The sequence below is a fragment of the Sciurus carolinensis genome, chromosome 11 (genome assembly GCF_902686445.1).
Source record: "Sciurus carolinensis chromosome 11, mSciCar1.2, whole genome shotgun sequence".
NCBI lineage: Eukaryota > Metazoa > Chordata > Mammalia > Rodentia > Sciuridae > Sciurus > Sciurus carolinensis.
In genome coordinates, this window is record NC_062223.1 from 125,657,672 (window position 1) to 125,779,124 (window position 121,453).

Below are 121,453 nucleotides of genomic sequence, written 5' to 3' on the forward strand. Positions count from 1 at the left end.
TAAATTTATTGACCATTTGGATTCTCTTTCCTATGAATCACCTATTAATGTCTTCTGCCATTATTCTACTGGGTTATTTCTCTTATTGGTGGGTGAGGACCTCTTTGTGTATTACAGATGTTAACTCTTATTTTTTTCTTTTGTGGTGCTGAGGATTGAACCCCAGGGCTTTATGTACACTGGGCAAGTGCTCTACCACTGAGCTGCACCCCTAGATGTTGACTCAGATGTTAACTTTTTATTGATGGTATATATTAAAACATTTCTCCAAGCTTTGTCTTTTGACTTCGCATCTGGTATTTTTAATTTTTCTAAAATTTAAACAGCTTACATCTACCTTTTCCTAGATAGCTTCCAGATGTTTTTTGTTCAGAAAAATCTCCTCAGACTCTAGATTATAAAAATATTATCCTAATTTTTCTGATGAAACTGTTTAAGTGTTACATTTAAATTTTTCATCTATTCAAAATTTAGTTTTAATAATCTATGAGGTAGAGAGCTCAACTTTTCTTTTATTCAATCATATCTGGTTGTGCCTACATGATTTATTTAATAAACTGTGACCTGACCCTACTGGTTGATCATCATACCCCATAATCCATAAGTATTGAGATCTATTTCTAGACTTGGTTCTATCTCACTTCCTTGGTACCCTACAATCCATGAATATTGGGATATATTTCTGGACTTTATTTTATTTCTCCCCCATGGGTCTATTTATCTTTTTTACTTAAATATACGATTTGATCAAAATGATTTTATTGTTTTCCTAAGGCTACTCTTGCCTAAGTATTTCTTTGCTGCTATCATCTTTATCATTGCTAATATAAAAATCCCTTCCAGCTATGAACCTTCCAGCTTCAGAACCTATGAATGTCAATAACTCATCAAAACAAGCCCAAGTACCAGGCATGGTGGTGTGCACCTTAATCCCAGCCACTTGGGAGGCTGAGGCAGAGAGATCACAAGTTGGAGGTCAGCCCTGGCAACTTAGCAAGACCTGTCCTGTCTCAAAATAAAAAATGAATAGGACTTGGGCTGTAGCTCAGTGATAAAGCACTCCTGGGTTTGATCTGTAGTACCAAATGGGGAAAAAAGAAAAGTCAGAGTAAGGTCAAGGAGTAAGGGCAAGGGAGGGCCTGTCCCATATCTGCCCATGTGCCTTTTCAGGAATCAACCAGAGCAAAGACCAGACAGTGATACTCAGTGAGCATCTACTATGTGCTTAGCATTGCTCTTTCCATTAACCTCAAGGTTGAAAGATCAGAACTCCAGACCCAGTGGTAACTAATACTTCAAGGTCTTGTTTCTCAACTCCAGTCCTATATCCCCTGTATTCAGTTCTGTAAGGCCGGGCTTGGACCCTGTGAACCCATTTCTGCTTTGCCACTTGCTCTTTGTTGGACTCAGTCAATAGACTGCAAGCAGGAGAACAAGGTCGGACATACTCCTTGTTGGAATTTGTTCCACGTAGTGGTCCCCCCTACAACACCTTTTCTCCCAGCAGCAGCAGGCCCATGCTGAAGTGGCAACTAAAACCCAAAGTTTTTCCAACACTTGAAGTCTTATTTTGTCTACCCCCACAACCCTCCACCATCCCTGCACCCCTGCCCCAGAGACCCCAGCACCAGCTGAGCAGAGCCCCCTCTCTGGCTCCCCTCCTTGAGAACTCTTCCTTTGATTTTCCCAGCCCTGGAGTAGAGCTGCTTCTGCAGGTGCCACCTCCTTGATAGCTTAGTGTTCTCTTGTTACCCTCTCCTTACCTAATTAACAACCTTATACCTAGCTATCAATTCTTTATGTTCAATTCTGTTTTTCAGCTAACATGTGGTTTCTGTCTCCTGGCAAGACCCAGATTAACACAGGTAATGAGAAATCGAGGTTTTCTGGGGACTGAGGGCTGCTTCTCTTGGCTGCCCTGCAGAGAACCCCCCTTCCTCCTCCATTCCCAGAATTATTTGGCCGCTGGTCACCAAGGAGACCGTTGACAATTTCCAGTTGCCAAGCCTCCCCCTGGAGCTCTATGGAGACATTCTGGAAACTCCCTACTCCTTCCTGAGCCCCAGCCAAGGAACTTGGAGCATCTAGCCAGGTTGGGGTGGAGGGCTTTGGGAACAGGGAGAGGGAAGTCAGCCAGACGTGAAGATGGAGAGAGTAGTATTACTAGAGATTTCTCTGAGCCCTGGATTACCCCACAGGCCTCAAGTGCCTGACCTACCTACAGGGCTAAGGGATAAAAGAAGCCCAATTCCTCCTCCACTCTGTCCATACGGACACCTACTGGATCCAGCCAACTCTAACTAGGGACTTCCAGCCAAGCCTTCAACCACAGAAAACTGTCTGTACCATCACTCCAGGTCTAGTAGAAGTCCCATTGCCAGCTGGGGTAGAGCCATGGAAGGACTTTGGAGCTGAAGGGCCTGCAGCCTTTTTCAGGGAAAGGAACCTCAGTCATCCTGAGCATTTAACTCACACCAAGCAGCATTCAACACACACTGTGACCAAGGGTCACAGACTCCAGTCTATTTCATCATAACAACAATGATAATGCTAATAATAATGGCAGGGTTATGGGTATGAATCATATTCCACAAACACGAGTATATAAAAATATCCATTGCTTTTTTTCATTAAAATCAAATAGAGTCAACTTTGTAGGCTCCTGCCCCTTCCTGGGTTCACCAGAATCTAGGAGACTTGCTGCTGAATTTGAATTTGTCCCCTCCAACATCCATGTGTTGTCAATGTGATAGTATTAGGAGACAGAGCCTTTAAGAGGTGATTAGGCCTATGAGGGCTCCAACCTTGTGACTGGGATTAGGTGCCCTTATAAAAGAGTTTGACAGAGGAAGTTCATTCCTTTTTGCCCTTCTACCGTCCACAATATCCATAACCTCCAGAGGATGCAGCATCATGGAAGCAGAGAGCAGAGCAGCCCTTATCTGATAGCCAAGCCTGCCAGCACCTTGATCTTAGACTTCACAGCCTCCAGATAAGTGAGAAATAAATTCCTGCTCCTTTTCAATTAACCAGCTCTTCTGTTACAACTGCATACATGACTAAGAATTGAGAGGCACCGAGAACAGGGAAAGGCCTCTTATCTCTGGTCTGTCAGGATTGCAGAACTCCTTGTCGTTCACGGCTTGGGTGAACTTGTGAAATGACAATGACTCTCCACTTCTCTGGCCCCGAGGTTCGTGGCCTGGCCTCTCAGGGCTCAGGCTCTCTTAGATTCCTATGACCTCTGACCTATCCCCAGACTCTTGAAATCTCTTTGCCCCCACTGAAACTTCCTCCCAAAGTACTTTCCTTTCTCCTTTTCTTCCAGCACACCTCACACGACTTTTCCATGAATCTAGGCTTTTCAGAAATTAGAAAAATGTTTTGTATATTTTTTTCAAACACATGTGGAAAATGTTAAAATCGGTGTCAGGTAGATACTACTTCTGCCCTGCAAAAATCCCTGCGCCAACGTAGAACTAGAAACCTGGCTAAAGCAGCAACAATTTTACTTTTGTAGAAGTGTTTTAAGGTAAACTATAGAACTCATTAGGTCTCATCAGTAAATATTTTAGTATTCATTTAAAAAATAGTACTGTTGTTTGACATAATCACAAAATTATCTCACATAGTAAAACTAAATGATATTCTGATACTGTCTAACCAACAATTACTCCATGTTATAGAGGAAGAACTAACATTTGAAGGGGTAAATAACTTGTCCAGTGTCACATCTGGTGGGCACAGAGCCAAGATCTGAACCCTGGTGTGATTCCCAGGCCTGTCTTTTCACACACTACTCTATAAAGTGGTTTGTACTTTCTTATGCATCTGCCTATCCAGCTCTTACAATCACGTTAGCATCAGAATTAGGATCACACTTACTATTTTATTTAGTGGTGCTGGGGATTGAACCCAGGGCCTGGTGTGTGGTAGGCAAGCACTTTACTGAGCTAAAACCGCAGCCCTGAAATCACACACCTAACCCGTAGGAAGTGGAGGTCTAGAAAAAGGGAAAGTTTTGTTCAAAGTGACCAGGAAGGGTTGCCGGTGAAAGGCTTCTGGGAATGGGAAGGCAGATAGAAGGGGATTAATTTCTGTGTGCAGCCAGCACCAGAAACTGGGCCTCATTCCCCACATCCCTAACGGGTATGCCAGCTCCTCTGTCACAGCCTAGGCCTCCATCTTCCTCCCCTTCCTCCTTTTCCTGATCTGATCATGCTCCTTTTCCAGCCCTTCCATCTGGGGGCCCCTTCATTTCCTCTCTAGTCTCCAAGGTACAGTTAACAAAGTGACTGAGGAGTGACCCCTGTTGTTCCTCTGTCCCTCTTGTCCCCCTCCCTCCTCTCCGTAGTGAGGCTGACTGGAGTCGCTGACCCGCATCCTCTCCAGCCCTCTGCTCATCTCCTGCTGTCATCCCCCAGGACCTATGGTTGGCCTCTGACAAGGCACACATGGAAAAGCCATTTATTTCCAGGAGCATCTGCTTCCTGTGCTCCAGTCCAGCTGTCTCCATCCTTCTATATTCTGCTTCCCCCAAATCCCTGGAATTCAAGAATCAGAATTCAAGATGGCCATAAAAGGCTAGAGATCTGGGTTAAAATCTGCAGCACAAAAGGAAGGAACTACAGGTTGGCTCAAAGAGGCAAGGAGGTAAATGCGGACAAGAGGCCCAAGGACACCTCCTGTGGCCCTGAGTTTGACAAGCATTCACAATCTGATGTAGCTGCTGCCCGCAATGAGGAAGAAGGTCCTGGAAAGGGAGGCAGTAGCAGGAAACCTGGGCACCTGTTCCTGTCACACTGCTACCTAGTTAAAAGACGTGGGTAGGTACACCAAATTTGCCATTTCTTCTCAGAGTAAGAATTTCTACCCATCCTTCCTCATGGGTCTGGCCCAAGGGCCCAAGGAAGCTATTATGGTTTAGATGTGAGGCGTCCACCAAAAGCTCATGTGTGAGAAAATACTAGAAAACTTAGAAATGAAATTATTGGATTTTAAGAACCTAAACTTAATCAGTGCATGAACACACTTGAATGGATTAAGTGAGCGGTAACTGTAGGCAGGTAGATTGTGTGGCTGGAGAAGGTGGGTCACTGGGGGCATGCTTTCCAGGTTTATATTTTGTCCCTGCTCAGTAGAGCTCTCTTTGATTCCTGGTGCTATATCCTGAGCTGCTTTCCTCCCCTGCACCCTTCCACCATGATGTTCTGCCTCACCTCCAGACCAATGGAGTTGGCCATCTATGGGCTGAGACCTCTGAAATCATAAGCTCCACAAAAAACTTTTCTTCCTCAAAATTGTTCTTATTAGGTCTTTTGGTCACAGCAATGAAAAACTGACCAAAACAGAAACCTATAGACAAATCATATCCTGATATGTGAAACTTTAACTAGATGGATAAACAAAACCCTAACACGGTATATAAATAAGAAAGTGGTATATAAATGAGTGCTCTTGTCAGAAAAGAAGGAACTCAGCAGTTCCACAGGCCCCTGGTCAGACAGTCAACCACAGCCTCACAGCAGGTGGAGAATGTCCAGAGTTGGGGAACAATACAGCACATGGGGAACCAAGTCATCAGTAGAGAAATGGAGAGAGTTTGAGCCTATATAGAGAATGTGCCTAGCAGAACTCTCTCTCGGGATTGTTGAAAACACCTAACACACACCTCACACAGAGCAGGTGTTCAATGGATGGTAAGAAAAGAGAAGGGCTGGGCACACTGAATGACCTTTGTTTGGAAGAAGGATTGGAATAACTTTGCAAAGCTTCAGTGGAAGAGCTCAGCCCCAAGGACAGATGTGTCAGGGGAGCAAATTTTATCTCGACCTACAGAAAAGGGCAAAACCAACATTTATTGAGTGTATTCTATGTGCTAGGTACTTGAAAGATGCTTTATGTGTAAAGTTGCATCTTATTTGTCTAATAACTTGAAGAGGTAGCTATTATTATTCTCATTTTAAAGATAAGGGCCATGAGACTTGAGAGAAGGTCACTTCCCAAAAGTGGCACAGTGCTCCACCCAAAGTCTCTCATTGGGAGAAATTGTAGACTATCTCTCCAGGAGGCTGCAGAGGGGCTTCCTGTGCCCAAAAGGAGGCCCCCTGGGCCTGTTCAGAGCCCTCAACCTTATTCTCCAAAACTTTACCTCAAACTACTCAAGAAGGTAGGTCCTTGAGTCCTTTCTAACTTAACATTTGAGTTTAGCTGGGTCTCGGCAGTTTTCTCCTGAATGCACACAATCTCCTTTTCTTCTCTCCAGGATCCTTTAAGCATTGAGTGCAGGTGCTGAGGAGAGCCCTGGGGACCGAGGCAGCCTGCAGGTGGAGGCCCCACAGCGGGGGGTGGAATGCAGCAGGCCTGCCTGAGGGGAAAGATGAGAAGCAAGCACTAAACCCAGGGCCTGGTCACATAGCAAAGCACAGCTCTAGGTTCCCTGTGTCTAGCAGAAGCTCCTTCGGAGAAAGGGAAGAAAGGGAGGAAACCTATCAAATCCAATGCAGTAATTTGCACTTAGTAGGCGCTCAAAAAATGTCAAATTCATTATTTACATTCTTTAGGTCAAGACATACACTCTACATAATCTCATTTATTACTCTAGAGAAAATCATTTTATAAATGAAGAAACTGAAGCTCATAGAGGTTAGGTAACAGGCCAAGATCACACAGTAATGAAGAAGCAAAGCTTCTAGAACGGAGCCAGCTCAGCTTCTCTCTTCCAATCCCTGAGCTCCTGCGGCAGTGGAGAAAGGAATGCTGGGCCTATATCCTATTTCAGTCACATCTTCTCTTCCAGACAGGGACTGTGACTATACCTTAAAGTTCCAGGCCTGGCAGAGCTAGGACACAGGTCAGGGACACACTTCACCTCCTGCATCAGCTCTGCCCACTGTAGAACTTGAAACTTAGCAACCTAAGGAACCAATTCCTTACAATAGGAATGTAAGGTACTGTGGGGCTGGGGATATAGCTCAGTTCATAGAGTGCTTGCCTGTCAAGCACAAGGCCCTGGGTTCAATCCCTATCACTGAAAAAAAAAAAAAAAAAAAAGGGAATGTAAGGTAATGTATAGCCCAGTGGTAGAGTGCTTGCCTGGGATGCACAAGGCCCTGAATTCAATCCCCACCACCACAAAATTAAAAATATATTTAGAGAAATCTCTTTATACACACACACACACACATACACACACCCACACACCTAACTGATTCTGTCTGTCTGGAGAAGACTGACAAATATATCCCCCTTTGACTCCCCATCTTGGGTGTCCCTTAGGCCAAGGACCCCTCCAGAGTCTGCTATGATCCAATGGCCCCAGATCAGAAAAGATTAACAAAGCTAATTCTACAGGCAACATAGACTAACTCCTGGGTCAGCAGGAACCCTTGCTGCAGGCCTGAGCATCCTTTAGAACTTTCCCAATTCATGCTACCTGAGTGCTCATGTTCCTTCCTGAGACAGGCACTGCTGAACACCCTAAGATGGGTGGCAATGCCAAATCCCCAAAGGAACCTACAATGGAATTCTGAGGACATTCCCAAGTGGGGGAACAGGGAGGCCAAAATGAGTGATCTGTATGAAGTGGTCATTAAGGTCAGGCGAATGTGGCTTCCTCCCCATGTGGAGTCTGATCCTCAGGGACTTCCTGCTATTCTGCTCCACAATTGAGTTGGAGGAATGGGAAGTCAAGAGCCTGGAGAGGGCACAGGTGGCCTTGGCCAGGGATTGAGGAGAGGGGAAGGATTCATCCAGAGGGCTGCTGACTTGGTGCAAGTGAGAGGCTAGTTTGTTTCGGAGAGCATCTCCAGGCCCAGGAAGAGCATGCCTTTCTCCCAACTCTGACAGTCCTGTCCTGGCTGAGTCCCTAGGAACCTAACACCAGACATCAGATCCCCTTTCTCACTGGGGCTCAGGAATCTCACCCTGCCCTCAACCCTACCACCAGAGGACATCAAAATCTGACTCCTTCTTCAGTTGTGTTTGATACCACAGCTTCTTCCACCACCCCACCAGCTTCTCCCCGCCAACCATGAGCACAACCCACGAACGGACAAAGCACACTTAGAGGTGTGTGGAACCTTAGGTTCCCTGGCTTGGGAGCTCTGCGTGGAGCAGATGGTTGGACTTGATAATGTCAGGGAACTTTTTCAACTAATGTTCAGTGACTCTAATTTCACAATATCATTCAAACGGAAATGCAAGGAGCCCATGGTCCTCTCCCTTGGGTCTTCCCCAGCCAGGCCATGCCCCTCCCTAACTCTGCATTATGGATAGAGTGAATCATCTGATAAATGATTCATGAGTAATCAGGGCAGTGAGGGTAACAGGAGAGCAGGGGTGGAGGTATAGGAAGGGCTGAGGTTAGCAACCTGAGCCAGACCCCATCCCCCAGGGCAGGCTGTGCTGTGGGGACAGGGAGCCCAAGAGTTAAGCAGGAGTCTCAGATGGGCAGCCATTAGGGAGATGGGGCCATGGTGGGTGATAGGGTCTGGCACAGACCATTCGGCCTCCCACTGCTGTTACACCTCTGCTTTCTGCGTCTAGGGGACTCAGGTGAGTGCTACTCAGCCCCCTGGGGTGGTTCATTCCCCACTCACATTCCCTTATTTCTTCCTTTTTCTTCCTTGGGGATCCTGCTTTGCTCTTGCACAACCATTCAATGAAATCCATTCATCATCCAATTGCTAGACATTTAACTAGGATGCACTGAGCAACCATTATGTGCCAGGTAGGTAACAGCACTCTGCATGACTCGAAGAATAGAGAGCTATCCCGAGGTGGTTGTCAGGTTATAAACTGGCTTAGGTTGCCAACATCTCTCACCTAGGCTACTGCAATGGTCTTCAAACTGTTCTCAGTCCCCTCAAAAGCAGGGAACTTTCTCAACCCCAGATCTGAAAATATATAACTCTTAAGCTTACAACCTGTATCATGTTAGGTGTTTTTCTTCTGAAGCAATGAGACAGTAGAATTGTGTGCCATCTCTTCCCACCAACTCCATGATTGTATTCTCTTCTGTCTCTGGAGAAACTGATAGAAGCAGATAGAGTCTAAGATTGGTAGTTAGACAGGGCTCCAATCCCAGTTCCACCACCTACTGTGTGCTTTCGGGCAAAATGACTTAGTTCCTCAGAGTCGCATGGCATGTTATTAACTGCCTCACAGGGTTCTTAGAATAAAGGTCAATAGGTCATGAGGTGCAGAGTGCCTGACAAGAAGGATGCACAGAGTCAGAGGAGCTAGTGCGAATGGCTCCTGTTGTTAGGGTGTCCTCCCACGCAAACCTGCCAGGGTTCTTGGCACCTGATAGAGAGCAGACCCACCCTGGCCACATTCTAGTGGGAAAGGAAATAGGGTAGCAGGACCAAGGCTGGGGTTGAGAGCAAGAGATTAGCAGAGAACACTCAGGAGGACTATTAATGTCTGACCGCTGAGAAACTGAGAGTTCCATGAGACAGGAATGGGGGCTCAATTGTTCTCATGTCCCTGCTGCCAGGTGCTCCATTGTTGGTTGGCCATGGGCTGATGCAGACTGCTGTCTCCTTCCCCTGGCTACAATGGGACTAGAACCAGGTGGGGTCCAGCTCTGGAATCCTTACACAGAAATCTCCAGACCCTGGCTTGCCAGTGACCATGTAGATCTCCCGCATCCCTAGGGTCATTGTGGACAGGCTGCTCATCAGACTGACCTGGGGTGCTTGTTAAACATGCAGATTCCTAGGCTCTGCCTGCTTTCCATGCTGGAAGATTCTGACTCAGTCATCCAGGATGAGGTCAATGAATGTGTACTTTTGTTAGATGGTCTGATGAACCATGAGGAGTGGAGACCTCAGCCCCAGTCCTTTCTAGGCAAGCGCTCTACCACTGAGCCACAACCCCAGCCCAGCCTGTCCTTTATTTTCTCAGTCAACCTCTCCTTCAGTGCATGTAAATACAAGATCCCTCAAGAGCTGTCTCTTGCCTACCAACTGCAGAATTCCTTGTGCTATCTTACTGAACCTTACAGGGCCACCTGCAGCTGCAGAAGATTAAACAGACGCTCTGGAAAAGAGGGTTGTATGTGTGCAGAACCCAGAGCAGCCCGGACGTCCTGTGTTGCTCCTTCTCTCCCCAGGCCCACCCTTCCCAACGCCCCAGTCCCCTGTGGAGGAGGCTGTGTCCATCCAAGGAGTACGGGGAAACTCTGTGGAGCTGGCCTGTGACTCTGGACCTGCCCCACTGGTGGTCCTGTGGAGCTTCACCCCCCTGGGTTCCCTGGTCCCGCGGCCTGTGGCTGTCACTGATGGAACCTCTTCCAAGGTGGAGGCCGGGGCCTCTGCACTTGGGGTCGTGAGTCTGAGGAACAGCAGCCTGGTGCTGGGGGAGCTCCAGGAGGGTGCTCGAGGCCACTTCTTGTGCCAGGCCCTGCATGTGTCCGGCGCCCAGCTCCACACCACTTACTCCTACCTCACACTGGCCGTGCTGGGTGAGGTGTCTAGCCATGGATGCAGCGAAACTGCGGCTGATCTGCATGCTGCTTTGTATCTCTCTGCATGTGCTTGCTGTTTTCTTTGCATGTGCTGGGCCCTCCAGAGAATGAGGAAACACAGGGTTGCGGGGAAAGGATGGGCAGGCAAGTCCATGACCAGCTGGCGTGGGGTCACTGGACACAGACAGATCTGGCCTGGGTCTGTAATAACAAACCCAGAGTCTCTCCCTCTGGCCAGTGCCTGTCTCCAAGCCTCAGTTACAGCTGAGTGACCCATCCCCAGTGGAAGGAGCCTCCGTGGCGGCCACGTGTGTAGTGCGGGAGGGCACGGAGCCTGTGATCTTTGCCTGGCAGCATCAGACACCCCGAGGCCCTGGAGAAACCCTTGTAGGGGCCACAGAGCCGCTGCTCTGCCTGGACCCAGTCGATCGGAAGCACCTGGGCTGGTACACGTGCAGCGCCAGCAATGCCGTCAACAGGCTGAGCAGCGATGGACTCTTCCTGGATGTCATCTGTGAGTCAGTTTGAGAGGGCTGGCATTCACCTATCCAGCCATACTTAGCCCCCTGCCATACCTCCAAGCTCTCCCAAGCCCTTCGCTGCAGGAGTGCTTCCAGCCCTCCAAGAGACTCTAATAAACTACAGCCACAGGGTACTGTGCTCATCGGTGCCAAATACAGCTCTAGTACCAGAGTTTTTAACCTTTTTAAGGTCATGAGTTCCTCTTCCAGGGAAATGTACCTACATTCATATGCATGGTTTTACTCATTGTTTTTGGGGGTGGTCTTTGGTTGTAGCATGTAAACCTCAAGTGATCAACTGAACCCTGAGAAAACACATTGGGAAGAGAGGACAGCAACCTGGTCCAAAGGCTGAGGCTGAGTCCCATGTTAGAAATCAGAGGCCCCATGGGAAAGATGAAGACTAGGTTGACCTAGAACCTGCTGTCCAATATGGCAGCCATGTGTGTGCCATTGATCACTTCAGATGTGGCTAATCCAAAGGAACTGAGTATCAAATATACACCTGATTTTGAAGACAGTCTGAAAGAAAAAATATAAAATAGCTCTTCAATAACTTTTATATTATATTGATTATATATTGAAATAGACCTCTGACTATATCTGGATAAATGAAATGTATTATTGAAGTTAAAACCTATTGGTGCTTTTTTTGTTGATTGATTGGATTTGGCTTTTTTTTTTTTTTTTTAACTAAGATTTGGCTACTATAAAATTTAAAGCAACATCTGTGGTTCACACACATCTATTGGGCAGTGCTGCTTCAGAGGTCTTAAGGAACAAGAATTAATGGCGCCCAATCTGTCTTAATGATGGCAATTTGTGGGAACTGTAAACTGGAGAGTTGGGTGAGTCAGAGATCTTGGGAAGGAGACAGGAGCATAATGGAAGCTGACAGAAATTCAGTCCCTTCTGGGAGTCAGGGAGATCATTAAAGGTAGAGAGACCAAGCTTAGGAAGCAAGAGAGAGGGGAATGTGGGTACCTGAGCAAGTGAGAAGGGTAGGCCCTGTGTTGTCCTTCCATGTTTTCTTCCCTCTGCATTCTAGAGTGACCAACCCCCCCAGTTCCAAGTAACCACCCAGTTCCTAGCACACTGGGAGATTTTCTGCCTAGCAAGCTCATTTGTACCCCCTACCTCAGCCCCCAACAGTCCCTCAGGGGAGCCCTCAGAGTCACAGCTTGCTTCCTGAGGCCCCACAGCACAGGGTGCCTATCTCCAGCAAAGTTGATAACCCTGCACTGTGCCTATGGCCTCCAGGGACTCTGAGCACCTGAGGGCCCGGCATGTGGGTTGACGTGCATACTCCTGGGATTATTATGTGAGGGAATGAAAACTGAGGAGGTATGATGGGCCTTCCTTGCTCTCCAGATGGTCCAGACAAGCCTGTGATCACTGTGGAGCCACTGGGATTCACTGAGGAGGGATTTTGGGCCAGTGAGAAGGAGGAGGTGACTCTGAGCTGCATGGCTGCATCTAATCCTCCGAGTCACTATGCGTGGCTCCGAGATGATGCTCAGGTCCACACTGGTCCCACCTATGTCATCCCCAGTGCTGGCCGCACCCACACAGGCCTATACACCTGCCTGGCCCACAATACCCACCTGGACACCCGCACCCAGACCACTGTACAGCTCACCATCTACTGTGAGTGCGTGGGTGAGGGGACACCCATGGTTGGAACTTGTAAGGCCTGTGCTCTGGCTGACCCATCCACCCTGAAGACAGTGGCACAGAAGTTGGCAGTGGTCTGAGATGGGAGGGTGCACCTGGGGAACAAAATGGAGTTGCAGAGTCAAGGGAGAAGTTAAGGAAATCATGGGAAGGGCCAGGAAGAAGGACCTTACATAGTCCCCTTCCAAGTGATTATTCCCATGGACCAGAAGCCTGAACTGAGGCACAGAGAAGGGTAGCGTAGTGACAGTGAGGCATGGTGCCCAGGGACAAAGATGAGGGTGACAAGATGGGACTTTTCATGGGAGCCTCATGGGATCTGAAACCTGCTCACCCCCTGCCCCTGCCCCTTGACCTGAGACCTCAGCATTTTCCTCACCTGCCCCTCAGAGGGATTCCACCTTTCCCTACTTGCCCACTTCTCCCTGCTTCCCTATCCTTTGATACCCCAGAAATCCACAACCCCACCTGGGCCAGGGCTGCAGGGCACTGGCCACGGAGCCTGCTCCAGCCCCTCCTCACCCACTTCCCCACCCAGATCCCCCTGCAGGGCAACCCTCCTGTGCTGTGCTTCCCACCGTTGGGGCTGTGACTTTGCTTTGCACCTGGCCTGGGGGGCTTCCAACTGCCCAGCTGCGATGGGAAGGGCCCCAGGAGACTGGCCCAACTGCTCCCAGCAACATCACCTGGAGTCATGCAGCTGTCGGGCTCCCTAATGGCAGCATCTTCACCTGCACCAGCCAGCACCCAGCCCTGGCACTGCCCACCCTCTGCAGGGTTAAACTCTGTGAGTGGATACAGGTGACCTCCAGGGTTCTAATATGCCAGACAGAGTGTAGGTAGGGTGACAGGGGAAAGCCAGAGGGGTGTGGGTCTGGGGTGGACTCCAGACCTCAGGCTCTAAGACATGCCGTGGAACAAAGAGGCGGGCGGCAGCCAGCTCTCAGCCTCTGGCTCCCACTTTCCATCCACACTGCTCTGTCCTCCTCAGTTCTGGCTTAGAGCCCTGGGACCCAGCCTCCATGATCAGCAGGCCCCCAGTGACATTACACTCTACTCTGTTTCCTGTTCATCTGGAAATGCATCTTAGCATTCTCTCTGCCAAACGTGCTCTTCTTCCTCCTCTCATCCTGGAAAGGCCCCACTCATGGCCAAGACAGAGTTCTCCCCTCGGAACCCCCAGGGAGTTTGTCTGTCTTTCTACCTACACTCTAGTACTCGCCAAGGTCTATGGGGATTGTTCGCTTAGTGTGTGCTCCCACCTTTGCCCAGCCCCTGGGCGAGCCCTGCATAAATGATCAGTGAGTGAATAAAGGAGAGACCCATGATGAAGGAAGGAGTCAGTGAAGGGATAAATGAAGGAAGAGAGAAGCGTGGGTCTGCCAAGTACTTCTCCCCACAGGGCTAAGCTGAGCCCTCTTTCCTTTCTAGGGGAACCTCCCAGGAATCCCACCTGCTGGACCACAGCTACAATAGGAGACCAGTTCATCATGCTGAGCTGCGAATGGCCTGGAGGCGAGCCTCCTGCTATGCTGAGGTGGCTTGATGGGCAGCAGCAGCCCCTGGGCAGCAGCAGCTCTTCACTAGCCGTCCACCTCCTACAGGCCCAGGGTGATCTGGCTGGCAAAGAGTTCACCTGCCAGGGCTCTCACCCACTCAGGACTCCTGACCCCTACTGCAGGCTCCAGCTGGGTAAGCAGGGCTAGCATTCTGGGACTGGAGGAGAAGGAACAGTTCTTTGAAACCAGGAGGAGGGAGTCTGGGGGGCGTGACTATGCTAGAATAGAAAGTGAGATAGGACAGACACTGATTCACCTCTTTTCCAGGGTCTCAAGTTTTTTGTTTTGTTTTGGTTTGGTTTTGATCCATAAAATGAAGGAAGTTGGTCTAGGTTAGTGTTGTCCAATATAAATATAATGTGAGCTGTTTATGTAATTTAAAAAAAAATGAGTAGCCACATTAAAATAAGTAAAAGAAGCAGGCGAAACATTTTGTTTAATTCAACATATCCAATATATTGCCAAAATAATAATAAAAATATTGATGAGCTACCTTACATTTTTTTCATCCTGTCTTAAAAATGCAGTGTAGTTACAATTACTGCACATCACAATAGTAAGTGACTACAATGCAAGAACCCAATGTCACATGTGGTTGGTCACTAGGGTACTGACAGCACTGATCTAGATGACATGGGAATGCTGGCTGTATTCCTCATTTGTATCTATTTGCATAATGGAGGAGCCTGACTATATGTCTGCTTCCTCTTTCTGCTTCATCTGGTCCACCAGTTTATTTATTAACAACTAAAGACAAAAGAACTAAATACTGTTAGCGAAACAAACAGGATCTGTCACATATAATAGATCTTACAAAATGATTTACCTCTTGGTCTCAAAGACTTGGTGACTGGTCTATTTTCTGTGGGGCTCTAAGAAGGTCCTCCACTCCAAATATTTTCTTCCCTATTAGTCTTAGGACTCCATCATAGGAGCTTCATTGACACCTTCATTGAGCCTTTATTAGAGTCAGTCCACAAAAACTGAGCATCTGCTATGGTCTAGCATTGTGCCTGGGGCCAACCAGGAGGTGGTGGGCCACTAGGGGGAAGGAGGTCTGGTCCAGGTGCAGGGATGAGTAAGCAGGACCCCTACCAGCAGGAGGAGAGTCTGGGGTGGGGTGGGGGTAGAACAGGAAGGATTACTGTTTTTTACCAGCAAACGCTGGAGCTGACTTTGATGGGAACTTGGCATAGAATTGAGTCTGAACAAGAAGACAGATTGTCCCAAGACAAAGCTTCCCAGCCCTGTAGTCTTTCCCACTGCATTCTCCATCCCCTTCACCACCAGCCAGCACCTTTCTCTGAAGCCTTCCCACTAGCTGGGACTGATCACTTGTTCCAATGTCTCATTTTCTGTCCCCACAGAAACCCCGCAGCTGGCAGTGGCTGAGTCCCAGGTATCAGTGTTGGAAGGGGGAGAGGTCTGGCTGGAGTGTGCTCTCCAGGAGTGCATGCCACCTGCCCAGCTCCTCTGGCTGGATCCCCAGCAACAGCAGGTAGAGCCAAGCACTTCGGGACTTGTGCTGCACCCTGCGGGTGCCCAGTTGCGCCTCCAAATCCGAGATGCTGACCCAGCACACCACAGGGGCACCTACCAATGCGTGGCCCGCAATGCTGTGGGCAACAGTAGCCAGAGCGTGATGCTGGAGGTCCTGAGTGAGTTGCAGGGTGTGCCGTGTGTTAGCAATGGGGTGAGAGACCGTCAGTCATAGAATGCTTTACAGGAAGGATTTGCCTAGGAATTCTCTGCTCCAAAATTTGGACACTTGAGCACCCTTGGGCCCAAGTGGACCCTCCAAAGCAGATCCTTAGGTGGGTGTAAGCATCAAGGGGCTGATGCAGTCTTGACTACAGATATGCAAAACTCCATGCAATTGCAACCACCACCTTCTCTCCTCCTTTTACAGATGAGAAAACTGAGACTAGGTAGAACTATTCGGGTTTACAAACCCCGACCTAGTTTTCCTCTTCACAGGAGCATATCTGAATGCTCAAGCATTTATAGTGGTAGATGTACAGGTGCCTACATGGGTCCCCACCTTCACTCACCTCCAGGGTATCCAGCTCCTCCCAATGTCACCATCAGACGCCTCACCTATGGGCGACACCGGAGAGAAGTGCAGCTGCAATGGGCCATCGAGGGCCCTGGGAACCTGACAAGCTTTCTGGTGCAGCGGAGGGCCAGTATCCCTGGCCCAGGATCTGGGGCTTGGGAGACTGCAGTTAGTGACATCAACCCAGAGAGCAGGGGCTGGCGGCTGGGAGGTTTGGACCCAGGAGTCCTTTATGCCTTCCGCATCCTGGCTCTGAATCATCACACTGCTGGATATCCCTCAGAGGTGAAGACACCAGGTGCTGGGGCTGGTCCCAGGGGGGACTCGCCTTTTCCCCACAGAACTGGATCCTGGTGCATCCTGTTCACAGAGCATCCCACTTTCATTCCTTTGCTTCCTTCCTGCTGTATCCTCCCAGACTTTCTCTGTCCTCTTCTCCGCCCTCTCCTCAGAGTCCTCTGATAATTTCTACTACTCTTTCCCATCCTCCTGTGGGCTCAAGAGGCTCCAGTCCTGGGGGTTGAACCCAAATTCAGCTTGAATCAGAGGAAATAAGAGGAGGTGGGGAGAGGGTGCTGGGATTACTTAAGAAGAGGACCCCACTCTGTGCCTCAGTCTCACCTTCTGGGATACGGGAGGGCTCTCAGCTTCCAGTGCTCCCTCCCCATTTTGGGGATTTCTTTCTTGGCCCATTTCCCTTTAGCCCCAAGCTGCCAAAATAAGTGGGCTTCTGCATAATGTGCCAGAAATAGAAAATTTGGCTGGGGACTCAAACCACCAAGAGCTACCAGGCAGCCAGAGCACTTCTTTCCTTGGGAGACAGCTGATCTTGATTCTTTGGGTCCCCCACATCAGCTGGAGGGGAAACTGGCTGCACCCAGCACAGACTCCTTGGTACCTGATGAGCCACTGTTGCCCACATTCAGTCATGGCTCTAAATCATGTGCACTTACCTTCTAGTGGACCCCCCCTTCAGTGCCTATCCAGCAGTGTTGGGTGCAGCAGGCACAGGAATGGTAGTGGCGACCGTGGTCTCTCTGCTGGTGTTCCAGTATGCTGCCCGGCACCCACAGACCTTCCCCTGTGAGTGGGAGTCTAAAGGGAAGGGCTGCTTGACTCCACAGGGTGGTCAGGTCTGGAGGTACCCAAAGGAAAATTCAGGCTCTGCCTTAGCTGCAACCTTTCCCCAAGGCTAAATGTCCTCCTCTGGGCCCCAGTCCCAAACTTCAGGCATCTGGGGGCCATTCCAGACTGGGTTCTCTGAGACCCTGCATGGAGCTCATTGAGAGAAGGAATACCATCCTCCTAGGATCCATAGCAAGTCAGTCAAATAATGTCCCCTCTCCTTTTCTTCCTACAGGCCTCGGTCAGTTGCTCGTACCTATGTAAGTGGGGGACCCCAGTCATTATGAGGTCAGGGATTTCCTCTAATTGGAAAGGAAGGCAGGGGAAGTACAGTTGCTACTAACTTTCCTCTCCCAATTTACCCCCAGGGGGCAAAGGCACCGACAGAGGGGAGCAAGGGAAAACACTGAGGTGCCTGCAGGTAAGCACAATTCTATCCCAAAGATTGTTATGTACGAGGAGGCCAAGGCTGTTTCTGCATGCTTGGTCTGTCCGACAACAATCTGGACCTCCCACGGTCTCTCTTCTGCCCACCTGTTTTTGTAGGCACTGAACCACCCAGCACCCCAAGTCTAGATCCTGCACAAGAACCCTCTGATGCTCCAGTAAATGTCACCATCACTGTGACTGCAACACCATGAAGCCAAAGAGGAAGGTAAAAATAGGCTCTGCAAAGACAGGTGGGAGGTGGGAATATCCTCTCCATCAGCCTTTAGTCTTAAAAACCAAAGTGGTCAAGACACCAACTGCCCCTTCCCCATCGAACACCCAGACTCTACAGCCAGTGCAAGGCCCAGCTTGCCTTGTCCCCAAGTGACTTGGTTACAAAAGAAGCCCTGGCCCAGCTCGTGGAAGATGGAGGTGGCAGAATAAGGAAGATACCCAACTGGTGAAAAGATTAGTTTTTGAAGGTGCCAGGTGTTTGAAGTCAACTGAAAATGGTGATACTGAGAAATGGCTCCAGCGCTAGAGTAGTGAGCAAGCTGGCTTTCCAGAAGAAGTTTAAAATAGACTGTGGATTTGACAATTCCTAAATAAACTCTACTTAATGCTCACGGGTACAGGGTTATTTCAATTGCAACTTGCTCAGGGAGAGGCTGACTGCTGGGTCCATGGGTGGTGAGTGGTAAGAAGCAGGGCCTAGGCGTGTCCCTTCCATTCAAGTGCAGCTTAGGAGCACCACTGACCCTGCTGCGGTCAGACTCCAGGAGTCCAGGCCAGCAAGGCACAGAGTGGAGGTGTTCCAGGAGCGGCATCCAGCCACCAGACCTGGGGGAGCTGGCTGGCGAACAGGGGCTGTTCCAAAGTCACACTCCGTCAGCTGCCAGCATGACTCACTGGCTCCAAGTGTGTGTGTGCATGTGTGCGTGTGTGTCTGAAATCTGGGTGGAACACAAACGAATGCTTGTTCAACCGTCGAGAGTAGTTAAGACTCAGAGCTGCCTCCACAGGGGACTCAGATGAGAAGAAACATCAGAGAGCCAGGGGACAATCTGCCAGTAATAAGGGAAGTGGCGCCTGACAGGAGACAGAGAACTGAGGGAAACTTAAGCAGCTCCTTTGGTTCTCACAGACTCACTTTATTAGAAAAGGGTTTGTTTCCCTTAAAGCTCTCAGGATGGGGGCTAAGATTTAAAGAAGAGTTATTTAAATATGAGGAATAAAATACAAAAGGGCCACACCCAATACAAACGATTCTCTTGGCTTTCTGGTCAGAGAAGTGTAGAAACTTTTTTTTTTTTTTTAAGGCCAGTCTCTTCTTTTGAGGAGACTAAATTTCTACTCTGGAGTTTATATGCCTAGATATGGCCCTGGGTAATGGTAAAAAATAGTGCAGGTGTGAGGGGGACCTCCTCACACCTCTTGCTTCTCTCTCTCTCTCCTCTTTCTGTCACCCTGCGGGGCGGGGTCCCTTGGTCTCCCTGGCTCAGCCTTCCCATCTAACAACTGCTCAAGATCCTACTCCTTCAGGGCCTTGATCTCTGCAGTCAGGACGAAGGGATAACTCACTGGTCTCTTGGATGTACACAGGACTGACCACAAAGGACAGAGGTGGAGGTTCCAAAAAATTTCAGACAATACACCCACCCACAATCACAAACCATTGGTCACTTTGTACAAACGGGGTATCCGAGCATCCCCATATTCAAGGGCTACTCTACATGAAAGCAGCATTTTAATATAAAATCACATCAAACAAATAAAACCTGTCAAAGCTACATCATTTAAAATATGTACAATTTCAAACACAATATTACAACTTTAGGGAAAATAAAAACATACTTTTCAATATGATACAAAACATGCATCTCAGACTTATTGCTTTAAAAAAGAGCAACACGGATGAAGTTCAATGATAAACATTAATTTCTTGGCAGTATTATAGCTGGAACGATGTGATGTGGTCAACCCAGTAGAGATGCCTTGGTCTTCAGAGAATCATTCTATAAAAGCAAAACCCAGCAACAAATACTTTCTGAAAAGGAGACTTCAAAAGGTTTTGAACATTGCGATTTAGCTTGTATGGTAGGTACCATTAGACCATCAGTGCATAACTGAAAGAAGAAAATCAAAGGGACATGGTGAAATGACAGGAATAGGGGAACAAAGACTTCGAATTCTAGGACTATGAGGAACCTGAAGAGGCCTGACCAATTTCATGATAACTGAGCAGAGTGAAGATCAAGGTCTCGGGCAGGGGTGGCATGAGGGGTATTCAGGGGAGGACCGTGGACTGTTGGAGATAGTAATGATCAGAGAGTTCTGCCAAGGTAGGACAGAGGGCGGCTTCTGCAGCTGCAGAGTCAGAGCCTCTGAGGAATTACACAGTAGGGGTGGACGATAGCACAAGTTACTGGACAGGTTCCACCAGGAGTGAACCACAGTGCTTCTGGAAAGCAGTATGGGAAAAACAGGAGAACCGCAGGTGATGACTCCAGATAAACTGGGTTCCAATTTAGCTCACTGTGTGACCCGGGAATTTTCACACTAACTTGGTAGATTTGTTGTGAGGGTAGAATGACATAACAGTAACTAGCACTGAGCTCAGAGCTCGGGACACAGGAGTTCCTTAACAAATGTTAGTACTGTCCCCCACAATGTCCTATGTCCTCTTATTTCCTGGGAGAAGTGACATTAATTAGGACTGTTTCTGGTGACCCTGCAGGGCATGAAAGTTCAGAGCAATTCACGTTTAGGGAGAACTCATAACTCCTAAAAATAAAGGCTATTTATGTATATATATATATCTATATATCTCTATATTTATATTCATATTTATAAATCTCAATATATAAAGGCATTTTTTATAAATAAAATACAATAAAAGGGATAACACTTAAAACAGCGTTACTAATCATATAAATAAAGCAGTCCAGAACGAGATTGCCCTAAAGGTAAAGTTAAAAATTTTCTTTTCCTTGTGGACAAGTCCCATATTCAAACTCAATCTTTAGAAGCAGTTTCTGACCTAAGGCTAATCCACCTGTTTCATGAATCAAAATGACTGCCATGGACACCTATTCCCTAGTTTCTTCAAACTCCCTCTGTGGCAGCACTACTGTAACTTGGTTGGTACAGACAGGGTATGTCTTCATGTTCTATGTACTAGGACTTTGTCCTTTGCTAGTCAGAAAAGTAAGGGCTGCAGCTATCCCCCTCCAAAGTTAATTGCATCTAAGCAACACAAAGAATGAATCTAGTATACTACAGGCATGGACATCAGAATGTAGAACTTGCTTTTCTTACAGCTCTAATATCCAGCTATGGCACTATATTTACTATATTCTACTGGAGGTAACTCTAGTTTAGTGACCCAGCTGAAATAGCACATTTTCTCTATCAGTTCTATTTATAAAATATATAAACATATGTAAGGAAAACTGATGCATTTACATAGAAAGTTGATTAGCACAGTATTCTATTATTCTATCCCACTGCAATTTCTGAGAAACTAGTTTTTTATTTTTTTAATTTTTTTTAACTTATGCTATAACTGCTTGATTTTATGTAAGGAGAATAATTGTTTCTTCCCCCAAGAGATGCACAATCCAAAAAAGAGAAGTGATTCATTAAAACCTGACTCAAGCTACGAAATGCATTTATGGTGTTTTGATTTTTTGTTGTTGTTGTTCTTTTCCTAATACTGAGAAGAAAAGTCTTCCAAAGGCAGTTGTAATGTACTTGTCATTCAGAGGAGGCAGCAACTGTGATGCATGAGCTTTGTTTACCAAAGCTTTAGGTGCCTGATTACAATGCATTCTGAAAAACAAAAACAAAAACAACAAGAAACTAAAACAAACAAACCAATCTTTTTCCTCATTAAGTTCTTGACACTCTGGATCTTGATATTTTGGATTTTTTTTTTTTTTTTTCAGTGCGGGGGATTGAACCCAGGGCCTTGTGCTTACAAGACAAGCACTCTACTGACTGCGCTATCTCCCCAGCCCAATATTTTGGATCTTGAGTGTGCCCCAAAAGTCCAAGTGTTAAAGGTTTGGTCCCCAGGGTGGCACAATGGGGAAGTGGTGGGACTTTTCATAGGTGGGGTGAGGTTTTTAGTTCATTGGGGTGTGCCCTTGAAGGGGACTGTGCCCTTTCCTCTTTCTCCCTTTGTTCCCTGGCTTGTGATATAAGTGGCTTTTGCTCCACCACACATCTCCTCCATGATGTGCTGTCTCGGGGCAGGCCTAAACCAATGGGGCTATTCAATGGTGGACTGCAGTCTCTAAAACTAGAAGCCATAATAAACCTTATTTCTTTATAAGAAAATAACCTCAGGCATTTTGTTAGAGTGATTAAAAGCTGACACACACACTCACTCACATGTTTCTAGCTGCTATACATACTGGAAGTGAGAAAATGAATATTGTCAAGTGAGGTGGCACCATGAGCATATACCTATGAAATGGGAGGAAGAGCTTCTGTCAAGAAATGTCACTGTACCCCTTCACTTCTTTCTTTCTTTTTAAAATGTGTACCTTTTTCTTCAAGTCACTGCTTTACAGTTGTCTTTTTTGTTGTTGTTGTTCCTACTCTTAGAAATAGTAAAAAATGAGCCAGGTGATGACCACTTTATAAACTAATGTGGTTTTAAAGCAGTGGAATATTAAGGCATTAATTTCTCTCTGGTTGTACTTGTCTTTGTGCATTCTGCAATAATACAATTAGACCTTACATTCTCCGTGTTCACAACACTGGTTATGGTTGGTGCCTAGAAGACTGAACATTGCTTGGTGCCCATGTGCAGACAGAAGGTAAATTAGCAGGCCACATGAGCTCTCTGGGGAAGGCACTCTTACAAAATTTATCAGCCAGATCTGTTATTAGAAACATTGGGTTGCAAGTGTGGTTGATTTCAAAATGTTCTCAGGTTTGTTAACATAAAATTGAATGACAGTTTTCCTTCTGAAAATGTGAATGGTGGCCAACTTTAAACGGCCTGTGTAACTCCCTCACAACTGAATCGTCAATAGACTGCACCCATGGCTAAAGGAGTTTTTAGTGTCACTGAGGGTTTTGGAAAACATGGAGTGATCCCTCTGCTGTCCAGATGATTGAAAACTATGCAAAAGGCCATTTCCTACTGAGGGGAAAAGAAGGAATAGGGAAGGAAATTTTTAAGGCATAAATAATATAAAAGGACACACATTTTAAGATACATTCATATGACATTACTACAAAAAATAAATAACAATTTTCTGTGATTTGAATTAATGTCCTTCATACAGTTCATTCCCAGGCCTGTTTTGTGCAGTTACTGGCTTGAAGTGGGAACATGGCTATGTATTTGCACATCCTCAGGTTTCCTGGGGTTGGAGAAGGACCCCTGATGAGCTCTCTGACGGAATGTCAGGAGGAGACCACGCAGTCTTCTCAGTACAGTCCTCTGAATCAGGTGGCAAAATCAGAGGTTTCCAACTTAAAATTTTGTTTTCTGTTTCTGAATGGTCACAGCTATCTCCTGAAAAGAGAAAAGGTTTGGGAATGTTAATGAAATGATAAAAGCTGATTTTTCACACAGCAGTCTAAAAATGTTACTTTGGGCAATAAAGAAAGAATAATGAGCAAAAGTAGAGCCTGGTTATGTTTGGTTTGAAGTTGGAGATAGACTTAAAAGGTTTTTAAAAAACTGGGTACGGTGGCATATACCAGAAATTCTGAAGATATGAGAGGTTAAGGCAGGAGAATTGTCAGTTTGAGACCAACCTCAGCAACTTATCAAGACTCTTGTTTCCAAATAAAAAATAAAAAGGTTTGGGGATGTAGCTCATGGTAGAGGGCTGTTAGGTTCAATCACCAGTACCCAGCCCCCACCAAACAAAAAGGTTTAAAATACAATTGAGCTCTGATAAACAGTTATACAATTCACTGGATATTAAAACAAACCCCTCAAAAGTTCCAAAAGTTCCATGTTTACAAAATGCATTCTTCCTGCAAGTCTTGTGCTCAGATGCAAAGTGAATCCAAACCTATTGGGATATATTTTTCAGAATGTAATGGGATTAACCACCTGAGATAAAGGACATGAGTAATAACAGAATTTTAAAGAATCCTTTAGCTGTTTATCTATTCCTGAACTATCCAACACCCTTGCTCAGTCTCTTAAGATATACATGAGTGATTAGAGAAAACTCTCCTTGATACAGTCTTAGCTAACCAAAGATCATCTAGAAACCTAAGGTTTTAACCAGCTCCCCGTACCTCTGTTAAATTCTGCTGTGTCTTCTGTAGATTCAGAATTGATGCCATTTATATTGTCCTGACAGCAGGTATGCTGGGTAGGTAGTGGTGCCACCCTGTCCTGGATACTGTCCTCAGGTAACTGGCCACAGTCAGGGACTGTGGAAGCCAGACACATAGGCATCTTCACGGCATTGAGGGGCTTCATTTCCAAACCATCCTGAGGATAAGGTGCTATCACTGGGACCATAGGAAGGGTGCTGCTGCTAAAAGTGCTGTTGGTTTTGGTGAAACACCTGTAGAATTTAAAACAAAAGAAACAGAACTGTGTCTTGAGGGATAGACAACTACAATGGGCTTCTTTCAAAGTACTGGTATTTTGAATTCAGATTCTTAAGAAAGCTTGATGCCTAAAAATAACTGATTTGATGCTTGAAATATCAAAACCTTGGAGATTACAATTATAGTGGAATATGACAGGAAAATGCACCAAAAAGCAAACCACCTCAGAATGGAACCTGAAATGACAACTTGTTTTAGTCCAATGCCAGAAGTTAGCTCCTGTGGTTCCCAAATACAGTCACACAGAAAGAAAAGGCCATCATCCACTGGAAGGAATGAGGAAGAAAAAAAAGAAGCACAGGAGAGAAAGCTAAGAAAGTTACGGTCACATGAGAGAAACGGCCTTCTGAAAGTTGACAAAAACACACTGCTTTGAAAACATACATACTCTCTCGTTCTTGGAGGAAATACTAAAATAATTCAAAATTCAAGAGTACTTTATTTTTCATTTCTTTTTCATTATAGAAATAATTGCTGGAACATTGTGCTTTGGTTCCACACTACTTTTATTTCCTGCCTTTAACTAAGATATGTGCCTTAATTTTTTTTCTTTCTGTTTTGCAAACTGGGTACTTTCTATTGATTTATCTTCTGGTTTGTTGACTCTTCTGTTGTCTCCATTATGCTGGTAAGATCATCAAGTACATTTTCCACTTCAGTGTTTATACTCTTCGGCTCTGGAATTTCTACTTGGATTCTTTTTTCAGTATCTTTCTCAGCTGAAATTCCCCTTGTGTTCATCTATTGTGCATATTTTCCTTTAAGTCCTTGAACATGATCATAATTGCTGTTTAAAATCATTGTTGGTGAACTGTGACACTTGGGTCATCTGAGGTCTGCTTTTTGTTTTTTTTTTTTTTTGTTTGTTTGTTTGTTTGCTACGAGGGACTAAACCCAAGGGTGTCTAACTACTGAGTCACATTACCAGTACTTCCCCCCCACTCCTATTCTTAATCTTGTATTTTGAGACAGAGTCTCACTAAGTTGCTGAGGCTGGACTTGGACTAGCAGTTCTCCTGCCTCACCACTCAAGCTGCTGGGATTACAGGTATGTGCCATTGTACCACCACACTCAGGGTCTGTTTCTATTGATCTTTTTTATCCCCCTTAAGTATTACATTTTCCTGTTTTTGGAAATGGATAGTAATTTTTCTTTTTTAACTGGATTTTCCCTCTAATTTTCTGGTTGTTCTGTTACTGTTGAACTGTCTTCTGACACCTTTTTCTTGAACCCCTGCTTCAAGACTAGAGAATCCTTTTAGGCAAAAACCCATAAATCTCACACTGTCTCTCAAGGGCAGACTCTTGTTTAGTTTCTGTCTATTCTGATCACGCTCTTAAAACTCTCAAATTGTTAATAGAAAACTTGAAAGTATTAAGATCTATCATTATTGTCTGTTGATGTTCAAGATCTTTCACTATCACTGAAACTACAGGCTCATAAATACATTTTTAAATTTCTAAAATAGAGAGTAAAAAATACTTAAGGTGACTTATCACTGGGGCTTACACATTAGGAGACACATGGTTGGACAGTTAAATGCTGGAGCTAGGTAATGTAGATGACAAAGGTAAGAACCCCATTTTTTTTCAATTTTTTTAATTTTTTAGTTGTAGATGGACACAATACCTTTATTTTATTTTTATGTGGTGCTGAGGATCAAACCCAGGGCTCCACGTGTACCAGGCAAGCACTCTCCCACTGAGCCACAACCCCAGCCCCAAAGATAAAAATTCTTTATTTCCACCTTTTAAACATGAGATGGTATGTTTCTGATGCATAGGAAAATCAGTAAAAGAAGCCCATGTTACTATTACTAGGAATCTGTTGGCTCAAATTATTGGGAACATCGAATGCTAAGAATGAAGGTAGGTACAAGCCTGGAAAAAAAAAAAAAAAAAAGATATCTGTCAGTAAACCAAATTCTAACTCAGATAATTCCAATTTTAATTTCAAATAAATAAATATACTCACCATACAGTTAATGGAATTCTGACACCAATCATCTGGAATAAAAACCAAATATGTCAGGTGTCATTTGTAGAGAATAATTTTGAGCACAATATGATCAATTATGATTCTAATTTAACTTTAAATAATATAGTAAAAAACAAAGAAGTATATGCCTGCTTTGAATATGACCTAAGTCTTTCCATGCATGTCTTAAACCAATAAGAAGTGAAGGAACAATGGCACAGAAGGAAGTTCACTGATGTCAGAATTGGAGCACAGGGCTAGGCAGGTATGACTCTGGAAGAGAAGGGCATGCCTTATTTGTTCTCCTCAAGACTGTATTCAACTGGGACTGTTAAAGTGTTCATGTTATCAGTGTCTTCCCTTCCTATACTTTGGTGTTAGTCCCTTCTACTCTCTCAGTATTCTAGGAATACAGAAATCCCCCATGGATTCAATCATGTAATCCATAGACTCTAAGTAGGGTAAAATATGGGTTTAGGTTAAAGGGGAAAAAAATATTTTCTGGATTCAAATGAGAATTTAATAAGTATTATGGTTGATATAAATAATGTTATCTAGAAGAACACTTTATTTAAACAGTGCTTGCTGGATACCTTCCAGATGTCAAGCACTGTGGTAGGCACTGGAAACATAAAAGGTAAATATAGCAGAGGTCCAGCTCCAGTCCAGCAGAGACGAACAAGTAAACAAATGGTTACAACGTGACACTGCATTATATAAGGAAGTATAAAAGACACTGGGAGCGCTTTGAGATGGGTACAGATGTGTGACTGATGAGACCAGGGCAAGTCCCACAATGTCCAGTCTGACACTGGTGTATATTCTTCTAGACTGTATCAGACTCTACTGTCTCATAACTAGGGAATTTATCTTAGATAGCAATTATGAAATTAGAGAGTAAGGGGGAATCTGACTTCAAAAAATCAAAAATATCTCTGGTCAGGGCAGTCCATGTAGATACCATGATTTGTTAGAAATGATTCTTAAAAATTAAATTCCTTGTTTCTGGTTCTAACTCAGTGTTTTGTATTAGAGCAACTATCCTGCTACAAACAATGAAAAATATTTAAAATTTTTATTTTAAATCTGTGCAAGACATCAGAGAGCTACCACAGCAGTTGAGTAGCTGCCATTTTAGGGAGAAGGTAAATATGAACCTGAGTTTTGGCTCCACTTTTCCTAGGGGGACATTTATCATTCAGTGCAAAATGAAACATGGAGATGTCAAGACCATGGATGCTAAGAAGCTAAGAAGTTGAGCAGAGTTTTGGCTGTTTTGTGAGACCAGGAAGACAGACTGGAGTTCAGAGCCTGCCTGCCAGGGAGAAATGGCCCGGTAAATATACCTGGCTTTTAATTGGAACCTTAGAAGGACTGAATTCTATAAATAACAGTGAAACAGGAATAGACAGGGCTTTTACAAAGACTCCAACTCAGCATTAAATCGATTCAGTCCCAGACTGGCTTAAAGTGATCTGCCCCTTACCCAACTGCCTGTCAAAAGCAAAAGTAAAGCCTTCCTGGTAGAAGAAAACATCATCCAAAACCTGTGCCAGTTTCTATATGTAATGTCCAAAACTAAAAAAAAAACAAGTAACAAGGGGCTGGGGATATAACTCAGTTGGTAGAGTACCTGCCTTGCAAGCACAAGGCCCTGGGTTCAATCCCCAGCACCGCAAAACAATAACAACAACAAAACCTATTTCAGGAGACAGGAACAAGTGATGCAGATACTGAGTTGGCAGACTTTTTAAAAACTGGATGAATAAATTCAATAAAATAGATGACAAGAATGTTCACACAAAACTTAAATCTAATAATAATCACTTGGAATTTCAGAGACCAAAAAGTTGAATAACTGAAAATAAGAACTCAAAGCATGAGGATAAGAGCAAGTTGGGCACAGAAGAACAAAGGATTACTGAAGAGGAAGAACATCATTGCACAGTCTTCTGACTATAGCACAGAGGCACAAAGGGATGGGAAAAAAGGCTTACAAGACATATGAGGCATAGCGTATAAAAACTCTATGTATGGTTGGAGTCTCTGAAGGAGAGAAGAGAGGTAGTGAGACAAACTATTTGGAGACATAAAGGATGAGATTTTTGTAAAACTGATGAAAGCTCAAGCTACAGATCCAGTGCTCTGTGAACCCTAAGCAAAAGAAACATAAAGAAACAACACAAATGTCAAAAATTAACAATGGTTGGAAGCAAAATACAAAGAGAAAATCATGAAGACAGCAAGAAGAAAAAAATACAATACCTTGAAAGGAAATAATAATTGAACAGATGATTTAACAGAAAAGACAGAAACAGCAAAATAAATGAATGACATCTTTTCCTCCACCCCTACCCAGGGGCTAAAGCTGGCCTCAAACTTGTGATCTTGCCTCAGCCTCCTGAGTAGCTGGTCAGAATGACATCTTTAAAAGGCAAAAAAGAAGCCAGAATTCATGGCTTATGTCTGAAATCCCAATTAGTTGGGAGGCTCAGGCAGGAAGACTATGAATTGGAAGGCAGCCTGGGCAACTTAGCAAGACCCTGTTTCAAAAGAAAAAAAGAAAAAAGAAAATAACTGCTAACCTAAAATTCAATAAATAGTAAAACACTAACACACACACACACACATACACGCACACACACACATACGTGTGTATTCTCTCTCGCTCTCTCTTTCGTTCTCCTTTAAAAGGAAGTTGGGTCCCACCTACATTAGAAGAAATACAAAACCTATACTGAAAGAAATACTAAAGGAAAAATTTCAAGTTGAAGGAGAATGAGTAGAAACAGAGGAAAGGAAATACTGAAAGGAATAGGTCACAACAAAATGGAAGTATAGAAATTCTGAATGAACACTGACTGCAAAAAATAACTGTTATGTCTTAGGGGATTTTAAGTATTTTTAGAATAAAAACATGTAACCTAAAACACTGCATTGTCTGGAAAGTGGTAAAAGTACTAATGCACACATTAAACTCTAAAGTCATAATGTCTAGCACCAAGCACATGGCAAAGAACAGACAGTAGGGACTCGAACATATAAAGTAAGTAAATAAATAATAAACCCTGGAACACCAGAACATCAGACTTTTTTGGTACTCTTTCTTAAGCCAGTGCATGAATTATTAGGGAGCAACAATTAAACTAATTAATCGAAGTATTTTATGATACCCCATACCCAACAGTAAGATGAGACATGCATATTAAAGTGGGAATGAACTGATACACTCACCCATTTGCTTTTTGTATCACAATACTAGTTATCTCTGTCCTTGTTCAATATTGGCTCTGTTGCTTGTACTTTTTTTTCTAATATTTGTCAGCTTCAAAGACGTCTGACCTAAAACTTAAGTCCCCTGGATGACAAGCAAGGACTGTCCTCAGCATCAAGAGGCTCTTAGAATAGTGAGACAGAGCACAGTCAGGTACTTAATGAAATTCTCCAATCCTGTTGGAGTCAGACACACTAAGTGAGCTTGATGTTTCATTTCTCTGCAAGAATTTGAAGGCAATGGAAAGATGCTAGGGACCTACATTGAAAAGACCAAGAAGTATCAGATCAAAAAGAAAAGCTTTCATTTAAAAGAAGTAAAAGTGAGCTGGTGGTGGGGGGGGGGGGGACGGACGACGACATACTTGCCAGAATCTGAGAAACCAGGGCAGTTCCTACAAACAAAATGTTACACATTAATAATTTGTTTACATGGGCCAACATGAGTGAATTTCATAATGTTCATATAACAAAACCCTGAGGACTTACCAGACAATGAGATGCCTTACATCTTTCTTCTTTTCCTTTTATTTTCTTTTTTTCTGCTCTTTAATTTAAGGCAAAGTTGTAGCATGAGATTTTTGAATGAAGTCTAGGTATATTCTAACAATATGGTTATATTAGAACATTTGTCAGAACAAACAACAGTGAGGTTATATTGATGTGGCAGGACTAAGAGGCAGGCAAAATGGAAGAGCAAAGGCCAACTACAAGGTATGAAAGGTACTCAGGGGACTGACACAGGTTTATGTGCCAGGAGTAAATGAGCATATTAAATACACATCTAGAAATTATGGATTTTTTTTTTTTTTTTTTTTTGGTACCAGGGTTTGAACCCAGGGAAACACATCCCCAGCCCTTTAAAAATTTTTTTTGAGATAGGGTCTCACTAAGTTTCTGAGGGCCTCCAACTTGTGATCCTTCTGGCTCAGCTTCCTAAGCCATTGGGATTACAAGCGTGTGCCACCATGCCCTGCTGAAATTACAGGTACTTAATGAGAGAAAAATACAATTCCTACTACTTATTCTTTAGCATTCCTTTTCAGATAAGTGAAACAGTAAATAATAGCAGAGTTTAATTTTATTCTGAAGTATGACTCTTAATTACTAAAGTGTAGTGGGTAGTAATATAATCTGAGTTAAATCTGTAAAGTGGTCATAACCCCAAATTTCAGTATGACAAACCACACTGATTTAAAATTTTCTAGTACACTGAATCATAATCATCAGCAATTAGCCACTTAGCCAATCAAATATAAATAATTCCATTCCCTTACTTTCAGTTCAGTTCCTGATGTCTGTGTGGCAATGTAAAAATGGCTTTAACCTGGCCGTTACATGTTGATACAAACATCTAAGACTCAGTTTATAAAAAAGGGATATAATCTATATTCTAAATATAATTAGGTATAGCATGTGAAAACAGTTCTTCTGATGATAATGCCTTTATGAAATTTCCTAAATTTCCAAAATAACATCTAAATAACATGTAAATAAAAGTGACTCAAATCTACAGGTAGTAAAAGGAAGAACAGGACAAATGTCTGATAATGTGTGTCCTTCAGTGAGATGCTCTTACAATGAACACTTCGCAGTTTATACAATATATAAGGTGCAATTTCACTATCTTCACTTCTTAAATGGTCTTTCAAAAATGTTACTACCAACCACCATTTGACCCAGCTTCCCACTCCTTGGCCTATACCCAAAGGACTTAAAATCAGCATACTACAGAGATACAGCCACATCAATGTTCATAGCTGCTCAATTCACCATAGCCAGATTGTGGAACCAACCTAGATGCCCTTCAATTTTTTGATGAATGGATAAAGAACCTGTGGTATATATGTTATAGAATGGAATACTACTCAGCCATAAAGAATAATAAAATTATGGCATTTGCAGGCAAATGGATGAAATTGGAGAATATCATGCTAAGTGAGATAAGCCAATCTCATAAAACCGAAGGACGAATGATCTCACTGATAAGCGGATGATGACACATGATGGGGGGGTGGGTGTGGGGCAAGAATGGAGGAAGGAGGGGCTATAGAGGGAAAAGAGGGGTGGGGGGGAAATAACAGAATGAATCAAAAACTATTGCCCTAGGTAGATGTATGATTGCACAAATGGTATGCCTCTACTTCATGTACAGAGAAACAAGATGTGTCCCATTTGTTTACAATAAAAATAAATTTTTAAAAAAATGTTACTACTGGCTTAAGTGGAATCAATGTTTTCACTGAGTTCCTTCGAGCTCCATCAAACTACTTTTCTTAATATTAACTTTAACAATATTGAGTAAATGGAACTGTGTGCATCTTGCCACATAGAAAAACCTGTGCTGTTCTTTAAGAACTCCAAAGTTCTGGGGCCTTTCAGTTTACTAAGAAACTTCTTAGCAAATAAAAAAGGCCTGACCCTCCCAATTTGTAAGATAGGAAAATGGCTCTACTATAGTATCACAAAAATAAATAAGTAAAATCTTCTTTAACTGACAATCTGAACGACATAAACAAGGAAATAAGAGATTGGTATAGTAGTATAAGACTGTGCGCAGAAGAACAGGTGCTTTAGTAGTTGACTAAACATTTCTGTAGAACTATACAGCATCTCTGAAGTATTTTCTAGAGAAGTATTCCATTTCTGAATATATAACTCAGTGTGCTATGAATGTTTGTGTACAGAGTTAACCTGTTTAGATAATTATATAAATTTTGCATTAAGTATCTTCTTTTGATTATCCCTGGAGAGCAAAGACTAACTGTTCATCAATCTCTTGGATGTGTGACACATTTTCATGCATGTGCTCTGGAGACTTCTGAAATAGTTCCATCTTGGTGGTGGGCTGATGTTCCACTACCGCCGCTGTTTCCTCTTGCTACCAGGTCTCCGTCATTTTGCTGACCTAGCCCTTATTCTGGGGAAAAATCAGTTACTATGCAACAGAACCCTGATGACGTTTCTCCAGGGCTGTGGCTGCCCTCCATTCTCACTGTCACTTCACTTGATGCTGCAATGACCCCAGCTAGAGTGGGACTTTCCTTTGGGGGATTAATTTATCAGTGACAACCACAATAAATGCTGGGTGACAATAACAATGGCAAGTTGACACACACACAGCTAATAAATGAAAGATCTAAAGCACTACCCCAAGACCACCGGCACTTAGTCTTTGTATTAGGAATGAATACAGATTTGGGGAGATATATAACCTCCTCAAAAGAAAGGCCCTTATAAAACTAGAACAGTGCTCTAAATTTTTTCCCTTAGGAAGGAGATAGATTATCATAGATGAAGAGAAGCTGAATCTTGGAGTTTGTATATTTTCCTCCTTTGGCCGTATAGCTCGCTCTGAGTAGTTAAGTAGCTGGAAATAGGAAAGAGGCTGGGTTATAACAAAATGAACTGCTAGAAGAAAGAGTTTAGATAAACTAGACAATAATGAACCAACTAAACAGATCAAAACCCTTGGCCTGAAAGAAATCCTACTATGATAAAATGTTCTCTACATCCTAATTTTATTTGAGTATCTCTGATATCCATGGGGGTAAAAGCACTCCTAAATCCAACAAACACACATAGGCCTTAAAATCTTGCAAAATCTTGGAGACCATTTGTAATATCAGTGTTTTCTAAAGCACTTTTCCCAATTATTTTCTTTTTCCTTTCTTTGACTATCAGCCATGTAGCTTGTACTGTTTTTTTCCCCCCAGAGGAATTAGACGCATTTTTCCAGGGTGATATTTGCTTGGCTACTTCCTGCCCATTTCCAGTCTCTCTAGGACACTTAAAAGTTAATTTCTCGTTCTTTCCTGATGGGACTGCTCAGTTGGTTCATCTGTAAATTTCATCAGTGTCTTCTCTACTCTTTCTTACAAATTATCAAGACTGATGGCAAATAGTCCTGATTTAATGTTAATTCCTTCCCATTCAACTAGCCAAGCAACTGACAAACCACATTTGATTACATATCCAGAACTGCGTTATTGCCTTTTAAATTGAAGAGAGGAGAGGAGAAAGGTAGAAAACTTTTTGATTCATTTGATTCAAATCTATTTAACTCTTTAAGTACCCAGATTGCACAAAGATTTCTCCATTAAGCCTTTAGTGGAGGGGACCGGCTCCCTGCAAAGCTGTACTGAGTATGCCTCTTTCTAGCTGTTCGTAGTGAGCTAGTACATACTACTAATATTACATTACACTTAAAACCTGAAAGGGATCAAGTCAAGGAAACAGTGAGGCAGGCAGTCATTTATAACATGCCGTAAGAGCCCCAGAATCAAATAAAAACCTCCACAGACGGCTACAGTGCACCCTCCCCTCTTCCTCACTGCCAGCTTTTCACATCCCTACTACAGTTAAGATGATACAAGTCAGTGTTTTCTCTCCAGATGGCTGTTACTAAAACAGAAGGATGAGAGGAGGGACGGGGGCTGGCAACGACTTGTTTCTTAAAAGCCCACTTCAAGAAAAACACTCAAATTCAAGCACGGGAATGTAAAGAAAAAGGAAGATGGAGCAGCAGGGCTCAGTGCAGGTGAGACTCATATAGGACGGGCCCTACGGGAGGCATGTCCAGTCCTCAGGCATCTGTGGAAGATGAAAGGTGAGTCAGATAAGGCACCACTGGCTCTGAGAGATAGACCTGAAAAGGTGAAGGTAGACTCAAGGGTGAAGGCACCCCTCCCTCCCTTGGCAGTGTTTCCCAGCTCAGCGATCACACTCAGTCACCTAGACCTCCTCCTCGGCCCTCCTGCCATCAATTACTTGATTCTTTATTTTAAAAAAAAAAATCTCTCAGACCTATCTACTTCTAAATCCCAAATCTCTCCAACTCTCCGGGCTCTCTCCTTGTGTACCACTACCACCCGAGTCCGCTGTTGCTCATCCGGACTACTGTAACTGCCATTTAACTGTCACCCCTCCCCATCCTCTCATGGTCCACCCAATTTAATCTCCAAATGGCACTGATAGTGATCTTAAAAGACTGAGAACTATGACAGTGTTATCCTGCTTTAAAATCTTTCGTGAACTCGCCGCGGCTCTGTGTGATGTGATTTCACTCATCTTTTACCTCTGACCCCTTCGCTTACTAGCTTTCTGCTGCAGAGCCTCCTTTACGTTCTTGGAGTCACTCAAGGGTACTCTCTAAAGCACTCTGCTTTAGAGATCTTACACAAATAGTACCCTTTGGCTGGAAAGCTTTGACTGTGTCTCCTTCCCTCTAACCTAATCTTACAAATTCTTCTGAGCTTAGCAAAAGTCACTTGCTTAGGAGGTCTCTCCTTTGTAACACATTCTTTATTTTTCTTTTATAATATACAGTCTTAATTATAAATTCATTTTTATGGTTTATGTCATTTTGAAAAGGATGTCTCCCCCATCGAACTATACAGACAAGGCAACGCCTGCTGTCTGTTACTATATCCCCAGCACCCAGCTTAGTGCTTGGCTCCTACAGACCTTCCACAAATGTTTGTTGAATGAATAAATGAATGAATCCTCTTTTTCTTTTCTACTTTCCCTATTTAATCATGCTCCTTTTCCATCCCCATTATGCTTTGAAGATATATCACGGTGGTAAGCAAAAAATAATAAAAGCAATGATGTCTTACAAAAACAATGTCTAATCATATTAAATATGTAAGAAATAAAAGAAAATCAAGTCAAATAATTAAATATATAAAAATAATCAACTGGCCAAGGCATTAGATCCCTTGATGATCTCATTCATTTTTCAATTCTATCACTTTAATATAAAATCTGTATGACAGTCCCAATCTACACCCCAACCCCAAGACCAGTCTCTGGTTGTCCCAGTCATTGGTTGCTTGTTCAATGGGCTCAGGTACACGTGCATATGAGCTCCTGGACTTAGGTATCAACTGGTAATTTGAACTCTAAATGCCTGAGATCAAATCTGTCACCTGTCATTCATGTGTCATTTTATTGGGTTTTTTAGTTCTATGGTCGCCACCCAGGAAATAACCAATCTGGATGCTTTTTTTCCCCCTAGAATCCCTCTTAGACAATGTCAGACAATGGCCAAGTCTCAAAGATGCCAACTGTGCCATCTCGCTCATCCCTTCCTCCCCATTCCTTGTATGGAGGCCAGGTTTTCCTTACAGTGACATCTAACTGGTCCCATCCCTCCAACCTGTGACCTGTCACCATTCATCAGGTCTAAACACTCTCAACAGATTATACCTTTTCTCAAAATTTCACATAAATTAGGATGTACTAGCCCAGTGTTTCTCAACATTTACCCCATGTCTCCTTTCAATTAATGTAAAAGTCTCACCCTTTTGTACTTTATATTACAGAAAAAATAAGAACTTTTTTCCATTCCATAAATATAAAATAATAAGATTCAACCATTATTTTTTCAAGCTCTACTTCTATATTCCTAGCTCTGCCTGAGACTCACTACTGTCAGACTATGGGTATCTCAAGGTAATACCAAGTACATGGTAAGCACTCAATAAATGTTTATTAAGTAGACTACAAAACTCTGACATTATATCTCCTGTGATATACACTAAGTGCAATTTTCCAGTTTTATATCCTACCTCTTACTTTCTACTTGCATTTCATCAGCTAGTAATACTATTGCAGTGGCTCTCAAAGCATGGTGTCAGGACCCCCAGCATCAGTGTGCCTTGGAAACTCATTAAAAATGCAAATTCTCAGGCCCTACTCTAGAAGTAGAGAGCCTACTAATCTGTATACTTAGCAGTGCTCCAAATGTTTTTAAAGCACACCATGGAATCTGACTATTTATTCTTATGTAAGCATTACCCTTCCCACTTCCATGACTACTCTTGCAAATTCCTTCTACATAGGAACAGTTCAGAACTTAGTCCAGTGCCTGGCTACTGCTCAGTAAGTGTTTTCTGATTAAATAGCCCCAAATTCTACAATGTCATGTAGTTCAGCTGAAATAATGCCTCTTCTTATGTATACGCCATTTTGGTCTGCATTATGAAATGCAAATTTGTTAGAAAATAACACTGATATTCTAAAAAAGATACATTGAGTACAATTGTGCATATTTTAGAAGTAAATTATATATCACTGACCTCTCTGTATTCAAAATTTATTACAAATTTTGCTGTTTTATTGGATCTTGAGAGGTGATATCTGTTTTCAATTTTGAAGTTGTAAGAGTTAGAAGCATGAAATGTAATGATTTCAATCTCCACAAAAGAAGTTAGTTACTTATTGATATTTATCTGTCCATTTATTAAGTGTCAAAATCACACAGTAGCTCCTGGGAGTCAGGGAGATATTTAGCTAGTCTTAGAAGCAACACAGACAAATAAATACTTGCCTTCAACTGCAGGTGCTTGTGTAAGAAGAATACTTAAGCCACAGAGAAACAGAAGTTGGTGTTTCCAAGCTGAAGAGAATTCATGTAAGTTCCCAGACAGCAGTAAAATTCACAAACACGAAATGCAGGAAGTCATTAACTTGAAAATTAATAGAAATATAATTCCTCATTGTCTTAAAGGAAATACCCATGTATAATAAAAACCTTCAGATACTACACACACACACACACACTCTCTCTCTCTTTCTCAACACATAAAAATGACCATGAATTCAGGATGGCAGAGGTCACTTAAATCCTTTTAAAGAAATGAGGTGTGTTTCAGGTACTAAGATGATAAAGATAAGGTTTTACACCAAAGTCTATAATTAGATTATGTTGGGGACAATCCTTTATTACTTAGGACAAGCTTTTGTTTTTCTGACAAGGAAACTACCTCAGAGACATAACTTTCCCCAAGTTCATAGGTTTAAGTAGCAGCAAAACCCGGGTCCACTCATTCTTAGACCAAAGGTCCACCTGTTAACCATTCTAATATGTAGAGAGAGTCAAGATTGGTTGATGGTCACATGGACAACACAGTATATATTTTCACAGAACCATTTGTTATGATGAATCCACATGACTACTTACCATCTGGTGTGTAAACCAGCTTCACCAGTTAGGTTAGCATGTTTTCTAATAAACTGTGGTAAAGTCTATGAGAAGCTCAGAATAATACAGCTTCCGTGAACGAACATTTTCAAAACGAGGGTGATAAAGAATTTAAATATGTAACATGTAGCTCTTGGTACATAAAATAGGCAGATGGCTCTTGCTTATATAGAAACCCTAAGATGAGTTAAGTAAGTGATAACAACAAGTGCCCAAGATTTATTGATTTTGTTCTGTGACTCTCAAAACACAGGCTGAAACAGTGTACTCCTTATTCTATGGTTGACCTGATCCTTCAAGTTCTAGTTTCAATACCTTCTAGAGACAATTCAAGTTCTTAATACATGTAAAATAAAACAAAAACACGTCAAACACTTTTTTGACTATGAAACATCCAAACTCCAACCCATGCTCGTTATTTTATGTACTAAGTACAATTTTTTTTTGTTTTTTTTTGGTACTGGGATTGAACCCAGGACCTTGTGCATGCAAGACAAGCACTCTACCAACTGAGCTATATCCCCAGCCCAAAGTACAATTTTTTTAATTGCAGAATTTTAGCGGTGGGAGGACTTTTGAGGTCATGTAATCCAGAACCATTATAATGGATGTAATGTTAATACAAGAAGCTTGATTTTTCTTTGGAATTAATATATGGAGGTAGCATAAAAGCTTTCAGATATTCTACATGTCAGAATTTAGATACACATTTTACTCTGTGCAATTTTATGTTGTTTAAAATACTGTGAATATATATTACTTTTTAAATGAAAAATGAAAACAAAACAGCAAGATTTTGCCATTAATTATGTTAAGATTTGAGGATTTGAGGATTTTGAAAAATTTAATTTTTGTAGGAAAATTTTCAGTAATATTACTATGAAAAAAATTACTACATATACAAGTTGGGTTTTTTCCTCCTTAAACTCAAACATGCTCTCATTTACCCTCCTACCATCACATACTACAGAATAGAAAATTACAAGAAAGGAAAAGATAAACACTATAGAAAGAGAATGTCTCTAATTAAAAATTTCCAAAAACATCAAACTTTTAGTAATATTACCACTAGAAATAAATCCATTAATAGCATTAATATATGTCTAAAGAAACTGAGGCACAGAAAGATTAAAAAATATAAAGGAGTACAAAAAATTTAAGCAGCCTTAAATTTAAGATGGCAAATTCTGAGTTTTCTACCTTATGAAAAATTTCAAGAATTTCCTTTGCTGAAGGAAAAAAATAAAGAACAGTATCCCTTATTCACAACAACTTATGCAAATATATATTAACATACCTATTGTTATTTCGACAATTCCGGCAGTTAATGCACTCCAGTGGGTCAACCTGGGGGACTGCTGTGTACATTCCACCACCCTGTCAGGAAGGAAGTTCAAGGAAAAAGAAAAGAAGAAAATGCTGAAGGTGCCACAGACCAGTAGCCAAATACAAATACAAAAGTCATGTCAATCATAAATGGGTACATGATATTTTTAACCTATTTGCAGAGCGATGTTATGCTCATTACTTATTATTAACAAATGAGATCTGCACAACATTAAACTGTACTCCAAAAACTTAACTGCTGTGTTTTTCCATATATTTCTGTACTGGAAAAAGGCAAATAAATGAAGGGAGAAAGTTAGTCACTTCCCTTCAGTGTCTCAAATCTAATGGGCCCAAAATACACTACACATCATAACCTCTTATTCATTTTTCCTTTTCTAGCAGTCACGGAAAAATTATATGAGATGCCAGTTGGAGAAACAGGGTGTGAAGTCTGTTTGAATGATGTCACAAGATCAACCCATCTTCATTTTCCTGTAATTATTTCGATTAGGTCTGTTCACTTGACTACACTAAGTTTTAAAACATGTCATATTTTTCCAGATGGAGTAGATTCTCAGCCAGCAATGACCTGGAGGGGAGTATTAATATTTTGATGTTGCTTTTGGCGGAAACTGCCCAGCAATTAAGAAAAATGCCCAGATTAACACATACCTCATTGTAAAATGTTCACTTGACATGTACAATGGCAAACGTGAAGTTTAAAAACTCAAATTGGCCTCTTAAGAGTCAGAGTCAGAATTCTACTTTCTGATGAAAAACAGCAGAACTGAAATTGATAAGGGTGGGAGAGGCTATCACACTGCACCCAAACCCAACACAGGCCTTCAAGGTTAGGAAAAGTTCACGCAATTGTTTTTCCTAGAATACTTTCCATTTCCATTCATCCCATGACAACAGCCAGAATCTAAGCAAACCAGGACTGAAAATTTCTTTCAGCATTCCTGATCCAACAAGCAACAGGAATTCCTAAGAAAATACTGAGAGAAAGACTATTTCTGTACCATCTTCACAGTCTGTGAGGGTAAACTCAAAAGGTTCAGAAAATGAAGTTTACAACTTACAGAGTAACACATTTATTCAAGTCACTAAACATGACAAAGTTAATTCAATGATTTTTATGATCCCTAGCATTTTTTAAAAATTTCCCTATTTCCTCCTGCCCAGAAGAGAAGAATAAGCAAACTAATAGGTTAAAATTACAGTTGATAACTTCTAAAATTGTAACCTAATAGGGCAACTATTATTTAAATAGCAAGTCATTGTTCAGAAAACCCAAAGTCCCCTGTTCAAACACTAAAGCAAACATCAGTCTCATTTTTCCTTCTCATGGAAACAGCATGTGTTATTCAAACTGCAAGCTCTCTCCTCCAGATTTCTTGGACAATGTTAGTAGTTTAGACTAGGAATAGTGACAAAAAAAGTTTGGATAGTCTGAATATAAGCCATGTCTTTCCCCAGAAAATAATGAAATCATTATTCTCTTTGGTAATGAAATGCACTAAAGTAAATTGGACATTTTTTTCTACAACATGCAAAAGCTGGGTCATATAAAAACCACAAGTTTCTAGGTTTAAGACACAAATATATATTATAGATTTGTTCTGCAAATGTAATGTCTTTCTAAGTTCATTAAAGTTAAAGACAGAAAACTCTAAACTTGTTCAAATTATAGTACCTTATGGATTATGGCAAATTCATCTGTAATTGGAATCAATGAAAAAACTAAATGAACACAACTTGATCAACTAAACAAATTATGTTTGATTAAAATAATGTGGATGGCATCTAAACAAAGGAATAAAGAATCTCTCTCTAGTGAGGAGAATCCCCTTTACTAGAATAAATCTAAAATATGCTATTCTATTCCTATTTTAAAAATTAAACTATGTCAGGTAATCTCCGAGATAAAGGAATTTTAAGGATTTACTTGTGCATAAAGAATACTAATACTCTAAAATTCCAAAAGCTTACAAGTCAGAACAACAAAACGCACTAGATGAAACAAAAGTAACTCATGATAGGTTAGAAGTCACAATCTGGTGGCTTGAAGACAAGTTTTGCATGATCTGCACAATGCTTTAAAAAAATCTAGGGCTGGGGATGTGGCTCAGTGGTAGAGTGCTTGCCTGGCATGCCCAAGGCCCTGAGTTTGATCCCCAGCACCACAAAGAAAAAAGAAGAAAAATCTGAATTAGTTCCCAGCATGTATATATCACTTCACCTAGATTTACAGATCTTTCAAAGAAACAGAAAAACTGGCAATATTGGGTCCTCTGCCCTGTGTGACAACAGGAACTGAATCAAAGAAGTAACTTCAGAAGTTCTAGTTTGCTACTACCTCCTCTACAACCATCTCATTCCCAACTTGCTGAAGGTTTCCCCATCTGCCAGAGCTCTCAGCATATGAGTTTTCAGGCTGCTTCGAATAAATCAAATATAAAATATCTGGTTTGGTCTATGCCCAGTGGTATTTCCATTTCAACTTCCCATCTGTTCTTTACTGGTATTCAACTTTGAGAATTAAACAATTTAAAAATAGAAACTACATTGACAAATATAAGTATTACCTGATGGTAGAAAACTGACTCTAGATTACTCTAGATCAAGGGCTTGCCAGTGATTCGTACTATTTCCATTCATGTGAACTTGTGAGGTTCCTAAATTGAAAAAAGCCAAGAACCCATTCTTGTACTTTGACACCCTGAGGCACAGAGAGGCTGTTATTTATAATTAGGTCTCTTACATTCAGGAGATGATGAGGATGTTCAAACTCCACATGTGTCCTGGTCCTGGTTAGAGAGTTCGTATGCCCAGAGTAAAGTCCTCCATTTAGACTCCCGTTCACAATTCCATTGACTCCATTAGGAACCTTATGGTGGAGGTGAGAGCAGCCATTGCTGAGGCTGCCATTGCTCAGGAAGCCACCATGGACATTTCCGTTTATTCTGTTTGTTCTAGAGAGAGTGGTATATTCCATCATCTGCCCATTAAGATCTGACCCTTGGTAGAGATATCCTGGTGGGTCATATTCTGTCAAAAAAGAACAACAACAAAAAAAGAATCAGATACTGAAAGGAACATATTTGCTTAGGAAGTTTTATTAGAGAAACCCCTAAGAAACTACAAAAAGACTATAAAACATTCTAAATATGTTCCCATAAAGCTTACTTAAGGTTACTATTGTTATTTTTATTTACAGTGTGGAGCTTTGAGTTAATCATGACTGTTAACAGGAAGCGAAATCAACCAGAGAAATCACTCACAAGAGAATGAATAAAACTGCATGAGCTGAAACTATCAAAACTGGCAACACTAAGCAAAAGTGCTTAAACTCCCAGATACATCAAAGAGCTGAAAAATGTGTAAAACAGCAACAACTAACTTAGCAAAAGCTAACTTTAGGTAGGACATTTCAAGAAGCAATAAATAGCACTTTGAAGTAAAAGAACGATGGTGTGTATGTATTCACCAACTGTTCACAGAACTTCTTGGTCATTATAGCCCATTTGAAGGTTGTGGAGTACCAAAGGCAGAAGGCTATTCTACTTCCTTATATTAAAAGTATTTTTAGGGCTGGGGAGATAGCTCAGTCAGTAGAGTGCTTGCCTTGTAAGCACAAGGCCCTGGGTTTGATCCCCAGCACCTAAAAAAAAAAAAAAAAAAAAAAAAAAGGTATTTTTAAAAATTGATTTCTAGACGCACACCTACTAGGTAAGTTTAGGAAAAGTAAAATTTCCTTAGTATGGTATCTGAGCTGTACAGTATTTGTTGACAGGGTTTTGATAAATTTGTCAAAGGTATGAGAGATATGGAGACTGGCAGTGCTCTCCGTAGCTTCTCCTATTCCTGCACTTTCTTGTACAGGTGTGTATTGTCAGTACACCTGCTGTACATCTTCTCCACTAACCCACGACCTTTGAGAGGGAAGGGAACATGTTTATTTTATTTATAACTCCATTGTCCAGCTTAGCACTTGGCACATAGAAGACAGTCAATGAGTACCTTCTGGTGGAATGAAATGACTGAATGAACAACTGTCAAGATAATCTTCCATTTTTTGTATCAGGACACAAAGGAAAACGACTTTAATCAGATTAATCTTGTTCAGACATTCAAATTAATACACAATGAAAGGTAACAGCATTAAAGCCATTTAGAAAAAGGCCCAAATGATCACAACCCTTTCATGCTGATACTGCCTTTCATGCTGATAATCACCCCCTGCCTATCTCTGGGAAGACATCATTCAATTTAAAGAGACATTTTCTTTTCCTTGAGCTAGTAACTAAAAGGTGGCTATACGAGGAAATTGGCCAACAGACACTAGAAGTGCCTATCACTGTTGGTACCTTCTGGCTGCGCCTTCATTCCTTTTCTAAAGCTGAAGGGGAAAACAAAAATCTTCCTCCCACCAAAGTCCTCTTGACTTGGTTATCCCGTTTTATGATAGCTGCTGGATAGGAAAGGTAGGCTATTATTGACAACAGTGCCACTGCCCAGCCTGTAAGCCACCTATTACTAACACACTGCTGGGGGGAGGAAGCCAGACAGTTTGGGCACATCAGGTACAGACATAGGACCGTGTTATCTTCCCTGGTAAGCAACATTCAGTGACGGTAATTTACAAAAGTCTCTGATACCTTGCTTTCCATCATGCCATTTCTATCCCGTTGACCAGATCCACACCACCACGAAGGTGTTCTGACAGCAGTTCCAGAGCACATGCCTCCAGTGCTCATCCTCTTTGGTGGTCCAAAAAGCCAGAGTTTCCCAGCACCAAGTCTGCTATTTACTTAGACCTGCTTAGCTTGGTCCTCAATGTTTATTTCTATTGGGCAATTTAATTTGATGCTCCACTTACTTTGGCTGACAGCTAGGAGAGTTTTAAAGTCACCTCCTCCAAATGAAGAGGCTCTAACAGGTTTCATACCATACTAACACAGCAAAGTGCTGGGAATCAATATTTATTCTGACAATATTTTTTCTACCCATCTTCAGTAAAAAAGAAGGAAATACTTTTATAAATGACTTACTCTGTATGGCATTCTGTTGGCGACTCTTCCACAGGCACATAGCAATGAAAACCATGAGAATGAGGACCATGACACCAAGCACGCAGCCAACAATGAGGTACAACATATCGCTGCTTCTGGCAGGGCTGGTTGCGGGCCCAGCATTTCCTCCACTTCCTGCAGAATTTGGAGGAGTACTCAGGTCTTTGATGGGATACTCAGAAGCTCCAGGGACACGTCTCACTAGTTGAAATATGAAAGAAAACATGATGTCAGAGCAAATACAGAGTCCATGAAATCAAATGGTTTACTCTCTGAGGAGGTCTGGTTAGGAATGTAAGCCAGTCTGTTTACTCTCCTTATGGAGATGATCTGACCACCAATGAATCACAAAGAGGGCTCCAGAGCTTAAAAATCAATGTGCCAAAGTTCTAGTTCACGAATTTTAGAGAAATCATAAGTGCAGAGAAACATATATACTTGGTCTAACCCAAACTATATGATTATCTGTTTAATTATACTTGTATGAGACTTCCAAAGAGTTGAAATAAAAGTACTTCAACTTAAGGATGGAACACAAACTCCTTTCTATCTCATATACTTTGTGCTGAATAAGACTCAGAATTATATATTTTATACTTTTATCATGTGTTAAAAAATAACTAACATTAGAAAATCTGACCTGGAACTATTAGAGATACTACATAAAATTCCAAAAACTTGACACATAATATTAAGCATCTTCAAAACAAAGATTTTGGGGCCCACAAAAATGTACTACTTTTACCCAATTCATTAGTATTCTGGGTAACAATGATAACAAAAGCTAACAACAGGTAGGACTCAAACCCTGATCTCTCCATTCCCAAATCATATGTTCTTAATACTCTAAATGACATAGAAAAGCAGGGGAGCATAGTGGTTGACAGCCTGGCTCTGGAACCATACCACTGAGGTTCACATCTCAGCTCCACCATCTGTCACTAAGTGAATGACATGTACCTCCATAATCCCAGTTTCTGCAACTGGAAAAAAACAATGATAAGAGCTCTATCGTCGGATTGTAGCAAAGAGTGCTATGGTCTGAATGTCCCCTCCAGAAACCCAGGTTGAAATTTAGTTGCCAATGTAGTAGTATTAAGAGGTAGGGTCTTGCCGGGTGCAGTGGCACACGCCTATAATCCCAGTGGTTTAGGAGGCTGAGGCAGGAGGATTGCAAGTTCAAAGCCTGTCTCAAAATAAAAAATAAAAAGGTCTGGGGATGTGGCTCAGTGACTGAGCATCCCTTGATTCAATCCAGTCCCTGGTGTAAAAAAAAGAGGTAAGGCCTTTAAAGGATGATTAGGTCAGGAGGGCTCAGCCCTGTTTCATGGATTAATGTCATCATTGCAGGAGTGGGTTGTTCATCTTGAGAGTACATTTATCTGAAGCTTGGCCCCTCCTTCTGTCTTGCCCACTTGCCATCCACCATGTTATGACACAGCACAGAGGCCTTTGCCAATACTGGTGCCATGCTCCTGGACTTGCCAGCCTCCGTTACCATAAGCCAATTGAACTCCTATTATTTGCAAATTACCCAGTCTGTGGTATTTTGTTGTAGCAGCACAAAAAGAATTAAGATAAAGAGTAAATGTGTTAATCCAAAGAAAACACTTTGAGCCTCACACATGGTGTGTGAGCAATTTTGCTCTTATTATTGATTATATCATACTTCCTATTAGGACTTCTGACAAGTCATAAGAGATAAGTAGGCTTTGGAAAAGCTAATCAACAAACAAAACTGAACTTGGGTTCCACTTTCTAGCAGTATCAGCCACATAGAACAGAGCTGGGAATAAATATGGAAAGATGAGCATCTCTTGAAGGAAGGAACCCTCCATTATTGAAAGTTGGATGAATACTTAGCAGAGACTACAGAAGTAATTTATACTTCAGGTGGTGTGTGAGATTATAGAATCTTAAGTTCCCTGCCATCTAAAGAAAACAAAGTTTCTAAGGCAAAAATGGATGTTTCATATTACACACTAAAGATACAATTTTTCATAAGGAAGTCTATCAAATTTATTCTTAAGTTATCTGTATTTCTACAAAGTTGGATGATCTGTTTTCCAACCTCTTGCTAAAGTTAAAGTCTGGCTAAAGTCAAAGGCTGAGGACTACTGACCTGTTCTGGGGGTGAGTGTGACAGACATGCCAACAGCAATAAGAAGAGAAGGCTAAGAGCCTGAAGTGAGAAAGGTGGGGTTAAAAACATAAAGAGAGACCAAAACACTAAAGGAAAAATCATGGCACTCTCTGCTCTGTAATGGGTAGGGAAAGGGCTGTCCTGTAACACTTCCACCATCCTGGAACCTTTCTGAATTGCTTAAGATAAAACAATCAATGTTCACAAAAAGACCCAGGACCCACGTTTTTTAAAAGGGTAAATTATATCTTATCTTCCATCTAAATAGGTTGGGAATTGTGTGATCCATTTTAGAAAGTCATTCAATATGAACAGTTCACATTTCAAAGAAGTTTTTCACTATTTGAAAGTCTACAGGTAAAATCTTTTGTTCACTAGCAAAGTCAGATAATGAGCTACACAATTCTAAACACACTTCTAACTATTATGAACTAGATTATAAAACTGTCGTCAGTTCCTTCCTTCCTTTCTTTTTTTGTGGTGCTGGGGATTGAACCCAGGGCCTCACAGATGCTAGGTAAGTACTCTGCCACTGAGCTACACCCCCAGCCCCGTGTCGTTCTGCTTTGCTTGGCTACATTCTTAAATGTCTGGTGAAAGAGATGATATATTTCATTTTTATTTAATTTTATTGAGTATTACAGCACTCTAGAGGCAAGTAAAAAAGGCTCATGAATACATCAGTGTCTGAGTTCAAAAGGCACTCAAATATATGCTAAACAAATGAAACTCAAGGTAAGGTCTATAAATATATAGTGGATTTAATATTGAGATTTTGCAGCAGAAAGACACTTGATTTAGAACTTAAAAGATGGAAATAAGCCTTGGCTTTGTAATTCAATCTTTTAAACTACTTCCTCATTTTGTTTTTTAGTCTATTTTCTCATGTCCTCATTTTTAAATAGGGATAAAATGAACACCCGTGGCAGATACTGATGGCTGCCCTGCCCAGTCAACAGCCTTTCTTCTTCCATGCTAGCAGAACCCTGAGTGTGTTTAGGTGTCCATCTAAAACCCACCTAACTCTGGAGCAAATCCAGCAAATAACCTTGATGACTTACTTTGGGGCGGCAGGTGGGAAGGGCATATGTCTGAGATCTGACCAATAAGGCCCATGGGGTTATGGGACTTTGGGGGGAAATTTTCTTGGTCTTAAAAACATGCATTGTCAGATATCATAATACCTAGGGTGAAGCCCAGAACTGTGGCAAGCAGAGTGGTGCTAGACACAGGGCCACACCGACAACCAGAGGATGGCAAGTGGAAAGACAGAAACCAAGGAACTTCTGAAGTGAAGGACGGTGACATTAGTTACCTACCTCCAGGCCTCTTATTCTGGGATAAACCCTTCCTCAGTGCTGAAGCTTATTTGATGAGGACTTCTGTGCTATCTGCAGTTGCCAGTATCCCCAAGTGGTTGTGAAGATTAGCTGAGACTACATAGAAATACTTTTGCTTTGTAAATAGCCACATTAGCTGTTTTGATTATCCACATGCTATGTCTTCTGTTTTTAACGCTGACAACATTTTCCAGTTAGTAGGTGGAATTGAGAATGTCAATTTAGAATTGGTGATTATTTATTCTAAACTTAAGTACTACACATAATTTAAAAACTAGTGTGTGTGTGTGTGTGTGTATATGTATATGTCAATCAAGAAACTGCTTTAAGCTTACTGCTGTGGTTTGAACATGTTTCCCCAAGAGTTCATGTGTCAGAAGCTTGGTGCCCAGTGTGGAATGTTAGGAGGTGAAGGGACCTTTAAGAGATAGAGCCTAGTGGGTGTTCATTGGGGGCACTGCCCTAGGAAGAAAGTGATGCAGTTCTCATAGAACCAGAGTTAGTTCTCATGAGTGGGTGGTTATAAAAGAACAAGCCTGACCTCTTCCTGGACATTCTGGCTTTCTGTCTCACCAAGTGATCTCTCCCTTTCACACATTCCTATCTGCCATGAGGTTCTCATCAGAACTGAGCTGAGGCCAGCACCACACCCTTTACTCTCCAAAAGTGTCAGCTAAGCAAACCTCTTCTTTTTATAAAGTATTCAGCCTCCACTATTTTATTATAGTAACAGAAAACTGACTAATACACATATGTAGCACTTTTCCTTAATATCTATATAGTTTTGTTATATTCCAATTCTGACAAATCTCCGAAAGCAATCAGAAAATCTCTATTCTCTTCATGGAGAAAAAGAGAAGGGAAGTGATTTATTTAGAGTTACATAGACATTAATAAGCAGAATTAATGCTTATGTAGACGATTTTTAGATAAGTGCTCTAACCAACATATTATATTTCTGTTGGGATAGTCTAAATGTGAGCACCTAGAAAATGCAAAGCAGAAATTCCTTTAGGGAAATATATCAACAGTCTGAAGGAGTCATCCAGAGTATGGAATCTGTGTACTGCCCAGGGGAAAGCATCAATTCTCACCCTTCTCCTACCTTTAGTCTCACAGATCATCACATTGCTAAACTCGCTCTCTCCTCCTTCATTAAAGCATTGCATTTTAATATCATAGGAGGTTTCTGGTTGTAGGTGATCAATCATGTGCCACTGTTTTGAACCTAGAAAAGAAAAATAAAAGATCTGTATATCATACAACACAACCTAAATGATTATGTCAATAAAATTATTCAATATTTTCAGAATGAGGTTGAAACAGCATCCATCACCATCCAGTACAGTATGTGCAATAAAAATGTACTTATTTTAAGTATTTTAATAAGGTGCCACAGGTAAGTAGCGTTTCTATTAAGTGACAAGGAATAAAGGGAAATAGATAAATTAATGCTACTGTGTGTTGACAGTAATACTTGTCTTAGTAAAAACAATTAGTGGTGAGTCTCTCATAAAATGCACGTTAATCTGATGCATAAGTAAAACAATTTCAAGTCCTTTGGCCTGTACTTTAGCCCAGAAAGTCAATCCACTACGTCCACCACCAAAAAGCAACACTACATATGAGATCAGCAAAGAGTGTATAACCCAGAACAAGTGATCAGTTTCAAGAAAGGCCTCAGAGAAACTCTGTCCATTGTCATGGACACAACATGGACTGACACATAAACACCTTAATAAATTGCAGAGAGTCAACGAAAAGCAAAACCTACTATGGGAAACTCTCAGCAGCTGCTCCCAGAGCCACTTTCCTTTTGAGTCAGGGTCTCCAAACCGCACAAGTATCTCTAATAGAATGATTCTGTTATCCATGGCACACAGCCAACGTTTCATTTAGAAACACTCCTAAACTGAACACTCCAATATAAATCACTCTCCATTTTCACTTCCATGGGCCTGTGACAAACTTTCATAAACAGGGACACTTTTGCCAGATTTAATTAACTCTTTGAGCACTCTTAATCCCTCTTAGAAAACACTCTTCAAACTGTTTCCACTGTTTTTTAGAAATTCGAGTATGCCACCAACTGATTTAAGAATTAATTAAAGGAGAGAAAAAACAAAACAAAACAAAACCACACGCACAAGTCAAATCCACTTGGCTGACAGGACCAGTATCAGAGGCTCCTTTCTAATTCAACACAGACAAAAACATTTCAATCTGGAAGAACAACCTCCCTCCCAGTCACCAATACAAAGTCCCTTTCTCAGATAGACTCACATTTTATAAAGAAGAAAATCTGCTTGTTTTAGGATCAAGGGTCTCTGTGAAGGCTCAAGAAGTGAGGAATTCTATACCCTGTTTATAAATGTAAAGAGAACCACTCCTCCCCAAACTTTTTTTACCCCAAAACTGGCTGGCTGAAACTAGAATAGACCTATTTCTAAAATCTAAAAACTTCCCCAAAGGCCTATATTTTTACTCTAGTCATAGGTCTTTCTTGAGTTGGTCCTACATTCACCTACTATAAACATTCTCTTAAATAATTATTACCCTAGACTTAAAGTTTTCCTTCATAGCACTAGTAAAAATGGAATCAAATTAAGCTTCTGATATGTTACTAAAAGAAAGAGTTAAAATTATACAGTTCCTTTTAGGTTCATGTTCTATTGTTACACAAATTCCTCCAATGGCTAAAATTATAGGAATTACCAGCAAGGAGAAGGAATCTTACTAATTATTGATGAATAAGACAACAATGCATATTAATAGGTTTATAATCAATCAACAAGCACTTACCCTTTGCTAAATAAGCAATTATTTTCCCAAAGATATTTCAGAAAAGGTAAGCACTTTCCACAGAAAGAAACAAAAGCATGGACTTAAAGAATGATCTTGGATTTGATTTACTTGGATCTCAACTCAACAAGATAAAAATATTCATTCCAAAAGCACTGGTATGCTGGAAACATTTACAGTTTATCTAAATGTGGAACTTAATTCAGAAGATGGGATAATTTAAATAAAATAACTGCTCTCAATTATTGTATTCTTTTATAACTTAATTGCTTCAATTTTTTTAAAGCTTAAGTTTTAAATTTTTGATTATGTGTAAGAATCAAAGTTTTAAAGAAAAAGTTTAAGTACAAAAGATGAGTATTTTTGTTACTGGATTTGGGAGAACAGACCAATGGTTCCAAATACCACAAAAAGAATTTCAAATGCATAAACTTGAAAATAGGAATAAGCAAATTATACAGCACAGTGAATGCCACTTAAACAATCTAACTGCTCAGTGTATTTCATTTATAAACAAGTTTCTGTGAACCATAAGGCAAAGCTCAACATTTGCAGACATTATACTAGACAGAAAGCTTTCACTGAACTAATTTCCAAGTCCCATGCTCAACAATGAGATCACAGAAGTTTGTAAAGGCTCAAACATTTGCCTAGAGAATATAGTTTAAAAACTGTTAACCAGCAGATATTCCTAGAAAGTAGAACTTGGAAGGGAGAGAATGGACACTGAGAGAGACAGAAATGAATATTCATTTTATTTATATTTGCCATAAATTAGTCAGAGCTACTTGATAAACAAATGTTTACTATAAAAAAATATTTAAATAAAGATTTGACTTTTCATTCCATAAACCAGATAAATTAAAAGGAAGACTTAGGTAAGACCAAAAGGCAAAACCATCAAAATTCTTACCATTTCTTTCTTAATGGGCTTTTTGTTGATATATGCATACAGAAGTTACAAAGAGCTTTACATCTCAATGAACGTTCACAAAGTGAATACAGCCAATACCCAGTCAAGAAAGAATATTGCTGACATCCCCAATGAGTCCCCATGCTCTTTCCAGCCCTGTCTCTCCCTCAAGAGAATTACTAGCTTAACTTCTAAAAGCACAGAACAGCTTTGCTGCTACAAATTATGGCAGAAGAGAAACAATCATTCCTTCATTTAAAAATTATTTATCATGTACCTACTATATGCCAAGTATAAGAGCTCAGATCATAAAATTTTCATTATATGACAAAATTCCATTGGATAAATATTAAAAAGAGTAAAACAACAGCAAAATGTAACATAGCATATTTAAAGAAATTTGTTACATTTCCTGTGTTCATATATGAACACATGACCAGTGTAACTCCACATCATCTACAACCATAAAAATGGGAAGTTATACCCCATGTCTGTATGATATCTCAAAATACATTCTACTGTCATATATAACAAAAAAGAACGAATAAAAAAGTTTTAAAAAGAAACTGGTTATAATAAAAACTATATGTAGCATCTGATATCAACAGTCATGAAAAATAACCGTGGCCTAGGGTAATTTTCTGACATGATCCATTAAAACATTTAATATTTTTTTAAAAATTTTGATATTGAGTATTGAACCCAAGACTTTGCCACACACTAAGCATACACTCTGCCTCTGAACTGCACTCCCAGTCAAGAAATTTAATATCTCAAAGAATTAGAATCTAGGAGTGAAAAAAGACTTCCTCCCAAAGCAAGAAACCCATCCAAGATGTTACTAAGAATTAGGTGTCCCTGGGCTGGTGTGTAGCTCAGTAGTAGAATACTTGCTAGTATGTGTAAGGCTCTGGATTCAATAACGAGTACAAGAAAGAAAAGGGAAAGAGATGGGAAGGGAGGGAAGGGAGAGGAGAGGAGAACAACAACAAGGTATCCAGCTTCCAAAGCTAGGGAGTCTATTACTTTGTGAGGAAATCTACATTAGACATGATATGTTAGAAAGTACTTAAATTATTTCCTTATAACCTCCCATTCCCCAACTGACTTAGCTCCTCTTCCACATAACAGCCCTTAAATATTTGAAGACAGCGATTGTGTTGCTTCTCTCAGTCTTCTTTTTCTAGTCTGAGCATCACTAGATAGTCCACTGTTCTTTTGAGACTCCATTTACAGTCATTTATTCATTCAATACTGAGCACCTCACCATTATAAGGGCTGGGGACAGAACAGTGAGAGAAAAGGTCCCATGTCCAGGGGAGGTTAACATTTGGTAGGGAAGACCAACATTGAGAAAATGATTTCAAATGCACACATATTTAAACTTTTATAAAGTCTCTGAAATAAAAGGCATGGTTAGAACTTCTGGGAAGATTTATATGAGGGAGTGACAATTAAGCATCCAACAGAAAAAAGTGGGTGTACCTAGGTAAAGTGTGGGGACAGTGGTACAGTAGGTAGTGGGAACTACCCTCTGCCAAGGTCCTGGGGCAAGAAAAGTGTTGGTGCACATGAGGAAGCAGAAAGAAGGCCACCCAGTGAGAAAGGGAGAAGTGCCAGAGACATGGCTGAGGGTAGAGGCGGGAAATGTGTGCAGAATTCTGAATTATGTCTTAAATACTGGAAAAGCCATGTCTACACCCTTCACCATCATGACAACATTCTTTTTTCTTTACATGCATCCCAATTTCTTAGTATCTCCAAAAGTGGATAACATGCTTAAGAAAACATTTGAGATGTTATTTTTTAAATGTAAAAATTCCACTGATATTTATATATAGGTTGTTGGTCATTTAGAGAAAAAAGGAATCAAAATCTTTTTCAGAAGAACTACTGAAAAATCGCATCCCTTGCCCCCAACTTTTGTAACTATTTCCACAATGCATATGTACAGTACTATATTGGAAAAACTGGCTTTCATTGAGACAAATTCAACAATGATAGTGCATATACCATTTCAGTTTTTTACTCTATCTTAACTTGTGATGGTGCAGTTTATGTTTATCAGCCCTGTCCCCTCAAAGTTCCTTTGTGAGCACTCCAGCTTGCCAGTGGACTTACCTTCTACAACGTCCCTCTTATAGTCACTGTCATTATCACTATCTGTTGGTCGGTAATAGATATAAAATCCTTGAATGGGAGTGTTATTGTTACTTGATGGAATATACTACAAAAAGAAGTAAAGACTTGTCAAAGACAAAAGGATGTTAACTGTCATATTCATTAAGATTTCTTTACCAGCATGGTAATATTTTTCTTGCTTCATTTTGCAAACATATTTAATGGCCATTTTAAACTTAATTCAAAGGTGTTCAAAGGTAATCAGAGCATTTAGCTAATTGCTGGACCAAACAAAAACAAACCAGTATTTACTTCACTAGGTTTGAAGGCATAACATGGTAAGTAGGTTGACAACACTTGGATGAGAGCTGTGGAAACACTAATTTTACTTTAAGCTCCACTCCTCTTAGACCATTTGCCTTTAGACAAAAACTGATGCCTTTCAACTTCCCCTCAATTAAAACAACTGCTGTTCACCTCATGAGAATATTAAATTGTTAACAGAAACAAACCAGGAAATATTCTCATTAGAGAAGATGTTTACATACCGTCCACTTTAGCATGATCTGTGTGTCGCTAACAGCCTCTGTGTAGGCGATATGAGGTCCGGTTATGGGTCGATTGGAAAACCGTTTGGGGAATCCAGCCACCTGATAAGGACGGGAAGCCGAACTCCGAAAACTCTCACCATAATGGTTGACAGCAATGACCCTAAATTTGTATGTTGAACCTTTTTGGGGAAAAAACAAAAACAACCTATAACCATACAAAGCCATATCTAAAGGCAGACTACTCAAAACTATGGCAGTTGTGCTTGAGTGTCTAACAACAGCAACCACACACTCAGATGCTGGCACAGGAAACAGAATTCAGCCCACTTGCCAACTGCAATCAACTGCAGATAGTTGTTTGATACCTGGGGTTCAGGATCTCAAGACATTATTAGAATAGAGTCATCAAGAACAAAAGCTGGGGAAGATTAATGACACAGAGGGAGTAGATAGAGAATAGGAAAAGGGACATTCACTCCTCACCCTCCCACTCAAGGTCACACCCATCCAAGCCAGGATTAGTTGAAGTATTTATCCTCAATAGTAGGTTTTTTCTGCTATGAAAGAAGCAACTTGGCCAAAATTTAACACAGTGACTACATACATAAAGAGGTACCATGAAGGTAACAGCAAATGACATTCTGGTTTCAAAGATAATAGGATAAGGGGGAGCAGATGTAAATGACCACAGAAGGAATTTGGGGGGGATGAGATATTAAGAACTCTAAGAAAAGCTAAGGGTTGTGAATTTTTAAAAATCTTAACCTAAAGAATAAATCAAAATCCCAATGCCAAGTTTCCTAATCACTCAAAAGCAATCACTGGGCTTCTGAGACAGTATTTTCAGCCTCTAAAATGTTACTCAGCTTCACAACCACATTTAAAAAGCTGCATTTTCCCAACCATACCAATGCAGTCCTACGCTCCTCACATTACACAGTTAGACAAACACAGGGATTTCCTACTAGTGTACATTTAAAAGTCCAGAAATTAATATGATCATGAATCCAAACAAATCATGCCTTAAGCTTTTATCTCTTTTATGGCTTAATCTCTTTAATATAATCTCAAGATTTGGGGGGTGGGGAGAAAATCCTCTGCTGAAACAAAACTTATAGAAGAAATGTTAATGGCCTCATTTTCATAAGACTAAGGAGTGAGTATAACTGTGCTAAGAGTCAACATCCAATCAAACAAGTTTAGTGAAATAATAAGATTTTCTTCTTATAACATTCTATTACAGCAAAACACATACATACAAAGATGTTCATCACAACACTATTTCCAATGGCAACTAAATAGGAACAATCTAAAACCCAGAAGTAAAGATTGGTTAACATCTGGGTGTATAGCTCAACAATAGAGCATTTGCCTAACATGTGCAATGTGCAAAGACCTGGTTTTGATCCCTGACACCACTAAAAAAACCAGACATGCTTAAATAAATTATGGTATAATTACAAGGTAGATACATAACTATTAAAAAATGAGTTTCTGAAGAACTTTAAATGATAATGGAAAATGCATATGATATTATATGAGATAAAGGGGACACAAACAATATTTATGGCATGATACAGGGGTGTATTAAAGAGAAATATGCCAAAATATAAACACTGATTCTCTGGATGGGAAGATTTCAGGTGACTTATTCTTTTCTTTATCTCTCATTTATCTTCAAATTTTCACAGAATAAGCATTCATTACTTTAACAATTAGAAAAGAAACCCACAAGATTATTAAAAATCTGCATTTAAAGTTAGCACTGTTAAAAAAAATTTTAAAAGAAAGAAGAAAAGAAAAAATTTGAATATTACTACCTGGTTCTAAACTACGAACTTCCACAGAAAGTTTGGAAGGAGGGATATCTTCAGCTGCTACCAGCCAATCACTAGTCCTCATCCGCTTATACTCCACCTTGAAGGCAGTAATTGGAGAACCACCATTTGCCCGGGGAATCCAAGTGACATACACAGAGGTCTCTGATGCAGTGGAGATGGTAGGCCGATCTGGAGCCTCTGGAACTGAAAATGGAAACATTCATTCCACAATAACCCACAGTGTCAGAGACAAGAATAACTTAAATAAACTAAAAGGACTAAATCTTAAACCTCATGTTATTAAAGGTTCCTCACTAAACTTTTTGCCAGAGTTCATAATATTGTGGCTATGTTCCATTTACCATTAAAAGTGAATGGGAAATGAAATGATCAAACATAGAAAATAAAAGGAAGGAAAAGTAAAATGATCTGTAGGCTTGACAATTAGCTCTGAAAGACTAAGTTAATGAGCATAATTTTGACTATGGTATTTTGGATTCATGACCAAGACAATGTGTAAGAAATTATTATTTGGTGCTTTAAGTTTGTGGTTATAGTTTATGATAAATTCTCACAATTATGCATTATCTTATTTAAATATTCTTTGTCATCCACCTAAAATATATGACACATTCAGCAACCTGCTGATTGTAACATTAACTATTACTATTATATCCTATTTTAACTATTATTTATTATATCCTATTTTAACCATTACTATTATATCCTATTATATCCTATTTTATTTTTAAGACAATAGGCACTGCTATTCCAAAACACAGACCGCAAGCAGCAAGTAGAGATAAATTTGACTATAAAATCAATATTGATAATAATGGTTGGAAAGAATGCTACTCCGGATGAAAGCAGGAAGACAAGATATATAACCAAAGAAAGGCTGTTAGATGATCCACATGAACATGAAGAAAATGGGGCCAAAATTTTCTTTTTCTTTTTCAAAATGGGGCCAGGGAGCTAATTTTGGGGCGTTTTCAGTTAGCACTATCAAGGGAAGGGATGTCCTCATCCTCAAATTAGAAGGACCAGACCCCCATGGCAGGTAGAAAAGTTCACCATCCATTTAAATCATGTACCTAACCCATCCCACTGACCAAGTAATCTGGTGATCATGTTACTAGCTTCTCACCTGGTTCCCATGAAAGAAGGATGTTGATCTGGCTTGTATGACAGTTACACTGCAAACTATTAAACTGCCATTCCAGTTTACATTAGTCACTGTGAAATTTGTAAATGTGAGCTGTTTCTCACGAGAGCAATGATCTTTTGGCACAGTCTCAATCAACTTTCTAAAGTTGTAAAGTGGAGGGCCAACCCTGGGCCGTGGTGACTGGGCTCTGGTGAAGCTGCCAAGGAAGCCCTGTCTCTCCAGCCTAAGTCACACTCCTCAAGCAAAATAGTTCCATCCCAACACTTCCTCAACCCTCAGTCCAAATACATAAGAAAAAAGAAATAATGTTGAACACAGTACTTACATGAAAACTGTAGCATTTTAAAAACAAGTTGATAAAAAGGAATATATACAAAGCAGGCAACTTTAATACTTACTGTATTCCTTTTAATTAGAAAGCAATGAAAACAGAATGAACAGAACTGTTAGTGAATCTCTTTTAAACACTAGAACACCAAATGACTTTTTTTCTGTTGATTCATGTGAGGTTCAAATTCATCAAATACCAAAGGATCAAATAGGAGAAGAAAGTTATTGGGGAAAATATCTCCACAGAGAAGGATATCTTCATTATCTAAAAGAAACAGTATGTGACTTTTAACAAGATATAAAAGAAAACGCTCTAATTTGGAGTTGGAAGACATGGACTTGAATAGCAGTTGTCTATATGATCTAAGGCATGCTGCTAGGCCTCCTGGAGCCTCATGTCCTATGTGTATAAAATGGCTAAGCTACCTTCTTCACAAGCTTTACAAAGATCAAGTAAGTCACGTCTTAGGGTTTTCTCTGCTTGGATAACTCCAAACTCAGGACTTTAAAAACTGAATTCATAATCTTCACCTAAAACCTCCTATTGGCCACAGTGGTAAATGATCCCTAGCTGCCCAAGCCTTCTCTCCTTCAATGTCGATTCCAATCCTCTATCTCACATGTGACCTCCTCTCCATTCACACAGTTGCCATCCTCTTTTTTTCTCCAGCCTTATCTTTTGCAATTCCTCCCTTCTTCATCTTTAAAATCCTTTAGTTCTTTAGCTCCTGGGGAAAGATTAAACTAGGGTATCACAGGAGGCACCTGGCCTGTACCTGCCTCCCCGACACAGGAGGCAGCATCACTCCTCACAGCAACGAGTCACAGTAAACAAGATCTCTTATCTCTGAATGAAGCACGTCACTTGCCCATCTCTGCACAAGGAGATGTCTTTGCCCAGAACCTCTTTTCCTGTTTCTTCACCTCACTGTGTCATTCCTGTCCTCTGAGGCTTAGCTCGGGTTGCTAAAGAGCTTCTCTTGTTGCTATTCATCCTCTTCTGTAAGTGGGGGACTTGAGTACTTCTCTTGTGACCCATAATACCAAGGATAGAATTTCAAGTAGAATAAATCAAAATCGCTGTTCCTGACTTGTTTATGTTACCTCCTCTGTTGTTTTGAGCTTCACTGGCAATTTCATCTACTCATTGGTGTGGGTTTAGATATCTCTATCATCCACTGTAAACTCCCTGAAAGCAAGGATTATTTTTGTCTGCTGTTCCAGCATTTAGTACAGTGTCTTCCACAGGGTTTGTTAAATAAATAAGTTTTTGATATTCAGATGGTAGCTTTAGTCACATAAAGTTGATACCCACATGAGTAATCTACTTAAGATACTGGAAATGTGCCTCCTCTGAGGTGGAAGAACTGAGGAAAGCAAGGCTGATGATATTGAAGAGAGTCAAAGTGTTTTGACCTCCTTTAGTCTGAGATCAATCCATAGAAAAATACAAAAATATGAGAGAGAAATCTGCAAACTCTTAGAGCTCAGCAGTGAAATGTGAAGTCTTTTCCAACACATTAGCAGAATCACAAAAGGCACATTAGGGGGTTGGAGGTGGTAATCAATGGGCTTGCATGCATAAGACCCTGGGTTTGATACCCAGCATATTGGGGGTGGGGCATAGCACATTAGGTAAAAACTGATAAGAGTGAAATTTAAATTTTAAAAAGAAGTCTTTTAAATATTTTACTACACAAAAGCTTAAAAATCAGAAGATTAACTAGATACAGTAATAGTAGGGAATATGACATGTCATCTTTGGTAAAATAATTTAACACTGTACCACCATATATTCTGAAAAGTCACAAAACATGCCATAATTCAGATTTTTAGAATTTAAAACATAAATTTAGTTTTCTTGCTAAAGAAGAGACAGAAAACCCCTTTTCATGAGTTATAAAAATTTGGTAGCAGAACATTTTCAAGCTGAGTTTCTTAGGTAAAATACCAATCAGGACATTGAGTTGCCAATGTTTAAATCCTAGACATTAAAAATGGTTGAAATAGAACCTATCAGAGCTGCATAGAAGGATATCATTTGCATAACAAACATATTTCTCTTCCATTTCCCCAAAGCCTGAAATGGGGCAGTTACACATATAAATAAAATGAAGACTTCTTTCTTTACCTCCACTATGCCTGGTAGAATCTGTAAACACCACTCCAAAATTGTTGTTTGCTGCCTCTGAAACCACAGGATGCTTAGGGATGCCCACAGGTGGAGAAGAGGCCTGGGAGCTTTTTGATGATGCTGTTTTCTCTAGAAAGGTTTAAAATAAAATAAAACAAAACAAAAATCGCAGCAACATAAGCTTATCATAGGTAACATTTTTTCTTAAAAAAAAAAAGTACTGTGAAACTTAACTGGTATATAGATGTAGACATGAATTTATTTTCCACAGCATCAAAATCTAACACCTATATTATATATACTTAACTGATTTTAAGAACTGAAAAATACTTTGTCTTTTTCTAGTATCTTTAAAAGAAAGCTAAAAAGTGTCTTCTCTCATTATACTAATCTTAATTAACATATAGAAAAAAACAACACAAGTAAAAAAAAAAAAAAAAAAAACAAAGGATGAGAACCAAAAGACGAGAGTGAATGTTTTAAACTATTAGCCCATTTTTCTTTTCATTGTACATATTCCTTAATTTTAAAACAAAATTCGTTTTAAAGAACTCCTGATAAATTCTTTCACAGGAAAAAGGTCACAATAAGTTCCAATATTTCAAAAGCAAAAAGTGACATCAGGTGATTAAAAAAAAAAACAAACTGTAATACATGTTTATTCTTCTGTATTTATAGGCCAGACTCTATAAATAACTAAGGACTGATGGTGAAAATTAAACCAAGATACATTTAAGAAGTTTTCATTATTTTCAGTCCAGACTTAGAAATTAGATAGAATAATCTTTTTTAAAAGCTAATAGAGAATTTCTTCCCAATCCTTAGATCTCCCTTTTATTATAGTGGCAAACTGAAACACCCTTCCGCCCTGTTCCCATCTTCACCCACTGACTCCTGGCTCAGCCATGATGGCATCTTCAATCAAGCCTTCCCTCCAGGCTGCTCCACAGGAAGATCCTACCCATGTACTCTTGTGACCCTGTCTAGGAATCTCCTAGCACCTGTCATATTCAGGTGTCTTTGCCTACACCCCTGTTCTTCTCCAGTCCACCTGCACCCCATGGCCAGAACTTCCCTGTTAGCACAGAATCACCTGTTAACACACCACATCACTGCTCTGCTCAAATGCTCCAGCTCACTCAGAGCAAAAGCCAAAGTACTCGCAAAGCACACAGGGCACTGTGTGATTTGTCCACCTTGCTATCTCCCTGAGCACTTTTCCAAAACAGCCTCCCCACTTACTTTGCTCCCATCGCAGTGGCCCCTTGGTATATTCCTAAGGGACACATCAAGCATACCCTACCCCGGGGCCTTGAACCTGCTCTTCTCCGCTAAAAATGTTCTTTCCCCAGATACCCATGTGATTTTCTACTTTCTCTTTCAAGTTGTTCTGTAGCCAACTGCTCGTTGAGGATTTCCCTGGTCACCTGCTTAAACTATAACCACCCCCCAATACACTTTCCATATCTGTCCTCTAAGTTGTTTCACTTGTTGAGGTCACCTTCTAAAAAGACTTTAACTTAAGTATAAGGCTCTCCCAAATAAAATGTGGGCTCCATGAGGGCAAGGAGTTTTGTCTATTTTGTGTACTGCCCAACATAAAAAAATTCAGTAAATATTAGCTGAACAGAATTAAGTTCTGTATTGCTGATATTTATGTATAAATCTTATCTTCCCTATCAAAGCATAGCTCAACTGAGATGGCTCTTATCAGGTTCATCTCTGTCTTCTCTGCATTACCTATCCTAAAGCTTTGCATATCACAAGCTCTCAAAAAATATTTGTGGTGCATGGTGCAATGCCTGTAATCCCAGCAACTTGGGAGGCGGAAGCAAGAAGGTTGCAAGTTTGAGGCCAGTGTGGGCAAGACCATGTCCCAAATAAAAAATAAAAAGGGCAGTGATACAACTCAGTGGTAGAGTGCCCCTGGGCTCAATCCTTAGTGTGTGTGTATGTGTGTGTGTATATATATATATATATATATATATATATATATATGGAAAATTAGATGGACTAGTATAATACAACTGCCCCAATGTGGCAGGGAAAAAAAAAAAAAGATGCTATAATGAGCTTATTTAGGTCACTTATATCTAAACTCTCTATCTAGAAGGATTCTTACTAATAAACTGACATCAAGAAAGTCAGCTCATTTTTCCAATACAAAGTCATACTCACCTTTGCTGGTTCGGAAGGTGAGCATGGCTGGCTGACCCTCACCTGCTGCACTTCTTGCCACCATCAAAACTTCATAAAGACTAGATGGCTCCAGTTCAGTTAAATGCAGCTCATTTTCACTTCCTGGGACTCGAACCGTGTGCCAGCTTCCCACCATACGAGCACCATCATCCAGCTGCTCAAGAGAAATTCAAGAACAATGGGAGATGGAGGGCAGGAACTTTTCATTCAAACTTAATAAAAGAATTCATATAATTCTAGAGGAGTTTGGGAAGGTGATTGTAAGTAAAAGAGACACAATACTCTCCACATTAAGAAATATAAGGAAGAAAAACTCTTGTAAGAAGACTCCTGGTCTCACTGGCCCTCCCAGAGTCCACTCCCTTTGAACTATAATGGGGACAATACCACCTTTCATACTGGATTAATGGAAAAATAAGTATGTAATATTATTGGAAATATGTAACATATACAATAAATATATGATAAAGTAAGAAAGTATATTAAATGTTTGTGTGTCTATCAGTTATATATTTATAGCATTTTTCCTTCATGTTTTCACATTGTTCAATATGTGTTAGAGGAGATAAAAGAGATCTAATCAGTTGTTTATTGATTAATGAAACCAAGAGAGAATACTGCATGGAGGCTTTAGGATGGATAATATTAATAGCAAAACTTACTTTGCTCATCTAGAATCATCACAATAGAAACAAGTGGATAAACTTCCCAGTATCATCACCTTAGGTTTTCCAGTCATTAAAAAAAGATGGTCATCAAATAATTAAATAATAGATACCAAAATGTCTTAGACAAAGAAAATGATTTTAAATATGGATACATCTCCTCTCATTTTATTGGTTTATTTTGTTAAATAAAGAGAGGAACATTTTCATTTTGCTTTAATACGAGCTCAAGGAGGAACATGAAGGGAAAACATTATCTGAAGAATGAGTAAGAGAGGCCCAAGATCCACCAAAGTAAATGACAGAACAACATAAGATTCTAACACAATTAAGAAGACAGTCCAAAATGCAAACAAAGGTCAGAGATTATGCCAGAGGACTTCATTTAAACAGTTGTTTCTAATAAGAAGTTGCTCTATTTGCTGAATTCTACTATGTTTGCAAGAAATGGAATTATGGTTTTAAAAGTGGTTTATGGAGCTTGGCACCCAAGGGATTTGAAAAAAAAAAAATGCTAAGTGGTTAGTGGGTGTTTAGAATCCCAATCAGGGGGGAAATTATTTAGATGTCATTCTTACTGCTGTCATAAGCCTGGTCACTCCAGCAAGACTGGAGGGCTACCTGTGATAAACTCATCATTCTGGAGCACTGTTGATCTGTGTCCTGCCCTTCCACAAATGTAAAAGATAAAAACTAACACTACACAAAAAGGTTATGGTGTGAGAAGATAAAAGTGATAATCGAGTAGGTGTTACCTTTCGATATTTCACAAATAGGCATTGATGGGCAGTCCGCCATCCTTCCCTGCCCTCCACACCAGGTTGTAGGTGTCTGGCGTGTGGGTCTGTGGGGGGCTCAGGATGATGGGGGCATCAGGGACAGAGGTGCTACTGGCATTCTTCTCTGATGATGATTCCACTCCACTTGGATATACCTTCACTGGAAACGAGCCAGAGTCTGAAACATCTCTTTGGTCTCTTTCATCATTCTGAGTAGCATCAGTACGTGTAACTATTTCTGCTTTTGTATTTGTTTCAAAAGGAACTGGACAGAGAAAGAAAATGAGAAAAGATAACTTGATGAAGTCATTATGTCAGTATTTTCTACCCAATTAGTGATATAACTGACCACACTGATATTATTAGCACAGTTAGAGCCCTAGAACTTAAAACACGTAGCATGTCAATGTATCATTCATGACAACATCTAATCTCTAGTAGCAAATCTCTTGCTCAGGGGAGAACAAATGAATTGTTTGGAAAACCAAATGCATGATGCAATAATTGAGAGGCTTAAAGGTGCTATTTTCATTCTGCTCTGTACTCATACTCCCTCTTCTGCAATAATAATCTGTTAGTTTAAACTCAAAGGTTTTAAGTTGAAGAACGTTAGGTTTCACCTCCAGCTGGTAAATGAAACACGCTGCGCAATACATTCCACCAGGAACAAGGTGAAGAGATAATAAGAAAGGGTCAAGAATTACGATCTTACTTACCAGGTAGCTAGTCTACAAAGATACGTTCCAGAATTCACCTTCCTGCACTGAATCCAGGTTCAAGTTTTTGTTTTTGTTTTTTAAATATTTTAGTTTTAGATGGACACAATACCTTTATTTTATTTTATTTTTTTTTTATTTATTTTTATTTTCTTCATGTGGTGCTGAGAATGGAACCCAGTACCTCACACATGCTAGGCAGGTGCTCTGCCACTGAGCCACAGCCCCAACCAGTGTTCAAGTTTTGAAGAAGGCCTGACACTTCTACTTTTATCTGTGCTCTTGGGAATCTAGATACCACGTGTCCAAGTTCGCCATGTGTACACTCCATGGACAGAGACAGAGATGTGCCGCCACAAAGATGCTACATGTGAGTGAAGCTACTTTGGCTATGTCAGCCCCAGGTGCCCTCTGATTACAACTGCATTATAAACCCCAGCAAGGCCAGTCCAAGAATTGCCCTGCTGCATCTAATTAACAATCACAAGCAATAATAAAGGGGTTGTGGTTTTAAGTCACTAATCTTTGGGTAATCAGTTACGGAGCAATAGGTACCCCACCCAATAGACGCTTATACAACAATCTACCTTTAAGGAAGAGGGAAGTAATGGAATTAACAAGACCAACATAGAGCTTTTGACAAAATTCAATGACCATTCCTGATAAAAATCAGTGAAGAAACTAGAGCTAGAAGGAACTTACCTCAATATCATAAAGCCTATATGTAACAAACCCAAAGCCAACACCATACTGAATGGAGAAAAATTGAAAACACTGCTTGTAAAATCCAGAATAAGACTAGGATGTCTACTCCAATCACTCCTATTCAATATAGTACTTGAATCCCTAGCCAGAGCAATTACGAAAGAAAAGGAATATAAATAGGAAAGAAAGAAATCAAATTCTCACTGTTTGCAAATGATATGATCCTATATTTGGAAGATCTGAAAAGCTCCATTAGAAGACTGCTAGAGCTAATCAACACATTCAGCAAAAGAGCAGTATACCAGAATCAACATACAAAAATCAACAGCTTTCCCATAAACCAAAATGAAATAGCTGAGAAAGAAATCAGGAAACACAATTCTAACAGAATTAAAAAAAAAAATCACAATAGCATTAAAAAAATAAAAGGAAAGCAAAGAAAGCCTAGGAATAAATCTAATCAAGGTAAAAGGCCTAAAATCATAGAACACAGAAGAAAAAAATTGAAGAAGACACTAGAAAATGGAAAACCTCCCATGTTCATGGATAGGCAAAATTAATATTGCTAAAATGGCCATAAGTGATATACAGATTCATCACAATATCTAACTTCAAATTGTACTATAGAGCTACAGTAACAAAAATTGCATTGTATTGGCATAAAAACAAACACAGACCAAGGGAAAAGAATAGAGGAAACAGACAACCCACACAGATACAGCCATTGGATCCTTAACAAAAGAACCAAAAACATACATAGAGAAAATGCAGACGTTTTTCAGCTGCACGTGGTGGCACATGCCTGTAATCTCACTGACTTGGGAGTCTGAGGCAGGAGGATCACAAGTTTAAGGTCAGTCTCAGGAATTGAGATTTTGTCTCGAAATAAAAAATGAAAAGGGCTGGGGGTGTAGCTCTGTGGCAAAGCATCCCTGAGTTCAATCCCTGTTGATAAAACAAGTAGATATCCTTGATACTTGGTACTAAACAGCATTACCTACTGGGCAGCTAGTCTCCAAAGATATATCCCAGAATTTCTGTCTTGCACAGTCCCTGCCCACTGTGTACACTAATAGCATACAGAATATACAGAGGGAAAATAAAAATCATTTGTTGCACTGAGAAAATAGGCTCATACATTCAAAATATTACTGAGCACATGTTATGTGCCAAGCATTGTGCAATACGTTTAATAAACATAATCTCATTTAATTCTCAAAACAACATTCTTAGGTAAAGAGTAATATTTCCTCCTGCTTCACAGATGAAGAAATTAGGGTTGTGAGAGACTAAGTAACAACAGCTGGCAGAAGAATGTTTGTGGTGCTCCTGTGGAAAAAAAGGAGATCAGTTTATGAAAACAAATATGCTGCCAATATAATATAAAGGATCGACAGCTTGGTTTCTCTCAAGTGCTATTAATACTGGAAACAAAAAGGTCTCCTGTTATTCACTCCTTTGTGGAGGAAGGGAACCAAGCAAAAAAAGTGTGGTGTTATAGCTACACTGAAGTCAGATTCCTGATAAAAGGTGGGGAGTGTGTTTAGGAGAACCACTGCACTTTAGAAGAGAACCAAAGAAAATCAGATAAACTGTAAGGCCAGTTCTCTGTTAGTTTAAAGAGAAAAAGGACATCCCAGAGCATCCTTCATCAAGAAAATAAGAAGTTAGTGAGAAAATAAGATAGAAGAAAACTAAGTTCACTGAGACAACTTGAAAATATTGCTCCTGGAATGGCTGTGTTTACCTAGTGAGTCAGACATGTAGTGGATGTTCAGGGTTGACCTAGTGCCTGTTAATGCAGAGAAATGAACTCTCCAATTGGAGGTAATTTGCTATGGCTTGGGGTGATGTGGAAGGACCTTTGTATCATTAGTAGTTCATGGATTCTCTGGGCAGCTGACCACTGGGAAGTGGTGTCTGGCCTCAGGACAGTTCCCACACCACATGGACACATATACAGACATATGAAAAAAATTTTTTATGCTGCTGCCTGTCCACTGCAAGGATATTAAAATCATTTCTGTTATTTGGGGGCAATGCAACCTTTCCACAACACTTATTAAAAGGGAATCCAATTATCCTCTGCTGTTCCCAATTATATAATTTGGGCATCCAAGCTATTAAATATGATTTTAAAGGCCTTAACAGCAGACTGATGGTCATGTTATGACCCAAAAACCTAAAGGAAATGGAAAATACAGTTAAGTTGGAAATACATTTATTACTCTTATGAAATATGATGGTTGTGCAACACAGTACATTATAGAGTGTTGGGTTGTTCACCCTTGTGATGGACTAACTGATGGGGAGCTGCAGCTCACTGCCACTATCCAGCATCACAAGAGTATCATACTTCTTGTCACTAACCCAGGCAAAGAGCAAATTCTATTAAATGAGTTTCTACTCCACAAATATCACTTTCACATCATGAAAAAAAAAACTGTAAGTCAGCTGGACACAGTGGCATAAGCCCTATAATACCAGGAACTTGGGAGGCTGAGGCAGAAGGATCTCAAGTTGAGACCAGACTCAGCAAATTAGCAAGACCCTGCCTCAAAACTAAAAATTAAAGAAGGGTTGGGGTATAGCTCAGTAGTAGAGCAATCTTAAGTAAATCAAATCACTGTAAATTGGAGATTGCCTATACTTTCCAGAGTGTTCTCACATGTATTATCTAAATTTATCTTCAAAACAACTCTGCAAAATGGGTAGAATAGACAACTAACATTTTTTAAAAATGGATTGTTTTTTAATTAGAAAGAGACTGATAAAAACTAGGGCAATGTGAGTTTCCTGACTAATAAGGAATATGACCACATTTTCCAAGATTTTCCCACTGTGACTATGCACACTAGCAACCCCCACCCCACACTATTTAGGAAGCCAGGCCAACTCCCATTTTTGTCTTGAAGAATTATAACTCACTCCACAAATATACATCCAGACCTCAAAAACCCAAGGTCACTGGAGAGAAAAAAGGAAAAGAGCGAGTCAATTCTTTCTTGGACCATCTTACTCTCCCCTTCACAATGAAAGTAAATGATTCAGTACAGTAGAGTTTAATAAAGCTCAGATTCCTATGTAAAGAAGTGGGTTCTCATACACTGCTTCAAGTTTTGATAAACTCATCTAGGTCTCAATAATTACTACATAGCATTTAAAAGAGCGAAAACAGATGAACTCATTGATAGGATGCAGATGATAGGATTACCATATATAAAAATGGTATCCATTAAGTGCTTAGAATCACATCTGGCAACAAAAACTTTACATAAGTACCAAGTATTAGGTTATGATCATTACTATCTACTTATTATTAAAATATAGTTATCCATTATGATGGTGTTTAGAAAGGCACAAAATCCTAGAGCAGGAGAGAATCTTAAAGATCCTCTAATCTAAACAAGTTAACTTGTATAACTTCTAAGGGCTTCAGATTTTTGCAAAAGTTGGACAAAATATCTAGCTCCATCAACCATGACATGTATGTCTCCTTATTTCATATATTTACATAAATAATCACTTCTGCTAAATTCTACCCAAGCAGTTCCTGCATTATACCCATCATAAAGAGAACAACTTTGAGTAGTCACTCTTACTTCTGCCTAATGGAATAGATACATAAACACGTACATGCATATACATATTCATTTATATGTATAAATTTATACAACACTCAACTACCTTATGAGAGTTCTTCAGGTTACGAAAATCACAACTATTTCTTCTTTTGCTAAATTCAACCACAATGGAAACCTATCATAGTAGTTAATAGTTATCATTATAACCTAACACTTGATGTCATGGAAAATTTTCTGTTACCAGATATAATTCTAAGAAGCTTACATGTATTAGCCCCTTGAAATCTCACACCAACCTTATCACCTTGTGAGCAGGGCACCTTCACTACACTTATTACACAGGTGAGGGAATGAGCACAAAGATCAGTAACTGGTCCTGGATTAAAGCTCTGTGTGTCAGAGCCAGGGTTCTAACAGAACACAGGCCTCATCTCCACATCATTTTCTATCTCTGCCATTCTGGAATAGCCCCAAGGTAGACAGAAGTCACAGGCCTTCCCCACTTATCTCCCAACCTCCAGCTTCATCCAGAGCTAGAAGCTCCTTGTTTGCATATGTAAATAAACTGGATCACGCATACCCAAACTCTGCCCATTTCAAACATCACTCTTCTGCCAAAAACCACTCACTGATCCTACCTCTGGTTTAATGGCACCCATACACAAATGGGGTGGTCTATACTGTGGAGGATAGGCCAGGCAAAAAAGACTTGTGTGGAACCAGACTGTGAATTCATTAAAGCACGGAATTCTGGAGTCCCAGACCTGTTATCCATTAGCAAGAATATGAACTCTAGGATCAGGATAAGCACTGACCTTGATTCCATGGCTCTGAGGATCCAGAAAGGGATCACAGGAAGCCCTTCAATGCAGAGGCCTAGGGCAGGAACCTTGGTTGCCTACCACTAAAGGCACTTATTCTGATTCTCACAAGACAAACAGGGCAACGATCTCCTCAACTGACCAATCAGTTGCTGGAGAACCAATGATATAAGGTGTGAATTCAAATTGCATTAACTTTGAGTTAATTTTCATAACTATTGTCATTCTGTATGCCTATACTTCAAAAATCATGTAACATTAAGTTATCATCATGAAAATCAGTAGCATATAAATACTATGATACATTCTATTAGAAAAATGACTTTGAATAAGATAGGGAAATACATATATACAGGTATTAGTTGACAGGACCACAAATCTGTATTCTCAATGAAAGCAAACCTGTAGACTTTGAATACTGTACTTACCAAGGGCTTATCTAAAAAATGTCTGCCATAGCATTATCAGTAGCTTAAAAAACCAAAAACATTTATCCCAAAGTCAAGTTATAGTTTGAACTTGCTCCCAAGTAAAAGCATACTATTTGACAAGTGTGCACTTAACAAAACCACTAGAAATGGAGAAGGATGTTCATCTGACTCATGAGAAAAATACCCCAAAATACAGTTCTACATTCACTGTTACAGGGGAAAATATATGTATTTAGAGACTGCTGCATTTGTTAAAATGGTATATTTCAAATCACCTTTTCTCTTACTATAAAAGGACATTATGCAATTGAGGAAAAATATAATGGAAACTCACCAACTGTAAGAAATGCCTCTGACTGTGTGGTGCCATGATCATTTGCAGCTTCACAGATGTATTTCCCAGCATGATCCTGAGTAACAGCCTGAATAGAGAGTGAGCTTGAGCCAGCTCGGGACATGATGAAGTAGATAGGCTCCACATCAAGGCCACCAGGTCTTAATAAGTGTGACTTTCGAGATTTAGACCTAAGGACTTGAGATGGATGGCTGGTTATCAATCCGTGGCTGTTGTACCAACGAATGACCGGAACTGGCACTCCAGTGGCATTGCAGGACAAAATCGCAAAGTCTCCATCTACCACCCTGGCATTTGCTGGTGCTGTGATTATAACTGGCTTAAATCCACTGTCTGTTAAAAAAGTAATTCACATACCAAAAATTAGAAACATTATAGTCACTATGCTTGCAAAATAATTTCATCCATTTACAGAAATGTAATGTTTAGAACAAAGATATCTCCCTTCCTGTTGGTTCCCTTCTCTATTTTTACCAAGTAAAACTATTAATAAAAAGTAGCATTTTCATAATTGTGGGCCCCTACACATTCCCTTTAGACATTTCCTAACCTTTCAGACAGGAATGTATAGGAAATCTATTGAGAGCTTTCCAATAGGTCTACTATACATATTTGACCACTATAAATACAAGAGGTATAGTCAAAACCTTAAACTTAATGAAGGTGAAAAAAAATATAAACTAGGTAATATTTTTTCAAGAAAATGGTCAATTCTGGGATAATCTGACTATAAAAAGCCTGGGAGAAAAATAAAACCTATTTTAAATAAAAGTTAATACACAATTTCTTATCATCCACATGAACAACATTGGAACTTCTAAACTAAAGTGGCAGCAAGTCTCCCCTCTTAGTCTGGTATTTTATGGCAGTATTTTTAAGTAGCCTACCGTGGAATATAGATTGACACAGAACACATCTTCTCCAGCACAACTTTTTCTCTTTTCATGTCTAAAAACCAATAGGGGTTGGGGATGTAGCTCAGTTGGTAGAGTGCTTGCCTCACAAGCACAAGGCCCTGGGTTCAATCCTCAGCACCACAAAAAAAAAAAAAAAAAAAAAAAACCAATATTTGCTCTTGCCCAATTTCTAAATTTTTGCTAAGTGAGTGAGTGTAAACTGCTATGTCACTGGTTATAACTTGCAAATCCCTAACAAAGTGCTAGCAAAGGTGAATATCTTTTCATGTGCTTACCTACAATTCCTATTTTTTCCTTCTCTGTGAAATGCCTTTGTCAATTTTTTCTATGGGGTCATTTACCTTTGTAAAATAGATCAGAATTGCTTGACATGATATATACTATTCTTCTGCTTAGTTATGTAGGTTATTAGTATCTTCCTTTAGTTTACTGCTTTTCTTTTCACTTTCAACAGTACCTTTTAATAATGAAGATATTTTATTTCAATGTCATATAATTTTAAATTATTCTTTTAAATGTATTATTAAAATCAATACTAACCATACAGATATTCTCTAATATATTCTTCAAAATTTTTCCATTTTGTCTTTCATACTAAGGACTTAAACTCATTGGAAATTTATCTTCATAAAAATGTGAGTTAGAGATTTAATTTTGCTCCATTTTGATAATCAATTATCCCATATCAAAACTTAAAATAGATCTCCTCCTCCCTTGCTTTTTTGTCACAAACAATGACAGCTAATTCAACTTCTTATAAGCAAATCTTTTTGGCAGAGCCTATTTATTCCTGCACCAATACAACACTTTCAAAATTATTAAATTTTTTATATTTCAGGCAAACCTTCATGTTATTTTCCTTCTTTTTTGGAGTGTCTTAACTATTCCTAGGCCTGTGATTATCTACAAAAATTTTAGTATCAGTTTCTAAAGGTCATTATAATACTCCGATAAAATTTTACATGGAATACTATCAACAGAACATTTTGAAAGCTAAGAAAACTATACAATACTGAATTTTGCTACCTATGAACTGGTATATCTTTCTGTATAACTGGGTCTGCTTTAAAGTAACTAATTTTTTAAAATATTTAATTTTTAACTGATATTTTCTGTTTGTTGCTGGCATACAGAAAGGCAACTGATTCTTATTTATTGGTCTTCATCTAACCACCTTGCTAAATATCATTATTTCTAATAATAAGATACATAATGATCATAACAGCCAATAAACTATTTGGATATTCTATAATAGCAATATGTCAGTTTGTAACTTAGTAACTATCTGGGTTCTTATTTCTCTTCTGCCTTTCTCTGCTGGTTAGGATCTCTGATATAACAATGACTGGAAGAGATTTAAAGGGAGTGTTGGGGCTATGCTCCACTACAGAGCACTTGCCTAGTGCTTTAGTCAGCTTTTTCACTGCTTAACCAAAAGACCTGACAAGAATTTTAGAGGAGGAAAAGTTTATTTGACACTCATGGTTTCAAAGGTCTCCGTTCACAGACTCCATTGTTCTGGGTCAATGTAAAGTACACCATCATGGCCAAAGAGTGGGGTAGATGAAAGCAGCTCAGGACATGGCTATCAGGAAGCAGAGAAAGAGTGTGTGTTTCTACTCACCAGGGACAAAATATAACCCCAAAGGCAAGCCTGAGTGACCTACCTCCTCTAGCCATACCCTACCTGCCTTCAGTTACCACCCAGTTAATCCCTATCAGTGGATCAATTCACTGGGGTTACAACTCTCAACAATTCTCATCATCTAGTCATTTCACATCTGAATCTTCTTACATTGTCTTGCATATGAGCTTTCAAGAGGACACCTCATATCTTCTTCTTCCTATTTTTTTTTTTCCTTTGTGAAAACTGAAGCCAAGTTTCTCTTCCCAAATGGGTCAGGTTCCCAGTCAGAGAGTGTGTGTGGTAACCTAGGTATTGTGCTTGTCAGGCCTACACCTCATATCTAAACCATGACGCCTAGCATGTTCAAGGTCTTGGATTTGATTCTCAGCACCAAAAAAGAGAGAAAGAGAGAAGAGAGAACGAGAGAAAGAAAGAAAGAACATTGAATGAAAGAAAGAAAGAAAAGAAAGAAAGAAAGAAAGAAAGAAGATATTTCATCATTAAAGTAATGTTTCATGTAAGTTTTATTAGATACCTCTTAGCAACTAAGAAAATTCCCTTCCATTTCTATTTTTCTGAGTTTCTAACATGGATACTGAATTACGTCCAATGTTTTTGTACTTTTAGTGAGATAATCATATTTTATGTCTTCTTTATTTGATAAGTGGGTAAAAGACTTTAAATTTTCTGATGGATTTCTGGGGTAATTGCTTTATCAAGATGTATTTCTTCTTACACATTCTAGGTTTGCTAATATTTTATTTAGAATTTTTATATAATGTTTCATAAAAAACTGGCATTTGATTTTGCTTTTGTACCATCCTTTTGTGATTTGGAATCAGGGTTATGCTAACTGGAAAGTTTCCATCTTTTCCTCTTTTCTGGAAGAGTTGTGTAAGATTTGAAAGATCTGTTACTTGCAAGCTTGGTAGAATCTCCATACAAACCATCTGGTCTGGTGTTTTCTTTGTGGGAAGATTTCAACTCCTAATTCAATTGCTTTCATAGCTGTAGGACTAGTCAGGCTTTTTATTTACTTTAAGTCCAGTCTTGCTAAGTTATATTTTTCTTCAGAATTTGTTCTGCTGTAGTTTGAATCTTGAATGTCCCCCAAAGGCCCACGTACTAAAGACTTGGCTGAAGCCCATGGTGTCCTAGGAGGTGCGGAACCTTTAAGAGGTGGGGCCTAAAGAAATTTAAGTCATTGAGGGCATGTCCTTAAAGATATTAGGAACCCAGTCCCCTCCCTGACCTCTCTGTTCCCAGCTTCCATGAGGTGAAACAGGCCTCTTCCTCTGTGACCTCCTGCCAGGATGTACTGTGCCACCACAGGACCAAAGCAACAGGGCTAAGGGGACCATGGACAGATACCTTGGACACCATGAGCCAAAACTAACACTTTCCTCTTTTTAAACTCATTATCACAGGTATTTTGCCACATGATGTAAAACTGACTAACACAGTCCACTTCTGTTATATTTGTAAACTACGGTCATAAAGTTTTACCTCAGTCATCTTATTATTTTTAATTTCTATAAGACTCGTACTTGGAGCTCCCCTTTTATTCTGATTTATTTATACCTGCTTCTTTACTCTTCATCAAATTTGCCAAGGGTTTGCCTATTCTATTACGTTTTGCAAAGAACTAACTTCTGTCTTTATTGATCTTCTTTATTTTTGTTTTCTATTTAATTAATTTTTGCCATTATCTATATTATCTTCTTTCTTTGAATCTATTCTGTTGCTTTTTTTTCACTTCACTTACTGATTTTCAGCCCTTACTAGTCTTCTTCTATGAGCATATAAAGGCTATAAATTTCCCTCTAAATACCATTTGGGGTACCCCCACAAAATTTATCTATGTCATTGTTGTTATCATTCAGTTTTTAAGTATTTTAAATTTCCACTACAATTTCTTTATGGTCCAGATACGGGAAGTATAATTTTAAATTTCAAATACATGGCAAGTTTTTTAAAAACTTCCCTTTCTATTATTAACTTCTAAATTCATTACATAAGGTAAAAATATTGACTGTGTCATACTCATTCTCTGAAATTTAACTCATGAATAATTAATTTTCCTAATATATAAAGCACTCTTACAAATCAAAACATAAAATACTAAAAACCTAAATTCTGCAAATGGGCAGAAAACAATGAAGAGTCAATATACAGAGAAGTAAATCCAAAGGTCTCACAAACATGTAAAAAGATACCTATTTTCACCCATAATAAAAGAAATATATACTAAGAGGTACATAACTTCATAACGATTATGGAGAGCATTCAAATATCTATCAAAATTTCTAACACGTGATTTTATTCTGTAAGTTCATTTCTGGGAATTTCTTTTATAGATAATCATACATGTGCAAAATAATCTTTACAGAAGGACATTCATACATAACACTAGAATGGTAAAAGATTAGAAGCAGACACCAATAAGGTACTAGTCAAATTGTTACAACTATATAATAAAACACTAAGCAGTCTTTTTTTTAAAGAAATGAAAATAATCTTTTATGTACCATGTGGAAGATACCCAAAATACATGTTAAATGAAAATTTAAAGAATGCCACTTATGTAAGAAACACATACTATTATAGACCTTTGTATGTTTTTGTAACTGTTTGTATATGCACATACAAAGTGAAGAAACTGATAAAAATCAGTTCTAAAGAGGGTACGTGACTGGCTATAGAAATGAGAGACATAATTTATTATATATCTTTTAAACTATGCAGTGTCTTGAGAACATATTTTTTAAAAATAATTTTTTCCTAATTCTTTTTTTTTTCTTACAGGTGGTAGGAATGAAGACCAGGACCTAATGCATGCTAGGCAAGCACTCTACCACCAATGTACATCCAGCCTAAAAACAATCTTCCAACGAGCTTGATGAAATAAGGTGGTTTCTTCATGAACATGTCTATTGTTCATTAGAAAGGAATATGGAAAATTGAACACAGTTCTAGTATGGTGATTAGGATTATTTTATTTTAGTAAAAATGGCTTTGTTTTTAACTGCTACAAAAGCTTATTGTGAAGTAAAGTTTTATATAATCACAGGATCTGAAAGTTTACCTTTTTTAATTTGAAGTCTTCCAGTAGACTGCATAAATCCAATCCCATTATCTGCAACACATTGATACAGCCCAGAATCTTCCATTGTAACCCCAATAATTTTCAGTCCATTTCCTGCCGTTAGATGCCGTGGGGAAGGATGAATAGGCTGTGCATTATGAAACCAGGTACGGTTAGGTGCTGGGTTCCCACGAACCTCACAAGTAAAATGTACTGTGGCACCCAGAGACACTTTCTGATCCTGCAGTCCCTTAGAAATTGAAGCATGTTCTGAAAATAAAACATGCAAATTAAACTCTCACCAGATATACTTTTAAAATTATCACACAAGTCAAATATAATCTTCTACCAATAACTAGTTGAGGTTGTATTCTTTGTTCACATTCTTCCATTTGCTGTGGTCATCAAGAAAAAATCAGAAATATATTTTAACTTTCCACTAATAGGATAAACTATATGTTACTAATAAGAAATTTTCTCCTTTATAGATAGATCCACCCGCTTAACTTTTCCAACACACACACACAGTTACTAATCCTGGGCTTCTCTCAGCATTTTATTTCAGGTGACTAGGTTAAAGAAAGTAATTGTTTCCTGTATTTCACATGAAACAAGAGCCAAAAAGAAAAATCTATTATTCATTTAAAATTTTTTTACGACCAAGTCTATTTTGAGGTTAGGTGTATAACAGACAAGGATAAATAAATTAATAAGAAAAAACTTCCTTTAAGAGCCATGAAGTCACTTTGTATTCAGAAAGTATATGATTTATCAATATTGTAGCATAGCCTTAAACAAGTAATTATGCATATAATCTGCTCCCAATTATCACTACATGTCCAGTGTGTACACTGTAGAGGAAACCCAATGCCTCAGATATGGTAGGCCAGTTCTCTACCACTGAGCTATGCCCCAGCTCCATCACTGCATTAAACAGCCACATGCCACACACTTACATAAATCCCAGTGTTGCTAACCTACATTAGACCATAAGTGTTAAATAAAATCACTTGCAGAAAATTTACAAAAACCTATATTACTATGAAATTCATTTTATTTCTGGCTTTATATAAATCTCTTTTAAAAAAAGGAAAAGGAAAACATTTCTGCAGTTACACATAACACTAAGGTAGGTGGCTGGTAGAAAAGAAAGAGTTTTGAGATAAAGAGTATATATAGGAATAATGCAAATTTTATGAGCCTGACATAGGTAAAAGCATGCCAAAAGGGAAAAAATAGGGTTGATTTCTTTTTGAGGACTTTATTGCTAGTCAGTACTCTTAGCTGCTATTATAGAGATACATACCAGAATCTTCCATTCCATCAGATTCCAGTTTCTTTTCTCCAGGTCATAGAGAAGGAAGCTCTGGGCTGGGGATGAGGTTCCCAAGAGCAACCCATGTGAAATATTCTATGCCACCCAGAAATACGGTTTAATTTAGCAATCTTTTAGAAAAATGAAGCTTGTTCTGGCTACTGGTGTAAATATTTCTAGATAGTCCCCATTTCAGTTTTACCCCACAAATATTCTTCAAACATCAGCTAGACAAGGATAATGGCCTGATTTGGGGGAAAAAATTGAGGAAGTGACAGCTTACCGAGTACATTAACCACATAAGTGACATGTTTTATGTCTCCAGACTTGTTGCCCACCACACAGGAATAGTTTCCAGAGTCTGCTGGATCAATGCTAGCAGTGGCAAGATGTGAATGTAACCTTCTCCAGTTGCCTCCTGGCATAGTGTCCTGCCCATCCTTCAGCCAATACACTTGTGAGGCCGGGACCCCACTCACCACACACTCCAGGGTTACAGAGCTATGAGAAAGGACAGCCAATGCCTGTGGAAGGGTAGGGTGAAGAATGTGAAACCCATCCAAGGAAGGGCCTGGAAAAGGATGGGAACACAAAATATCATTAGTAAGGAGTCACTTCCAATCTCTTCCTTAGCATCCTCACACTCTCACTTATTCTTTATACAACAACGTTCTAATTAGTGTGGAAATCATTTTCAGCTGAAGATTAAAATGAAAAGATTTTGTGGTCCTTGAGGGCTACTTCTGAATTACAATTAGGGAAAGCAGAATTCTCAACAAGCCCAGAAACCAGTCCTTTATGATGCTCTGACTACTGATGCTACCTCAACTCAACAGCCAAAATCTATGATTTTAATCGTCATTTTACAAAATAGAATAGAAAAATCTTTTTCCTCATGCTTCCCATTCAGTCACCAATGTGATTACCACTGCTATCAAGTTATATTCCCACTATTAATTGTTTTTGTTTGAACAGAGGGCAAAATTCTCCACATATATTCACTCTGTCACCCTGATCATAATTCCCTTCTAAGAAATTGCTGTGCTTTTTTAAAAAATGTATGGTTTGATTCTGTAACACATTACTTCATTTCTTTTTTTTTTTTAAGACTTTATGATAAAACAAAAGAGATCTGAAGATGAACTCTCCTTTCCCAACTATTTTTGAGCAATACTTCTGAGGACTCTTCCTTTGCTAGTGACCTCTGCTCTCCCAAATACTTACGACTCACAAGGAGCTTTTGGCCAATGGGTTCAACTTTTAATTCATGGGTGACAGGATTATAAACTGCACATTTATATGATCCCTTGTCCTCTGAGGATACATTCAAAATCTGAAGATTTCCTGATGGAAGAATTATGTAATTCCCTGAAGAAGGAAAGGAATGCAGTTAGGCTTCACTCTCCAAAGACCACCACAGCACAACTAAAACTAACAAGGGTTCGCAGTTGTGTTTAAGATTTACACAGAACACTAGCAACAAATAAGCAATCAAGTAAAATTAAATAAAAGAAAAGGAAAGTCAATGAGGGAAAAAAAAAAAAAAGTCAGTACTGGCTTAACAAAATCTAACCCATCAGAAACATTTTACAGATGGTGAGTCTGAAAGCACAAGAAGCATGTTTAGGCAAAGATATCACGATCATAGCCCTGACAAACTTCTACCTACAGTACTAGTCACATGGCATTTATTCATTGTCTGTTTCCTCACTTTTTTCAATAAATACATACTGAGTGACTATTTTCTGCCAATTACAGTCCAGGCACTCATGACATAGCAATGGAAAAAGAACACAAAGGTCCTGCATGCATGAAACTAATATTCCAGAGGGGTGAGGGGTGCAGAGAAAGGAGTACAAAATAAACAAGCAAACAAATATCCAAACAACCCACATCAGGTGTGATAATTCTACAAAGAAAACCGAAGCTGAATAAAGGGGGAAAAGGTACATTATTTTAGAGGAGACAAGTGACAAGTCTTCTCCAAGGAAGTGATTAATATTAGAGTGGAGTCTGGAATGTCTTTATTTCCCCCATTTGATTTCTCAGAGTACAGTATATCTTATGTATTTTGTATCCACAGTCCCTAGCACACAGAATGCTTACTAGCAGATTATGTGAGGAATATTTGTTTTCTGCGTGCTATTAGCTTTTATTAAAAGAACTCACCTGTAGAATGTTTCAGCCATTTTCCCCGGATTTTATAGCGCACCTCAGCTTTAGGATTACTCACTGGTACTCTGCAGCCAATGAAACCAGTGCTTTTTTCTTCTGCTATAATAACATGCTTTGTTGAAGAATCAAAGTCACCAAGAACTAAAATAAATTAGTAAATAAAGAATGAATGAATGCAAACTTGAATTCTCTTTCCCAAAGGAAACCTAAAATTTAGAAACATCAGCCACATGGTGTCTTGCAGCAGCTAATCCCAATCTGGGGTTAGAGTGAACTTTTATCTAAGAAAGCAGTTGGGGCAGAGGCACCTGGTTGAGGGTTTGACAGCTAACTCAAGGCACTTTTTCTGCATAAGTTGCTGCTTTTAGGAGACTAGATGAAACACAAACTGCTCCTAAAATACCAAGGAGAACTATAAAACGTATTTCTCCCCATTTTATAAAGATAAATCCTTTTCAATACAGGTCCTCAGCAAAGCTCACTTTCCCTGTTTGTAAATGCTCACAGTGCAATAAAATGGTCTCTGGGGATGGCCCTAGGACATCAAAAAGCAAAGCAGTATGTTGTCTAAATTATCTGAATATAACAATCCAGTCTCAATTCCTTTCAGTTTAAGCTCTCTACAGATGGAGACTGCACAGAAAGGTTCTTTATTATCTCAATGCACAGGGTAGTCAGCAGCCTGCCACTAGGAACTCAGCCCTCCAGTGTGTGTCTTGGAGCTGTCCATGGGTCACAGCTCTATAAAAACATTTACTCTTCTCAGTTATGACAAACTGACTACTCCTGGGGAATTCAGATTTGTTCTGTTAATAGGGGTGCCCTTACCAAGACGTTTTCCATTACTGGAAGCCATCACCATTTAAAAAGCAGATGGCTCAAACTTACTAAGAAAAACCACACATTCCAGATTTTCCATAAGTTCAATGCTCAACATTCCTTTCTTTACAGTCAGTTATTTTTCCCTTCTTCTTTAGCATGGTTTCAATTAAATTAATTAAAATCACTCAGTAATCAAGGCAAATAAAACAATTAGATTCAAAAAAGATAAAGGAAAGCATGAAATAAATCAGTGTGAAAAAAAGACAAAAGGTTTTTCTGTTATTATTGATATTAAGAACGTTTAAGGGACTCACAACGAAATTGTTCAGAATTCACATTAGAAAACTCTCCTAACTCTGTAACATTCAAAAAAATAAATAAATAAATCATTGCCATACCATCGCTACAGATGAAGATACCAGGGTAGGCTACAGAGGGCCAGGTACATTTCCCCAAGTCATACATGTGGTCAAGTTAAAGTTGAGATAAGACTTCTACATGTCTCACACCAAAACCCATGTCCTTCCCACTATTCAAAAATGCAAATGCTAACAGTAATTTCAAGAAAACCCAGAGATAATAAACCAGACTGAACTCACCTGCAGGCGATATTGTTGCAGGGCCACTTAGAACTGCACCGATGCTATTGTTGGCAATGCATTGGTAGTAACCCGAAAGGGAGGGGTTAAGGGAAAGGATTGTCAGTGTCCCCTGGTGAATCTTAATCTGTTCCATGTTTCTATCCAACTGTTTTCCATTATGCAACCATGAGATGTGAGCGGTCACAGGTTTAGCAGAACAACGTAGTACTACAGGTCTACCAAACTTCTGAACCTCAGACAGCGGCTCAGAAATAAAATAAGGTGCCAAATCTACAAGGGAACATTCCCCATGTGGAAAGGCATGAAGTGAAGGGGAAGGAGAGGTAAGAGGAGAGAGAAAGAAGAGTACATTAAACACATGTCACATGAATCTATATAACTAAGGCAACTTCTAATCTATATATGTGGCGGTTCTTGATGCTTGTAAAAGTTCTAGCAAAATTCTCATACACGCTTCTTTTGGAAGAAAATAAGAACAATGTTATCCTAGGACTTAACTATTTAGGTAGAACAGATATGAAGGCTTCTGATGTAAATCAGATATAACACCAATTCCATTAATAAGAAATAACAAACCACTCTTTTAACAAAATGGGTTATAGAATGGAAGTTAAAAAACTGAAAAAGTAAAGATGACTTTCAAAATAAAACAGTATTCTCTCTCTTACTTTACTAATAGCATTTGACTTGTCAGAGCAAATAATAAAGGCATAGCACTTCTCACTACTTCACTATATTAATATAAAATATTGTTTAACTTTTAAGAAAACAGAGTTGGAGAGCCATAGCTGAAATACAAATTCTACCCTTTCTTGAATATAAGCCTTAACATTTTATTTGGTGTTTGGAATAGCATCATCTGTTATACCTATTCCTTCAGGAACTTGGGTGGAGGTGTGGTTCTTACTCTAAAGTATCAGTATGGATCCTCCTCCCTCCCTCCCAAAATGGGAAGGGAAGCAAGAACATGTATCTAATGGGATAAAATACTTAAAAGGAAAAAAAAAAAAAAAAATCAACAAATTGCTGGCTGTCCTTTATAGAATAATCAGAAATGAAAACTTAAGGAAGTGCCTCTCTTGGTTAAATCTGGGGTGGCGGTTTAGTCAGACATAAAGAGAAATGAAATCGCTAACTCAGTCTTTCCCTTACAAATCCAACAGTCACACAGCAATTTTAATAAATAATAAATAAATATTACTCAATGAGTAGACCTCACTATATTTGTATATGCAGACTATAAACCTGTACATAAGTCTAAAATAGAGACCGTGTATCTGACTTGGGGCTTGCACGCATTTAACAATAAACATATTTAAGCTTTTCAGTGACTCAAAGAAGGAGACAAACTAGGTGAGGTCATAGAGGGAGTGGTACACCTGGGATTTGAACCAGGTTCTCTCATTCCAACTTGAACATCATACCATGCTGATTCTAAAACTCTTTGGTGGTGGGTAGCCAACATTTTATTCCTGTCATCAAGACCAAATTCAGATATTTAAAACATAACCCCTTACTGAAAAAAAGCGTGATTAGAAAATATTCGAGGTGCAGGTACCAGGGATTGAACCCAGGGGCGCTCAACCACCGAGCCACATCCCAGCCTGTTTTATCTTTATTTTGAGAAAGCATTTCACTAACTTGCTGAGGGCCTCACTAAGTTGTTGAGGTTGGCCTCAAACTTTCAATCCTCCTGCCTCAGCCTCCTGAGCCAATGAGATTACAGGCATGTGCCACCACACTGAGCTAAAAAATGTTTAAAACAATAAAAGGAACGAATGACAAAAATGGGAAGCCCTGCTAAAACCCAAAGCACTATTAGGAGATCCTCAAACTGCTTCATTAATCAAGTTTTTAAGTCAGGTAGCTGGTCAAGCAAATCTTAGGAACATCTTTAGACACTGCTACTACTGATAAAGCACTTAAGCTGAAATTTGTTTTTTATAGTATTAAGATGAGGAAAGGCTTCAGTCCAAACCCCACCATTCTTGTCTTACCTGAACTCACAGAAGAACACAGAATTGAAAGATAAACATACAGCAGTGTCCATAAGGGTCCAAGATCTGGATGCATGGCGCCTGATTCCAGAAGTAGGCAGGACAGACTTGTGGAGAAAACCCAGGGCTTGGCTCACTAGGAAACATTCAAAAAGGGGAAAAAAAAAAAAAAAAAAAATTTAAACCACAAAAACCAATGAAATCTTTCATCTAAACAGCCAGAGTTGGGAGCATGATGGGGGCCTTCTACTTGAAAAGTTATGTGGAGAGTATGTCAAATCCTAGGCACAAAATATCTCTAGATACTAAATAGTTAGAAGTTTTGCTCATTCTTCCAAGGACTAGGACATCTTTTATTACAGAGAACTAGTCATTCTAAATACTTTCTATTTTTACATAGCACTTTTTCTATCGTTATATCTCACACGAGTCTAAACTCAACACAACCTACATGCCTTCCTCCTCTACATTCCCCCAAATAGTGACAAAAACAGCAAAGCCACAGCCAGCACTGACACAGAGCTTATTATATGCCAGTCCCACTTCAGTGTTTCTAATACGCTAATTAATCTCCACAAGAACCGTATGACCTAGGTGCTACCAGTTTTCTTCCCTTTTTTGAGATAGAGACACAGGCTCCCAGACTGTTCAGAGCAAATACCAAGTAGGGCCTGTGTTTGGACTGGATCTGGCACTTGGTGGTGAGAATGGGATCAGCCAGGAAAAGAACAGTAAGAGATGAAGGCAGAGAGGAGGGCCAGGCAGAGTGTACCCAATCTTGAAGATCTTGGTAAAGATTTGCGGACTTATTGTAAAGTCCTTAGCAAGCCCTTAGCAGATGGAGAGGAGATGATGTGATCTCATTTATGCTTTAAAAAGATCATCAGCTGGTGGAGAATACATGGAAATGGGACAGGCAAGGAAGAGAAAGAGCAATCCAGGGACCCTGAAATTCCACAGGAAACAGATGAGGGCACTGAGGGTTAGACCAAAGAGTCATCAACCATGCCTGTGGTGAAAAACAAGTGGATTCAGAATGTTATTCTAAAGGCAGAACCAACAATACCCGCTGAGACAAGGACATGAAGTGGGAGATAAAGAGACAAGTGTGAGTGTCAAGGACAACTCTTGGATTAGGTGTAAGAGAATAATCATAGCCTGTCTACCGAACTGGAGAAGACTAGAAAGTGGGAGACAAAGTGAAGTGGAGGTGAGCCAGCATTTTTGTTTGGCCAAGGTACGTTTGAGATATCCACTAGATATCCAAGTACCACAGTCAGGTCGACAGATACATCAAGTAGCCTGGGGTTGTGGGGAGGAATCTGGGTTGAAAATGTAGCTTTTAGGTGTATGAAAGTTGGGCACCAGATGAGCTCTAAGAAAATAGATTAAAGGATAAGGAGATACCAGGGAAGAGTTTCGGGATACTCCAACCTTTAGAGACTGCATCGAGAAGGAAGAAGCAATGGAGATGGAGAAGAGGTTGTCAATAAAATAGGAAGAAATTCGGGAGAATGTTGCATTCAGGGAGAAAAATTACAACATTTCTAGAAGAGAGTGGTCATCTGTCTGGAACACAGATAAGAATGAAATAAGGCGAGATGCCAGGGGAAAGGATCGATGAGCAACACAGGTGGTATCATGAAGAGCAGTTGCAACACAGATCAAAGTCTGAAGGTGGGTTTTGGACAGAATGGGAAGGGAGGAAATGTAGAGAGCTGGCAGGGAGAGCTCCTACAAGAGCTTTGTATGCAAGACAGCAGAAAAACAGGGAGAAAGGCTAGCAATGGAAGGCAATCAGGGGAAGGTTTCTGAATACAGAAATAGTCTAGCACATTTAGCAAAACTTTAAAAAGTTTCACAAAGCCTCACGTTGGCTAGAATATGGAGACAAATCACGATCATGTATCTGTGGCAATAAAATCTGTATTCTTTCTGGAGGTGGGCAATATCTATTAAAATTTATCTATGTGACAAATGTTTACAGACTATTTATTGTATGCCAAGTACTATCTCTGGAGCTGAGGACAGAGCCATTTTCATTACACAAATAAAAATTGGTAACACCAGCAAAATTTATATCCTAGTGGAAAAAATGGACAAGAGGATAAATGGATAGAATTAGTAAAATTAACAATGTCCATCATCCTTCAGATATAGCTAATTCTTTCTCCTCTGTGCCTCAGACACGTGTCCACCATTGCACTCACTACTCTGTTGTGTAATTTATCTGGTCACATAGCTGTGTGCTTTTTGAAGGTAAGAATGACATCATATTCAGTATGTAAAATTCTAATGCCTAGAATAAAGCAAGCACCCCATAAATTAAATGTTTCTTAAAATGGAGGGAATACCTTAACATAACGTAATTCCCAGTTGAACCTCACATCTCATCTGGATTTAACATACTTAGCTATATTTTTTATTCCTATATTCATTTATTCATCCATATAAATTTTAATCAAAATACAGCAAAAGTACATTAAATGACTACCATACACCAGGCACTAGGCTAGACTAGATTATTGTGTCTGCAAATTCAGTCCCATGCTGCTGCTAGGCCAGAGATGGACAAAGAACCTATGACTATGGAAAACAACAGCTGTGCCACACTGATGACATTTTAGAAACGAGAATTTTACATGCATATTCACTGATGCAAAGAAAGATTCTCATCATAACCATGGGTAACTCTGAGAAGTAATGCAAAGCAAGGCACCTTAGGCTCTTAGTAAGTCAAACAGTATCTTCCAGAATCTGCTCATCTTCTCTGTGTTAGGTATTTCAAAATCTAAAAGGTGCAAAGTCAAGTTTATCTAGACCACTGATAGCAGGTCATGGACTGCCTCTCAACTGTTTTCATGTTGACCACTTTTAAAAAGTGGAAAAGGACACATCAGCACCACTCATCAGCAGGAGGGTCCAGCTGTGTGAAAACTTTTTTGGTTTATTTGAACTCTCACTTGGTTCAAGGGAAGAACTGACATGCCACTGGTAGGCAGTCAAGGCAAAGTAAACATTCAAATAACTTGTTAACAGGAGACACTCTCCTGAAAGAATGTGGACAGGGGGATTAATTCTTTCTTTGGCAAATCTTTCTTCAACTGTTTATTTACTAAAAGGCAGTGAAACAAATTTCAGAGTCAACTTTAATCCTGGCACATGACCTATTTCATAGCTGTCCTTTGAAGTTCCACAGCTCATTACTGCTACCTAAATATGATCACACAGGAATCTCCTTTATTAAGTCTGACTCTCTACTGGGTTACTCTTAACAAGTTTTCAGTTGCTTTTGGAAGTTGGAATTAAGCTATGGCCACAAAAGGCATTTATCAAATATTTGCTGACTTAGCTTTCTTTATCCATAGCAAGCTTGCTCAGTTTGTTAGAATTGTAATAAGAGAATAAAAAGTTGGATTCTGTTGTTACACAGGTCAGGTAGCTCGAAATTATTTTTAACAGCTACTAACAGAACCCCAGGCACATCACCAATAAACATCACTGATTACACGGGTGAGATGTGTACAAAGGAGAGTAGATCCATTAGCACTACAGAAAAATTACCCCATGCCATCTCATTTTCTATAGTACTATCTTTGTCAAAGGAAGAAACACTTAAGGAGTTATGTGACTAGTGAGTTATTAAGAAAACCAAAAACATCCCCTGAACTGCACTGGCAAATGGACATTTTTATTTGGCAAAGTATACCACAAATAAACAAAACTCCTGCCATCTTACATATTATACTGGTCAGTGGCCTTAACATGTACATCATCTCTCTCACCCATAAAAACTGACCATGGGAAGACAACAGTTATCCTTTCCTCAGTCCAGTTGTTATCCCACCTCCTCTCACTTTTTTCTGACCTAGAAATTGTGACTAGTAGAGAAAGGCCCCTAGAAAGAGTCTACCAGGCTACTCCACTTCCATCTCACCTACTGAAGTTTGTTTGACCTGTCCTAGCATCCATGGCACTGAAATGTTTTCATGTAAAAATTTAAGACAGAATTCTAACTTAAATCATATCAGATGGAGTAGAACTCTGACTGAAATCACACTATCACCTAGAACTGTTTTTTAAAAGCACTCAGTGTTGTTGTTAATATAACGCCTGTTATTATCTTAAACAAGTTATTCAAGGTTTTCTTCCACATATTTGACAATGTATATGTTACTACAAATACTCATTGACCAAAACAAAACAAAACAAAAAAACCCTTTCACGTTCACCATGGAGTATGTGGAAAATACATAAATGTATGAAAAGCAAAGTAAACATGACCACCTACCTGTGGATAACAAATCAATATATATATATTTTTTTTTAATTTTAGTTGCAGATGAACACAATGTCTTTTTTTATTTATTTATGTGGTGCTGAGGATGGAACCCAGTGCCCGACATGTGCAAGGCAAGTGCTCTACCACTGAGCCACAACCCCAGTCCACACAAATCAATATTTTGATGTGCTTTTAATTCTTTTCATGTAGGTGTACATTTATGTAAGATCACAACATATGTGATAATCTTAAACTCTTTTGTTAATTATCTGATGATCATTTTCCCTTATTAAAATCTTTCATGAACATTATTTGTAACATTTGTAGATACTCTATTGAATGGATGCATTTGTTTGTATATATGCTCCTTTTTGTTCTTTTGCTATTACAGATTATGCTGTGATGCATACTGTTGTTCACAAATCTTGAGCCACTCTTAATTATCTCCTCAGGATAGATTTTTACAAGTAGAATTACTAGGTCAAGAAGTACAAACTTTTTAAAGACTTTTAATACACAGCATCAAGTTCTTTTCCAAAGGAAGGCACCAGTATACAACCCTATCCCCAGCAATCGCCACCGAGCCATCAGCAGGAGAAGGTAATTCCTTCCATCAGCATATGGTGTAGATGCTTACACTGCAGTAAATGAAATGTGAACATAAAACATGACTTTAAGCAATCAATTAAAATACCTCATAGGGCATGAGGCAACTTTCACTAATCTATTAGGGATTTTTCTACTAACATTTTAAACTTACAAAAGAAAAAGAAAGGCATAAACGCTACAGGCCATATTTATCATATCTCTTCAATCTCTAACTTTTCAATGACAAAAAAAACCATAAACACAAAAATCTCTGCTTTTTATCCAAAATCCATTACAAAGTAGGATAAGGAGTTAGTTACTCACTGTTGTTATACCATGTGGTTTTAATTTATAACATGTATTTTTCTAAAAATAAATTATATGCAAAAATTGCTGACAATTTATGAGAAAAATCTGCTGGCATACAAAAAATAAATTGCCATTCATTTCAAAAACTGCATTCTCCCTTCCTCCTACTTTTCTTATCCATGTAGTATATATACACTTCTATTTACCTACCTTCTAGAGGTAATCAAATAATTCAAGGGGTTGGATTTTATATTGCACTAAATTCCCATGTGCACAACAGAACTGTCAAAGCTTATCTAACTTGCTGGTCTCAGAAGGAATTGACATGACCATAAGAAAGTCTTTCTATCTCCTTATCCTCAGATCAAATTAGAGGCCAGCATAATGCCATATTCTCCACTGCAGTTCTGATGTTTCTCAGAAGATGCTCAGGAGTCACTCTGATCCCAGGAAAGCCACTGGTACTATAGTCTCTCAGGAAAAAGACTGTAGGTACCAAAACAAACAAAACAAAAATGGAGCAGTTAAGTATTAAACCTACAAAACAGGGCAGGGCAATTTTTCCTCCACGCTACATAAATGTTTGGAGGGCTCCCCAATCCTGTCTGGCAGAGTGCTGCTCCTTGAATCCCGAGGCTACACAGAAGAGCTGGTATACCCTAAATCACAGAGCTTTACGCACCTCCCTCCCACATACACATACAGTTTGTGTATAACAAACCATTTTTCATATGCGATCCTAAGTTTAGGAGCATTCCTGCTGGCAAAGGGAAGCAAAAGGTATGCCTCATCTTAGAATAAGAAAGGAAATACTTCCCTAACGTTTACTTAACTTATTGTTCAGGTTGTGAACTTATTGCTTTTATAACCCCTTTTCAACATGCTGCCAGAATAATCCTTTGGGAAAAGTCCTTCCTGAATTTTTAAGATTTGATTACTTTGTTTTTGAAGCATTGCCTTTGCTTTCCTAAGGACAATTAAGGCTGTCTCTCTGAATTTCTTCTCCTTTTTCTTCTTCCTTTTTCTCCCCTCCAAGTTTAGGGAATAACCATGATTAGTCTGTGAACAAAAACTTGGCTTTGGGATCAGTGTAGTTATTCAACATAGGAAATTAAGCTGGTTTCCTTTATAAAGGAATCTTATTCTACATGAAACATGGTGATTTCTTTCTTTTCAAAAAAAGGAGTGAATCCTTTCAAACCCTCTATTTTAAAACATGCTATTTGTCAGTTGTTCAGGAAAATTGAGTTTTCTGCAGTAACTAAAAATCAAGATTAATTCAGTACAGTTTCAATTAGAGGAACTGAATACACTTATTTTAATCCATGGAACTACCTGGACCTTCATCACATGCAACTTTCAGTCTGCTGACAAAGTTTTCTTCATTTGGAAAATTTAAGTAATTTAGTTAAGAAGCTAACATCATTTCCTACTCAAAATTTTCAAGAACCTCCTTCTCTTTTAAGGGAGCATTCTTTAAATCAATTCATTCAATACCTAGGACATCTACTCTGGTTAAGATCCTGTGAGGTATATAAAGATGAGGGAGGCATAATTCCTGAACTAAAGGAAATTACAGCTCAAATGGAAAAAAAAAAAGAAGGGCATGAAGACGATTAACTCCAGAATAAAGAAAAATGCCTTAGGTGCAATGAAAGAAAATAAAGTATTAAAAGGTTTCAAAGCAGAAGAATTCATCTTTGATGCAACCTTTTTTTTTTTAATCAGGATTGAACCCAGGGACACTTAATACTGAGCCACATCCCCAGCCCTTTTTTATTTTTTATTTTGAGACAGGATCTCAATAAGTTGCTTAGAGCCTCACTAAGTTGCTTAGAGCCTCACTAAGTTGCTGAGGCTGTCTTTGAACCTGCAATACTCGCCTCAGCCTCCTGAGCCGCTGGAATTACACACATGCATCACTGCTTTTGGATCAATGTAACAAATTCTTGGTGCATGCCTACTATGTGGCATGCACAGTGCAATCCTGGGAACTCAAACATGAACAAATGACAGACAGTGTCTGCTGCATGGGGTTTAGAATCAGAGGAAAGAAAGTGACAAGCACAGACACAATTATAATCCAGACTTAGCAAACGTGGCAACCGTTCAGAGAGCAAGTTTTTGCCACAGAGGCTGTTGAAGAGTGATTCCCCTATTTGGAAGGCTTCTTTTCATTCAGTATAACAACCTTTTCAATCAGAAACTAAAGAAAAACACTCTAGAGAGTGGTACTTTGATATTACAGCTTCAGGCAAAGATACATTCATCAGTTCATATGACACCATGGTTTTTATAGTCAAGAAGCATCACGTAGAAAAAACTGAACTGCATGCCATGTTTGGATGCCCCAAAACAGAGAGTTTTGTGGAGAGATGCCAAGCAAAAGGAAGACAGGGAGAATTTTCTCCTAGTCTTCTGCCTGTGGTAGTGGCTACCATTTTCACAGGTCATGAAATACACTCATGTTTAGCCTTTACTGTGCTCTAAGGTGTTTTTCTGTTGTAACTTTAAGTGCAGTCTGATTGTAAGACAGTTGAGAGCCTTAAAAAGGTTTCCCATCTAAAAGTCCAGTCCTGACTCTCCACTACCTTGGAAGAACCCACTTACAATCACTCCTTCACCAACCACTGTCCTTAGTCTTCTCTTCCTCCTTTACAAGTATGATGAATTCAGTGCACTTTATTTAAGAACAAAATTTTTAACTGACTTTCAAAATATTTCAAAATATTGTTTATCACCTCTACAAATTTGTTTTCACTGTACAATGGATATATATATATATATACATATATATATATATATATATATGAAAACTAGCTATCTTGGATTGGAATAGTACATGTCATTTTTTTTCCAGCAAAATCAATGAACATGGTAAAGTGCTTGCCTAGAATTCATAAGGTCCTGGGTGTAGGATCTCCACACCACAAACAAACAAACAAACACAAATCAAGATAACATCATTTTCACTAAGAGGTAGAGCTTTTAGGAAATAAAGGATTAAATTTGGGAAATTTCAGGGATTAAAGCAATTAAGTGAAGGAGGGAAGGGTGAGCCACAGAACAAAGCAAGTAGAGGTGCTATAGGAAAAATGGAAGACTCACCCAACCAGTATTTGGGGTTAAAGACTTCTTAAAGGAAACAATGATGAGAGGAAATCAGATGAATAAATCTGGGAGATGGGTGAAGGGAAGGAGTAAGAATAGAAAAGAGGAATTCCAAGCAGAATAAACTGTGTGTTTACAGCACCAGAAGTAGAGAAAGCAAGGAAGTATGGGCTGGGGGGAAAAAAGGCAAGAACAAGAGGACAGCATGTCCTAAGAGATACGGCTACACAGACCGGTAAAAACTAGAGCATGAAGAACAACATAAATCACTTTAGGTGAGCAGTTCTACCTGAGAGAGAATGAAAGGCTTTTTGCAGGCAAAGACAAGCTCAGACGTGCACCTTTGAAAAACTATCTTCACTGCAATGTGGAGAACAGCTGAAGATAAGTTAGAAGACTGTTGTAAGAGGGACTGGGAACCAGGACTAGATGAATGTCAAGGATAAATTCAAAAGATTTTTTTTTCTAATGTAAGACATGGACATATAAATCGATAGGATTTAGATAGTGAATGATTTGGACGGGGAAAGAGCATACCACTTAGACTTGGCTGGAACCCCTAATCACTCTTTGTTTCCTCTCTGCTTTGACTATAAGGAGTCAAGGCTGCTATTCAGATTCTGACTTGGATCGGTGAGTGAGTGAGTGGATAATGTACATTTACTAAGGCAAGAACACATGAGGAGCAGCAGGGTCTTTCATGGTTGCTGTGTGGAGAATGAGAGCAGGAACAGAGAGTGTATCTGAAGGTGTGGAGAGATCTCGAAGGCCAGCAGAAAGACAACTGAAGTTCCCAAGATCTGAATGGTGGATGGAAATTTGGTGGGACAACAGCACACAAACTTAACTGCTGACCTGAATGGAGGAGGAAGCCTCCGGCGGAATCCTAAAAATTACCCTATTCAAAGGAGAAGAATTACTTATTCAAAATTAGCCACACTATCAATACTACTGGTGAAAAATTTTAACAAAAAGGAAAAAACAGAAACTGTTAATCCAGGGATGGAATCAAGCACAGACTTTTAAAAAAATGCGTCACTGAAATGACTGAAATGACATGTGAACTGTCATTGAATTTCACACTGATATGCCTTTCAAAGGTACTGTGGTCAAGGGTAATCAGACAAGTCCCAAAACTGTTCACTCCTTGGTGACAACTAGACTTTGATCAGCAATAGTCTTCATGCTGTCCACATGGGATCTCCCAAAATGAGAGTAACAGCTGGCACACATCCGTCAGTGATTTTACAGGAGAGAGAAGGGCGAGGAAAAAAGAAGCAAAGAAAGTGCTAATGTTACTTGCAAGGAATTCACTATCTAAGAGCGTGTGATTCTCTGGGGGTCATGCAGGTTCTATTAAAAACTGAAGAATCCCTTAAAGCAGCCATGCGCAATTGATAATGATGCATTCTCTGACTTGCCATGCAACTCTGAGTAAGAGGAACATAAAATCTTATAAAGGAGAGCTGCAGAATAGCAAAACCCAGGTCCACTTTCAATAGCTGGTGAGGACTCTTGAGTGAAGCCCTCTTTATTTGAAAAGCTGACAGTACCAATTTTATGAACATTATTCATGACCATGCCATCCTTCAGATCAACTTTTTTTTTTTTAAAGTTGGCACCTACAGACTTTACAGCCCTTCCCCCACTTCTTCCTGAGTCTCAGTAAAGTCAGCCAAGCATACAAACTATCCTGCTCCCTGCAAATGCATTTCCTTTCACTGCAGACCACCAAAGTAGAAGGGGAAAATGGAAGTAACTCGGAGTTATGGCACCAAAAAGGCCAAATGAGCAAAGAAATAATCAACTCCACATGAGCCACTTCAGCACCAACACAATGAAAAGGGCCTACAACTAACCCCAGGAAAGGTCACGGGGATCAAGGGTCACAGTAGAAAAAGGCAACCGCGAGGGGTTGGCAGCTGCAAACCTGAATCAATGTGGTCCTAATTACACCCAAAGAGAGGGCCTGTGAGCTGAGCTAGGTTCTACTCACAATATCTGTGTGTTTTTTAAAAAGGGCAAGTCAAGTGTTCTGTTCCGTTCTTTCTAACAGAATATTTCTCCCTGCCTTTAGAGCACAAGAAACTAAGAGTTGTGGAGATGAGATAATTCTGGCATCCAGTGAATTGTACAGGAGTGTTACAAATATTTTAAAACATAGCTGCATACAGATGATGAAATGCTAAAAAGTTGTAGCATTTGGAAGAGATTATTGAAAAGATAAAATATAAAGTGCAAGGGGATTACTTGGCAAGTACTAAGGAGTCTGCTGCAGATCCAACATTCGGTGGATATGCAAGTTTGTTGCTGGCACTGATTTCTGGTGAAAAATAACAGAGTTATGGCAACCTCAAAACAAATGCTAAAAGCAAAACTTTTAAGTTTGCTAAGAACTAGCTAAACTTGAGCAGACTTTGCCAAGATGCCATCAGACGCTTGGCTCTAATCTTTTTGATGAGGAGGAATATGAAAGCATTTGAAAAACAGTTGTATATCCATGTTAGGTAACATAATTAATACAGTTGTTTAAAAGTCCAGTGGTCTGCTTAGACCAAATGATGCACTAGACCAACAACACAAGTAGAGGGTTTTCCCTGGCAGTTACAAAAGATACCCTCACAGAGTTTAGTTCAGACTTCATTTTAATAACAAGGGGGAAGAAACTAATTTCCATGAAGTACATTCTAATATATACAGTCATGGATTTAAGAAAGAGCAAACAGGAAAAAAATTAGAACTATTGAAAAAAGTATTTTTGCTATAAATAAACTTGAATCAATGCTGGTTTAACACTAGATCCCTGTCACAGTAATTTATGTGACCTATTAAGTTATAAGCTTCCCAGAGATCTGGAACATACTGATAGTAGTTTCCAGGTAACCTATTCCATCTTTAAAGTTAGACAAAACCTAGGCCTGAGGAAGGCTAGATTTCTTAAGAACCTCTGCCTTGCTCAAATGGGTGATGGGAATTAGGTCAGAAACAGCTTCATCAAATCTGTCACTCCACCATGGAAGAGTGGTTGTGCATTGATAAAAGGACTCTCCAGGCACATTCAAAAGTTGACATACAAGTCAATCACAGATTACTATGTAGTCAGTACATACTTGGCACAAACTGACTGATAGGTTCAAACATAAGTAAAAATACACAGTGACCTCTACAAGAAACTCACATCCCAGAAAAAGCTTAAATTGTGATAGGCAGTTGAAACCAATGTAACAATCAGGACACAATGTTCTCATGAAAGAAGATGAAGATAGAAAAACAAGTCAATTAAGATCACAGTATCTTTGTAAACACAGCACAATACATCATGAAGAGCCTGAGAAGTTGTCTTTGGCATTAGGACCTGCCTGTCTACCAGAAATGAAGCAAAATTTGCTAGAACAACTCTATTAGGCTGAGACTGTATCAAGCAGCAGCTGCTGCACTGTAACATTACACTGGGCAACAACAAACAGGAAGGTCAAAAGAAATAAATTGAGCACACTGAGACAGAAATGTGCACACATACACCTATGATACACATGCACTGGAAAAACCACAGTAGCAGACAGACCAACCTGGAAGACAGATAAACTTATTCCAATGATGCGTCTTAGGTGCAGAACTTTTCTGAAAAAAATGCTTTGTTAATTATTTTCAGTACTAATGTATAAACCAGGTATAAAAATCATTCTCATTATGATTACACCTGATTTTTAACCCTATACAATCTTAGTCCCAACATTATGGCCCAATTTATTCATTAATGGTTATATTTTTTAAAATCAAAAAATTTAAAGGACTTAAAATCAGCAAACTACAGTGACCTGCCACATCAATGTTTATAGCACCTCAACTTACAATAGCTAAACTATGGAACCAGCCTTGTTGTCCTTCAACAGATGAATGGATAAAGAAAATGTGGCATGTATATGTGTGTGTGTGTATGTATATATATATACATACACACACACACATATATATATGATGGAATATTACTTGGTTTTAAAGAAAAATGAAATTCTGGCATTTGCTGGCAAATGGATGGGGTTGGAGAATATCATGCTAAGTGAAATAAGTCAAACCCAAAAAACCAAAGGCCAAATGTTTTCTCTGATATGCAGATGCTAATTCACAACAGGGTTGGGGGACACTGGGGAAGAACAGAGTTACTTTACATTAGGTAGAGGGGAGTGAACAGAGGGGAAGAGGTATGGGGGTAGGCAGGATAGTAGAGTGAAACAGACATTATTACCTCATGTACATATATGACTACATAATCAATGTGTACAATAATATGTACAATCAGAAAAATGAGAAATTATACTCCATTTATGTAAGATTTATCAAAATGCATAAATGCATTCTACTGTCATGTATAACTAATTAGAACAAATAAAAATTAAACAAATTTTTTTAAAAATTTAAAAATGTACCATAACCAATATATTCTAAAAGAACTCCAAATTTCTTGGCAAAAGAACAGCAATGTGAGACTAATTACAGTTTTTCAAGGTAACTGACTTCTTTAAAGACACAATTTTGAAAATGTTTATATTCCACTCTACTCATATTCATACTTACACAATTACAGTCAAGCCCTACATTTGTAGGATACACCTTTACATGTTGATACTTGTAAATATACTTGTAGGTTCTGACTCTTCTTGGAAGCCTTTGTTGACTTCCATGCACAGCATGAGGATTTTGTTTTGTTTTTAAACTTACAACCTTATCCTTTATATAACATCGGATGGCTAATGTGCATCTGAAAATATAAAAAAGCTGACGGTTGGCTCCTTAGTTTAATTTCCTGAGATTTCATTTAACCCACTTTCTAAGGACTGGTAAGAGAAGGGGGTCAAAATCTGCAGCCTAAAGCCACAATGGGAGTTTTTTATCCATTTCAACAACAAAAATGTATGGAGTGCTCTTTCCATTTTCTGCTACTGTAACAGAATACCAGAGACTAGATAATTTATAAAGAACAAACTTATTTGCCTCACAGTTATGGTGGCTAGGAAGTCCAAGAGCATGGCCCTGGCATCTCATGAGGGCCTTTGTGCTGTGTCATCCCATGGTGGCAGGGCAAGAGAGCACAAAAGTAAGAGATTAACCTTTCTTTTACCAGGAATCCAGTACTATAACTAATCCACTCCAATGAAGGCAATATTAATTCATTTCTGAGGGCAAAGCATTCACAGGCTAGTCACCTGTCAAAGGTCTCATTTCTCAACACTGTTGCCCTAGGGACTAAGTTTTCAGCATGTGAACTCTGGGGGACACATTCAAACCACATACAAGGTACTTGGGGCAAAATGATGGGAGAGGGGTAGACAAAGTTGAATAACATAATAGAGACCTTGCCCTCATTTCCTAAAATCCTAAATCTCTGACATCGTTAACTCTTGTTAACTCTTGGAATTGTAAACGTTTTGCTATAACTCTTTTTTTCCAAAAGAAATAGCATCTCTAATTTTTTAAATAATCCATTTAAAATAAGATTATTAGTGTTGTAAATCGCTATTTTCTTTTCTTCAAGAATGCTACTCAGAACATTTACTAACCCTATACAGTCTTAGCCCCAAAATATTGTGGCATAATAGGTCTCCACCATCCCCACAACTTTTTCCAGTTTTAGAATTCTATGACAAACATTTTACAACTGCTATATTTAAATGGGGAAAAAAAAAAAAACTTAAAACTTTGTGTATAGCTCTTACACTATAGTTTTGCCTCATCTTTGGCAGATTCCTAAAACTGCACTAATGAAAGAAGAAAGGGGAAGAAACAGCAAAGGTATCCAAAAACAACAAAACATCAGCTCTAAAAATGAAGTTCAGCACTTCAGTGTGCATGCAAGAAACACTCTGTGTTCACTCAAAAAAAAAAAAAAAATAGGAGATGTGAAGTTAACAATTTAACTGTGAGCACTTGGAAAGGCAGTTCCTCCACCTTATTTTCAGGCAAAGAAACTGGAGAAATTTGGCTAGTAAACTTTCTTATCTTGTGCAAGTAACATGCACCAATTTACAATCAAACTATCAGTGAGGTAGTCACAGAATTCTGGATCACTGTCAGAAATGTGTACAAAACCGAAAACAGGTCTTCTCATGAAGATTCAGCACTTTTAAAAAATCACTGCTGATGAAAAAAGTACATTACCAGTTTGAAAACTACTTAGATGGAAAGGGGAGGTAGGATTTGATCAGTGCACACTACATACATGAGTGGAAATACAGGGAATTCCGTTAATAGGTATAATACATGCTAGTAAATTTTTTAAATAATTGTTTTTCAAAATTGAGAGAGAGGGAGAGAAAGATAGATAAAGGACTTAGATATCAAGCTTTCCAAGAATTAATGTTTAACACATTGCATCACTCCACATAATCATCTTTTTCTCTTCCTGGCTTCCTTGCCAACCTAAGTAAGCACCTTCAGAGGAAAGGCCCAGATGGTTGGTGTGGGTGTTCCAAAACATCAGATATTATTTTGTTTATCTGAATTACAATCTTTGTTTAAACAGCCTTGGGGTACAAATAAAACATATTACTAATTAAAATAACCAGCAGCAGTACTAATAAAACATCTAAAAAGCACTTTTATAGAGAAGCTTTTTAGGTACCTGCCTCCTGACCTCAGGACTTGGAACAATCAATGTGCCCTTAAAGTGAAGTGAGGTATTCCCCCTTCTGCTGGAGAAGAATAAAAAATCAAGTCTGTGGCCAAAGAAAGAACCACACTAGAAACTGAGGTATCATAAATAACTGGGCATAAATCTTATACATGGAGAGTGCAAAGAAGACATACCCTAATATAGACAACTGTATGTTGATGACTCACCAAATTTAAACTCCTGCATTAGTTGAAAGACTTGGGATGTTGATAATCAGAAGATTATAAAACAAAACACCTGGGTGCTGGTGCACACAGGGAGGGGAGATCAGTCATGATCAGTCAGAAATGTGTACAAAACCGAAAACAGGTCTTCTCATGAAGATTCAGCACTTTTAAAAAATCACTGCTGATGAAAAAAGTACATTACCAGTTCTTAGCTCAAGCAAGGCCCTGAGTTCAACTCCATGCACCACCAAAAATAAAAAAATTTAAAAATTAACCTTTAAAAACCCACTGTAAGTCCTATGCAAGATTACCAAAACTCTGCCACCCAAGAACATGAAATTTTTAAAAAAATTCAGGACTCCCATCTATTATCATTATTTCATGAGGCCAAAAGGAAAGCAAGAAATAATTTCAGAATAAATTTAGCTTTAGGAAGCAATCACTTCACATCTTTTGGTTGACTGTTACTCATTTTAACTCCATGTACATATAAAATCTTCATTTAAAATCATGCTGTTTTGAACATCAGCGTTAACACTTAATCTAACAAGACTTATGTTTCCACTATCTTACATCAGTAGGATTATGTTATAACAACTCAATACCACACATCTCATTATAAAATAGGTTAAGTCATGTGTCCCTTTAGATATCCCATGGCTTTTCATCCTCAATGTCATCAACTAATATAATCTCTCCCAAGCAGTATATCACTGTCCTCAATAGCCAAAGGTCTCTGCCACTCAAAAGGACCCAACTTGTACCAGAGTCCCAATCCTTATGTATATGATTATCTTTCCCACCAAAAAAGGCTAAATTTTTAGACCTTGCAGGGAAGTTGGTATGTGAAAGGCAGGAAGTTTGTCAGTTCCAATCCTACATTTGATTCAAAAAAGTCTCCATCACCCACTTGCACTCTCTGCACAGTACCCTAACACTTCAAGTTTTAAGGGTCTTCTTCAGTAATGGCCTTGATTTTAGTTTTAATCTAATCTCCAAAGTGTAAAACCCTTGAAGTCAATGAGAAGTCCATGAAGGGAAAGTGCAGAATTTGATTTCACCTGACTCACTATACCATAAAAAATGAATCAGGCCAGATTATTTTCAAGGTCAATAAGTGTAAGTTTCTTTGGGGGTAGCGGGTATGTGGGAAACATTCCCCTCCATTTTTCATGAACCTAAAACTGCTCTAAAACAATGTATGATTAACCACTGTTTCATCTGTTTCATGATGGAGGAGACTGTGCCTGTTTTGCTCATAACGGTACATCCAACACCTGGCAGTATCTTACATGAAACGAGTGCTTCATAAATTTTGATACATGAATAAACTTAAACTGCAAGAAAACCAGCAATATTTTCTGGGAATTATGAAGTTACTTAACAAACTACCAATATAAAAATGTATAAAATGTATAAAACATTCTGGCAAGTCAACACAGAAATGATAAAAGTGGTCTAATGCTATAAAACAGCTGTTTGAGAGAATCAGCATTAATATTTTACAACCTGATCATTGAGTTTACTTGCTCTTCTATGGAAGACCCATATTTTCTTATGTACTAATTTTTAATGCCAATTTTTAATTATTTATTTTTATGCCAGTTTTGAAAAATCAGTAGCTAACAGTTACATGATGTATAATTTAAAACAGGTACTGAAGTCAAGAGCAGCATCAAGAGCAGGATGTGCATTTCCAAAAAGTCACAGGTAAAAGTGAAAGTGGGTTAAATAATGCATGTTATCACAAGTTCCCTTTAAGCATAAGGGAAAAAAAGTTCAATAAACAACATGGGAGGCACTATTACTCTGTTCCCAGTAGTCACCAAACATCACTGTGATCTTTTAAAAATTATTATTATAAACGTATATTAACTGCACAAAATTATGGGATTCATTGTGACAATTTCATACATGCATATAGTGTACTTTTCATCATGATCTTAGAAGCTCCAAAGGTTCCTGAGGATTTGTAGCCAAAACAAATACAATAGACACTCTTCATATATTTTGGACAGAGATCAGCATTATAGACTGAAATATCAGGATTTTATTGTACATAGTCATGTTTCCTGCAACATGGCAGGAACTTATGTATAATCAAAATCATGTAATAGCAAAATTGGTTAAATCAAAATTCTATAGAATAATGAAGCTGGTACTAAATAGGAAGATAACTCTCAAGGAGGAACTTTAAAAACACTTTGGAAGTATTAGACAAATTAACTTTTCAAACCACAAATGGATTTATTAATCTTCTTAAAGTCTTCAAGAATCCAGTTGAATTTTGGATAGAAATTAGTGGTACTAGTAGTAGTGGTAAGGATCTAACTAGTGACATGAATAAAAAGTATAATCCTAAGGAAAACAAACATGTGGCAGGAGAGATACGCAACCTGGACAACGCCAGGCATAAACTTTCCCCATTAAACACACCTTGAGAAGTGTCTGCTCTTAGGATCCACTTACTTCAATGTGAATCCACAACCACTTGAGGATTCACAAACCTACTAGGTTTTAGTGCTTTTTCTCTATTCAAGTCTGAAGATGGATTTTTGTTAGTATAAAATTCACTATGTTTCTGCACTGTTGATGAATTACTGTGGTCATGTGATCTGGCATATTCTGGATCAGCCAAAGGCATGCCACAAGACTTTAGTGCCTGATTTGCATTTGCATATTTCGAGCACCAATGACATGTGAAGGTCAGATGATGTCACAGAATACTATAACTTTCAAAGAAAGTCTGAAATAGGTCAAAAGAGGTATGAGAAGCGAATTACTGTCAAGCTCATGGCAGCATAAGCATGCCAAACTCGAAAAGCACCTAACATGGCAAATAGCTCATACATCATTAGGAACACACCTATTGCTCAGCTCCCATACTGGAATGGTTAAGCAACAAGAAGTAAATGTCAATATACAATGAAATGTTTCATTAAAAGTTTTTAAAAATTTTTTTGGTATTATATGTATTGGGATACACTTTTAAAGTGGACCACAAAATAATGAATTGGTGGCGAAAAAGGAAAAACAATGGTAATCATGCTTTTGAAATCAAAAGAATCAAATCAGACAAATATAAAGTAAGCAAAAATATCTTTCAAATCAATAGTGGCAACCTAAAATTAAAAAGAAATTTTAAATTGTTGAGTTATATTGGTTACGTAGTTTTATCAGTGTTCACTTTATAAATTTTAGTTTGAGAAGACATTTCCACCTGGTTTATATTGAATATAGTTAAATGAGATTAATAACATTATTTAATAAACATTAGGTTTTTATAAGAATTTTTCCTTTTGAAAAATCCAAAACTTCAACACTTCAAAGTCCAACACTTTGAGTGCTGGCCTCCTTTTAGCAAAATACAATACATTATCATCTCAAGATGATGTCAACTAAAATGACATTATAACTACTAAACATACAAAGTTCAGAATCCACAAAATTTAAAAAGTTAAAAGAAATATGTAAATGCCATCTCATAGCCACAAGGCTACCACCCTAAGAAAACTCATAAGTTCAATACAGCCTAGTTTATCCTTTATATTATAGGTCCCAGATGGAATATCTCAAAAGTCTGTGCATTTCTTGTATTTTGGTACAATGGTTTTTTTCAACACACGTGTTCAATTCCACTACAAAAATAAACTGTGCTTCTCTGCAAACCTGGATATCAATGATAAAAATTCAAAAATCAGGCCAATCTATAGAAAAAAAGAAAAGAATGGGTTTCTCAACACTTACCTAAAAAAATTCTTAAGACAAGCATCTTCTTCTTGAAGAATTATTACTAACACTACTGAAGAGAGAAAGAAGTACAAGATAAAGCGGCAATGACTAGCTGAAAAGTGGGAACTGTGCCCAACACTCATCATGTTCCAATTCCACAACCTCTGGCTCTAGTTTCTTGGACATTCCTCCACTACTAAACCTTAATCTTCAAGAGTCACTGGAGAACAACTATACTTATCCTAGCCAGCAAAAAACAAAATTGGGGAGGAAGGGTCAGGTCTGGGATATGATCAACAGTTGTATACCTGGTCTGTCGCCAAATACTTGCATCCATTGACCCATCCTACTATTTTTCTCTTTTTTAAAAACAACCTGGGAGTGGCACTTTACTGGTGGTCTTTAATGCTATCCATCCAAGTGCTTATCTCCTCTGACCATATATAAGCCCAAAAGCAAAGCAAGAAATCTGAAAGAACAGAAATAACTATCATGCTCAGTATTTAACTATACATATAAAAATTCTAGAAAGCACTGGGATTTCCCATAGCTGACAATGCTTGTACTTTGGGGTAGAAAATTATTACATAATGCTTCTTTATCTGTAGTTTTGTTTTCTATAATCTCTGCACTTGTGGTCATTCACAATACAAAAATATTAAATGAAAAATTCCAGAAATAATTTGTAAGCCTTAAACTGCTGGCCATTCTGTGTAGTGAGATGCAGTTTTTCACCGTCCCACCCTATCCTACCCAGAACATAAAACATCCCTTTACCAAGCATATGGATACTCTATAAACTTAGTCACTTAGCTTTCTCAGTTATCAGACAGACTATGGGAGTACACAAGGCTTGTGTTCAAGTAGCCCTTATTTATTTAATAATGGCCCCAAAACACAAGGGTAGTGATGCTGACTATTTAAATATGCTAAAGTATCTATCTCCAATCAAACTGCTTTCCCTAGTACAAAGGTAAAAGTTATCAACCTAATAGGGAAAGAAAAAAAGGCAGGGGTAGGTATAGTACAATAAGACATTTTGAGAGGGAAGGCCACATTCTCCTAACTTTCATTGTATATTGTCATAATTTTTCTATTCAATGACTGTTTTCGTTAATCTCTTTCAGTGCCTAATTTACAAATTAATCTGTATCATAGGTATGTATGTGCATAATATGTAACTGAAACAACATGTATATGTAGGGGTTCAATATTAGTCAGTTTCAGTCATCCACTTAGGTAGTCTCCTGCAGATAAGTAGGAAACTGCATTAACAGAAAAGTTCGCAAAATATTTCAACAAAAATTATTCCTTGCTTTTACGAACATGTCAATAAAGATAAACATGAAATATCTCTCTTGGAAAGTTTTATCTTCCTAGTATTGTGGAAGTTTGTTTATGTTGAATTTGGGTAGATGGAAAAGGGGAAGACAGGGTAACATAACCGAAAATTTGGAACAAGAAAATAAAGATAGTGTTCAGTTGTCTGGGAGATCAGTTTATCCAAAATTTAATCATTAGATAGTACAGCACTTACCTAAATGCTCACATTTCTAGGAGAGAAGTTTTAACCAACCCAAGAACAAAAATATGACCAATTCTAGTCTATTCCCACATTTAAAGTGCCCCAAATTTTATTCCAGACTATTTTATTTTGTTCTGACAGTCTCTGATTAAACTCTACCTCAGTAATAATACTTTCTGTCAATAAGCACCCTCCTCAAAATAGGACAACATCAACAACCAGACTGTAGTGACAAGTGCCAATCACTAGGCCAAGGCACTAAGTCTGTGAACACCAGATCCCTGACCCAAAACCACAAGATCCAACATTCCTATCATATAGAGGAAGAAATTAAAGTGCAGGAAGACTGCATTCTGGAACATGGCGGAGTCCGACTTTGGCCTCCAGGGCCTGCCACCGTGATGCACTACACTGCCATGATATGCTGCTGAAAATTCCAAGTTAGAACTTTATTTATATAAAACTAATTCAGGTTTCAATTCAAGCATTGCATTAATCTAGAAATCCCATATGCTAAATTTACCCAAAGTAAGGGTGGGAGCCAGGCCTGGTGGTGCATGCCTATAATCCCAGTGGTTTGGGAGGTTCACAAATTTAAAGCCAGACTCAGAAACTTAGTAAGGCCCTAAGCAACTTAGGGGGACCCTATCTCAAAATAAAAGATAAAAAGGGCTGGGGATGTGGCTCAGTGGTTGAACGACTTCTTGGTTCAATCCCTGATGCCAAAAATAAATAAATATATGAATAATAAGGATGGGGATGTCTTCCAGACCTGTACCCATTTCTACTAAGCAGTATACAAATGATAACATAAAATGGTCTTTGGTTGGATTCAACACTATAGGGAGACTAGTGATTTAAAGTGCTGGCACACTCCATTCACACACTATGTCAAACTGTTAGTAATGAGAATGAGATAAGGGGCAAATAATCTAGCAAGGAGGTAAGTAGCATCACTCAATGGCCCAGATATGCTATTAAAATGGTCCAAGTCACTTTCTTATAGTGAGAAAGCAAGGGATTGAAAATGAATTAAAGATAAACACTTCCAAATAATTCAATTTCATTAGAAAATGAAGAGGAAAATCTCTTATAGGTTAATAATTCCACTATTCTGAAGAATATATAACATCGAAGAAATTCATGTTAGGAAAGAGGTTAAGATGTGAAAGAGGATCATTAGATTTCAACTATTTGATCAGTTAAAAGTCAAGGTAAGGGCTAGTAGTGTAGCTCAATGGTAGCTAGTGGTACCTAGCATTTAATTGTCAGCACTAAAAAACAACAAAAGAAGAAAAAAAAATGTGTAAGAGTCAAGTTAAGCAACAGACATAAAAATATTATTTTTAAGGTTTTTATTATAATCTAAGAAATAGCCTACAAATTAAAGCATATTACTCACTGTAGATAAAACTACATTAGGTTTGGTTTATACTTGGCAATTAGAGATGTGAACAAATATTCATTCTTGTTCAGTTTTTCTCTTTTCAAATTGGGAAATAAAAAAAAAAAAAATCCTTACAGACAAGCCTCATCAATCACTAAGAGGGTCTGGTCCTGATATTATATGAGCTCTGTCAACCTTAATCAAATTGCTTGCCAGATCGTAGATAAGTAATGACTTGCTTAGGTTAAGCCAGGCCAGAGTTTTCCCTCTGTAGTATATACATCTCCGGAGTGAAAATAAACAGCCTCACACCTCTCACTGGGAGCTGCACTCTGCTGAGATTACAACTCATTTCCCTCCAACCAAGGAGGAAGGGCAAATTCTGGCTCTAAGAAGAGCTGCTTTTCCTTCCTTCTCAATCTGGTCATCAAAATCATTTTTAAACTCTTCCATAAAACAGTTAATAATCGTTTTATCTATACCAAATGTTTATTTTGCATTAACATGTCTCAGCATCACAGTGCTAGAAAACAAAACAGAAATTGATACCAATTGGCAACAGCAATACTAAATCACTTACAAACGCAAAACTTGAATTCATCTTAATGTATTCAAGAAATGAAAAACCAAATTTTGACTCAATGTCATCAGTCTCATTTTGGATACAGGAAAACCATAGAACCACTGTTAAAATCAGTGAAAGAACTTATCAATTAAGATTTTATACTCATTTCACAGTCCAACACAAATACAAAATAAGTTTTATTTCTAAAATGTTCCCTTTACTAATTCCTTTCTTCAATATAATTGGAAAGGGCTTTCAAATCTCATATTCAACTGGGTCACAATGTTAAAGAAATTTCTAAGCATGTGAGTATTTTGCCTACTCTAAAGAAAGGGTTATAGAAAGCGAGAAACCCAGTGGCTAGGGGAAAATATGAAGGAGAGTTTAAAAATACAAGATAACCAGGAATCAGTTCTTCTTAGACAAAATGCACTTCAGTATTTCCCATTAGGTCAGTAGAATCTAGATTGCAGAGTTTGTGGTTTAGAATTATCATAGAAAAAAATTCTTAGAATGTATCCATTTTCATCTATTACTAAACACATATAAATTGTGCAATTATAACCTAAAATAAGCTTAAAAAGAAAGACTGGAGTTGCAACTAACAACCCTCTTCTAACTATTCAACAGAGAGATTTTACAGGACACCTGACTTTGAACTAGTTCAAAACTTTTACTTCTGACACCAATGTTCATTTATTTATGTTTTCTATTTTCACAAAATTTTACTGTCTCATACACTTCTTACAAGAAGGAAGAAAGAGGAGATAGAAGAAAGCTGCAAAATACTCTTCAAGTACAAAGGACACAAAAAAAGTTAAGCAATGATCATCATCAGAAACACAAAGAAAGGGAAAATTCTGTATCAGAATTAAAAGAATCACAAGGGTTTGCAATTGCTGAACAGGGGGACTGAGGATAGTGTCCTGCCACTCCTCCTAGCCTGCCCATGCCTGTGTTGCCCAGAGAAAGTAAGGACTATTCTTTCCCAGTCCCCTGGAGGCACCATTCTTATAAGTCCACAGGGCACTCAACACACAAGGGCCTTGCTCTGCAAAAGCCATACTTCACTCCTTTGTCACCAAATTATTTACTGTTAAACTCCCCAAGTACACATGCAATATACATTCACTCTAGGTGACTCACACACAAAGGATGCTAGTATTTCTCAGTGTATTAGAAGGAAATTTACAAGCAAATGGGGACTTTGTTTACCACTTAATGTCAAAGGATCTTTCTCCCCAGAAAACTCACATTTCAAAATGAAGAAAAAAAAAATCGTATTTGTAAAAGTAAAACATTCAAAACCTCAGTTTCTCGTTCTGGGTTTTGATATATGGTACTTAATGATTTGATTCTATGGCCAGCTGACATTTATAATCCCAACTAATTAAATATCTTGTATATAGACAAACCTAGCTAAGAACACATGAATCTGACCAAGTGCTACAGTTTCTGTTCAAAGGGCTAACCACTTCCTAATCTTTTCCCTAATAATCTACTTACCTGGGAAGAAAAGTCTCCAAGAAATAAAATTGTTCCTTTAAAAAACAATTTTTACTATCATTTTCAAGGGCGAGTGATATGAGATGAATTATCCTGGACTTTCCAAAGTTCACTTTCAGAAACCCACTTTGGGAATTAACTACAAAATTCCTATTAACATTAGTAATAGGCACATAGTCAAATCCCTGAGCTAAAATTTATCTGATGCCACAAAACACTGATATCAAATCTCTACACAAGCTAAACAGTATGATTAAAATCCCCACTGCGGCTGCCGTCATAGTAACTAATGTGAAATTATTCTAAGACCTAACCACTATGACAATAGGTCTTTTAAAATGCATGCTTAAACACAAAAGAAATAACAAATCATGACAATTGTGTTTGCTAGCCTAATAGGACACCACAGTTAACAACCAGTCTTACAATGACTCAAAATTGGCCTTAGTCAGGGGATTAAAAAAAAAAAAAAAACTAGCTCAAATGTAAGATGAAAATTATATTAAAGACTTAAATAGGTCTACAGTCAAAACATGACTATAGTAATTTCTTTTAAGAGAGAAATCCAACTAAACTACAAAATAATTTAAAACATGGTGACTAGAGCTTAAAATTGGGACTTGGGGAGAAATTTAATCGGTTTATTTTTGTTGTAACCTCAAAAGGGACTGTATGTTTAAAAGGGGGGGCTAATTTTCAATAAATAGAAATCAAATTATATTGATTTAGAGATCAAAACAATTCTAATCAGAATACAATATGACTTGAAAATATGTTAAATAGAGGTATTCAGAGCTGGGTTTTAAAAATACTTTAACCCATCCAAACCAACTCAGCAGAACCTTATTATAATTCTCCTTAATGTAGAACACAATTTGCCATTTCATTCTGGATGAGCATCCAAGATTTAATGAAGAAACAATAAAATAACCTCCTTTAAAATGGTGATCACACGCCTGCCTATAATCCCAGGGACTCGGGAAGCTAAAAGAGGAATCCCAAGTTCAAAGGCAGCCTCAGCAACTTAGTGAGGCCCTAAGCAACTTAGGAAAACCCTGTCCCAAAAAAAAAAGGAGGTGGGGAGGGGGCTGGGGATGTGGATCAGTGGTTAAGCACGTCTGGGTTTTAAAAAATAAAAAATGGTGATAACACAGTAGGATGCACCCTGAGGCAAAGAACAGAGCCAGTGAGCCCAACATGGTAGGAGGACTTCAATGTAGTTCAATTCAGGAGTTTCATAATCTATTAAGAACTATGAAAATATCTCCTCAGGATTTACTTACTCCAAGATCTACTAGAACTACTTTTCAGTAGGACACCAAATTGAAATCCTGGCATAGGAGTAGTCACCAAACTGTGACGACTTCTAAATATCACATAACCGCATTCAGACCTTCACCTTCATGTGATCATTTTATAAGCCAATCACCAAATGTTTTCAGTATGTTGTAAGCTATGTAAGATCAAGCCAAGTAATAAGGTTTACCCTGGCTTTATAAAGGAGAACTCTCATTCTCATCCTCATGCTCTCAAAGTCAAAGTCACCACCACGAGAGGAAGTCTGAATTACTAAAATGGAAGTGAGTAATACACAGTAAGTACACAGGCTAAAACTAAGTTCACTCCCTAATTCTTACTGCCTGTTACTCACTCTGTTGTTATTTAGTTATACACACGCCCTGAGGCCAAAACCAAGGAAAGAAGCCAAAATAAATGGGCATGAAAAATGTCATATCCCCAGCTTGTGATGCTATTTTTCTTTTTATTGGAATATAAAAGGCTGCCAAGTTCTTATGTCACTACCGTAATTTCATAGCCTGATAAAAGTAGTATTTTATCCATTAAGCATTTATTCCCTTTACCAGTTTTACCTCCAACTATGCAATGTCTACAACTACTCACTGCACAGATACCAAATTATAATAAAATAGAAAATACTAACAACTTTTTTTCTGATCCCATAAAAAGTCAGTAACCATCCAAAACCTCCCTGGCAAAAGACAGAAGCAGCTGTATTCTTTAGTACCTATATACCCAGAGGACCCCTGTAAGCAAGTATTTAAAATGCAAACAGATAAAACATAACCATCAGTTCTCCAGGCAACAAACGATGTTACACAAAACAAAAATATACATTTTAAGTACATTAAATTGTCAACATATTCAACATGTTTGGCAAGTATTCCAGTGATAATGTGAAAATTGATGTCTTAGTATCTTCACATTTAACTATTTATTGTTGCTTTCTAAAGAGTTTTTAAATTTCATTATCTGAAGCTGTGGTATCTCTCCCTGAACTTGACACTGAGAGTCACTGATTTCACTAAATTTTTAAGGGCAAATTTTTGTGTTGAAATCAATTATGGATCTAGACACAACAGTTTAGCATCTTGCTATTCTGTGGGCTCCACCCAGCTAGCTCATCAATTCCATTTGGAAATTTGGTAAAAAGAGGGAATCCTGGGCTCCATCCCAGACCTACCAAAATCAAAATTTGCACTTTAACATTCCCTCAAGAAATTCAAATACACACCAATGCTGTTCAGGACATCAGAGTGTTAAGTAATTGGTAGGCAAAGTGCATGGCAAGGGTGGGTGGGGTAATCATGGGGGACAAACACATTGTCTGTTCTGAAAGAATAAGAGTTTGATGGACATATACATAATTATGCCATCATATCAGTACCATGAGAGTCATGTTCCCAGCCTGTAAGATATGCCCCAAAGCACATGGCAGAAGCACCAAGTAGATAACAATCCCTGTACATCTTAAAGGTCTGGGCTTTAAAAAGTGAGCAATTTGGGGACTTCTTTTAAGGAGAGCAGATACATGATCAGATTTGTTTGCAGAACAGAATTACTCTGGCAAATCGTAGAAAGAAGGATGACTTGGTAGGGGACAACAAAGACTGGAGACGGGGGCCTAGTTAGTAGCAGTTTAAACAGGGACCACAAAGACATTTTTTTCATCTCACATTCTGAATCTTTTCTTGTCCCTCTACCAAGTTTTAAAAAGGAGAGAGTGGAGGGGCAGAGTAATGGAAACAGAGAAAAGATAACAAAGACCTGCTTAAAAGTATAGGAAGGGTAGAGAGGGTATTTCCGTGCATACATAAATATAAAGCAATAAAAACTCAATATACTTTCCTGTTTTATAAAATAAGGAAAGTATTTTGGTAACTCAGGATTCTTTTGCCCCTCAATATTTTAAATGCCTATTATTAACATAAAGTATTGTATTTATAGATGAAAATATGTACACAGATTAAATATGTATGAATCCCAAAAAGATCATGAGTAGTTTTGTTGCTTGGGTAAGACACTAATATAAGTTACTTGTCCCCTGATATAAGTTACTTCTCTCTCTTGAAATTAAAGTTTAGGGGGGCTGGGGAGATAGCTCAGTCAGAGTGCTTGCCTTGTAAGCACAAGGCCCTGGGTTCGATCCCCAGCACCCCCCCCCCCAAAAAAAAAAAGAAAAAAATTAAAGTTTAGAAAAACTGGAGTGAAGAAGATAAAAGAAAGGCATTTGGCCAATTTCTTATCTGTAGGGGTGAATAAATAATTTGGACAATAGATGGCTTAAGGTAAGTTCCCAGATGTGTACCTATCAAAAGGCAGCAAATACTACACTTGTGAAGTGTCATCATTTCTCATACTGATATACCTAGAATATTAAAAAGTCCCTACTTTCTCTTTAGGAAACAAAGATAGAATATCTGACATTCAAGTGTTAGTGACAAACCAAGGATTAAACTTAAAGTAAAAAGAATTAGCAAGAAAAGGCAGTCCCCAACTTTAAACTGGGATTGATCTGAGAAAATGTATTTATCAATTGATGTTCAGAACTTGGACACATTTTCTCCCTCCAGAATCACACAGGTGGTGAGTATCTACTCTAGCCACACTATAAGAGCCTATTTCATGGAACCTTAGTACTTTTACAAGGCCCTTAAAGGTCCTTTGGTCCAGGCTCTCACCCACAAAAGAGACTCTGAACGCCACCCTTCACAAACACCACTAGGACACATCCAATAAAAAGGAGCTTGTTCCCTTCAAAACAGCATGTCCTCTCATGAGACAGCTCTATTTGTTAAATAGTTCTTCTTTCTTTTGGAACATAACCTGCATCTATGAGTGCCCCACAAAACAAAAGCTGATGACGAATCACTATTTCAGCTCCCTCCACCCCCAATGACCTTCTAGCAACTGGTGGTCTTATTTAAGGCAAAAAGGGCATACATGACCCTCTGAGTCCAAGGAAACCCATTCCTGCACCTGGTTGTGTGTGAAGAAATGACCTTGTATCAAGGAGATATGAATAAATAGTTAAGATTTAGTAAATTTACAAATGCAATGTCTCCTGAGAAAAAAATGCCTAATGTCCAAGCAGAACGCCCAGAAAATTCTTAATCAACACTTCCAATAACAAATATGAGCTATTAACAACAACCAGTCCCCTCCAAAATTTAAAAAAAAAAAAAAAAATTCTGATTCATCCATATCACTTTGTTTTCTTGTCTCACTGCTTATGAAATAAATTTTATTTAGCCTTTTAGGGAATTCCAACAATACAAATGAATTCTACATGTGCAAGACATAGTATGACAGCAACTATAATAAGGTTAGTAGCCAAAACTCTTCTCCCTGATATAAGCATGTGGTCCTGTTCTTCAAAATCTTCCTGCAGTATAACTTCCAAGCTCCGTTTTCTTCCATTTTTAGCAAATTTTTTTTTCAAAACTATATTGTTTTATTTTCAACTCAAAGAACACTAACACTAATGTTGGCCTGGTGATTACCTTTGCCCAATTCCAAGATTCCAAGTATTTATTATGACAATTAATGCTGAGCATGAAGAATATAAGCTACCTTAAATACTCCTTTTCCCCTATTTTAAGGCTCCCTCTTTCTCTCCTAAAAACAAACGACAACAACAACAGAAAAAAATGCAGTTATCAGAGCAACTGATTTAAGGTAAACCTATTACCTTCAATTCAGTGTTATGTATAAAAATGAGGTCATGCTAATTTTTCTAAGATAGTCACTAGAATCTGATTTTCTAACTATTTGGGAAGAAACAGTATCTTCTTTTTTCCCCCAATGACTATGTACCAAATGTGCCAATAAAATTAACTAGTATGAACACAGAAAAGACTATATAACAACTTAAAAAGCAAGAATCAGTACTACACACAATAACATAGATAAATCTTGCAGACAAAAACAAGTAGTACAGGAGAGCAGGCGCAGGAGCACATACTGCATGAGTCCATTTTCAAGACCAAAGGAAACGAATCTATGATGAGACCAGTTAGAATAACTATTGCCTGCATGGGGGAGGACAGGCTGAGGAAGGGGACCTGGGAGCCTCCTGAGGTGACAAATGCTATCTTGATCAAATCAAAATCATCACAGGTGTGTGCAAATGTAACAATTCACTTGGCTGTTCCTTTTGTGTATATTAGCTATACACTTGTGTATATAACAATATTTTACCTCATAGAAAAATAAAAGCAACACATTGTTGCCAAGTGCTTTCTGAGTTTTAACTGGAAATTTAAGAAAATTATCATACTAAGACTCCAGCAGTTATTTGTGCCACACTATTACTAACTTCCAAGAATTCCTCATTATTTAGTACTTCAAAGAAATCATTTCTGGATCAAAGTAACACATGAACAGGCACAGGAGGAGTTAATAAAAACAACAGCAGCCAACACTTATAGAGGTTTTACTATCTGACGAATGCTTTACTTTCATTATCTCATTTAATCCCCACCACAGTGGTAAGAGAGACTATTGATTTTATCCCCCTTTTACACTTTAAAGAATCCAAGGCCGGGTCAAGATCATTGCCAAAGTTCACATAAATAGGAGGTGAGCCCGTCTGTAACAAAAATAGCTAAATAACAAGCTTTATGTCAACTTTTTAATTCTATTTATTAGGGTAATATAAAAATAAAATCAACCATACAATTCCAAGAAACAAAACATGAGCAGAATATGTTATAATACAACCAGTATATAGATTTTTTTTTTCTCTATTCAAAGACACATCACTGGCTCCCAAGAACTGAAGTTCCTACTCACATTCCAATTGATATACAGCAGAACCAAATGTTCTATAAGGTAGGTTTTTTTTTTTTTTTTTTATCATCTCTGGCCATCAAAATTTATTACACAGCAAAGCAACTAAACTGTGAACCAGGACAGGCACTGACTTCAGTTTTTACTCAATTCATCCAAGACTCCTTTCAATTTGGCCCCACTAGTAGGAGGTATGCCCAAGATTAAGGTGGAAAAAAAAAAAAAAAATTAAACATATTCTCAAAAAGGCTTCTTTATTTTCTAAACACAGTGTATTGTGAGGAGAATTGGGCATAGGACTATGTGGGAGGAGGCTGAAAAGAACTGTGCACTCCATACAACACACTCAGCAACAAAATATATTAAATTAACCATTAAACAGACTACTGCACTCTGGATTAGTTGAAAACTATTAGCACTGGAATTCACATTCTCAGAAGAAGAAAATCAATTAACTATGCCACCCACAAATCAGAACGGTCCTCCTTGAAAAGTACACAAGAAATAAACCAGACTAATACTCTGAGAAATGCTTGTTTCCAGAATATTATTTACGGAAGGGGAAGAAGGAAAGGGAAAGGAAGACACATTAATATTTCTTAAAAATTTTGTTCCAAAGATTTTACAGGATGTTTTTGGTAGATATATTTTCACTTACTGGAGGCTATTAGCAAGACTGCAGAGATATGCCTCAAAAATACTAGATATCCTACAGAATTCTTAAAAAGCCAACAAAGAGATGCACCATAAATGAATTTAAATTCTATAACAATGATATAACAAAAACACAATAAGATCATATCAAAAGTATAAACCAAAAGATGCCTATTCAAACAAGCACTTCAGCTTTGCAAAAGTCTGACTTTGCTCTTGAAGAGTTATTACACAAGACATCAGCACTTACAGACAAGAACAAACTGTAACACAATTTTACATATTCGTCAAGATCATTCAAAGAAAACTTACCCAAGTCTGCAACGTGTATATGCTTGTGCTGCAGAGGGAAAGTGCTTTCCTGTACTTACACTGGGGAGTCACTTCAGTGCTCAAAACACATCACAGTCCTGCTTGGAATAGTCTCCAATAGCTATCTGTCTTTGGGTTGGGCTTTTCTCTTACAAGATAAGCTATTAAGTCATGCCTTGATTTCAGATTTGCTAACATATGGAGCCTTCCAATGCAGCCTTCTCTCCGCCCCCCACGTCCCACCCACCCCCACATCACCACTCAGCTCCACTCCCTCTACACACACACACACACACACACACACACACACACACACACATTCAAAAAAGGCACTGCAGGGCAGAAATTCCTCAGGTGCTCGCTAATGGAATTCCCAGGGTCTTGGAGCCGCTTCGGGGATCAAGAGATCTCATAGCCCCTGCTGGGGTAAGGAGCAGCGAGTCTGTTCCATTTAATCAAATACAGAATGAATTTTCAGCTCTATTCACTAGCTTGTCTCCAGGGCTCTCAAAAGGCACCAGGCAGCTAGAATCACACACATGTGGCTCTTTTAGGCAAGTATAATTAGTTTGATTTTAAAAAGCCACATTAATAATATCACCTCAGGACCATTATTCAGGGGACAGATGACAATGATACTGTATGCTTTAAGTCTGACAATGGAGGGAAGGAGCACAAACAATGAGCAAAAACCTAAGGGATTAAAAAAAAAAACCAACAAACCAGTTTTTCATCTCATTGTAATATAATATTTTTAAAGTGACATTAAGTTTATTTCATATACCATCCCTTGATTTTAACAGGGAACAATCAGGTGAGCTTTCTTCCCCCATCATGCTCTTGAATTAGTGAATTTGTGCCAAATAAACAACAAAAATTTATCACAGAGAATGTTTACATACAATATAAAATTTTAAATAAAAACTATAAAACATTTTCTAATTCAAGCCAAGTTCATAAAATTTCCTGAAAAAAGCATCAGCCCACAAAACACTGTAAAAGCAAGTCCTTCAAAGCAATACATTTAACGAGCAGACTCCAAATTCTATTTCTAATCTAATTAGTTTGCATTAAGTACTAATATTTCTCTAAAGAAAGCTTACCTGGTAGGCAATTCACCTACACTTCTAATGTATTGTCTTACCTATACTCTTACACAGTATCAATGCTATCACAGAGGGTTAGCTAATGTAATTACACATTAGAACAACAAATTTTCCCATTGTTTTTTATTTTCTATGCCTTTCATGATTTCACTAAGATAATTTAATTTCTGAAATCATTTCCCCAGCATTTAACTTAGAAACAATCATCAATTTTTACTCTATATGTTTAAAAAAAGAAACATCTCTGAAAAAAGAAATTTTCACCTCAACTTACATTTTGACAAAACCATACATGAAATAATCTAAAAAGCCATGAAAGTATTCAGGCAAAGTGGAAAAATCAGAGGAAAACATATGAGCTAGTTATTAAATTTTACCTGACCTCTTTAGAGCCAAGTCCTATGACAGAGTTTCTATTCCTACACAATGCCCAAGTCCATATATACCTTCATGATGGGGTTGGGGGCAGCCCTGTCTTAAAGTGAACTAACATCAAACCACCTGCAAGGAAGGCAAAGTAGAAGATAGATTTTGAGGGTAATCTACACAGGCTAGATCAGTAATGCTCCAAGTCCTAAGGGTTCTTTCTACCTTCCGTTTAGGAGTCAAAGCTGTTTAAGTACTTTGCAAAGAGGTTGATGAGAGCCATAGCAATCAATCAAAGCATCCCAAGTGAGTTACTACACAAACAATAGCACACTACCTCTAGTAGTGATTTTCCTGGTTGACTAAACTATTCAAACAAAGACAGGTTTCCCAAATACTATATCCAAGTTTTTCCATGAAAGTTAAACAATATACATTTGTGTGTATGTTTTATAGAAATATAAATGTTTCTGCTCCACACACTGCAGAACACACACCCAAAGCATGTCTTTACAAAATGAAACAGGTTTTCTCCATCCTTCTCATATAACTTAAAATATGTGGCAGTTTATTTCAACATGTGCATAACAGAGACTACAGTATTTGGTGCCTCTCTGGGTTCCTAAGAATTCTTTCTAGTTAAGCACTAATTTAAAATTTCCAGAAATTTTCTGAAGGTTTTTTCATTTTATCCTAAAAGCTAAACTGCCCCAACCCATTTTCAGCTAAAAATAGACTACTAGTATAAAAGGAGCAATAAAATGTAATAGAATGTCTACAATGATACTAAGGGGGGGAAAACATTTTGCTTTCCAGTCTCCACTCCAACTTCTTCTTGCAGACACCGTCCATTAGGTATGCCAAATGTCAGTTGGGAATCTGAGAGTTATGGTATCAGTGAGGCATGGAATCAGAATTAACTAACTTGTCCTCTTTCATCTTTCCTGGCAATGGCCTGAGAATAAATCTGTTGCCTTTTAGTCCAACCTCCTGTTTTTCAAGGTGTCTGATTTAGAACACAAAGGCTGACTTTCTGTTAATGAGGCTACCTAAACTCTAGATTCCAGTTGAAGAACAGCCTGCCCTTAAAGCACCTGCCACCCTCTGTCGTCCCCACCAGGGAAGGCAGGCATTCTGCGGCTCCTTTCGGAGAGCCTTCCACCTGATTTGGTGGGGTTAGGGAGAACAATAAAGGGAAGGGCAAGAGAGTCTATCTATCCCCCTCGGTGATTTATTACTGGAATTCCTAGATGTGGAGAAAAAGCAACAAAGGTCTGGAAGCTGCAGACTGAAATAAATAGCGAGCTGTAATGTATTTAGCAAATGATAATGCAATCCACAGAAAGCTTTACAGAGAAGAAGGAAAAATACACTCCCTGGGGCTGGGAAGTCACTGAGTCTGTGAAGGCAGAGAAAGATACATTGTGCAGGAAATTTCTCTTGCTTCTCCCTACACATAAATCACTGTCTCTCGCGGGCACTCTGCAGGGATGGAGAGAGAGCAATGGAACCGGCTCCCTTGGGAAAATGCGCTGGCGCCTCTCGCTCGCAACTACGCTGCATCCCACCTGCCCCAGCGGATCATCGTCAAAGACAGATTTCATCAAGTCACTGACACCTCACCCCGCCTCCTCCCACGAGGGGGCTCCGAGTGTCTGAGGACTGGGAACGTCTGAGCTCCCTGCTGGGCACCCATCAGCTGCCCTGCCCAACCCCGCACGCAGTCCAGAACCCCCACGCCCTCCGGGACACGCCGGCCTGACCTTCCCCCAGAACTCCCGCTCCCAAGCGGCGTGGCCCCCAAGCCCAGTCTCCCTGGTTCACCCCTGTCTCCGACCCTGCTGCGGGACCCCCACCCCCGCACCTCTCGGCGGGGCTGGCTAAGCCCCCAGACCTCTTGCGCAGCAGCCGGCTCCGAAAGCCACCCCCAGGTCATCCCCCAGCGTGCTGGCGGCGTTGGCGGCTGCGATCCGAACAGGCCCCTCCATGTACCAGGCAGGGCAGCAGGAGGGCGCGGCACCTCGCACGCCGGGGCGGGGGCGCTGGGGCGGGGGCGCTGGGGCGAGCGCGCGGGCGCAGGGTCCCCCGTCTCCTCGCACCGAGTCGCACGAGCCGGGCTCCAGGACTCAGGGGAGGGGAGCTGGGGGGCGGAGTCACCGAAGCGCGTCCCCGCTGTCGCGCTCCTCCCCGCCAAGCGCGCGGACGCGCAAGCTGACGGGCGCTGGGCCGGCGAGGAGCACGCGAGGAGCGGGAGGAGGCAACGGAGTTAGCTACGGAGGCGGGCGGCGGAGGCCACAGCTCCCCGCCGACCCGCGCCCCGCCGCAGGGTGCGCGCGCAGCCTGCCAGATCAGCGGCGGGGGATGGGCCGTACCAATGTGCAGAGGGGATGACGTCCTGTGCAATACCTTCTCCCCGTCACCTGTTTGCTTGCTCTACCAGAAAGCCACCTCAGGCGAGCATAAAGCATGCTTTTCTTTAGTATAGGACAGGTGAGAATGAGCTTCCTCAACAAGTCACCGAGGTGTTTATAATGTCTACACTCACTTTCCCCTCACCTTTACGTTCCTGGGAGAGGCGGCATTTCTGGGCAGTACACAAATGATCTGCACGTTCCTTAGAGTTCCCGCCCAGGTCCCGCCCCTCGTCCTCCTACCTAAGCTCTTGGTGGAACCAGCCACCTAGTCCATCCCTTTTCTAGGCTCTTAGCTGGAGACTGCGCGTCTTATGATTGTACCTTCCTACCGTGCATAGTTGCTTCGCCTTTTGACCACTTTGGACATTCAGTCTCTTAGGCAGCTGTATCGGATTACTCAGCTGACCCGTCCTGCTGTCACATGTGCGCTAGCAGGTAACAAAATTTCTCGAAGACTCAGACTGGTGAAACCACCAATGACCTTTGACCCCACAGTCTTCCCAGTTCGTTCCCTGGATTTACCCCCAAGTTATTGGATCTTTCTGAACTTTAGTTGTTCAAACTGAAAAAGGGAAAAATAATTTCTATTTAAAAGGTTGTTGCGAAGCATAAATATACTTCGTAATTAGCACCTGCCATTCAGTAGGCATCTGAGAACAGTAACTTCTATATAATTATAATAATTATTATTAGTTCATTTTCTTTTTTACCATCATCATCTCATTACTTACTATTAGTTTAACTACACAAGGAACCCTAATGATACGTGAAGTTCATAAATACACTTCAGGAGAAATAGCCATTCCCTCTTGTCTTTCTGCTGTAGCTAGATTCAGGGTCTTCATGAAGCCCTGGAAGGAAAAAAAGAATTGTAACTGTGGCTTGCTCCCCTGGTCCCCCTCCCCGCCTTAACATATTCAGACAAAGAACCTGTATGTTATTAACTTAACAAGGTGTAGTAAATGATTTTTCATTCAGAAAATTAGACTTCCTATAAACATAGAAGGCTTAACTGAAATGAGAGTTTTGTGCACGTGGAAGTCTTGCTAAGTTTCTTGTGGCACTATATAAAAATTCTAGCCATCCCCTATGACAGCAGCTCTACTAACAGAGACTTCCAGGTTTTTCTCTTGGGACGCAATTAACTTTGAGCACCTCCAGATCTCACAGGGCTGTTCAAATATCATTATGCCTGCTGCTATTCATAACCAAACCTGAGAAGTAATCACTTTCATTACCACTGATTATTCTTCTTCTGCCTTATTTGGTAAGTGAAATATTTTCAGAAATAAAATAGTTTTTCATTAATGATTCATTCATTTATTTGTTCAACATTAAGTTTAAAAGTATTTTTTGAGTAACTACTGTATGCTACTGATAGGCACAGGCATATGTAAAGAAATAATGCATAGCCTCAAACTTCAGAGAACCTGCAATCTAATTGTGACACAGACATGTAAATGGATATGTACATCTTCAGGACAGTGAACAGGGATATGTGGAAGCACAAAAGCAGAATAGCCAGCCCAGTCTAGAGTCTGGGATTCACTCGTGACAAAAAAGACTTCCTCAAAGATGTGAATCATGAGCTGAATCACAAATTCATAAACTAAATAGAAGAAATTGACCAGTAAAGGTGAAGGAATAGAAAAATGGTCTAGGTAAAGAGGATAGATTTAATAAAGAAATGGAGGCAAGAAACAAGGCAGCTCAAAAGAACTCCAAGTTCTTTTTTGTGACTAAAGTTTAAGGTGCCTGGTGGGGATTGTTAAGTGAAAGGCCCTGTAGAAAGCAGCTGAAGCCAGGTCTGAGATGTCCATGGAGGTCATGCCAAGAAGATAGAACTTTATTCTTAGGCAATGGGGAGTCAATACAGAGTTTTAAGTGGAAGTGTTATTTAGTCAGATTTGTGTTTAGAAATACAACCTGGCATCAATGATGAGGATAGATTTAAGGAAGCCAAGCCAAAGTTCAAAAAATTTGAAAGCTTCTTGCTGTGGTTTGTATATGAGTTGAGTGTGTTCCCCAAGGCTTCACGCATTGAAATTTAATCTCCATTGTGAGGTAGTAAAAGGATAAAAACTTAATCCAACTATGGTGTTTAGAGGAGGGACCTTTGGGAAATGATAAGGATTAGATAAGGTCATTAGATTGGAACCCCCTCATCTCCAGTAGCTTTATAAGAAGAGGGAAGGAGACCAGAGAGACACACATAAACACCTGCACACTCCTGACTCTTGCCATGCAATGCCCTGTGCTGCCTCAGACTCTGCTAGCAAGAAGGCAACCATCAGATGAGGCCCCTAGAATTTACACCTCCAGAACTGTGAGTCAAAATAAATCACTTTCCTTTATTTTTTACCCAGTCTGTCAATTTACATTATTAGCAACAGAAAATAGACTAAGAAACATTCTGAAGCAGTCCAGGCAGTCTAATTCAGTCAAGAAACAAAACCAGGGCAACAGCAATAAGGGCAGAGAGGAAGGGAAAATACCAGAAATGAGATAAAAATTTGACAGGACTCGTAAGCTTATGCATTTAGAAGGTAAAGAAGAGAGAGACTCAAGGATGACAATAGCCTGCTAACCTGAGGTGAATGATGGTCACACTCCCTACACCAGTCGTATCTGAGAATAGAGTAATGCCCCTCAGAACATAGATATTTTTTGGAAACAAAAATGTGTTCAATTTCCAAGCTTAGGACTCTACTAGGTAAATAAACGCAAGCTAGAGATATATATTTAAATGCATCCACATTATGTTAGTTGGCTTTCTGTCTCTGTAACAAATACCTGAAATAATCAATTTACAAAGAGAAAAGGTTTATCTTGGCTCACAGTGTTGGAGGTTTCAGCCTGTGATTGATTGGTTGGCACCATTGTTTGGACCTGTGGTGAGGCAGCACATCATGGTGGGAGCATGTGGTAGAGCAAAACTACCTTGTAAAATAGGAATAATAATAATACCTGCTGTAGGAATCTCAGTAGAGCCTACTTCATACAGGTGCCAGGAGATTCATTGAGCTTATAGACACAAAGCACTTAACACAGTACTGGGGTAATAAAATCCAGATGTATTAATAATGACAATAATATATTCAAAAGCTAGATATAGTAATTATGGTGCTCATATAGTTCTTGCTAGGTGTCAAGTATGATTTTAAGTATTAGTCCTATGTTACAAATGAGAAAACTAAGGCACCAAAATGTGAAATGCCTTGACTAGAGTCACACAGCTGGTCATTGTCAGCTGGTTTCAAACACAGGTCTACAGGCTGGACTCTTACTATGCATTAATGCCTCCCCACAAAAAGAGCATTTTTATTATCAGTTCACATGAATTGATTGATTTTAAAGCTTCTTAGGTGTAACAAACTAAATTAAGAGATGCAAGGGAATACTTGTGTTAAATACATCTTATGGGTCCCCTCAGACTCTTATGGCCCCTCCTGTCTCTGTGACACTCAGCTACTGCAGGGACCCACTCTGAACTCTTTACACCATTTCTAAACACTTCAAAGCTTGAGATCCAGCTTCCCCAGAATCTGCTGGAAGGTACAAATGACACAACCCAAATGTATAGGTGTATTATTCCTCCCATAAGATGTGAGAAGGGCAACAGATAAATTCCTTCTTCTTTCCTCCATCCATGGACTATTCCAAGGCATGGTTTCCTTGCAACTTGTCTGGAAATATTCCTCATGGCCAAGCAGGAGCACCTGCTGAGGGGTCAGCTGTGTCTCTTGTGACTTTTCATAGAGTATTGACCAGTATGACAACACATCATCTTGTATTTTTTCCCAAACCTTCCTGTCCTATTTTCCTTTGCCCTCACATTTGCCTGAGATTGACTTAAATCTTGCTTTAGTGTCCATTTATTAGAAAATTTTTGAACATAGTAAGTTTAAAATAAAGTTCAGTCCTATGTTTATGTATGAAATAAGTAACAGTACAAAGTTACAGGTTAAAAAAGTTAATAGACAAAAATCAGTAGCATTTCTATACACTCACAATGAATTATCAGAAACAGAAATTAAGAAAATCCCATTTACAATAGCATAAAAAATATTTCAGGGTAAATGACCTCAGTCTAAGATCAAGGAGGTGAAAGATCTGTGAAGGAAAAACTTAAAACATTGATGAAGGACACTGAAGAAGACACAAATGGAAAGATGCTGCATGTGCATGGACTGGAAGATTTATTTGAACAATATTAATTATTAATAACAATATTAATAACGATATTAATTGCTCAAATGCCCATACTACCCAAAGCAATTTACAGATTTAATGCAATTCCTTTCAAAATTCCAGTATCCTTTTTCACAGAAATAGAAAAAAATTCATGTGGAAGTAGAAAAGACGCAACAGAAAAAAAAAAAAAAAAAAAAAAACTTGAATAAAAAGAAGAAATCTGGAGAAAGGCAACACACTCCCTGACTTCAACATATGTTATATTGTTATTGTAACTGAAATATTAT

General features: G+C 39.1%; 2 protein-coding genes and 1 long non-coding RNA gene across 3 annotated transcripts; 1 reads left to right on the forward strand and 2 right to left on the reverse strand.

The window, feature by feature from the left end:
- The first annotated feature begins 14,156 nt into the window (after positions 1–14,156).
- Vsig10l2 (V-set and immunoglobulin domain containing 10 like 2) lies at positions 14,157–18,201 on the forward strand. The gene is made up of 4 exons (XM_047515936.1): positions 14,157–14,358; positions 17,775–17,827; positions 17,953–18,061; positions 18,179–18,201. The coding sequence occupies exons 1-3, from the start codon at positions 14,157–14,159 to the stop codon at positions 17,980–17,982; spliced, it is 285 nt and encodes a 94-aa protein (XP_047371892.1). The 3' UTR covers positions 17,983–18,061; positions 18,179–18,201.
- Positions 18,202–19,533: 1,332 nt separating this feature from the next.
- Positions 19,534–116,860, reverse strand: Cdon (cell adhesion associated, oncogene regulated). The gene is given in 21 exon segments (XM_047516486.1): positions 19,534–23,368; positions 24,109–24,383; positions 38,965–39,044; positions 41,761–42,047; positions 44,051–44,272; positions 48,660–48,782; positions 53,391–53,496; positions 53,939–54,120; positions 55,762–55,965; positions 59,391–59,522; positions 61,572–61,746; positions 63,013–63,029; positions 63,032–63,301; positions 69,628–69,981; positions 75,278–75,547; positions 76,876–77,163; positions 77,817–77,960; positions 78,762–78,908; positions 80,189–80,461; positions 82,189–82,324; positions 116,453–116,860. Coding segments are annotated over 20 exon segments (3,789 nt in total). The 5' UTR covers positions 82,265–82,324; positions 116,453–116,860; the 3' UTR covers positions 19,534–23,204.
- LOC124958461 (uncharacterized) lies at positions 29,880–31,458 on the reverse strand. Its single transcript, XR_007103889.1, has 3 exons — positions 30,170–31,458; positions 30,046–30,075; positions 29,880–29,939 (listed from the first exon to the last, which is right to left on the reverse strand). It is a non-coding gene; the product is annotated as an uncharacterized LOC124958461 (long non-coding RNA).
- Positions 116,861–121,453: the final 4,593 nt, after the last annotated feature.

Coding starts and splice junctions, on each gene's coding strand:
- Vsig10l2 (XM_047515936.1), top strand. CDS start 14,157: ATGCTGAGCTGCGAATGGCCTGGAGGCGAGCCTCCTGCTATGCTGAGG. Junction 14,359..17,774: donor CTACTGCAGGCTCCAGCTGG/GTAAGCAGGGCT, acceptor ATTTACCCCCAG/GGGGCAAAGGCACCGACAGA. Junction 17,828..17,952: donor AAACACTGAGGTGCCTGCAG/GTAAGCACAATT, acceptor CTGTTTTTGTAG/GCACTGAACCACCCAGCACC.